This window comes from Pyrgilauda ruficollis, unplaced genomic scaffold (assembly GCF_017590135.1).
Source record: "Pyrgilauda ruficollis isolate IOZ18807 unplaced genomic scaffold, ASM1759013v1 scaffold204, whole genome shotgun sequence".
Lineage (NCBI taxonomy): Eukaryota > Metazoa > Chordata > Aves > Passeriformes > Passeridae > Pyrgilauda > Pyrgilauda ruficollis.
Window position 1 is genome coordinate 419,882 of NW_024519652.1, and position 144,179 is coordinate 564,060.

At 45.0% G+C, this 144,179-nt stretch overlaps 3 protein-coding genes across 3 annotated transcripts; 2 read left to right on the forward strand and 1 right to left on the reverse strand.

Moving 5' to 3' along the window:
- Positions 1 to 19,944: 19,944 nt before the first annotated feature.
- LOC121353429 (somatotropin-like) lies at positions 19,945 to 25,202 on the forward strand. The gene is made up of 5 exons (XM_041467283.1): positions 19,945 to 20,013; positions 20,889 to 21,052; positions 21,672 to 21,788; positions 22,162 to 22,323; positions 24,904 to 25,202. Exons 1-5 carry the CDS (start codon positions 20,004 to 20,006, stop codon positions 25,102 to 25,104), a joined length of 654 nt encoding a protein of 217 aa, XP_041323217.1. The 5' UTR covers positions 19,945 to 20,003; the 3' UTR covers positions 25,105 to 25,202.
- A 14,567-nt stretch (positions 25,203 to 39,769) lies between these two features.
- Positions 39,770 to 90,085, reverse strand: MAP6 (microtubule associated protein 6). The gene is made up of 4 exons (XM_041467285.1): positions 89,335 to 90,085; positions 54,394 to 54,607; positions 52,370 to 52,566; positions 39,770 to 39,929 (listed from the first exon to the last, which is right to left on the reverse strand). Exons 1-4 carry the CDS (start codon positions 90,057 to 90,059, stop codon positions 39,860 to 39,862), a joined length of 1,206 nt encoding a protein of 401 aa, XP_041323219.1. The 5' UTR covers positions 90,060 to 90,085; the 3' UTR covers positions 39,770 to 39,859.
- A 22,982-nt stretch (positions 90,086 to 113,067) lies between these two features.
- On the forward strand, positions 113,068 to 137,309 carry MOGAT2 (monoacylglycerol O-acyltransferase 2). Its single transcript, XM_041467286.1, has 6 exons — positions 113,068 to 113,161; positions 121,682 to 121,860; positions 132,984 to 133,188; positions 134,611 to 134,785; positions 134,935 to 135,134; positions 137,155 to 137,309. The coding sequence occupies exons 1-6, from the start codon at positions 113,068 to 113,070 to the stop codon at positions 137,307 to 137,309; spliced, it is 1,008 nt and encodes a 335-aa protein (XP_041323220.1).
- Positions 137,310 to 144,179: the final 6,870 nt, after the last annotated feature.

Consider the following 144,179-nt stretch of genomic DNA (forward strand, 5'->3'; position numbering starts at 1 on the left):
AACTTTATTTTTTGCCACTGTTCAAAGGAAAGGTAATCTGCGTTGGCCCTATATTAGGTCAAAGCAGTAACAATCTCCTATTGGTTCAGCATACAAGCTTCTTTAGTAGAAGTGTGAAAAAAAGGCCCCTCCCTACACATTCCTCTGCCAAGCCAGGAGTGATACAGATCTTGGCTTGGTTTAATCATTGAACAAGATGTACCAGGCTGCTTTCCAGTAAAGAAAGTCTGCCTTCCTCACCCTCTTCTTAGGATCCATTTTGAGGTTTATTGCACTTAGTTATGAGACAGAGATTCCAAGTGTTCTAAGCTTAGATGGAAAGTAAGAATGTATTACAGTGATGGTTTCAACGCAGATGTGTTAATACAAAGATACCTCTGTCAAGATTTATCTTACCTCACTTGAGATAGTCATCACATTAGATTCTAGCCATGTCCATTGCTTAAGTTCTTGCTGTGCTCAGTTAGATAGAGACAGCACTCAAGGACAACTTGATCCCCATGACTGAGATGCTGCTTCACCAGGGTCCTCACCACAGGCTGCAAGTATATCTCAGTTCTGGTGCCAGGAGCATCTCCTCCCCCTCCTTCTCCACTGACCTTGGTGTTTGCACAGTTGTTCTTCTCACATGTTCTCCCTCCACTCTTCTCTGTCTTAAATTACAACTGCACCACATCTTTTGTTTTCCCTTCTGCTTAAATATGTTATCACAGAGGCTTTATCAGCATTTCTAATTGCTCCAGCCTTGGCCGGTGGCACATCCATCTTTGGAGCCACCAGGGGTTGGCTCTGCTGGACATAGAAGAAGCTTCTAGCAGCTTCTTAAAGAAGCCACCCCTTTAAGTCCCCCCTCTGCTACCAAAATCAGGCCATGCAAAAACAATGCACTGGCTTTTAATAACTACACAAATTTTTAAAGTGAGCAGTCGTTTCTCACACCTCTAACTTCTGGGCCTTCTCTCACGTACCACACCATTTGCTTTCCCCTCACAACTCCAGCGTTGCCAACCGTTTTCTTGACTTGCCTACAATTGCCTACACTTGCTTTGCATTGCCTTACCTGCATGGAAGGCAAGGCAAAGCGTGATAGCAAGGCAAGGCAAAGCAAAAAAAGGAAACATTTTGTAGCACTAGGCAAGGCAGACATAAGCAAGGCAAACAAAGCAAGGGTAGGCTAGGAAAATTAGGCACAGTACTGAAGGCAAAGCATGGCCAAGTGACTGCCATCTTTTACTTGGGAAGTAAAAGATCACCGCAGTGGATGGAGCGGTGGTAAGGGTGCCATGATCTTCCTGAAGAAGCGTCCTGAGAAGGATGGCTCAGGGGTACAGGCACATCCTTCGCTCACAGCTGTTTGATATTTCCAGACAATGCAGAGGGAAGAGATCAGAGCATTGTATGGCATTCCACAGAGAATAAAGCCTTGTCCTGGATTAGGGCAAATCTGGGAGAAAACTTCCAAAGGGGGCTCCCCCAGAAAACAAACTCACACAGTCCCTTTTCCCTACCGGTTCGGGAAGGATTCTTCGGAGAGAAGTGGAAAGAACCTGTTTATTTAACAAGCACAATACCTCTAGCACACAAAATGAACAATACTAGATGACAACACTTTCACCGATCTGAAAAGGATGACAAATTTAGAAAGTCTTTCCTGGGAGTGGTCGCTCTGTTCTTGCTTCTTTTGGTGCTGGGGATAGCTGCTGCAGCCACAAGATGTAAACTCTTGGTGTTTCCCAGGTCCCAGTCTGGAGTAGGTTTGGATGGTTCTAAAAAGGGAAGGGAGAAAACAGTCCAGGGAAAAATCTGGACTGCTTAGCTAAACTAACAGAAGTAAAAAGCAAAAGCAGAGCGGGAGCAAAGCAGGAGCAAGAGCAAAGCAAAGCAGCAAAAAGCAAAGCCAAAAGCAAAAGCTGCACTATGTACTGCCCCGTCTCTCTGTCCTGCCAGCCGTGGGGGAGCAGGCTGATAACAAACCAAAACAAACCTTGCTCTTCAGAGCCAGTCATGAAGACACAGTATATAACATCCAGCACCAACAGAACACACGATTGGGGATACAAACATCATAACCTCACCCTAGGACATTCCACTCTTTATTTTTATATCGTTAACATACTACCCCACATTAAACACCAAATTTTGTCCTAGATTAGAGCAAATCTAGGAAAAAACTTCCAAAGAGAGCTCCCCCAAAAAACAAACTCACACAACCTCTTTTCCCTACCGATTCAAAAAAAATTCTTCAAAAAGAAGTAAAAAAAACCTGTTTATTTAACAAACACAATACCTCTAACACACAAAATAAACAATACTAAATGACAACACTTTCATCAATCTAAAAAAAATAACAAATTTAAAAAGTCTTTCCTAAAAATAGTCGCTCTGTTGTTGCTTCTTTTAGCGCTAAAAATAGCTGCTGCAGCCATAAAATGCAAACTCTCAGTGTTTCCCAAGTCCCAGTCTAAAATAAGTTTAGATAGTTCTAAAAAAAAAAAAAAAAAAAAAAAAAAAAAAAATCCAAGAAAAAATCTAGACTGCTTAGCTAAACTAACAGAAATAAAAAACAAAAGCAAAGCAAGAACAAAGCAAGAACAAAAGCAAAACAAAGCAACAAAAAACAAAGCCAAAAGCAAAAGCCACACTATATACTGTCCCGTCTCTCTGTTCCGCCAGCCGTAGAAAAACAAACTAATAACAAACCAAAACAAACCTTGCTCTTCAGAGCCAATCATAAAGACACAATACATAACATCCAACACCAACAAAACACACAATTAAAAATACAAACATCATAACCTCACCCTAAAACAAGCCTTTATTGAAATATCATGTTTTCTGCTGGGCTGTTGGGGTCCACTCCGGCCAGCTATGGACCCTTGCCCACACAATAATTCACAGATGAAGGTAAAAGATTGAGAAGTACTCTCCTGCACCTGGGAAACATTCTCCTTTATTCCAAGAGACACACCAGGAGGACAAACCCGTGGGAGAAAGAGGATGTTCCCTGGTGACAGGGAACTTTTGTACCCCAGGGATGGGGACAGAGGAAGAGGTCCACAGCCAATGGGATACCAGTGAGGAGTGGCGAGAGGAGGGGTAACCCAGGGAGAGACCACCAGGGGGTACTGAGGTGGGTGAGGGAAAGATCATGTGATGGGGGAAAGGAATAACAAACCATGTGATATAACATAAGCTATATAGTGCAATTTAAAACTATTCTGTGCAAATTCCCAATCACCCAGTGCAAAAGAACAACTAAAACTAGTGCACCACAACACCTTATTATGAGCAGGGCAATCCGCGAAGGAGGCCAAAGACATCAGCTCCAAGGAGGCAGGGAAAACAGGGGTTTATATGGGAAAGGCAGGGGGCAGAGGAAAACACGTGAGTGAATGGGATGAGATTGCAGGGGCAGAGCAAAGGGGAAGGGCCAGTGGGGTAAAAGAAATCAACATACAGTCGCAAAGGTCTCTGGGGCAATTTTCTTGCTCTTCCTGACTGAAAGGGTTGTAGCTCAGGGGTTGGCCCTGCAGGGGAGTGCAAGAGGCTTTCTCTTTGCCAGTTCTCCAGCCCCCACAAAAGATAAAGTGGCAATGTTGGTAGGGCAGATGTTAAGGTACTGTGGGGAAGCTAGAGTCCAGGAAGACATTTCTGTCCTGGCCCCTTCTGTGTAGGAGCCATTGTTGGACATAGTCAGTACTGGACGTGGTACGTAACTTTAACTTGGTAACTTACTGAACAAGAACGGCAATGCTTTCTCATGGGGAGGAATAATGTAGCCCCAGTGTTGGACATGCAGATAAGAAGCTGTGTCGTGCAGCTCGAGGGTGGCAGCAACTTTCTGTCCTGGTGCTGGTTTGGAAGCACTGACTCAATTTACATAATCATGGAGTCGGTATCCATCTTTGCAAGGCAGTCACCCTCCTGAAAGAATCAATTTGGTATGTGTTTTCCACTTCTCAGAGGTAGCGTTCTTGAAATTCTGCCAACACACTTATTTTGGACAAGGTAACCAAGACCCCCCTGCGCAGGGTCTTGGTGTGCCGTGGATCTAGAGCCCCACAAAGGTAATGCCCAGTACCAGTGTTCTGACACCTTTGTATAGGATCAGTCCATGGATGTTTTTGATTTTGGAAAAGGGTATGCCATTTCTTTTGAGATGGGCTTCTAGTTCCTCTCTTTGGCAAAGAAGGCAAGTTTGGAGGGCACTTTGGGGGGTCAACGTGAATTTAAAGGTTTTTCCGAATGGGCACTTCTCTAGGTTAGAGCTGCTGAGCTGTCAGTGGTAATGCAGAGGCCAAAATGGGGAGTTTTTGTCCCTGTAGGTTTAGTGTGTGAGCAGTCTCTGGTGCCATTCCATTTGGATCCAGGCTCTGTGAGACTGAAGGCTTATGGTGATACCTAGAGCTGAGAAGGAAAGTGACAATAGCAGGGTGTGTCTTCGTAGTTTGATGGGTGCAATTGAAACTGTAGGCAGCAAAGAGCTTTCTCCACCAACAGTTTTGTGAGCTCTGTTTTTTGCAGATGTTTTCAAGTCCGTTACTGGACACTAGGAGAGTGAAAAAAGTTTGTTAGGGCAGAGGAGTTGGTGTTGCCCTTTGAGTGTGGTGCAAAGAAAAGTATGCTCTTGGAAGGGGAAGATCAGTGAAATCTTGTTGTCCTGACATAGCTGATTTGAGAGCAGGGATGTTTCTGACTTGGCTATGTCCTGAGGGTGGTTTCAAGCTGGGCTCAGTGAGTGTCCTTGTTTTGTGAGCCGACAGCGCCATGGTGTGGTTATTTTGATGGGCCAGGACAGAAGGCATTTGCTGATCTACCCTCTTCCCTCTGCAACCTGACATTAGCAGCACAAATATTTTCATACACTTTCATTGTTACCATGTCCATACAGCTAGAGATTACACAGATGGAAGTGTCAAGAGGGAAAATGTTCTTAAAGTACTTCCTATTCTTAACAGCCTTTAAATTGAGCACAATGTTCTGTATCTTCTTTCCCAGATAGACCTGCCATCAGTTTTTTTCACTCTCATGTGAAAGCAAGCATCCAGCAGCTACTCTAATACAAAAAGGCTCTTGAAATAAAAACCAGTGCAGATCTGCACCTTCTGTGTGCCCCATGTAAACCACACCAAACTCACCTATCCTTGCCTTCTCCGCTGCATCTACCATTGTGTTCTCTGGATCTTGGAACCTAAAGATAGGCAAAGTTGTTTCCACAGAGGAGTTGGAAGAGGCATAGGTAGCAGCACAAGTAGCTCTTGCTGAATTTTAGTCCTTACGACTGCTACAATGAATTAGGTTGGTAGGCCTGATGCCTTGGGTTTTAGCTTTTATAATTTTCAGATTCTGTACTGCTTTAGTGTGTAGTTCTGAGCTTCATATTAGGGGATAGTAAGCTCTCATCATAGTGTAGGTAGACAAAACAATTCCTTCTCTAGCTGGGGACCAAGGACAAACAATCCAAACCTCAGGCCAAAGAGTATAAACAACAGCGGAATGAAGAGAGGAAAAACAAGAAGGATGGGACTTCATAACCTAAAGCTATAATTGGACAATTAACTCCAATATGCTAATGGACCAGAACTTACAGAAGTGAAGACCTTGTGACTGCTCATCCATTTTTATGACCATTTTGGGTTCATCTTGGGTGTAGCCCTGCCTGGGCTCTTGTACTGCCTAAGCTGTATCCACTGAGGCCTTTTAATAAATACCTACTTTATTTTTTAACTCCATCTAACCTCAGTTCTAGGTCAACCTTCACAAGGCATGAGGCCAGTGCTCCTTTTATGCCGGTATGCTGCACGCACCAGCCTGGTTATCTGCGGCTTCGCTCTTCACCTTTTGTAACCAGTAGCACTTTTATTCTCCTGGAGGCGAACAGGCATCTACTTCTTGCTATGAACACTGTGCCAGCAGTGAAGGGCTCCAGAGCACTGCTTTTGCCTAAGGACACTCGGGCCAGGCACTTACCTTCTCAGCACTCCTTAGCCCCATATTCTGTGTCTCTTGCTGTCTTACAGAAAAGCTTTTTTGACTACATCTCGCAAGGAGAAGCTGTGCCAGGACAACAGACTTGCCTAGAGCTTGCCCCTGCTTCTTTTAATTGCTCCACAATCAAGGGGCAGTCCTCTTTCCTATACAATTTGAAAACTGCTGTCAGATCTTGGTGCTCTCTTCCTGGTCCTTCTCAGCTCAAAGTACCAGCGTGCACATGACAGCCTCCCAAGGACAAAAGATCCCGAGAGATGTCACAGTGCATGCATGTAGCACAGATGCTGAAAAGCAGCAAAGCCGAATGCCTCAGCTGAGCGTCAATTTTGTGCAGACCACAGAGGCACCACATGTTTTGCACTGTTTCAAAGCTCCTTGGAGAAGGAGGACTTTAAGGATACCTTGTGTTCCGCAGAAGTCTGCAGCACTGAAGATGTAAGAAAATGCTTATCTTCACATTTTGTCATGAGGTCCCACAGCTGCAAGGTTATTCTCAGCTGACTCTGATTGTGAACAAGCTGTTGCTGGGCTTCTTCAATTCAGTACGCTGCTCACACAAGCCCTCTGCTCTGCCACTTTGCCTTTAGTGATCCAGACAGAAGTGAAGCCCAGTGGTGGCATTCAACTTTGCCGCTTTTCAGTGCATATAACTGCACACAACCACTGCATGCTGTGCACGGTTTTTCCTCAGCTCGAAGCTCAACTGTCCATATAGCTCTTACATTGCGACAGAAGCCAGAAGAGAAGCACTTTTGCTGGATTAGTCATTCTCTATCCAAGACTTTCAAGAGCACCATAATCTGGGTGAAGAGAAGGGGACATGAGAATGCCTTCTGTATTGACGCATGCTTCTTGGTGATCTATAGCTGCATAGCCTTTGCAGCAGTGAAGGTGTAAGAAAGTGCTTATCCCCATGTTTTGTGATGAAGTCCCATGGCTACAAGTGTATTCTCACCTGACTCTGCGAATGAACTGTTGCTGGATTTTTGCAATTATGTACACTGCGCACAAAATCCCACTGGTCTGCCCTTTCATTCTTCGTCTTCTGTGATCTGCACAGATCTGAAGCTCAGTGAAGGCATTCTGTTTTGCTGCTTTTCACTCTCTGTGCTGCATGCCTGTACTGTGACATCTCTTGGGATTTTTTTATCTTTGTGAGGCTGTAATGTGTGCACTGACACTTCCAACTGAGGACTGTGCAGAGAGCACCACAATCTTACAGCGCTTTGCAGGCTGTATAGGAAAGAGGACTGCCCCATGAATGTGGTGCAAATACAAGTTTCCACAAGTTCCAGGGCAAAGCTCCAGGCAAATGTGTTGTCATGGCACATTTCCTCTGTGTGAGACATAGTCGAAATGCTTTCAATCTAGATTTAGATGCCAAGAGGGTAGATTGTGGAGATACACAGTGCTGAGAACATTTGCATGGTCCAGGTGTCTTTTGCCAAAGCAGTGTGCTGCAGCTGACACAGTGTTCTGTGTGAGAAGTAGACAATGAGTTGCCTCTGGGAGAATGAAAGTGTGACAGCTTCCAAGAGGCGAAGAACGAAGCCACAAAGCACTGGGCTGTGTGCATAGCATTCAGATTGCTGGAGGACCATGCATGCTGCTTGCCTGCCTGCCAAATTCACACTAGCATTTATATGGAGGAAGTTCATGGCCAGCTTTCTGGTGCTTCTACCTGCTGTGGTGTGATTTTGTTCTTTATTTAGTTAATTCATTGTTATCCTGTGTCAGAAAATTGTTTGTTCCATGTACCCCTGCCCAGTTCTAAAAATGGTTTTTCCCTAAGTTGTGTACACCCCTTTCCCTGTCAATCTCCTTCGTACTTACCCCTGTTTCTAGACCCTTCATTGTCAATCCTCTAAACCCTGCCCCTGCAGCATGTCCATGATTGTTTGCTACACCCCTTTGTCCAGAAACTTCTTTGTCAGTTATGTTATCCCATCTTTCCTATTAGTTGATTATGTATGCACTCCTCCCTTCTCTTCCATCATTGGTTGTATTATAATTATGTCCTTCCTCATGCTCCTCCTTGCTAGCTGGCAACTGGTTGTTAGGCAGTCTCCTCCCCAGAGGCTGCACCCCTTTATAAATTGATGTAATCGCATGTTCTGTGCTCTTCTATGCCTGGTGCCTCCTACCTTGTTGCTTTGTACCTTGCTCATTGTTCTTTTCTCCGGGAAAGAATAAGCAGCTTGGAACTCACAGCCAGAGAGCCCCTCTCTTTCTCATTCATTGCTCCACCTTGATGAGAAGCCCCTCTGGGTGTCTCCTTGGCCAAGGCCAGCTAAAGGAAGGGTTTCCTGCCAGTGGCCGACGTACCACAGTGCACACTACAGCCTTAAAAGGACTAAAGATTCCGAAAGATGTCACAGTGCATGCATGCAACATCCATGCAGCACCCATGCAGAGAACCAGCAAACCTGAGTGCCATCGCCTGCCTTCCTTACTGTGTCGATCACAGAAGGTGAAAACTGAAGCAGCAGAGCACCAGGCTTGTGTGCACAGTGTATTGAATTGCAAACCTCTGGCAAAAGCATGTCAAGAATCAGTCAGCAGAGAATACGCTTGCTGCTTGGAAAAGTAACACTGCCGTTATACTTCATCCCAAAACATGGAGATAAGCACTTTCTTCCACCTTCACTTTGCAAAGTCCTTGCAGCTGGAGATCACCAAGAATGCATCAAAACAGAAGGTGCACTTGGAGCGCTCCTTCTCCAAGCAGCCTTGAAACTGCTCACAACACCCTGTGCACTGTACTCTCCTTCTCAAATAGAGAAGTGCCATCCTTTTTTCACTCTCTTGGCAACTTTCAGCAGCTGCTCCCACAGAAAAAAGCTGTAGAAGTAAAAGCCAGTGCTGGGCTGCACCTTCCCTCTTGTGCAAGTAATCCACATTTAACACACTGGTGCATCTGTCATAGGGTTCTCTGCATCTCGGAGCCTAAAAGGAAGTGCATTAGTTTACACTGTTCGCTGATCTTCCCCTTCCAAGTGCAGACTCATATTTGCACTCAAACAGCAACGTGAACTCCTTTGTCGCTAATAAATCTTTTCACTCTCACAGAGTCAGTTACAAATTTGAACATATCGGGCAAAAAACACAGCTCACCGATATGTCAGCTGAAAAAGCTTTTGCCATCTACAACTTCAATTGAACACATCCAACTGCATCTGTTGAAGAGAGGAACTTCTCAAAGCCCTTCTCAAAAGAAATGGCATATCCTCCTCCTAAACAGTCAGTCTTCAGGGACTGTTCCCGTACAAAGGTGCTAGAACACTTGTTACCGAGCATTCCCTGTCCCTGGACCTATATCAGCTGCATACCAAGACAGAGCTTGGAGAGTGCTTACCTTGTGCAAAGTAAGGGTACTGTCAGAATTTCAGAAGACCACCTCTGAGGAGTGGAAAGCACATGCCGAATTAAATCTTTCAAGAGACCTTCCCAACCCTTTCTTCCCTGGTCTTGCCTTGCCTGCCTGCACTTCCTCATGTCTGTCTAGATTTGTTTATCCCAACCCTGCATTCCCTTACTAAACTCTCAGTGTCTTTCCTGTGCTCTTCATTGCACTCCGTTGCTTTGCATTGACTTGCTCACCCATCCCCCACCATGGCTTGTCTACCACTTTTTTCCTCACCTCGCTGTGCATTGCCTCTTTCTCTTAGGACACTCACTCACTGCCTTGCTTATCTAGCACATCCCTTACCTTGCACACTTATACTTTTCCTTGCCTTGCACTGCTTAACATTCCTCCAGTTGGCTTCCTCACCTCACCCCCACCTTGACTTCCCTGTCTCTTTTTGCCTGGCCCTGCCTTGCCTTTCTTGCGCCTCCTTTGACCTGCTGGCCCCAACTTTGAATTGCCTTACCAACACTGAGGCATCCTTCCTTCACCTCTCCTGCCACTCCTTTGCCTTGCATTGCCTTGCTCACTTATCTCCCACCTGTACTTTCTTACTCTTTTTATACTCTCCTTGCTTTGCCCTGCAACATTGTCGTTTGTCTTGCTTTCCTCCCCTCCCGCAACCTTGCCTTGCCTTCCATTCCTTTCCCTTTGTCAAAGTGGACTTGAATGCTAGACTTCCCCTTTTGTCAAATAAACCTGGGGTTTTCTGGGGTAAAAATCTGCATTATTGGAAATCACCTGCCTGGCTGGGGTGGGAGCACACAAATAGCTTCCTGGGGATACAAGTGAAATCTGGCTGTGGAGCTCAAAGATTGGTCCCATCTCTGACTTGGAGGAGGTCAGGAATTTCTCTGTGAGAAAGAAAAAGTGGGGAAAAGAATTCTACTTCAGCTTGTCATAATACAACTCAGATAGGAAACTGAGGCACATAGCCTCAGAATGAAAACTTTGTCTTTAGTTCTCAAAAATATTAAAGAGCTCCAAGATCCACTTATCGAAGAATCTTTATATGCCACACAAATGCTGACAACCTCTACTTGGTCCATGATATGTTTGTACAGCAGACAGGGGGCTGTGGAATCCAGCTGGCCCCTAAGAACACCCTATGAAAGCCCTAGATAGACTCAAAAGTGTAACCTCATGGGTTTAACCTCTGCTTGGGTCCCTCTGTGCCTCAGTCCACTTTGTTCCCTGATCTGGAAAATCATTTTTGAATGCTGACATTCCCATGCATGTAAAAATCTCCCTGGGCTCATATATTACAGCTGCTCCTGATGGAAGTATTTATACAGTGACTAAGTGATTTGGGCTAAAAGGGACCTTAAACACCTTGTTCTACCTCCCTACCATGGGCACGGACACCTTCTACTAGACAAGGTTGCCCAAATGTTGTCCCTCGTGATGTTTTTTAATGGTTCATTGTTTTCCCCTACTTTTTTTTTTCTAAATCACGCACAATCGTTACTTGTTCTCTCCTTGCTTATAGCCTTTCTGGAGCAGGAATCCCTATTTCGTACTAGAGGGTGACCATCTATCCCCACTGGACAGTATGAGGATCATTGTCCCTGCCTAGGTCTTTTAAATGTTCCACTGATAATAAAATAATCACTACAAAACCACCATGAACATCTCTGAAGATGGAAGGGATAGGCAGTTCCAGACCAGCCACAGGCTGAAATTAAACTTGCATTCACCTAAAAAAAACCAAAAAAACAAAAAAAAAAAAAAAAAAAAAAACAAACAACAACAACAAAAAAATTTTGATGTTCCAGTTAAGTCTGGTATCTTTTTTAAGGACAGTTTGCATACTTCAGGTTATTCCTGGCCTGGTGGCCGGAACACCTTAGCTGCAGTCTTGCTCCACACCATTGGGTGTCATCTTAAAACCACCAGTCCTGGACTCTGTAGCTTTATTCAAGCTGTATTTCAGTCTATTCTTGCTGTGCTTTCCAATGGGAATTTCTTGAAAAGGTGCTGTCCTCTTTTTCCTACTGCTATGGGTATCCTTAAAATTTTAAATGCAGGCAGAGGTCCAACAGTCTGGGTTTGTACAGCGTGCAAATAAGGAGGCTTGTAAGAAATGGAGACAGAGATTTTATTTGACCTGCAGTAATAGAACAAGTGTGAATGGTTTTAAACTGCAAAAGGATACATTCAGTCTAGATATGAGGAAGAACTTTTTTCATTCTGAAGGTGGTGAGGCACTGGCACAGTTTGCCCAGGGAAGCTGTGGCTGTCCCATCCCTGGAAACTTTCCAGGTCAAGTTGGCTGGGGCTCTGAGCAATCTGAACTAGTTAAAGGTGTCCCTGCTCATTGAATGTGGGTTGGAATTGGGAGACCTTTAAAAGTCTCTTCCAACCCAAACCATTCTGTGATTCGATGAAACTCACAGTAATGTCAGCAAAAGTCTGGAAATGGCTGCTGGAGAAAAAAGAGTGTGTTTGGGGTTTCTTTTTGGTTTTGGTGTTGTTTTGTTTGCTTGTTCATTTTTGTTTTTGTTTTGGTTTTTTTTTTTGTTTTGTATTTTGTTTTTTGGGGTTTTGTTTGCTTTTTTTGTTGTTTGTTTGTTTGTTTGTTTTGTTGTTGTTTTTGGGGGGCTTTTTTGTAATCCCAGATGAGGTTTCTTTTAAACAAACTCAGGTCAGGGGTGGCTTTCCTGAAGTAGAACCAGTAGCAGGGCCAAGACAGTGAAGTCTGTTTTTATCCAGATTACTGGGTGGTGGAAAATGGTCTACAGTTGAATGTAAAAACTCTTCATGTGTGCCCTGTGCTGTCTGGACAGAATCTCAGTACAGAATTCTCTGTATAGCATTTTAGCACCTTGAGTAGAAAAGTCTGAAGCAGACTTATGATGTCCTTGCTTTGTAGCAGATGAATGCAATGAGATCATGGATGTACTGTGGGAAAAAAGAGGGGTCAAAGCTGGTGTTTGATTACAGCCCAAATATTGAACACGGGTCCAGATTCCTTCCCAAAGCCAAATCAAGTTCACCTCTGCCTAAAGATACATAGAGGTGAACACGAGGGGTACCTGGAAGGGAGGAAGGGTGGCTTTTGGGCCCCTAGGAGAAGCACTGAAGCTCATCACCTAGCTCCACTGCAAATCTCACCTTGGCAAAACTCTCAGCCTCAATGCAGATGGGTCCTCACCTGCAAAATAGAGACTGTCACAGCAGCATGTAAGCATCTCGCAGAGAAGAGGATCTATAGCTCAACAGAGCCTCTTTCCTTGAAAAAAGCCTCAAGTTTGTTTATGATAGAGGTTTCGTGATAATAAATCCCCTAACAGTTGAGGTGGAACAGGTCACAGGACAGAGAGAGGGGCAGGGAGGTTTCTCAGGACATGGCATCTGCATCTGTTTTCATCAGCATCCCACTGACTTGGGAAGGAAGAGCCTCTAATAACATCTCACTGTTTCTTGTCATGGAAACAGCTGAACCAGGACCCTGAGCAGGTAGGTGAAGCAGTGTATGCTGGATAGCTGGGTGTGTGTTGGACTACTGTACCTGGTAAGGAGCAGATGGTTGGAAATACTCAAATACATATACAATTTCTCTTTTTCTCCCTCACCCTGAGGGAAAGGAGAAAAAAAAAAAAAAAAACAAGCAAACAAAACCACCAAAACAAGCAAACAAACCACTTCTCTATTTCTTTGACCCTTTGGCTTTCAAGGAAAGCTCAGAAGTGCTCCATAGCAGAATGTGGATCTTCCTGTGCCATCCCTCAAACAGAGAGGATGCCCTGAGCACATCTTCCTAGAAACAGTTATCAGAAAAAGGAAAAATGAAACAGGAACATGATTCTTGGCTTTCCCTAAGCCTCTCCTGGGTCAGTGCTTCCCTTTTGCCTTCTCTTGTGGTGGTAGAAGCAACTCAGACTCTTCTTCAAAGGGAGAGGAAATCCTGACTATAAAAGCAATGACCATTTCAGTCATTAAAGCTGTGAGTGATCAACTTGCAAAAAGCATTGTAAAGGTGTCAGCTGTGCTTAATAGCATTTGGATGGCTTTATGACTCTGTTCTGACACATTATCAATGAAATTACCCTAGAAATAGGCAGATGTGAGCAGAAGTGTCTTGTGTGGTAAAGCACAGGCTCTGCTGCACTGATCCAGTAACCTGTGGTTAATAGACCACTAGTGAGCTACAATGTGCATTGTGTATTAATACATTGCTGAAGTCTGGAGATATCATCAGCGGCTGGTCCTGACTATCATCAGTATCTGAAAGCTAATGTAGAATTGTACCAATTATCCTTACTTAATTAATTTTTTATAGTTATCCCTGTATAATTGTGCTTTTCTAGAGCAATAAGCTTATTTCCACCAAGGGGGAGTATTCTGTTTATTTTCCCCAAATTCATCCAGACTATTTCACTGGTTGCCAAACAGCAGATACAAAGTGCAGTGTATCTCCAAAATGGTGGGATGCTCTTAAGATTGAGAAGCATCTGAGAAATCTCTAATGCCCTTACAGAACATTTTGAACAAAGCACCTTCTTCCACCTAGGCTGAGTGTCACAGTCGGGACTTAAAGAGGGATCAATAGGTGAGAGAAGTCAGTGGCACAAAGTCCCCAAGCAATTTAGTTGTCATGTCCAGAGGAAATGAGCCATGCATTTGGGATTCACAGTGGGAGTTGAACATGTCCATGGCACATGTCCCATCTCTGGAAGTATTCAAGCCCACGTTGGTCAGGGCCTGGAGCAACCTGGTCTAATGGAAGGTGCTCCTGTCCATGGCAGGGACTGGAATGAGATGAACTGTCATGTCCCTTCTCACCCAAACCATTCTGTGATTCCATGGTTCCTTCAAAGATGGCTCTTAGAAGAATTTAGCAACCAGGTTTCCCCACTGAGTGATGCAATAGCTGATGCAAGTCTTGTGGGTTTGCCCCAAGAATTTGCCAGTGTCATGCCAATTCAGATAGCTTTTCCCTGTGGAGACTAGCGGTTGTAGTTGCAAGATTTTAGTACTGAAATTAGAGCTGCACATTGAAATATTGATGTGCAAGGAAGAGAGAGGAAAGCAGCTGAGGAAACAGTGGTTGAAGTGTAAGGCAGTAAAAGAGGGTGTTTTCTTTGCCTCTTCCTGGGGAATGGGTTAAACATTGGGTTGAAACTCACAGCAAAAATAAAGACAATTAAAGATCCTGGAAATTTCAGCTAAGGATTTAAATGTAATAAATAAAATAATGCCTTAAGAGAGGAGTAACTGAGAGTTCTTGCTGCACAGGATCTGGCTGGGTGCATGAGAGCCCTGAGGAGTCAGGAAGGGCCAAATTTTGAGTATGTCAAGTTCTAAACAAACCAGGGTTTTCATTCAAGCTTCTCCCTTAGCAAAGAAGAAGAAAAATCTCATAGTTGCAGAGAGTCTTGCTAATGGAAATATTCAATAACCTTAATTTGATCTTGGCTTTCTCATAAATCCAAAGCAATTTCCCCATAATATCAGGAGAATATATGGCCTTTCTTGAGGCAGCAGAAACACCAAATAAATCAAATTTTAAATTCACTTGAAAACATTTGCCAGCATTTCAGATTCAATTTGTCTGATGAGATGGAGTCAGATTGAAAACAGTGATGCAGGGAAGCAAGAAGAAAATCAGGACACAAAACCAAGCAGATATTAGACCATGAATATGCATTAATGAATCATAACAACAAAAAGGAAAGGAGTCACAACCCTAATGCCCTAAGAAGCAGTCTACCTAGAACACAGTTTGAAGGACCAAATCTTTGACTTTGTGGGTTTTCCCCAAAAATGTATATTTTAATAAATGGGTAATATATCTCTGAGCTTGTTGTAAATGGGTTGAGAAATGGGTTGTAAAATACCTCTGAGCTTGTTGTTGCGAATGGGTTGAGAAATGCACAGAAGTCAGGTACATGGTCACACAACACCCTTTCCATCTCAGGGCTGGTCCAATTCACCTCTTCAGCATCCTAGGAAAAGGATTTTTCCTAACTCTGCCAGCTGGGAGCTGAAGCAGTGGGGAATGTTTCTGAAAGTGACTCCTCTTCAGAATCCCTTTTCATACATGGGGAAACTGAGGCAGGCAGTAAGATGACTTTCCCAAACTTAAATTACAAACTGAGTGAGCCCTTTCTCAGACTTACAAAATTGCACTTGAACCATGCTGGCAGTCTCTCTGTATTTGCTGACCACCCCCAGTAGCACCACTGGAGTAGGAAGTGCCTTTTTTTGGAATAGAAGCCACCAAGATCAAGTCAAAACTGAGCACCTGGCAATCAGCAGATCTGTGACATCTTGTGCTGAACACCCTAAGCCACAGAATCACAGAATGGTTTGGGTAGGAAGGGACCTTAAAAACATCATCTTCCACGACCCTGCCATGGGCAGGGCCACCTTTCACTATTGGAGATTACTTCAAGCCCCATCCAGTTTGGTCTGGAACACTTCCAGAGATGGGGCAGCCACAGCTTCTCTGGGAAATCTGTGCCAGGGCCTCACCACCATGACAGACAGGAATTTCTTTCCAATATCCCATCTAACTGTGCCTTCTGTCAGTGTCATTCCCCCTTGTCTTGTCACTCCATGCCCTTGTCCAAAGTGCGTCTCCAGGTCTATTGGAGCCCCTTTAGGCACTGGAAGGGCCTCTAAGTTGTCCCCAGAGCCTTCTCTTCTCCAGGCTGAACAATTCCACCTCTCTCAGCCTATCTCCAGAGTAGAGAGGCTCCAGTCCTCCTCACACTGTGCGCCTTGGGATGGCTTCTCTCCACACCCTACAGAAAACCCTTCAGCAGAAGCTGTTTTGGGAATCTCCATGGGACTGTGGCACTGCTAGAGCTGGGATTTGACCTCAGCACCTTTCCTCTCCACCCTACTGGCATCCCATCGGACAGTGCATTCATTTGGAGAGGCACCAACCAATTCAGCCCAGGAAGGTTAAGGCTGATGGTTCCTGAGTGGCAGCTCAGGCTCGGAGACACATGATGATGTCAGATCCACTGGTGGAGAGAGAGACTAAAAAATGGGAATGAATTACTCTTCCCAGAGTCTGTTTTTATTCCCTGCTGCTGCCTGTTCCTGGACAACTTGCTGCTGCTGCATTTCAGTTTAAAAGACTTAACAAAAAATCACTGGAAAGGGGCAAAATTGACTGACTTTGCTTTGTTTTCAGCAGAAGAGATAAGATTTCTTTTTAATTTACCTATGTCTCTGCCATCATTACCTGCTTTCCAGCTGTGTTGCTAATGAGTGTCAGGACCATCATTTTACTAATGGAGAAACTGAGGTATGGGCAGTGACTGTGACATTCCCCAGGACATGGGTAGGGATTTTTCCTGGGATATGAAATCCCTTTATCTGGTTCCTGTGCTGCAGCCCCAGGCCAGTCACATGGAAATTGCACTTCATAGATAGTAATCTTACTGACTGCTTTTGTACACTTCTCTTTACATTATTTTTCTTATGGGCAATTATTATGGAAAACAATTGCAGAAGCAGAGGAGAGTGGTAGTGGTCCATGTGGAAAATAAGCATGAGCAGTAGACCTCCAGGCTGACTGATAAAGCAGAAAACCAGCGTGTTTTAGATTGGTTTAGTAAGGAAGCAGGCTAAAAACTCCAACCAGCATTTATGGATGCAGAAAACAGGAGGGTTTTCAGAAAAAAAAAAATTTGTAAAATACATTTCCACCTGTTGGAAACTGGAATCAGGGATGCTTGAACATGGGTGGCTGGTTTTGCGTAGACTGATTTGCAGTCCTGGACCTCTTTAGCCTAAAAGAGACTACAAGAAAGATGGAGAGAGACTATTTACAAGGCAGTGTAGTGACAGAACAGGGGGGAATGGTTTCACATAGTGACAGAGGGCTGAATTAGATGACACATTGGGAAGAAATTCTTGGCTGTGAGGGTACTGAAGCCCTGGCAGAGGTTTCCCAGAGAAGCTGTTGCTTGGAAGTGTTCCAGGCCAAAATGGATGGGGCTTGGAGCCACCTGGTCTAGTGGAAAGAGCTGTGACAAGATAATTTTTAAGGTCCCCTTCAATCCTGATCATTCTATTAATTTATGTCTCTAAAAATCTTTCGAAATGGGTTCTGTGAAATTGTGCAGTCCTACCTCCAGTAAGCAAAATCCATAAATTCCAGAAGGAATTTACCTTCTGAGCAGTGAGCTAGAAGAGGTATCAACTGCCACTTCAATCCTCTGTCAGTCATGTCATTGCCCTCCAATGTACAGAGCCTAGGCTGTGGGCTGGCAGTGGCTCCTTGGTCAGGACTTGCCAGCTGTGCTTACCCGGGAAGGTCCAGGTAAGGAAGGTTGGAAGACTGAGGTAGGAAGGTAGGGCCAGACTGGGAAGGTCCTCTCCACCAGCCACCCCAAGATGGGGGGTTTCTAGGAATCAGGGAGCACATAAACCTGCAAGGAGAATTGTTTTACCTCTTTAGTGAAACTCGTTAAGTAGGTGATGCTCAGGGTAAGGTGGGTGGGAACATGCTGAAAAGAAGTGCGGCTTTTCTCTGTTTCAAAAAAGAAAAAGAACTTGGAAATGACACGTGATTTTAAGAGATACTGCTTTAGGTTGCAAATGCCTGTGTCTGAAATCTAGAAAAATGCTAGGTTGAGATTTAAGAGCTTATGCAACTATAGTTTTGCCAGTGCTGTGCCCAGCCCAACACTTCAATCACACTGCCTTCCCCACAATGCTTCTTCCTCATTTAATGCCCAGAAGTTATTGGGGACAACCCAAGGCTCAGGGGAATTGCACAGGCTGATCATCCCAGCATCTCCATGCTAGGCTATAACATAAAAAATGTTGACTTAGCACCAAGCTTTCACTAACAAACCTAGAGAGCCAGCCAGTGACAGTGAGAGGCAGCAGAACATGGGTGCAAGGTACTGCAGTGGTACATTATCATCATTCACAGGCAGCAGTGCGTGGGTTGTGCTGAGGTGCTGCTGCTTTGCTCATCTCTGACAAATATTGATATATTTAAACATAATCTGGAGTAGAAAAACACAACCAGATGTTGCTGGCTTTTGGGTGACGGGATACCTGATAGCCATTCCCACTTGTCCAAGGACTGACATTTATCTTGTGACACCACCACATCTCCACCCCAGGGGCTTTTCAGAACAGACCATGCTCTCCACAGCATGTTTATTAACCGCCTCTGCACCCTGTGCTCCAGCTGCACCAGGGATGATGCTGCCTCTTGGAAACTGGACCCACATTGGGAGGCATGGCAAACACAGGGTCTGGGGGAGGCATGGCAAATACAGGGTCTGGTGAAGACAAATCACCACTTGACCAGAAAGAAATAGACCCTGAACTCCCAACAAGTGATCAAATCAGTGTGGTTTGGGGTAATCAGTGCCTTATGAGGAGTAAAAGGCCTTTAAGTCTTCCCCCCTGTAGTTGTCCATCCAAGATTCTGTTTCATTGTGCTCAAAAGAAAGTGTAGGTGTGCTGTGGGGCCAGGCTGGACTGGGCTTGGAGCAACCTGGTCTAGTGGAAGATGTGCTATGGCAGGGGCTTGGAATGGGATGAGCTTTAAGGTCTCTTCCAACCCAAACTATCCCATGATTCTATGATTCTCTTCCCCACCTTTTCTTCCCTGTCTCTTCTACCTCCTTTCCACAGCAACTGTCTGCTTAGTCTCTTTAGAAGAAGGAAGATGTTCATAACCAGGTCTCCTCACAGACTGAGAATGAGAGAAACCTCCTGGAGCTCTGGCAGTTGGATTTGCAGTGGGTAGGCTGGAACCCAAACAAACACCTAGGCATGACAGCTCTTTGTCATACCCACAGCAAACCAGCTGAGCAATACTATTTGCTGAATATTTGATTTTTTGGTAGAAATTGAAAGAAATAGGATTAATCTGACAGCATCCATCCAGCTCTATCCCCACTAACAATAAAGGGGAAAACATAGGATCACAGAATTGTTTAGGTTGGAAAAGCCCTCCAGTATCACCGAGTCAAACTGCTCCCCCAGCACTGCCAAGCCCACCACTAACCTACGTCCCCAGTTGCCACATCAACAAAGCTTCTGAATCCTTCCAGGAGTGGAGACTCCACCACTGCCCATGACAGCTTGTGCCAGGGCTGTACAACCCTTTTGAGGAAGTCATTTTCCCTCATATCCAACCTGAACCTCCCCTGGCACAACTTGCCATTTGCTTTAAGTCAGAAATCTCCCAAAATGGTCAGTCAGGTCTGTGAACTATGAGCCAAGGCTGCAGAGCCAGGCAGGAAAAAGCAGGTGAACAAAGCAAATTCCACCATATAAAAGCATTGATGTGACTTGGGATGGGTGTTCCAATGACCAGAAAACTTCTATTTGTGATAAACAGCAGGATATGGCAAAATCATTGAGCACTGATTTTATCCCGAGGCAAACAACCTTCCCAACTTGTACATTTGTGTATAAATTACTACAATGAGGCAGCACCACTGTGAACACCTGTGCATTTATGCACAGAGAAGATGCACAGCTGTTGTGAACATAGACACACAGATCCATTTTAAACAGACTCCCTGCTATATAAAGGGTGGCTCAGCAATTCCCCTTGACAGATGAAAGGAGGAAATATTCACTGTCAAGCAACACCTGAGCAACTCACCAGGCAGAAATGGCTCCAGGTACTTTTTATTACAGTTTTAAAGGATTTGTCAGTGCTGCCATGTGTGTAGGGTGAGAGGAGATGATGATGGGGTGGTATGTGGTGGGATACACACACTCTGTGACAGCCCTAACTTAAAGTATGGTAATTTATAAACAAATGAAAAAGAATACCTTTCCCTGCAATATGACTTTAATTCATGAATTAATCTTTAGTCTAAACAGGCCAAGTCCTACAGGCTTCAGGGCATTTCTCCTCCAAGGGGTATTTGAGATTAAGTTTGTGATCTTCACAGCAGACAGACACTAGCATGAGTCAGATGTCAAAGGCTGAAAACATTTAAGGTTGACAAAGATTGCCAAATTCTGCAGTTGTATCCCAGAGAGCCAGTCACAGTACAGGTAATGACACCGTCTCTCACCCCAGCGAGGCAGACAGCCAGCATCACATCAGCAGTACAGCATAAACCATGGCTACAGCGAGGTGCTCCCAGGCCTTCACCTGGCACTCATCATCCCCTGCTTGCTCATGCAACCAGAGTGCATGCTCTTTTCACATGGGCAAGGACTCATGAGAAAAAGAAAACCATGAGTGTATCAGGGAAAAACATTGGGACACATAACAAGTTTTCATGGAGCAACCATGACTCCACCCAGGAATATGCTGCTGGTAACACTAGGAGAAGCACAAGCTCTTGGTAGGGGCAGGTCTTGGTGAAAGGGTTTCAAAGAATTTTGAAGAAGGCTAAGCTTACTCTTGGTGCCAAGAGGCACCAAGGAAGATGAGCTTTCAGACAGCATGGACAGAAGAGACTGGGAACTCATTCCCAGGTGCCACTCCCTCCTCATCCCAGTTTCCTGAGGACAGCTAACCTTCTGCTGTGCTTTGCTGCAGGGTCATGGTTCTCTCCTCTCACCATTGCCATGATCACTCTGGGACTGCAGTGGCCACAGCAAGCTGCCGCCTTCCCGACCATACCCCTTTCCACCCTGTTTGCCAACGCTGTGCTGAGGGCTCAGCACCTTCACCTCCTGGCTGCCGAGACATACAAGGAGTTTGTAAGTGCTGTGGTCTCCGGTCGTCTCCTCTGCTTTAGTTTGATGGCTTCAGGACTGTGTAACAGACACCTTTCAACTATTGGTGTCTCCTTTGTCCTCTTTTGATGAGGAGAGAGAGTGTAAACAGGATTGCACAGGTTATGTCCCATCAGACTGGACCCTGTTTCCTCCTCTTAGCCCTCTGCCCCCCTACTCTGATCCTGCTCATCCCCCCTTCTCAGGACTATGGCTGCACAGGATCAGCTGTGACATGGCACAGATACATGACAGGACTTTCCTGTGTTGGTCACCTCTGGCCCTGGGAGAGTCTGAGTGCTTAAAACTATCTGGTTTCTTCTGCTGACAGGAGCTGGCATGAGCTGTCCTTTGGGGTCATTTACTCCTTGGGAGAACCTAATTTAGATGTGGTTTCTGTTCACCTCAATACCTTGGCTTAGGAAGACCTTTAGGCCCAGTAGCTCTTGTGCCAACACAATATTTCCACCTGCCAACCCTGTCCAAAGGCACCTCATCATTTATTTCTTGCAAAGAGTAACCATTCAGAACAGCTTGGGAAGTGTCTGAGGTCTTCTTCAGAACATGGGCAATAGATCTGTGTGTATTTGGAATGTCTCCATAGGAACGCACCTATATTCCAGAGGACCAACGACACACAAACAAGAATTCCCAGGTATCATTTTGCTACTCGGAAACCATCCCTGCTCCCGTGAAGAAGGATGATGCTCAGCAGAAATCAGTAAGTTTTTTTCACCCTTAGAGCAAGCACAGACCTACCTGAAGAGCCCAGCTGTGCTTCACTGCAGGAACAGAGTGTTTTCATCTGTGAACACTTAAGTGCTTCATCCCTCTCCTCCCTTTTTGATTACTTGAACCCTGCATAAAGAAAGAAATATTTTCTGGGCTACACTGTAAATCACATTCCCACCCCAAGCATGAGAAAAACTATTGTCTGCACAGGACACAGGCATGCGTGGTGCTCTTCAGCCTAAAAAACTTCGTTTCTGCTGAAGCTGTCAGAGTGGTGGCACATCTCCAGGTGTTCCAGAGGGAGCAGAACATGCTATCAAATACCCCTGCACAGCTTTGACCCTTTCTTGTCCTAATTTCAGGACATTGAGCTTCTTCAGTTTTCCCTGGTTCTCATCCAGTCCTGGCTGACCCCGGTGCAGTACCTAAGCAAGATGTTCACAAACAATCTGGTTTTTGGCACCTCAGACAGAGTGTATGAAAAACTAAAGGACCTGGAAGAAGGGATCCAAGCTCTGATGAGGGTAAGTTGCAGCATGTAGCATGACTATAGAATTGCAGAGATCTCCCAGACAGGGGGCACTCAGCTCTCATGGATCCTTGAGAAATCTCACCACCTTCCACTCTGAAGACCAGTGGCATCCTTAGGACTTGGTTTACCTTTAGATAATGAGATCATGATACTGCACATTGGGTTTTATCACTAGGGAGGATAAGAAAACACAGAACAGATGTTAACACCCATCACAAAGCGCTACTGCTCAGGAATCAGGACAATTCACACACAAAGTCTTCCCAAACCCAGCAACAAAAAAATAGTTGTACTAACAGCAAAATAATGTTTACTACATCTCCATGCAAAATACTTTGAAATGTGGCAAATTTTGTGATGATTCACAACATTTTATAAAAACATTTGTATACAGATGTAAACCTGCATGGTGGTGTTTCCCTCATACATCAATACAGCATCCAGACAGCTGAAAGCTGTGGGGTGATCCTCTTCAAGGAGGAGCTAACCACAGATTCACAGAATGGTCTGGGTTGGAAGGGACCTTAAAGCCACAACCAAAGGGACCTTCCAACCCCACACCATGGGCAGGGACACCTTGCACTAGACCAGGTTGCTCCAAGCTCCATCCAACTTGGCTTTGAACACTTCCAGGAATGAGGCAGCCACAGCTTCTCTGGGCAGCCTATGCCCAGAGAAGGGCCTCACCATCCTGATAGGGAAGAATTTCTTCCTAATACGTAATCTAAATCTCTCCTCTTTTAGTAAAACCATCCCCCCTTGTCCTGTCTCAGTCTGTCTATCTAAAAAGTCACTCTCTGCATTTGCTCTAAGTCCCGTTTGTAATCTACTTCATTTTTGCTTTGTTGCTTTAAATGAAGCTGTGTATTATCTGCCAGGACCCTTTTCAGTTATGTTTATTCTGTAATTAAGTTTATCTGGCAGGCTTACCCTGTAGCTAGAGCTCTGAAACCTGCAGCTGTGAGAAATGAGTCTGGAATAGTGTTTACATCTTCCAGCATTAAAATTACTCTGAAATTCAGACTCAGAGAGTAAATAGAGACTTCTGTCCTGGCACTTCAGCAGGAGAAAGTAGGGATAGGTATGAGTACCACATCCAGATTTTTGTGTGGGTGAGAAATTCTTTACTGTGAGGGTGGTGAAGCCATGGCACAGGCTGCCTAGAGAAGTTGTGGCTGCCCATCCCTAAAAGTGGTCAAGAGCAGATTAAATGGGGCTTGGAGCAACCTGGTCTAGTGGAAGGTGTCCTGGCCCATGGCAGGAAGGCTTCAAATGAGATGGTCTTTAAGGTCCCTTCCAACCCAAACCAGTTTGTGACTTCACGATTTTATGATTTTGGTCCCTGTTTGGTATGTGCTTGGGCATTAGGAAATGGTACATGAAACCAGCCAAACAATCATATTTCCTCCTTTCCTCCTTTATGGCTCACATATTTATGGCTCCTTTTTCTTAACCAAAACTTTCTTGTTTGTGGCAGCTGTGTCCACAGCAGGGCAGGAGGAGTGCAGCTCTCAGCTCCAGATGTACATGGCTTGGGTCTGGGTTAGAGCTTTGTTTTCTGGCAAAGTGGGAGAAAAGAGAGAATTATTTGCCTGGTTCTGTCTTCTTGACTGGAGGAGGTACAGAGAGACCCTGCAACTTACTCTTTATTTTAATACCCCCAAAAACACACTCCTCCCTCCCTGCAGCCCTGTGCCCAGCTCCCTTCTCACTGTAATATCACCCCTGCATCACTAGTCTTCCTGCAAACACGTACACTCAAAAATATGTTTGAAATATTCTTTAAGACTGGAGGGAGAAACCCCTGACCTCATTTAAAGTTCAGTGGGAACTGTGGAACTGGGCCTGTGGAAGATCATAGAATCATTGAGGTTGGAAAAGACCTCTAAGATCACCAAGGCCAAGACTAACCACTGCTTTGTCAACCAGACCAGAGGACTGAGTGCTGTGTCCAGCCATTCCCTGAACACCTCCAGGGACAGTGGCTTCGCCACCTCCCTGTGCAGTCCCTTCCAATGTTTAACAATCCTTTCTGTGAAGAAATTCTTCCTGATGTCCAACCTGAAACACCTCTGGCACAGCTTGAAGTTGTGTCCTGTCACTTATTCCCTGGGAACAGAGACTGACCCTCACCTGACTCCACGCTCCTTATCAGGGAGTTATAGAGAGTGAGAAGGTCTGCCCAGAGCCTTCTTTTCTCTAGTCTGAGCCTCCCCATCTACTTCTGGTGCTCCAGACCCTTCCTCAGCTCCGTTCCCTTCACTGGACAAGCTCAAGCCCCTCAATGTCTTTCTTGTCAGGAGGGGCCCATAACTGCATCCGGGACTGGAGGAACTCCAGCAGTGCCCAGGGTAGGGGGATGTTACTGCCCTGGTCCTGCTGAACATACCATGGTTAATGCCATTGGTGCCAGGTGCCCACCTGGCACACATGGGCTCATGTTCAGCCACTGTCAACCAGTACTCTCAGGGCCATTCCCAGCCATTCTGCCCCAGCCTGCATGAGGTTATTGTGACCCATGTCATTCCCAAGCCCCCACCACCTCTCCCAGCACCTCACAATCCTTTTGCAGGAGCTGCAGGACCGAAGCCCCCGGGGTCCCCAGATCCTCAAAGCCACTTACGAGAAATTTGACATCCACCTGCGCAGTGAGGACGCACTACTGCAGAACTATGGCTTGCTCTCCTGCTTCAAGAAGGACCTGCACAAAGTGGAGACCTACCTGAAGGTGATGAAGTGCCGGCGCTATGGAGAGGGGAACTGCACCATTTGACACTAGTGACAGTTCCCTTCCTGCTCCAGCCTCTTGCTGACCATGGCTGCCCTATTCCTCTGAAAGAAAACTGGAGAATAAACCTGCTACTGCCAACATGTCTGCTTTTTGGGGTGGGACAGGCTACTGTGAGGGGCTGGGAGGCAGGAGTGGCCAACGGGACAGGGTGGGTTTGGGGCTTAGGATGTGTATTTGGGATTAAATAAGTGTGTTTGAAGCTTGGGGGGATGGGGAAGCAGATTTAGAGGTAGATTTGTACTGGGGAGTAGATTTGTGACTGTGGGTAGATTTGGAGCCTGTCTCCAGAGAAGAGGTGCTCCAGCCCTCAGAGCATCTCTGTGGCCTTCTCTAGACTCACTCTTGCAGCTCCTCGTCCTTCTGATGTTGGACCCCAGAGCTGTAGGCAGCTCTGCATGTGGGGTCTCACCACAGATGGACAGAATCCTCCCTTCCCAGTGCCCATGCTGTGTGATCAGCCCAGCACGAGGGGTTTCAGGGTGCCAGTGCACACAGCTGGGCTATGTCCAGTTATTGTACACTAGTACCCCCAGGTCCTTCTCCGTTTCCACTTCATTTTTTGCCAGCCGTCCCTCCTCTCTGTTTCTAATCCAGACCTTTGCAAAAAATAAATCTTTGTTACAAAATTGTCTTTCTCCACAGAGAAAGAAGAGGGACAAAGGCCCTCCAAGGGAACATTTCTTCTGATTTAGAGTGTTATAATAAACATTTCACACTTCCAAACAGATACATGGTTTGTGGCACGAGTAGGGCCATTGCTTGTTTAAAATATTGCCTGAGGCAAAGGTTCATTTCCAAATGCACTTTTTACAGAGCTCCTTGAACACACTGGAGGGAGCACCAGCTGGTACCCCCTCATTCTTTGTTTGCTCATCATGATTAAAATGTGTCAGGATAATTTCTCCAAAGAGATCAGCCTGCATTAAGTCATGTGGTGTTTTTGAAGCACCTGCATCCCCATGTGCTGCTCAGATCCCCCTACTGAAGGCAGCTCAGGAACCGATGAGCTCTTCCAAAAAGGAACTTTCTTCCACACAGATGCACTCTTAGCCTGCTTCACACAAGCAGTAAAGTTAAATCCAAACCACATCTAACCAGATGATTGAAGAACTCAGAGTTAAGGATTGCCTCTCATATATTTTTAAGCCCATAAATAACACAACATTCACCCTTCTGAATTAAAATAATTTGCTTTTTTTCCTTTCTGGCTTAGCAATGAGCTGTTCAATACATCTTTTTTCTGCACAGAGGAACAACAGAGATAAGACAAACCAAGAGGGAAAATTTGGACTAAGAAAATGTGGATGATCTCTATAAGCTTTTCAGAAAGAGCCAATGAAATTCAGAAATATTTTGGTTTGCAGCACAGAGAGGGATGTCTACTATGAAAACCTTCTCTGGTGTCCACAATTAGAAATACTAGAATGTAAGGGCAAAAAGGAAATCCTATATCTTGTATTATGTATAGTGGCAAAAGAGTAGAGAAAATGGAGGAAGAGAAGCTGGTTGCTGCAAAAAAAATCCCATGATGACTGGGGGAAGACAGCAGAGAAGTGCTGCAAGAGAAATGGAGGAATTCCAAGAACAGGTTGGAGCTGTCACTAAGAATTAGTCAAACTCTGAGAAAGTCATGTTGGATGCTGTATTTCACCTGCATGACAATGACAAGATATTTCTCTGCCATCAGCAAAAGGAATGTTGATCAATGATACAAGAGACTAACAGGTTTCCATTACCAGATACCAGCTGCGTGACTTGAACTCTCTAATTGCTTGTGGAACTTTGGAATAGAGATCTACAGAAGCTGCTACTGGGCTTGATGCTCTTCGTTTTCCTCAGTGATCTGAAAATAAGTATAAAATTATTGCTGATACAATGCACAGAAAACAAAGAGATCGCAAGAACTTTAATGAGTCACATGGGTCACCTGGGGGCTGTACAGCAAAAGTACATGTAAATAAAACCAAAAAGATCTTGGAATCTGGGAAAAAGCAGAAGGTTGTGGCCTGATTTCTTGGAAGACAGCTCTGAATACGCTTTGGGGGTCACCAAGAGAAGGCAGTAAGTCTCATCATCTGGGGAAAAGGGGCTAGTGAAATCCTTCAAAAGAGGAAACCATTGCCATCAAGAGAAATGCCTGAAGATTCAGTGGGGCTGTTTATTATCAGACAAAATAAAGCAATGCATATTTAAGTGTCAAGGGAGAAGAGGTTTGTGAGGTAAAGGGTGATTTGCCCATCTCCTGGGATATTAGATCAAGACGTGATGCCGCAGAGCCTGTCCGGAGAGCAATTATCTGACTATGACACGAGGAGGGGATTGCAGGATCTTCCTATTTCTGCCAACCCACTAGCCTGTTCTTATTTCTGCATGACTAGAAAGCTGAACCACAAGCACAGTTGCACACATATCACATTTCCTCCTTATACAACTGTTCTTAAAACTAACACATGTCACACAAACCAAAGACAGACACACCTCATACTACATATTGGCAGGATGGAGGACCTTTGCTGCTACTAGTCCAGGAAGGTGAGTTGAGGAATTAAACTGATATTAATTCAGCTTTGCTGGGGAAACCAAGACCTGGGTCTTGGGTCTGTGCTAAATGTTTGGTCTGAGACACTACTGTCACAGGCAGTCCCATCAGCTCAATGGTGATACCTGTTTGCATGGAATTATGGACTGCAACGATCCCCATTGGGCATAAGGCCTTGAAGGACTGGGGTCTTCTGGATGGCTGGATGTATAAGAAATGCTTCATGTCTGTTTGGAAGGGCAGTCCCCTCTTGGAAGAAATTTCTTTTGCAATTGTGGCCATTACACTTAAATTTAGGGGCTGTCACCGAGCAGTGGAGTGTTGCTGCCTCAAAATCCCATAAAGGATGGTGGGAATCACTGAATTGTGTACTGGATATAACCAGTAATCTCTCCAGTGTCCTAGAACTAATAAGGCCAGCTCTAGAGGTATCAGAGGAGAAGCAGCACAAACAATTGTGAAAAACGCCAATCACTTGTTTTTAAAATTTTAAAAATTTAATGGTAATAAAATAGTTATAAAAATAGTAATAAAATTAGAGTAATAAAAGTTTGCGCAATTAGGATTAGGACAATATGAGACAATAAAAACAAAGAGTTACAGACAGTCCAGGTACCTCTTTCTGGGCAAAATAAGCCCAAAAAAGGACACACATTAACAGAGGATTAGCTCTTAAAAGCAATAGCCTGTTGCATATTCATACACCTCATACATGATGCATAAATTCTGTTCAAACAAAGGATTCTGTTTGACCAGTGTCAGCTTCTTCCTCTTAATCTTGACGGCGTCATCAGGGTTGAGCGAGGTCGGGAGAAGTTTCTTTCTTCTGATAAGGGAGCAATAAATTATTTTTCTCTGAAAGATTTAGGTGTCTGTGGCTGTTATCTCACTGCAAGTACCTCATTCCTTTCTTTTAAAAAATATCCTACATATATCGTTTCTATTTTAACTACAAAAGCTATATTTTAACTACAAAACTACACTTACCATATTACTTAAATGTTACTACAGCACTACAAACCAATACAACATAATACATATAGTAAATATCTGCATAGAGCCATATAATATGCATTTTTCACACAGCAGTCAGTGCTTCTTAGAAACTCAATGGGGAAAAAATTCCACAAGTAACAAGGAAAAACAGAACAAACCCAACCCCCAACAGAATAACAGTGACAACTTAGACTCAAAGATCTGAAGTTTACTTCACTCCATTGAACCATTCTTCATTTTGTGGTCCCCTAAAATCAAGCTCAGTCTGCTCTTAAGAAGGAATATATGTCCATTTTCCTGCACTCCCAGCCAGGTTGTCCTACAGCAGAAATTTGTAGAGGGCACAATCTGCAGAAAGGCAGAACATCAGGGTTCAAATTCAGTAATGCAGACAGCAACTTAACCATGGGCCAAGCCACTAACAACTGTCTGCTTGCAGAAATAATTGAATCTACAAGGCTGGACATTAATTGACAGCACAGAGGTGCTTGTAAGGATTTTTTTCTCCAATGGCTTTGCTCATGTTGCATGCACATCTGAAATGGTCTCACTGCAGAAGAAAGCTGTTGAGACTCCTTCTGGCATGGATAACACAAAGTGACTTCAACATCTGAAGTGTGCAAATGGGATCTTCAAGCATAGAAAAGCCAGGCTGCACTGAAATTCAGAGGAATATGAACAAAGATCTTCTTCCTTCACTCTTTTAACCCAAACTTCATCTACTTATGCCAAGTATAAGGAAATTTGTATATAAACAAGCAGTGGGTTGGTTATTATCCCCCACTGGAAATCTGGCCTCAAATTTTTCTTTCACATAATGAGCACAAGAGATTTCAGACTTAGAAATCCAGCAATGAAGAACTGGGGGTTTCTTATGCTGGAGGTGAAAGCCCTTAATGCTTAATGTGTGATGTTTTGGGGGAAAAACAGTCTAGAAGGAGCACTGCAAAAATAGTTTATTGTGAGAAGAAATCACTACCCTAATTGAAGCAAGAGCACCTATTTACAGGTCCATAGAGGTATACACAGGAAAGACATTGACTTTGTTTGGAGTGAATCCAGAGGAGGCCACCAAGTTGATCAGAGAGATGGAGCACCTCTGCTATGAGGAAAGGCAGAGAGAGTTGGGATTGTTCAGTCTGGAGAAGGCTTAGGGATGACCTAATTGTGGCCTTCTGCTACCTGAAGGGAGTCCACAGGAAAGATAGAGGGAGACTGTTTACAAGGGCTTGGAGTGACAGGACAAGGGAGAATGGCTTCCCACCAGTCTCCCAGGTCACTGGTTGGTCACTACCTGGGCCTGCTGGGAAATCTGCCTCTTTTTCCACCTCCTTCTAGGCTTCTAGGCTAGTCATCCTTTCAGGATGTCCCCAATCACTCTAATTCCAAGTGAAGTTCAATAGAGGCATTTGTGGTAAACCTAGAACAATCTGAATAAAATATGACTCTTGTGATGCTTTCAGCTCCTGGTTGCCTTTACTCATGCGTAGAACTATGGAACCATTGAATCACATAACTGTTTGGATTGGCAGAGACCTTAAAGATCATCCTCTTCCAACCACTGCCATGAGCAGGGATGCCTTCCACTAGACCAAGGTGCTCAGAGCCTCATCCAACCTGGTCTTAAACACTTCCAGGGATGGGGCAACCACAGCTTCTCTGGGCAGCCTGGGCCTGGGCCTTGCTATCCTGAAAATTAAAAGTATTTTGCTTGTACCTTTGACTTCTTAATCAGCCCTTCCAAGGACACTGGAAGGGTCCGGACCAACATCCTTAATTCAGTTTGGTGCAGCTGTTCTGATCCTGAGAAAAATTTCCTCTCAAACCCTTGTTCCGCTTGTAGTGGGTTGACTTTGGCTGGATGCCAGGTGCTCAGCAAGCCGCTCTATCACTCCCCTTCCCAGTGGGACAGGAGAGGGAAAATAAGACAAAAAGACAACTAGTAGGTTGAGATAAGGCAGTTTACTAAAGCAAAAAGAAAGCAAATTTTTTTGCACCCATAAGCAAAGGGGAAAAAGTTTAATCTCTACTTCCAATGGTCAGTCTCTTCCCCAGAAGCAGGACTTCAGCAGGCATAGCAGCTGCTCTGGAAGGCAAACACTGTAGGATTACGAATGCCCACTGTTCTTCCTCCTTTAACTTTTATATCTGAGCTAAGAGCATACAGTGTGGAATATCCCTTTGGTTAATTTGGATCAGCTGGCCTGCTCTGCCCCCTTCCAGGATCTTGCCCACTCCCAGCCCCTTGATGGAGAAGGGGAATGTTAGAAAGATAGCACTGCTCAGAAGTAGCCAAAACACTTGTGTGTTACCAACACCTTTCTATCCACCAATGCAAAACACAGCACTGTGAAGGCAGCTATGGAAAAATGAATTCCATCTCAGTCAGATCAAATACCACTCTTCCAATAAAAGACAAAACAACTACCAACCTTGCCTCACGGGTATCCCTAGATCACCAGGACCACAGTAGATCCCCCATCACTATGAATGAGGGTCATAAGCCTCATTTACATCTTGTGATCCATTTTGGACCAGCTTGGGGAAATATGCAGCTCAGGAAAGGTAAGTAATGGAATCCTGAGTGGTTTTGGAATCCTGAGATGTGTGAATAAGATTTTATGGCAAGGATGTTTTGGGTCTTTCTCTTTAAGGTAGTTAATCTCTGTGCTGCTTAGCTCTGAGACAAAGGTCGTCAGTGAAAGTATTTCAGTGGTTCACATCTGTCCTGCTTTTGGCTGGGATAGGGACAATTTTGTTCTTAGGCTTTTGATGTTCTCCACTATAAGGCAAAGTACAGGTGGATCCTTTCCTTTCTCTTCTAATCCAGACCCCAAACATGAGCATCTTCTCAGCTGTTCCAGCCTTCTCCTTCCCCCGAGTCTTGTGGCTTATTTTGCACCAAAATATACTGTCTAGGAATAATACCTTCCAGCCCATCTCTGCTCCTTTACCTCAACATGGAAAAGCCATTTCAGGATGATGATTTCATTATACTTCTTTGATGTGGGATAAAATATTAAAGCAGCTCATACAAAATTAAAGACATTTTACACGGGAAAGAAGTCCTGACAGTAACCTAGATATTCCACAAAAATTGAATCCACCAGCAGGAAAACCTGCCCCTTGCCAGAGCAAAGTGGGATAAATTATGAAAGATGCATAAGGGTAGAAGGAATGTGAACTGAAAATGAAGTGACTGGAATGACAGAGCAGAAAATAAACATATCAAGGTAAAGGAAACAAAAGATAAAAGTCAGTGGAGGAAAGGGGGAGTGAATGGGGGTTAAATACTTTAGATTAGGATTTATAAGAGTCTTGAGGAAACAAGGGACCATAAGACATCTAGGAATCACTGGTGGAAGGGAGGGAACCAACCAAACTCAACATGATATTCATGGCATTAAAAAGAGCTATTGGATATTTTGTGCCTTGAAATTGAATCGCCCCAAACCAGGCGGAGAGACAAAGTCCAAGAAGTGGGCCTTTGCTTTATTCAGTGTGCCAGGTGTGCAGGGGATATCTCCCCCTAATACACAACACTGGTACCCAGCAGATTACAATATATAGTTATAATTAATGCATATTCATTGTTTTCCTTAGAAAAGGGGTGGCTAGGCAAACTATTTCTTAGAACCCATCATTTCATTAGCATACGTAAAGCACAGGCGTAAAACACCCTGGTGGTCGCACTGAGGAAGGCTCCACATCTTCCTTGGTGGTCCTTTGATGAAGGCTGGACGTCTTCCTTGAATTCCCTTTTCACCCTTCTCCTCTAGGCATGCGCCGTCTCTTGTTAGCTGTTTCAGTGATTTCCTCACTGTTTTTAGCAAGCTTTGCCCTCCATTTCTTTTGTTCCCTATTTCTTGCCAAGTTTCATCTAGCTTCTATATTGGTTACAGTGTATCATATTCTTGCCCAAGAATGCTTAGGCACAATGCCTTAACCCTTTCAAAATTAGGAATTTGTTTTACATAAGCAAGCAGAAGAAATTAGCATAAGTAAGTAAGTACTTAGCACACGCATACATAAGTGCTTAGCATAAATTAGCGTAAGAAAGACGGATAGACCTAGCTTGAGGTGACTGTGACTTGACAAAAAGTTTTAGACTTGGTATACCAGAGTAGCTAACAGGCAAGTAGGGAATCACCCGTGTGCAAGGAAGCAATCAGGAAGACTAGCTGCTTTAGGCTGTGTAGATTGTGCATGGACAGCACACGGACACTAACTTAAAGTGTAGGAATCTGATGCAATGTATTTTTAACAGCTTGCTTGTCGAATACTAACCTTACAGGTGTAAGGATGTATGGTATTTTTGATGAAATTTTTATGTAAAATTTTTAGGTGTTGGAGAAGTACTTTGGTGGAGTGTGGACCCCTGCTCTCCCAACAACTAAAGTAAAAGCACTTTTGCAGACAATCCATTTGTCTGTCAATTCCTCTGAAACACCATTTGGACAGACTTTGACTCGGGTAAATCAGCAAAGAGTCAATGTAGTTCTGCATATTTACACCTTATCAGGACTGTAAGGAAACAATTTAATTTTTATTTATGCCTGGACATTTTCTGGATTTCATGTTATAAACCCATTTTCTGACATCAGGTGGAAAATTACTACATGGGCTGAGCCCTAACACGTGGCATGTATAGAAGGTGTCTAACACGAGTGATCGGGGGAGGAGACTGCCAGCATTACAGTCCCTATGCAGGCAGCCCCTGTACAATACGGATGGAAGCTCTGTCTCTGGGGTGATTTCCCCTGACAGCCAGTCGGGGAGAGAAAACTTCCACCACTGGGCTGCAAACCACTCTCCTGCAGGCAAAACCTTGCTGTCCAGCAAAAATTTCCCTGACTAGACAATGGTCATGCTCAAAGGCCGGACTATAGGAGGAGTCTTAGCACATAAAAGCTTTTAATTGCGCCATAATTACTTCCCGCCATCTCGTTTCTTGGTGGAGAGGTTTGGCTCATTTGACTTCTGCTCGCCTTCTCCTTGCTGTCCTGCATCTTGCCAGCCTGTCTCCCCTGTTGGCGCCTGTTCCGTCTACCCTTGCTTCCCCGCAGCAAGCCTACACACTCCCGCCGGCAGTAGCCGCGCATGGAATGTGCCCGCCCCTCCGGGAACACCCCGCTGTAATTCCAGCCTGCCCGACCCACCGGGAACATCCCACTGCACCCCCAGCCTCCTCGCCCCCCTTGGAACATCCCGTTGTAATTCCAGCCTGCCCACCCCCCTGGGAACATCCCGCTGCAGCTCCAGCCCGCTCCCGCCGCAACCGCTCCCTCCGCAGCCCATCGCTGCCCGCTATCCCGCTGCGACGCTGTCCAGGGTACTGATCGCCTCCACGACCCCGTCGCAGCCTGTCGCGACGCTGTCGAGGGTTCTGACCGCTCCTGGGGTGCTGCAGCTTGTCCTGCCCGCCACTCAGCGCGAGCGGCGACCCCGCGGGTCTCCCGTCGCCCGTCCGTGCGGGAGATCCGCTGTCTGCCGACCATGGAAGCCGCGGCTCGGGAGTGCGGCAGGAACGCAGGTGCCGATGGAATGCCGACGGTGCGTCCCAGAATCCTGGTGGTTCTGTCCCTGTCCTCCTTTCTCTCTCTGTGTCATTCTTTTCTGTCTCTGCTTGATTTTCTGGCCTTCTCTGGTCGGGACGCATACCCGTCTTTATCAATAAACAGTTCTCACATGTAGTATTTGGCTCGTTTGTTCTTGATTTCACCTGAGAACTCTGTTAAAATTAACACCCCATGGTTTCCCTTACAGCAGAACGCAACAAGGACATAATCCATAAATAAGAAGGACAGATTGAACAATCCCAACCGTTTTGGTCACTTTACACCACAGACACTGTTGGCCTCAAAGCCTAATTGAATCCTCTCTCACTTCTGCCCTGGTCTCTGATGGATCTGTCTGGAGCTCTCCTTAGCCACTGAACAACTTCAGTCACTGCCTCATTAAAAAGAACTAGCCCATAAATAAGGAGCTTTGCAGCATTAATCCCTGCCCATACTGCCAGTGCTGCTGGTGACTAAAGCATCTCCAGTGTGAACTTTACACGTCTCCTTATCCCTGGGCAATGCTGTTCCCTGAAAAATCAGCAAATGCCCTCAAAGCTGTGAGGTCTAGAGCCTACAAGGGGTGAAATCCAGTCTGAAACACTCTCCCCAGCACTTTCTTCTCCTTTGTTTTTCAGTACTGCTGCTCCTCTTCTCTAGGGGATATGTACTCCCCTGGACCAGTATTACCCAGATCCTGGATGGAGGAATAGAAACCTTTGCCCCTTTGCTTCTATCTGCCTCCATTGCATTATTGTCTGAGTTTGAAACACTACTTTCATTGCTCTAATTTCTGGTTTCCTGTGTTGCTCTTATTTCAGCATTGGCTTTTTTTTGCTTGGGGGATTTCCTCCTTTCCCTCAGCCTTATACATTTACACCACTGCTGACACAAACCACAGCCAGGGCTGGAAGAACGTGGGACATACACCACAGACATATGCAGGCATGCAAAATTCAGCAGGCATTGAATTAAGCTTGCTGGTGGGAGGATAATTCCTGCTATTACGTGTATTAGAGTAATACCTCAGGATAAGATCAAGATGAGCAGGTCACAAAATTAGAGAAACTCCCAGCTGCAAAGACTTGCAATCTAAAAGGAAAACCAAGAAAGGAAATAATACGTGGGGTGGGCAGTGCAGTTATTAACTTGATTATTTTTTAAAGTAGGAGGGACCTGAAGAGAACATAATATGTAGGGAAAGAAAAGGTAGTGGAACAAAAAGTGGAAGGAAGCGGGTGTCTGAGGATAGCAGCTGACACCAGGAGGGAGGGGACAGAAACACTAGAAATAGAGAAATTAATAATTTTTCTTAATAAACTGTAAATATTCCAGCTTGTGGCAAAATTAATATTTTAATGTGATAAGGAAGTGATGCTGGCCTGCATCCCCCCAGTGTGGGCAGCTGAGGAGGGGGGAGACTCTGCCCTGTTCAAGAGCTCCCCACCTGCAGGGCTACCTGCAGCTTTGCTGTCCAAAATTAGAATAACATGGAGCTCCTGGAACAAGTCCAGAGGAGGCCATGGAAATGCTCCAAGGAATAGAGCACTTCTGTTATGGAGACAGGCTGAGAGAACTCAGTTCAGACTGGACAAGAGAAGGCTCTGGGGAGACCTTAGAGCCCCTGTCAGTGCCTAAAGGGACTGAGAGAGACACGGAGGGACTTTGGACAAAGGACTAGAGTGACAGGACAAAGGGGAATGGCTTCCCACTGCCAGAGGGCAGGGTTAGAAGGAACATTGGGAAGAAATTCTTGGCTGTGAGGGTGGTGAAGCTCTGGCACAGGTTACCCAGAGAAGTTGTGGATGCCCCATGCCTGGAAGAGTTCAAGGCCAGGTTGAACAGAGCTTAGAGCAACCAGGTCTAGTGGAATATGTCCCTGTTCATGGCAGGAGGGTGGAATGAGATGGTCTGTAAGGTCCCTTCCAACCCAAACCATTATATAATTATATGGGAAGTCAGAACACTGCAGTACTATATGAAATTAAATTAGAATTTTAATTTTTTTTGTTGTTTGTTTGTTTGTTTGTCTGAAATATTGTACCCAGTCTGGTGGAAAAATGTTACTATTTACACAAATGTTACACAAATGTTTTCTTCTGCCTTGATTTAGGTGAGCATTTAAATCAGCTCTATTGCTTCAAAACCTACCTCTGGGAAATTTCACATTCTTCAAACACATTTACCTACATTTCCCACTGGTGAAATGAAAGCTGGTGGCCACTTGTTCCTGCTCTCACCTTCAGGGAACTGAAGAGGCAGACAAAATATTTGTCTTCTGGTGTGTGTTTTGGTTTTTTTTGCCTTTCCAAGCCACTCCCAAAAATCAGATACTGGTGGAAGAATAAGCCTCTTTTTCTCAAGTTTTACACCATGGATATCTGGGTTACTACCCATAATTGTGTAAGATAAGATCTTTGGCTAACTGGACACCAACAGCTCCAGGGAACTACAGCAAAACCTCCTGCAGGCAACAAATATCTGGCACTCGACCTTTGGACTGGTCTCCTCTCTAATAATTGTGGAATCATGGTAATTTTATACAAGAACATTTAATTACTTAATCATATGAAACAAGCATCCTTGAGCTGCTGAGTGAGGCACACACTCAGTGCAATTATTCACAGGCATGTAATCTCCATCCCTTTGTAGTGAATATTTAATTAGTTACTATTAGTTACTCTTGTCAGAGTAACTCCTCACGGGATGGCTTACCTGTTCTGCCTATCAGCTGCTGGGATATCTCAGGGCATCTTCTCCCTCACATGAATTTGCTCTTTGGTGAGATAACTCAAGCTGGACATCTGTCTGGTAGTGAGTTATTTCTTGTGCCATTGAGGTGGCATTTCCAGCTGACAGTAAACATCTTGCCCTGAGAGTGAGATTGAAGGAAGATAAACTTGAATTTCTGACTGACAGACACTTCACTTTACAAGCTGTAAAAGCTACACAAAACTTTCACAAAGCAGAAGTCTTATGCACATTTCCTGGAAATCTGTGGGGCTTTTCCCTGAAGTCAGGACCGCACTTTGTGGTCACTCTTCCAGAGGTTGAGTGAAAGGACTCTATGTGGGATTGACTCATCATCAATTGGTGTAAAGAACACTGACTCCTAATCTATACTATTTCTTTGCTAGCTGTGATACAGGCACGCTTATGTTGTGCACTGTTTTATGAAAATCTATTAGTAGTTCTCTGTTTTAATCTTGTAAACTTTAAACAGAGTAAGTAACTCTGTTTAAGGCCTTTTGTCTGTTAATCTTCTGTCTATTCATTCAGTAATTCATTTTATAATAGACCTGATTGGCCATTCCTGAGAACTTGCAAGCCAGGGCTTTTTAGGAACAGGTTGTCTGAGTAAAGCTGCTGCCAAAAATCTGAACCTAAGGCAGAGCTGGTCTAAAGGCTCTCACTTGATCTACAACAGGTTGTAGAAACACAGTTGTGACAAATATTCCTCTCTATTTTATCCCTTTAACAAGGAGGATCTTTCCAACCTTCCTGCTACCAGAGAACTCCTCACAATGTGAACATTAGGAGGAGGAGGAGAAGGAGGAGGAGGAGAACGAGGATGTGGACAAGGAGGATGAGAAGGAGGAGGAGGTGGAGAAGGAATATCATGGACTTGCATTTTCACTTTGAAATATGTGAATGACTTCTCCAACCACAATGCAATTTTCTTATGAGCTAGACTCAGCAAACCAAACCCTCTGGATCTGGAGGGCTATGGAGCTGCCATGCTCCAGGGAGTTCTCCCCACCTCCAGTGAAGTACCTGCTTTGCATGACTAATTTGTGAAGGAAGAGCAGCCTTTTGCCTAAAGTTACCACTTTAGGAAAGTAAACCTAATCTCAGCTCTAAGTGTTATAACCCTTCAGCCTAAACCTAGAAATATTTATTGCAGTGTGCTGAGCCACTGCCTTGCTGGAATTGCAGTCTAGGGTCTCCATGCCATCTGTACAGGACAGGCTGTAGAACTGGATTGCATCTCCCATCATGGTGCCACATGCACCCTATAGGGATCATAAAGGTTGGAAAAGACCTCCAAGATCACCCAAGTCCAATCTTATGAACTTACAGAAACTCGCCCAGAAAATATGAACATACAGAACAACCATGAGTTGACCAAATTTTTCCTACATTTCCAATAGTGAACAACCTCACAATTTTTCAGTAAAACACTTTTTAAAAAATAAGAGAGAATACTAATTTGCCAGCTTGTTGTCTTGTCCAGCATTTGATAAGGACTCTAGAATACCTCCCTGAAGAAGACAGGCTGAGAGAGTCAGTGCTGTTCAGCCAGGAAAGCAGAAGGTTGCCTTGATGCCTTGAGAAGGCTGACCTAGAGCAGAATTAAAGAATAAACAAGGTGTTTATTAAAAAGCCTTAATGGATATACCTTGGACAGTACAAGAGCCTGGCCAGGGCTACACCCAAGATGACCACAAAATGGTCACAGAAATGGATGACTGGTCATGAGGTCTCTCACTTCTATAAGTTCTGGTCCATTTGTATATTGGGGTTCATTGTCCAATTACAGCTTCAGATTATGAAGTCACATCCTTCTTGTTTTCTTTCTTTAAACTACCATTGTTTATGCTCTTGGGCCTGAAACTTGTAATGGTTGTCCTTGGTCCCAAGCTAGAAAAGGAATTGTTTTGTCTCCCTACTCTGTGAAGAGATCTTACCAACACTTAATATGATGCACACCAAGGCAGCACAGAATTTGAAAGATATGAAAGCTAAGACTTAAGGCATCACTGGATACCTCAGAACATCTTTCAGTATCTGAAGGAGCCTACAAGGAAGACAGAAAGGAACTCTGCATCAGGAAATTTAGTGACAGGTTCAGACTGAAAGAAGGGAAATTTAGGTTAGATATCAGGAAGAAGTCCCTCCCTGTGAGAGTGGCAACACCCTGGCACAGGTTGCCCAGAGAAGCTGTGGCTACCTCATCTTGGAAGTCTCTAAGGCCAAGTTGGATGGGGTTTGGAGCAACCTGGTCTTGTGGAATATGTCCTTCCCCATGTCCTTCCCCAGTGGAACTGGATGATCTAATAAGGTCCCTTCCAACCCAAATAATTCTATTTGCTTTAAGTCATACCCAAATTGGCAATCAGTTGAATATTAACAGCCTCAGAAGAAGGTCTGAAATATTTGTGTCACTACAGCACAGTGACAAGGGGAGCTGCCAGATGTTGCACAAGGTGTATCTTACCTGGCAATATCCAACAACTTGGTTCCTGACAGTGTATAAAATCTTCCAAGGATCTTTGAAGACAGTTGTTTCTATCAACTAGGTTTCTGGCATAATCTCTGAAATCCAGTGTGATCCTTCCACAGCCTATGGATATGAATCTATCTCTCTGTTGCCCACATAAAATAGAGACCTTTAAAACCAGTGTTGCTTCCCATCTATGAATAAAGGGAGAATTGGATCAATTTTTTTCTGTAACTTTACTATACATAAATCAAGGCACAGACATGCTAAGTACATCACCCAATAATTTCAAAGTGCTTGAGAGACAACAGAAGTTGTCATTCAGCTCTCATAATCAGCTTTATTTTATGCCAGCCAGACAATACACATTTCATGCGAACTATACACTTGCTCCAGCTGATGCTCAGATGAAGGTTCCTGACTTCATGTGAATTCATCCTTCACTAAGGTACTTGGTTCTTGGTCTGTAGCACCAATGTTTTTTTCAGAGGTCCTGGAAGCAGAAGAAAGAGCATCATTGCAAAGTTATCAGAGCAATCAGCTGACCCATGAGAACAAAATGCCACCCCTGAGGTGAACTTTGCTCCATGGCTCTGCAGAGTGTTCCCCAAGCAACCACACATTTGGTATGTCCTCAGGCTGGCTGGTAGGAATTGGTGCAAAACTCATGGTCCACAAAACATGTGAGGGCTTGGACTTTTTGACCAGTCCTTGGTTTAAATGTGACCAGGATCATGTCCACAATCAGCTACAAAAAATACTTGCCAATTGATTATAACATGCATTGAACAAACACCTTGCTGTAAAATTGTCTCACAAAGAGGCAGTTTGGTTCCCTCATGATGGGTGGTAAAAGCCCTCTCACAGTGGAGCCAAGCTCTTGTGCCACTCAGGAAGCACCTGGAACTTGTTAAAACAACCAAAGGAAAGTAAGCCCAGCTAACATACACTAGCCCCAGTTTGAGAACGCCCCTTTTCTCTTTGATACCCCCAGGAGACACCAGTAGGTGATGGTGGCACCAAGGTACTGGATGACTGGCAGGGTCACCTTTGTACCTGGATAGTCTTGGGTGGCAGCACAAAAGGACAAAGGCACCCTGGAGTTAGGGTAGATGCTGCCAGTAGAAGCTCTGGACATGTGTTGGAAGGAAGGCTGGGTCTTGAGAAAGCACAGAGGGAGGGATGGGAAAGGAAAGACCTGTAGGAAACAAGGGATTCAGTCTTCATTAGGAAAGAGGAGGAGAATCTCTGGGGATGAGGATGGGTGGGAATGGGTCCATGAGGGTGCAAAAAGGCAGAAAGTTGTTGATGATGCAGTTGATGATGCACGAGAAAGCAGCTGATGATGCATGAGAAACCAGCTAAGATATAAAATGGGCAGCTTTACATGGTGGTTGCATCAAAGGACTGTGGAGATACCCATATGTCCCCCAATCTTGCACCATTTTTGTGCAGGGAATGGTTCCAGGTTAGAGGAGGGAAGGAGGGGCTGACACCATGGAGTGGCTGGTTACCATTTTCTTGGTCTATGAAATCAACCCAACCCAGACATGAGAAAAAACATTTCTGTGTGGGAGGCTCATGGGGCAGGACCATGTGAAGAGCCCTGGCAGGACACCTCTCTCTCAAATACTCACTCTCACCTTGCCCTTTTTGCTTACTACAAAGAGACATTTGCTGCCAGAAGCTGTTGGCAGAGGCTGGTAGGGAATCTGCTGAGTTCTTTCAGCGCAGTAGTTCCTATGGGAATGAGGTGAGCCCAGAACCATAAATCAAAGGAAAATGCAGAGCAGCTTCTCTTTGGATAGATGCCGCACTGTCAGGGTAGACCAGGTCCTTACTGCTGATGCAGAGGCATCTGCTAGGACAGGACCCATTGCTGGTCTTTGGAGGAGGCTGGGGATGCCTGCACATCCTTGCCAGTGGAAATGCTGCCCAGCGGCACCTGCACTTGCAGTTTGAAGGCCATCAGTAACTACTGCAGCTACCAAGCACATCTTCACACCTCATTTAGTGAGGGAGGATGTAGGAACCATGGGACATGATCTCAGGTTCTCCTGTGCCAGTGTGTACATGATGATCCACCTTCAACCCAATCCAGGTGGGTCAACACCAGAGCCATCCCACCTCTTCCTTGGTATCCAACCCTGCTCCTGCTGCCACCCTGCATTTCAGAGGAGAGCTTTGAAAGTAAAAAATCATCTCTCCCTGATGCAACATGAACTATTTTCAATCCACCAACATTTTCTTGAGCCCTTGCTAGAATCACCAGGGAAATTTCTCCATCTCAGCAGCACTAGGGTGGTCCCTCCCTGTTGAGACAGTCAGAAAGCTGCTGCCTGAAGTGTGTGTTCTTCCTTTTAATCTACTGGCTCTTTTCCTATGACTGTGTGCATCCTTCAGCCATGGATTTCAGGCCTGAGGAGGAGAAAGAGACTGCGTCCCATCTCACCCCCTGGCTTCCCCTTTGTTTGCATGAATATAGACAATTATGTGATTGTCCATCCAAACCTGTTTTAAACTGGAGGGAGTGTGAGTGGTAGGTAATTACATTATTTCCCCCCCGAGATGGTATTCAGAAACAACAGAACATGCACAGCAGAGAACAACCATGGCTGTTCCCTGCAGGGCTGCACAGCAAGGTCTAGCTCTAGGTACCAGCCTTGGGAAGAGTGAGCTGGCAGTGTGCAAATAGAAGAGTTGAAAGGAAAGCTGATGCTGAAACATAACAATCCCCAACACACATGCAGTAACATTTATAAATGATCTTTTTTTAAGCCAAGCAAGGAAAGAGTTTGAAGATCTTTGCCCTCCTGAGGGCTGATGATGGCAAATAGTAGTGTGAGAAGGTGAGAAATGTAGAAGAGATGAATTAGAGGTGACAGATTTCTCCTTGTTATGCCTGAGAGAGGTGCAGAAAGAGTATGAAATTCAGCAGGGGTTTATTTCCCAGAGTCAGTACAAGGTGTCTGGAAATAACTAAGGTTGTTCATGGGCCACCATGAGCTCACATAGCACCATTTCCTCTTTGTTGGTCCTGGTATAACCACATGGAACTGGGATTTTGTGACTTGGGGTCTAAACTTGCCTCTGACAGCTCCAGCAACATCATCCTGTTCCTCAGAGATGTGGAGGACCTGCTCACATCTCATCTCTGTTCCTCTATGAATTCACTTCTTGATGTTTTGGTGGCCTCATATCAAAATGAGCTGATGACTTGTATTGTCTTCTGCCAAATTACTTTAATTTAAAGCAGTTTAGCTATTTGGGAGCTGTTATGAGTCTGTATAGGCACACAGAAAATTAAAAGTTGCCTTTAAGAGAACTCCTCTACCTGAATCAGTGACTCAGAAACAGCAAACAGCATCAGCCACAGAACTTTGGTGCTGAAGGAACATTTTAAAGAAAAAACCATGAGAAGTCTGTCCTTTCTTTCCCACAGAATTCAGGTGAGGAAACAGCTCTTGCTGTGGCGGAACCACCTTTTGGTTAGTGCCCTTATCCAGGAGGGCATTGGCAGGTTCACATTCCTCAAAAGATAGAAACTCATTGATTTCTGGGCAAATGCAATTCCCAGTTAGATTATGAGTAGGTTATGACAAGTCACTTCTGTCTTCTGAATGCTGTGTTGCCCTTTGTGCACTGAAGCTTGTTGTCTTTACAAAACAGCAACAAAAATACAAACTTTTTTTTTGTACTAAAAAGTGTACTGAAAAATTACTTTATAATTGGTCTCAGTTGCATTCTTTGGAAAAGGCACATCAAGCAGTAGATATAACACTGTGAATTGTATCAGGGAAGTGCAGAATTTTAGCCTTGTTCTATACCTCAGCAAGCAGAGAGCTTGCTGTCCTTGCAACGGTGTGAGACCTGGAAACGTGCACCTGTATGGGGCCAGCAAGGTCTAAAGAAGAAAGTGCCTGGTTGTGAAATCAGGCCTGATGTAGGTGTGGGATGAGCAACAAGGAACTCAGCCCTTCAGAGTTCAAACCAAAGCAGCAGATAGGCAAGCTCTCACAGAGCTCTGCCAGCCGAAATGTAGGTGTTAGAATACTTCTGCATACCTTCAAATGAGATGAGAACCTGAGAAGCATGGATGAATCATGTCCTAAATACTGGTCAGACCCTAAAACTGCAGCTGAGATTTTTTTTTTCAGTGCTTTTTTACTGGTGGAATCTACAGCTTGGAGGAGGAGGCAGCAGCACTGTGGAAGCAAGGCAGGTGGAACTATGTTATGGTGGCACATAGGAAAGGATGCAGGATATCACCTACATCAAGGGATTGATCCTCTTTCCAATGCTTCTTTCCAGCTCCTACACCAAAATTCTTTCAGCCTGGAGATGTCAGGCACAACCCAGCTTCAAGTCTTGCTTGTTCTAGATGGCATTTCCAGGCTTCTCACTGAGGATTTGAGGTCCCCACACATTTAATCTCTTCTGTCTCCTCTTGCAGGCAGGACAGGACAGGACAGGAAGAGGCACTGAAAGAAGCCCAGGGGACTGAGCACTGCTTGATCCCTCTCTTATCCATGTCCACCAAACTGCTTCAGCTTTGCCTCTCTTTAGGTCCTCAGACCTAACTCCTGCAGATGGCCCATGAAACCAGACTGGTGACCATGCTCTGAGCTCACTCATCATGACCAGGAGGCTCCTTTGCTTTCTGGCAGGCTGGTGTCACACCACAGGCAGTGAGGGTCACTGTAAGGGTAGAGGAATCGAGCTGCTCCTGCAACTTTCCATGTTTGTAAGGAGCACCTGGGAAGAAGCACCATCTCCATGTACACCAACAGCTCAGTCAGCACCAACCAAACTAGCACTTTGAGGCAATAAATTAGGACAAGGAGGCAGCAAGGAGCCATCTGAGACTGAGTGACAGGTGGGTTCTTGATGTACTCACAGGTAGAAGGAACCACAGACAGGTGGTCCTTGCCTGGGATGAAGGAAGCAGATGTCCAGGGCACCTTCTCAGCCACAAGAATCCTCCTGGGCATCCATCTCTGAAATGTGCTAAGCCAGCTTTTGCTGATTCCCCTGAGAGATATATCTGCTTGGATTTCCACTGACACATCTCTGCCCACTGCTTCCTGTTGCAGGGGAATGTTCTTCCTTTACCATCAGCCACTTCTGCTCTGGGCTACAAGATTTCTCCTTCATTCTCCTCAGCTGCTGCCTTTGTAGAGCCACCTGGCAGCACAGGACATCTCTGCAGGAAGCTGGAGAAAGGCCAACCTCTTTATCAGATGCACCAGAATGGCAAGGGACAGAAGATCCTGCTCTGAATGTGCAAGGCTTCTACACTGACAACAAAGCTGGTCCCTGTGGCTGTAAAAGAAAAGAAACAAAAGTACCAGAGGACAAAAGCATAAGCAGTGTCATCCTAAAAGACAGACAGGTCTGCAGAAGCAAGACCGACTGCTTGACTGGCCACCAGGACAGACACACAAGGCACTTGCAGACACATCTAGTGAAGTCACGCCAAGAAAGGAGAGAGAGAGAAGGGGCAGTTGGTAGGTGAGGTATCATTTATTCAAGCAGTGAGTGATATCACACAGTACAGGCAAAGAAAAAGGCTTACAGTCCAAGAGAGACAGGACATGAGACAGTATCTGAGGGAGGATGGGAAGGAGAAGGTCCTTGGTAGAGCTGGGTATTTGGGGTGATGTGGAGGGGAAAGTTGTTGGAGGGGGAGAGGTGGGAGAAAGCAAAGGACTGGAGAATCAGCGGTGGGACAGACACAGAAAAGCTGGCAGACAGGATGGAGGGAAAATTCTTCAGAAGGCAAGAAGGAATGGTGGTGTAGCAGGCAAATGGGGCGCAGATGGGGAGGTGAGGGCACTGCAAAGTGAAAGGGAAGGAGCCAATGGGGAGAGATCTCTGATCAGCAATGAACCTAGGGGAGAGGCAAGAGAGCAGGGGGAAAAGACATTCAATGTCCTGCAGCTCCAAAGCACTATCTGTTTCATTAAATTCAGGGCACATTGGAGGGTTTATCCTGCTGATAAACCACAGGATCACAGAATTATTTGGGTGGGAAGGATCTTCAAGATCCTCTTGTTCCAACCCCCCTGCCACGGACAGGGACACTTTCCACTAGACCAAGTTTCTCCAGCTCCAGTACAACACTCGCCTTGAACACTTCCAGGAATGGGGCAGCCACAGCTTCTCTGGGCAAATCTCTTGGGTCCAAGCAAGGTGGCCACAGCTGAACTTGTCTTCAGTTGGGTACTAAATCCTGAACCAGGCCAAGGAGCAGGTCAGTCCAATGGCCAGGGGCTGTTCTCAGGATTTCCTTGCCTTGACCATCTAGTACTGGAACCATCAAGTGCTTATACGTGTTGTTAAATGACAAGAACAGACCCATCTGCCACCCATCATGTGGTGCAATTCCCTCCACCATGTGCCATGCAGGGTGCTCCTCACTCTTTGCTGTGACCCAGTTCTCCAGACCTCTTTCAGGGTTAGAGAGGACACACTGGTTTCTCCAGCTCTGTTTGGGGACTTGGGGTTGTTGCATGCCACAGGCTAGGTTGGGGTGGGCAGAGGACAACAAGGAAGATGCAGAAATGCTTTCCCCTACCCATCTCTTACACTGAAACACATTGAAAGCAATCAGGGCTCTCACATATCACTAAGATCTGCCACTTCCATCCATCATTTTTCTGGTGGCTGGTCCTTGTCGTTGGCTTCCATGGAGTAGACTTCCTTTCCCTGAAGGGCAAGTTGGCATTTTAGAAAGCATAAAGATGCCTTCAATCCATGAGGAGGATTTTGTTTTATTCTTGTCTCACATGTCCTCCACCATGACAGTCAGGATTAGGGAGTTGTTCCCAAGGCACCCTGCAACAGAAATTAAGAGTCTTTACAAGCAATTCAGAATTCGTGACAGATCACCAGTCCTGAAGTATTCAGAGCCGTGTTACCCCTTATCACACACCCCTGAGCTTGGAAGTAGACCCAGTGGCATTAGTGAAATTGCTCCCAACCCAGAAAGTTCATGTGAATAAGGGCAAATGGAAGTGAGGTGCCAATTCCCCAACTGAATCAAACTTACCATGACACTGTTGGAACAAGGCAGAGCAGAAGCCCATGTCTGAACACCACAATATTTTCCAAATGTAGGAAAGATACTGTTCTTAGAGCTGAGCACATCCATATCATCATGTTTATACATGAATTTCTCCTTCCTGTATGGCTCCTCTTCTTGATCTGATGTCACTGTTGGTTGTTATTCCTTGGATGTTGGGAGTACATGCTACGTCAGAAGCATCTTCTCAAAAAGTCTCTTTCTCTCCTGCACTGGCACATCTCTAAATAAACCCTAAATCAAAAGAATATCATGGCACAAGAGGCTGCATTTGTATAATGGCTGATATGTCAGCTGATGAAACATCCTTTTACCAGTCAGGGATGTAAAAATGATGACGGAGGTTTTCCAAGGGAGCTCAGTTCTGTGACCAAGCTGGAGTGGAAGGATGGAGAGTGTCAAGGAAAATCTTCTTCATCCACCCATGCACAAGGATCCCAGACGAGTGTACACAATGTAGTTAAAAGCAGCTCAGTAAAATTGAAAGCAGGGAGGCAACTCCTCATGAGACTGCTCATGGCAGTCAAAGCGACACCTTTGCACAGCCTCTGATCACTCTCAGATCACAGAATTATTTAGGTTGGAAAAGACCTCTAAAACACTCTGTTATTAATTATTTGAGAGGGAGACTTGGCTTTCAAAATTCAATTTATTTTTCACTTCACCCAGACACTAACACTAACAAATAAGACTATTTCTCCTCCAGCCAATGCCTCAACATCTCCAAACTAAATGCTTTTGTCAGACAAAAACACTTCATTTTCAGTGAAGCCCTCCAGCACAGCCCTTGGAAAGAGGTGGGCAGTGTCAGTCACTAGTGATTTGGTGAAGATTAAGGAGTCAGTCAGTACCAGTGGGTTCAGACAGTGATGGTTAAAGACCAGGGATGGGTCCTACTGTTCCCTTGAAATGCATCTTGCGCCCCTTTCTGCATTTGGGCTTTGCAAGGCTGAGTGAGTTCAGAGATCAACAGGGCAGCAAAAGTGTTTTCCAGCATTCACTTTGGGCAGCTGCAGGGAGGAGATGGATTACCTATGAAGACTGCAGCATGGAAAAGACCCTGTACCTTTGTGTCATGGGAGAAGCACTTTGTTGCCCATCATGGATTGTCACAGATAAGCCCCAATAATAATCAATCCTTTAGAAAGGAGCATTTTCTCCACTACCAGCTGTACAGAGTGAAATGGTAAATCCTGCAACCTGCAGCCCAGCTGAAACACTCTAAAAATCCCGTAGATAGGTGTGATTCATGAATGGATGAAACTGGTGGAGAAGGGAGAAGGGAAGGCAGGGTGATACAGAGGACATCAGAAAGCAGCACTGTTACTAGCATGTGGTCACAAATGGAATAAATTCAGAAAGTGATTTGTAAACAAGGCAGGGATGCGAAATAGCACCCTTAGCAACAGGAAGGCCCATGGATGTCAACAGAGAGGAGGACGAAGTGGAAGAGAGGTTTCAAAATCATAGAATCATGGAATAGTTTGGATTGCAAGGGACCTTAAAGACCATCTAGTTCCAAACCCCCTACCATGGGAAGAGACACCTTCCAGTAGACCAAGTTTTCCAGGCTTGGTTTAGGGAGAAAATAAAAGCTGTAGGCAGTTGAAAAAAAGTGTAATTAACATTGGTAAATACACATCATCTACACTCCCTCCAGCTCTCAACGGGATTTGATCTCTGCTCCCTGAGCCAGGACAAGGTGGATATGAGCAAGGCATTGCACTGACTCTCTACTCAAAGATATTTTATATAGAAAATAAGAGAAAACTTGCACCATCCACATGACTTTACTGTCCATCTTTGCACAGCTCATGCCAGACTGGTCTGAGATTAGCAGCCACCTAAAGGGAGTAAGACTGTGCCAGCCCAGCTGTCCCTACAGCAGGCATGAAAGTGGCAGCTCCAAGCAACACAAGCCTCATTTTAGTTGGACAGACATTTCTTTCACTTAACTGTGCTTCTGATTGAGAAAAAAAGATCAAGGAGGAGGTATTTGTCTTCAGCATTTATTTATCATTGGAAAAAGAACCCTTTGAGCAAGCAAAGATCACAAGCACATCACAATCAATTGGCGGTACATTAATGTGTGTGTGTGTGTGTGTGTGTGTGTGTGTGTGTGTGTGACTTTCATCAGAATATCAACAATGAAAAAGCACCACAAGGAGGTGTGCTTAACATGTATACAAGAGACAATTTGTGATATGCAACCAAACCCAGGCCACAAAATATTAATTAGACACTTCCTATCTGCCTCCAAGAGGCAAGAGTTTGTGGAATGCATGAGCACCAGGTTTTGGCACCAGCTGTGCTGCAAATGAAGAAGCAAGTGATTAGTGCGCAAAGCAGTCAGAAAACAGGAGATCAGTCAGCAATTAGCACCATTTTGCAGAAAGGAGTAACAGTACAATACAGTGAAAATGTGAAAGCAAGCAATAGCACAGGAACTCTCACAGAGTAAAAAGCAAAACATTTCTCTTTTTTTCTTTTTACAAGAAAAGGAAAACATATTACAAATCAGCAGTGGAACAGAATCAGCATTGTGGTCACTGGAAACACAGAACAGCAGAGCACTGTTTCCCAGTGGAATTGACAAGTTCAGAGCCCAAAGTCAATTTGAAATGGCAGAGATTTGGTCTCCTTTCTGATAAGCCTGAGTGGGTTGGATGGGCATAGTGGAAGGTACAGCAATGCAGGATTTCACCCTGAGGCTTGCCTCTGCTGTAGTTCCCGGTATTCAGTGCAGGGCCAGCCCACGTGCTTGGATGTGTGTGTGCTTGGATGCATGCTGCAGATGTGGTGCACATGGAACACAAGCCAGGATTTCTATTCCTATTTTGTTGATGTGAGAGGAAGGTATCCAGGCCTTACCAGTCTCCCAGGCTCCTTCTGCAAAGAAATCCTTTCAAGGACCATTCATCCCACCCAAAGACAGGTGTCAAAAATAGGCAGCTCAATGGTCCTTGGAAAGTTCCTTCGCTATAGAGGGAATTAAAACCACTGGCTAACACTTCATACCTAGCTTTGTAGTGAGCTGATGGAATGGCTTGGGTTAGAAGGGACCTTCTACTTCCAAGCCCTCTGCCACCAAAAGACTTCATGTATTATGGAAACAAATATTTTGACTACTCACTGTGTATGTTTCAAACACTGTGATAGATGCTCTTCATTAAGAAGAAACCATCCCAAGCTGGATAATCAGCAGTTCCTCCAGAGCCATGGAGATGCTTGGATTAGGTGGTCTGAGCATCTTAGTGATGTTCCTTGGTCAAAATTTAGTTCACCTTAAAGTCAAGGGCTGAATTCTCATTGAATTCCAGGTGAAATGGTAGCAAGTGTGGTGTATCTTTAAATGTGAAACTTAGGGCTGAAAAATAATAGGAAAAATTGTTTTGCATGGTCTGTCCTTATTGGAGTAATAAGAAAAGATTGGTGTGTTAAGCTATTTGAACTGTCTAATGCCTTCCTGATGTGTTCTGCCTGCTGTGACATATCATCTTCACAGCTTATGCTACATCCTGTAAGGAAGGACATTACTGATGAGTGTGAAGATACATGAAACATCTCAAAAGCCAAGGAATCACACCAAGTCTTGGGAGCTGCTCTTCTCTGGCCAGTTGTCCCTTATGTGACAGGTTGGAAGAGCTGTGAGCAGCATGCCTCCCCGCGAGCTCAACACAAGCCTTTTGCCGAGCTGCTCTGGACACAGAGCTGAGCAGTGCTGCAGGGCTTCTGAGCACTCAGAAAAGCAATGATCAATATGGACAGGTCAGCATCTCCATGAGGCATGCATATCAAAAAAAAAAAAAAAAAAAACAAAAAAAACCACTACATTCACAAAGTTTTACTTCCTGGAGGATTTTCCCTGGTCTCCTCCTAAACAGCAGAGGTTTAAATATATATATATATTTCTATATATGAATATATATTTTCCACATACACAACCTGACTAGCTCATAGCACACAGTCTAACACAGCTAAGCTTGGAATTACACCACTGAATTCAGAACACTACATTTACTGATACTCAAAGGTTTAGGCTGTTAGCGCAAGGCAAACAGGACACATCACATGATACACTGAACTTAGCATTTATTCATTACTAAGGCCAGCAAATGTCACTATCTGTTAATCACAGAGCTTTCCTCCTCACTGGAAACTTTCACTCAACCTTGTAGCCCACCACTCATTTACGTTTCCAAATGACTAATTCTAATGGGAAGAAACCCCAAAAAAGGGACTCCTCACCCTCCCAACTCATCCATTTTTCTGCTAGATAGCTTCACATCTCTAAAATACCCCAAGCAATAAGACTTTCCTTATTCCACCACCTCTACAGCAACACACCACCTCCCCAATCTACTTCCCATCTCTGTCTTCATGCTTCCCAATTGTCCACTGCAAGTTTCAAGCTGGACTTCATATTAGGAGAGAAAATTTGGAGCTGCAAATATAAGGAACTGCATCTTAACTTGCAGCCACTCTGCTATGGGAGAGTCTAACAGCTCCATTCGGTGGGATAAAAATTAATCCTTATGTATTTAGGACCCAATCCAGAAGTTAAGCACATAAATTTGGATTGGGACCGCAATTCTCCCACTGATCCAGTGACCCAGATTCTGTGGCATGCAATGCCAGTCTGTTGGGCCAGTTCATAATCGCTGACAAATGGTCCTGCTGTGCTAAGGGCTTCCAAACTGGTCCTGGGGATTTCCTAGTGTAAGAGCACAGTAAATATGACTAAAACCCTGAGATCTTGTCTGGAGGGAGTCTAGGGATCCCAGAAACTTTTTTTTATGGCCCTCGTGAGTTGCTCATGAGCCAACATGAACATAAACAGCTGGAAGAATAGACACAACGGGGGCTGACAGCTCTAGCCAGCCTTGGTGACACATTTCTTTCTACCCCTCAGAAGGTCATGCCTGCAAACTAAACCACTTTTTGAAACCTAGCTCTGCCTATTGGCATCCCAGAAGTGAAGAAAGCAGATCAAGATTTAAAACAAAACAGGAATAATCATAAGATCCATAACTTAGAGGAAACAATAGGGAAGAACAACCTGCTGACAACCTAGTCTAACCTGCCATGTGATTGGAAAGTCTTCACTGCTCACTGCACCTTCCCTCACCAATTTTTTTTTTAAATCAAGGCCTTCAAGTGGTATTGATGAGTGAAGTTGCCTTGATGCAGCTAGATGTACTCCCAGCTATCCCTGGGGAGGATTTGGCCCTTTAGTTCCATGGGATCTCCTTTCCTGTTGCTTCCTGGAGCAGAATTCCCATCAGTGTCAAAAGAGGAAATCGTTCTTGGCCACACCATTGATTTTGGTGTATTTACAGCATATCCATGGCACCATGAATGAACCTGATCCTCTCTGCCTCCAAACCCCTTTACCTGTTGACACCAGTTGGAGATGACACAACAATGGCCAACCCAAAAGGGCCTCATGGGATGAGAGCACAGCCCCTCCATGGCTCAATGGGCACTTCCATGCTGTCAAAGCACTGAAGAACCAAGCCCAAGGAAAGGGACAAGCTGTTGGATGTAATCACTGTTGATCCATCACCTTCATCTCTTAGGACCCTGCTTATGAACTCTCACATCCCTCACTCTGTGCAGAGCCGTGTTGTGCAGGCAAAGCAGAACAACCTGACCTCAGAAACAAGGATTTCCTAATCCTCCTTGGAAATAAAACAGAAAAGCTTCTAATACAATCAGAACAAAAAGCAGATTAGAAGCCTCTAATTAATTTTGTGGCCTTTATTTAATCAAAGGGGAAAAAAAAGAAAAAAGGAAGGAAGAAGGAAAGAAAAGGAAAAAAATGAGAACGAAAGTGCAGTGACATTTACTCTTTTGCCTCAGCCAGTTTATTGTTCATCTCTTTACTTTTCTCCGTATCTTCTGGCTTTGCAGTGTTGGAGGTCTCAGCGCTCTTTTTCTTGGCAGCCCGGCCAGATGCAATCTGCTTGTCTTTGGCCTTTTTCAGGGATTTATGGCTTGTTGTGGTCTTTTTTGGTTTGGAAGGCTTTGTGCTAGGCTTTTCCACCTGCATGGAGGGCGACAGGCAAAACAACAACATAGAGATGGAGAAAGAGAGAGAAAGAGAGAGAAAGAGAGAAGGAGAGACACAAGGACAAGCGGAAAACAGGATTCAGATCTGAAACAGCACAAATGTTACTTATCTGCTCATCTCTGCCCTGCCACAAAGGCAGGGGACCAGCTGAGCTTATGCTGAGTTGCAAATGGCCAGCTGCTTTGAGGATGCCCTGAAGTCAGTGCCCCTGAAGCTAGCAGAGCCCATTGTATCCAGATCAGGATAGAGCAGGGTGAATAGGAGAAGGAATATTATTGGTCATTTTATCAATTTCTGCATCTTTCTCTGACTTCAGGAGGGGTTTTGCAAACCCACAGAGGATTCTCTCTCTCTGGACTAGAAGCAGAGAAATGGTGCTCAGGACAAAGAGGCTGCTATAAATCTCCATCCTTCTTGCAGGAGAGGACTCCTCTGTTTGTTTGTCCTTAACAGATTCCCAAAATGGAGGAAAATTACCTTGGGATACCTGAGGTGCAGAACACTAATTGGCACATGAGAAAATTCCACAATGTCTTGTTTCTACACCCCCAAAGTAGGAAGGACAGGTAAAAAAATTAAGGGAGAACAGAAGTCTTCATCTCCTACATGCTCACCCTACAATCTCTCTTAGTCCTCACAGATCTAAGCACTCATCAACTTAGGGAACAACTTATGGTCCTCCATTTAAAACTTTACAGACTGACTCCTTTAATATGCAGATCCTCTGTTGGTCCTAGAAAATAAGGCTGGAAAACATTTCAGCTCAGGCCCTTCTCTACACATGTTCTTGATCTGATCAAAGCCAGAAGTGCATACTGTCAAAGTCTGTGTAATGCTCTGAATTAACAGCAAAAAATGTAATGTGGGGCTCCTAAAGTTTTGGAGGGAGGAAGAAAAAGCTGCCTGGATAATCACATAGGAAATGACAACAGAAAAACCTTTCATCTTGGCCCTACCATCACTTGACATAGGGCACTACTGTCCCCAAAGTGCCTCAAGCTCTCCTAGAGCCCATAGAATTATAGAGCAGTTTGGGTTGGAAGAGTCCCTAAAGAATGTCTTGTTCCCTACTCCCTGCATAGGCTAGGACATCTTCTACACCTGATTGCTCCAAGCTCCTTCAAACCTGGCACTGGACACTTCCAGGCATGGGGCAGCCACAGGGCCTTACCACCCTCACAGCCAAGAATTTCTTTCCAATATCCCTTCTAACCCTGCCCTCTGGCAGTGTGAAGCCATTCTCCATTGTCCTGTCCCTCCAGGCCCTCATCCAAAGTCCCTCTCCAGCTCTCCTGGAGTCCTGTTAGGCACTGACAGGGACTCCAAAGTCTCATCAGAGCATTCTCTTCTGCAGGCTAAACATACTCAGCTCTCCCAGCCTGTCTCTATAACAGAGGTTCTCCATCTTTTGGAGCATCTCCATGGCCTATTCTGGACTCAGTCCAACAGATTCATGTCCTTCCCATGCTGAGGACCCCAGAACTGGAGGCAGCAGTGAGGGTGGGGGTCTCACAGAGCAGAGGGGCAGAATGGAACAGTGGGGCAGAATCCCCTCCCTGACCTCCCTGTTCATGCTGTGGGATCAACCCAGGACCCTGCTGGCTTTCTTGGCTGGCAGCACACATGGCTGGGACATGTTTAGCTTTTTATTCACCACCATCTCCAGGGTGGATCTCAAGATGCACCTGCTGGTTGGAATGAGGATACCACATAAGGGGAGTGACAGCCCAGCCTTACTGTGTTGGACATGTCTCACCAGGAGCAGCAATGGCCCTGGGTCCCTTCTGCCATGTTTCTCACCTTTGGAGGTTCTTTGTAGGGTTCACAGTAGAGAGTGCGTATCCTTCTGCGTTCCAGGTATTTGTTATCAGCTGGAGAAGGCTTACTGGTTTCCCCCTTGAACTGAGCACTGTAACTGGTTTCATGAGTCATTTTCTCCTCTGGTGGCTTGTACTGGGGCTTTGCTTTTATCGCTTTCACGGGCTTGACATCTATCCAGGGTCTGAACTCATTTCTACAGATCAAAAAGGAAAAGGGTTCAGGAATTAAACCAACAGGAGAAAATGATAACATGGGAATGGAGTCCTGCATTGATCAACCAAGTCTATGTGGAAAGGATTTTGCCTCCATCCAATCAGATTTACATAGAAACTGTCTCCCAACAATTCATTTTTTACCTCATCCAGAACCTATTGACACATTGTGAGAAATTCAAATGAAATGTAGTCCATTAAAGTCAGCCAGTCCTGGATACCTCCTAGCCATGCCTGTAAGTAGAAATCAGTATGATCCCACCTACATTGCACCTATGACACAGAAAAGCTTTGTTAATTCCATGCTAACAGATAAATAATTGGGACTAACAGATAATTAATTAACAAAATACCAAGTAAGATGTAAACTCAAGCAGAGCAGGGAATGCAGTTTATCAGCCATATTTTGAGTTATGGCTTCCCTTTATTAACTGATAGTGAATTCCTGAATTACAAGGAAAAAATAACACTATCTTTATTTATTTTGGAGAGAGCTGAAACTTGTGGTAGAAAAAAACCCAAACACAGTTAAAAATGTGGATCAATGTCTTCTGGACACATCCTGCTTCCCACCCACAGCCTCCTTCACTTCTGTTTTTTAGTTCTTCCCAATACAACACCAACAACCTTCCAGGTTTGAAGCAAAACATTTCAATTTCTCTCTAAAGCTCACCATTCACCTGAGAATGGGGAAGGAGAAACCCTAAAGGTGTTGCTAACTTGGAGGGTTGTGCTCAGACATAGACCAAGACAATATTTAGATCCTTAAAACTCCAATGCAAGCCAGCATCTATCCTACCAGTCCTGATACAAGCCCTCTGCAAAGGGGTAAACTTTCCTTGAAAAATCACAGAACTGCAGAATGGTTTGAGTTCGCCAGGACCTTAAACCTCATCTCATTCCAACCCCTTTCCATGGGCAGAGACACCTTCCACTAGACCAAATGTCCACTAGATACCTTCCACCTTCCAAGTTGCTCCAAGCTCTTGTCTGAATTTCAGGACTTCAAGGCATTAACGCTTTTAAATTAAAGAGCCTGCCCCTCCTGCCTGTTCCACTTAACTACTTCTGGGTTGCATTACTCATTTTCAGCCTGTATTACTAGGTGTACTGGTTTAAAAGACAAGTGTCTACCAAGGAAGGCGGGAACCTTCCTAGAATGGGAAAATATGATCCCCTCCTTACTATTATAACTTCAAAATTATAGGGCTCTCAGGCAAAAATAAGGGAAAAGGAGTAACAGTCTTTACTAAAATACAAATATATATTTATATATATACACACATATACTACATTTATATATATAAAAATATAAAACAAGGCAGACAAACATCAGTGACAACAGCAACAACAACAAACCAGAAAAAAAATTTCCCCAAACCTGCCTTTTCCCGCCCATCAAGCAATTTCCCCTTTGTTGCAGTTAGGATCAAAAGCGGCAGTAGGCCCGGACAGCTGCTGCTGAGGCTGCAGTGCCTCCCCCACGGCTGCAGGGGGCGCTGCTGGCTCAGTGTGAGGCGGGGGCTTCCAAGCAAACGCTGAGGCACCGCAGGGGCAATGGCAGCCTGCTGCCACATTCTCTTCATAGAGAAAAGCAAGACACAATTCTTCCCAAGAATATTTCTGAGATTCACATTCCCTGAACCTCAGAGAGAGGGAAAACACAATTCTTATCACTTGCTCTGCCTGTGTTGTGCCAAAGTAGAATGCAATATGGAGATTGTTTACCCAGCGTGAGGATGTTTTGTTCCCTTGGCCTATCAGGGCCTGTCGGACTGTCACGAGTGCAGTTCTGTGCAGTTGTGAGCAAGGGTGTGTGCATGGCAGATTCAGTTTTGATGCAATGTATATAGTATAGTATAATAAAGTAATTAATTAGCCTTCTGATAAGTTGGAGTCAGATGCATAATTTTCTCTCCCCTTGTCGGAGTCGCCCTTGCTTCAATAGTGGCGCAGGGAGGAGTGAGAAGGTGGAGGGCGAGGGGTGTTTCTGTTTTCCCCCGGCTCTCACACATCCCAGAAGCCGAGGCTCCAGTAAGCAGCCGCGGTGCTCTCTCCTGAGAGAGAGGAGATGGGGGCTTGTTTTTCCCCTGAGACATCCAGGCAGATGGGGAGAGTCTTTCTCCCAGCAACGGCAGGTGCTGAAAAGTCCCAGTGCAATAGTCGCTCCTGAGAGCAGGGGCCCACCAAGGCAAGGAGAAATGGCAAGGAAGGCTCAGCAGTAGCAGAGAGTCCCCCGGGGCTGGACAAGTCCAGCACCAAAACCTACAACCAGCAAAGACCGAACCACCTCCAGCTAAGAAACTGCCGACCACCACTCTGCTTCTCCCCCTCCCCCAGAACCATTCCAGTGCTATGTCAAGGCCCTAGCTACATCTTTTGTCTTTTAAACCGAGGTCCATTCACCATCTCTATGACAACAAATGGAGGAAAATTCCCTGAAGGAAAAATAATGAAAACCTAACCCCCAACACTAGGGAAATTAACTCTCTGTAAGGAAGCTGCCAGTCAATCCCTTCCCGTAATACTTTTGAACATCTTAATCAGCTTCAACCAAATTTGTCAAATGGTAATGAAGATATTTCGTTTTACTTCTATGAAGATAAGCAGCTTTATTGAGTTCAGAGGATCAGGAAAGCTTATGTGCATGTCATCAGAGGATGCTCATGCAGGGATGTTAGGGCTGCAAAAGATCATCTGTTTCCTGGCTGAGGACAGAAAACCCAGCCCAGCCACCTTGCCCTGCCTGCCCTGTTGTCTCTGTTAAAAACGAGAGCAGGCTCACAGTACTAAAGTGATTTCAGCATTTATTATAAGAAAAAATAAAGGCTTAATGTTGCTGACTCTCCGTGTGTGGCGACACGAGGCTTGACTCCATTTCAGAAGGTTGATTTATTATGTTAAATATTATATTAAAATACTACATTAAAACTATACTAAAGAACAGAGAGATCAGAAGGCTCAACAAGAACAGAACAGAATAGAATAACAAAAATCCTGTGACTGCTCACAGCCTTGGCACAGGTGGCTGTGATTGGTCCTCACTGGAAAACAATCCACATGGACCAATCACAGATGCACCTGTTGCATTCCACAGCAGCAGATAGTTATTGTTTACATTTCTCTCCTGAGGCTCCTCAGCTTCTCAGGAGAGGAAAAATCCCAGCAAAGGATTTTTCATAATATCATGGCTACAGCTTAAAGCAAGGGGACCCGTGGGCCAAGCAGGAGCGTTCCCATCGAGGACGCTGCAGAACCGGTGCTGGGTCTTCTTGAGCAGTGATGTAGCGATGTCCCAGATGGAGTGGCACACAATTTAGTGGGTTAGAAGCCCCTTTGTATCCTGTTTTTGTCCCTTTGGATTGGTGTCTTTTTGGATCCTTCATTTGCATGAAGGTTTAAGGCGCTCGATTGGCCCATTACAGCTCTATCCAGGCTGGCTCGTTTCACTGGGGGGTGGTGCACTTTACTGAGGTGTGTTATGGTACGCTGAGAACCGTATTTCTTATAACAACCCTTTTAACCCCTTTTACAGTATAATAACCAAACCAACAGTACATGCTTAACGATCTATCAACTATTTTACAACCGTTTTTAGCCTATTTTTAACAGTCTCTTGCTGCAAGGAAGGCAAAGTCCTTCCATGAGTTCTAGTGCCTTGACCCAGAGAACACCAGTCAGAGCTCTAGTTGTCAGGGAGGCAGAGAAGGGGGGTGGGAGGAACACTGTCATCACCTTTCCCTTTGTTCTTCGAACCACACACTGGACTGCAGAGCACCATCTTGGTGAATGTATGTGTGTGTGTGTGTGTGTGTGTTTGTGTGTGCATGTGTGTGGCCGGCATTTTGGGGTGTCTTTTCATTCTGGGGGCAGTCCATGAGATTTAGAAATTTTGAATCTCTTTGTTATTTTTGCCTGTTGCTGCTTGTTAGTAAACTGTTATTTTTTCAGTTATCTGCTCATCTCTGTTTCTTATTGGATTGTTAGAACCTATAAAGGGAGACAACTAATTCCAGAGTATTCTCCTTTAAATTGCCTCAAATCAAGACAGAATGACAAACTCAAAGTTCATCCGGTTAGGGGTATAGTTAGTAATTCGTGCAGATAAAATACAGGCTTCTATAAAGTACATGAATTAATCTATTCCCGGACGAAGGCTTTGTGCAGTGCAGCTTTGTGAAAAAAAGAACCAACTTGAATATAAAGAACTCTGAAAAGAGACAAAGGGACTCTGCTGCAAGTGAAATAAAGAGAATAAGAACTGTTCCCTCAGAACAGCCAGTGTGGACGAGGGGGATTTGGTGCGATAGAGGCCAAATCCACGTTCACCCAGCCTATCTCCCGGGGGTGTTACGCTGTCAGTTTGATTGTTGGCTGTCAGGACTGTATCACAGTCATGAATAAATTCTTTTTTGTTTTTATTAGAATTAGGCATATTTCATTTTTACCTGTAACAATCCTAAACTCCTCAGAAGAGGTTTCTTCCTGGGATCCACTTTTGTTGCAAAGTGGACTATATAGGTTCAATACGTGGCAATAAATAAAATGGTGGACTAATTCTCTCTGCCCATTTCTATCTCTCTCTGATTTCTTTCCTAGTGTTATAGATGAGTAATGCAATGGTTGGCTCTCACAATTAAGGGATGAATATTATGAGTATGCTAAGAGAAATTTTATTGATGTATAGTCATGTTATTGTGATATGTTCTCCCCATAGTCCTCTTTCTCCTCCCATTTTATTGTTGTCACAGCATGGCCTTGGTAGTTGGGAGAAGGCAGGCTTGTTGCTGGGGGGGCACGGCATGGCAACACCTGACCTTCAATCAAATTGCAAGAAAGGAGTCTCCACCAATGGACAATGAAGAAGAGTTGACTGACAGACTTTGGGAGGGGTTAGGGTTACCTGATGCTACACCAGGAGTATAAAAGGTGGAGCAGCCATTTTGTGGGTGAGCACATGGCGGTTTAGTTCCATGCTCCCAGCGCTGTAATTTTTCTTTGTTCAGTGTTTTGCTGTATTTTGTTAAGGTTTAATAAACCTTTGAAATTTTAAAAGTGAGTGTCATTTCTCACACTAGTGACTTCAAAACCCATTAGCTATTTTCTGCTGTATTTGTGGCAGAAGTAGAAATCTCAAAGGTGAAAATCACAATAGCTTTCCTCAAGATCAGTGAATGGGCACATAGGGAATATCCAAATGGTGTTCTGCAGCTGAGGGAAAGAGGTAAAGTTCATGTTTCTCACTCATTCTCAGGACAGCTGAACAACCAGCCTTCTGGATCACCACGTCAACCAGCAAGACAAAGCACAGGTTGTGTCTACAGAAGCAGAGACAAAGGATGAAGGCTGTTGTACTGTGGATGTAGGGACTGGATTTTAGAGGTGGAACACAAACCATGATTTATTCATTTTTCTGCTGGTAGAATGCTGGTTTATATAGAAGTGAGCTCTGAAGCAGTGTGACTGTATTTGTTACCATAGGGCCTAGCAACTTCATTAATAGATACATTATGCAAACATAAACATGCAGGAAGTGACAGGCTTTTCCCCCAAACCCCTGTGATCTCTGCTGAAAAGGCACAGAAAAGCCTTGTACTCGCTGTGGGCTGTCAGGGAATGCATTTCTGCAACAGAGCTGGGCTCTTAATACAACAATCAGTTTCATCTGACTGTGAAAAATGAGACTGCTTGTCTCCATCCTTGCTTTGCTGGTCCGAATGCAGATGTAACAATTCTGTGAATACTCAGCTCCACTGTTCTTGGTGATTGGACTTCACCCTTGACTACTTTATGTCTCCCAAGATGAGCCTTTGCAGGCAGGTAATAAAACAGCCATTCTTAGGGGTGTGTGCATTGATGCACTGTGTCTACCAGCCCTGGAATAGCTCAGCCACAACCTCTGGACATCAAGGATAGAAGGCTACTGATCTAGAAATACCACACTTCGTTGACAAAGAAATTCTAAATACCAGTGTGTCACATGTATTCAGTGCACATCTAGAAATAACAGGTTGCTTAGAGATGCTGTGACTGCCTCATCCCTGGAAGAATTCAAGACCCGGTTGGATGAGGTTTGGAGCAACCTGGTGTATTGGAAGTTGTCCCTGCCCATGGCAGGGGGGTTGGAATAAAACGACCTTTAAAGGTCCTTTGCAACCCCAGCCATTCTGTGATTCTGTGTTTATATTCTAAATCTAAATCCACATCTAAATCCTTTTCAGGCAGAATTTTTAACATCACCAGCTATTACACTACAACTGGTCCCTTCAAGTATGTGAGAGAGCATGGGCCACGTTCATATGGAGCTGTATCACATGTGGGATGGACCAGCCATTCCCTGTCGTTACCGCATATACAGAATCAGACTGGTTTGATTTGAAAGGGACTTTTAAGTTCATGTCATTCCAACTGCCCTGCCATGAGTAGGGACAGTTCTGACCAGACCACTGAAACACTCAGTGTGTCCAGTTCTCCATATCTGACATCTAGAGCATGCAGACAGCAGAAGGAAGAGAGAATCTCTGACCATTTACTACAGCTAGATCTGGTGCAACAGGCTGGTCTCAAAGCCTATTATGATATTCAGACAACACATAAACTTTAAATAAGTGTTACTAGATGTCCTGGATTGCAAGATAAGTGTGTATTATATTTGCCATCTCTTAGAGGTGGGGCAGTTCTCGTCTGTTAATTGAACAGTTTTCTTTTTCTCTTTCACAAACCAGTCCTCCCTCCGGGAAATGTCTTCTGTTAATGGGCCATTGAGTGACTGATAAAATTACAGCATCCCATTGTGAGACACTCCACTCAGGGGGAGGAGCCAAGCATTCCTAACTGGATATAATCTGAGATTTTGGGACACCACAGCAGACTTTTCCACTGGATTCCCAGAGGAGCAGCTGTCTTCTCCACTGGATTCCCAGAGGAAGACCAGGCCCATCTGCACCACCACTGGACCTTCAGAGGAAAACTACACCCTTCTACAGGATCACTGCTCCAACAGAACCACATCTGCCACTCCAGTAGGACTGCAGCATTCAATCGGACTGCTCCCAACACCCTGACCCACAGGGTATCATTTTGTATTCTGTCAGTAGGCTTTTTTTGCTTGTATTATTACATTTGTATTTTTAGTTTTCCTAGTAAAGAACTGTTATTTGTATTCCCATATCTTTGCCTGAGAGCCTTTTAATTTCAAAATTATAATAACTCAGAGGGAGGGGGTATACATTTTCCATTTCAGGGGAAGCTCCTACCTTCCTTAAGCAGACACCTGTCTTTTCAAACCAAGACACTAGAATAGACACATCAGTGCCCAGAAACTCAGTATGGTTAATGAAAACTAATTCCTAAGTCTCTCCATCTCTACCACAGATGAGTGAGGGAAAACAGTCTGTTGGGAAGTGCCCTTGGAATATGCCAGCTCCTGAATCCAACCCAACAATTGTTTGGAAAAGCATTAGTTACAATGGGCCAGAATTGCAGCCAAGAGTGTGCTAGCAACTTTGCAGTCTGGATAACCATGTTTGAGTGTCAGGCACAGGGAATTTCCTCATGCAAAGTATGAAAGAGGAGGCAGGTGCCCTGCTTCGGGTCTGCATCCCTATTGCTTGTAGGCGTGAAGGGGATGTCTCAGGAAGGTAACCTAAATCCCCCTTCCAAGTCTGATGACTCTTCATCAGAGGTCTGTCTGATGTTCAATGTCACCTTGACTTCGTGTTGTCCAAACAGTGCATGGCACAGATACCTTCTCCTAAGGCAGTTGTACTGTACTTCTGTGCAATGCCCTATTGCTGGAAGTCAAGGTCTCAAGCTGGACAGGACTTGGAGCAACCTGGTCTAGTGGAAGGTGTCCCTGCCCATGGCAGGGAGTTGGAACTGGATGGTCTTTAAGGTCCTTTCAAACCCAGACCATTCTGTGATTCTGTCCTCTGGAACTGGCCTGATTCTCCAGGATCTTTATGTCACTCAGAGATGTTATGTTATACATTTAAATACTTCTTATATTAGTGAAGAAGTTGGAGGAAAATTAGTAGCTTTAAGAGCTAATTAAAACAAAATATTCTGGGTATAGTAAAAAATATCTGTATTCTAAGGTACCATATAGGTTGCTTCTGTAGCACTAAAACTTATGCTGGTTTGGAGAGAGATCCTGTCATTCTGAGACTTCCCTCATTATTATTCAACATTCCAAGGTAAATTTGTGGGGAAGGTACCCAAAAAGTTACAAATTACTTCTGCAACCTGAAATAAGCCCTGAAAATGTTACTTTCCCCTTATTTTCAGAACAGCTGGTCATAGTGGTGTCTGGACCTTTGAAGAATTCTGCACACCAAATTAGCTCTCAAAGTATTCAAAGAACCTAAAAGAGGTTGGTCTCACAGCTCACGTAAACCTCTGCCCAAGTAGCAAGTATGAACCGTGGATCAGCTCCAGTCTGGATATAACCAACAGGCACAGCTTAGTCCAGCTCTCAAATTCTTATTCAATGCTCTTAATTTTGCTGAGGAAGATTTTAAGAACTGCTCTTTTTACGTGAAATGGAGGGTTGAACTGAAATAGTAGCCAATTACATGTCTCCTAATTTCTGCCTCGTTCTGGTCCCAGCCTTACAAAGAATAATTAGAGTTGACAGGGAACCCAGTGCTGACCTGAAATAAAAATCAGTGAAAAAGAGTATATCAGGTGTCAGGTGACCTTTTGCGAGCCATGTTCAACAGGAAAATTTCCCAGTGAGGTTAAAGAGAGTTTATGTATCTACAGACCTGATGAGAACATAAGGCTGTACAGGACAGGGCAGATGCCTCACAAATGCATAGGCAGTAGATCTTATCAGATGACAGTAGCGTGGGGAGGTGGTGGCCTCATTCATATTCATTAAAGCCTAGCCTGGTCTCCACATGGATCAGTGAACACCACACTGCTCTTGCGTGAGGCTTTGTCCACCCTGGTTGTTTTAATTGCATCTTCCCTTTGACTGAGGATTGCTGAAGTAGGTGGCAAGATGAAGGTGACCTGAACACCCTCTTTCAGCCCAGTCAGGGCACACTGGGGTTAAAATGATCTCCCACTTGTCTCTGGAGATGCTTGTCAAGTCCTTTGTAGGCACAGATTGCTTTTATCTACTGAGGTCAAAGGAAAGACAAAAAGGGGAAGGAAGGACAGAACAGGGCAAGGTTTAACCACTTCAATCTTTCACCTTCTTTGAAGGACTTCAGAGAGAGGCTACATGTGCTCAGCAACATCACAGGGTGTTCAATGTATTCTGCTGACAGCAGCTCTGCTGACACTGAGCCAGGCCAACTCCCTCTTCTTGATGTACACATACAAAATAATGAACAATGCAGAAAGAGGAGATGGGGGACTTCATGCTGGAGTCCTGCACAGGAGGGATATTTCTAGCTTAATCTGGAAAAGTACATCTTGGTGAAAAAAGAAACATATTCTCATTTTTCACTTTAAAAAAAAAAGAAAACTTTAGAAAATGTTAGGCCTGAAACATTTAATTAATTCTAAAATGAAACTTTAATTTTCTTTTTCAGTTTCTTTAATTCTTTCCCATCCCATTTTTTCCCCTTATTCTTCTCAGGACAACGCCAAAAACTGTGAATCCTCATATGAAGCAAAGTGCTTCACAAGGAGTATTTCAGAACATCAGATTTCTTGTTAATGTTTGTGTAAACAAAACAACAACAACAACAACAACAAAAAAGGCACATTTGAGCCAAACTAAGCAGAAAATATGTCCGGGATCTTCAAATTATTTTGCCTTTCTGGAATACAGTGTCACTTACTCTTAAGTATTCTCCTGTTCTTAAAACTGGAAAAGAGGTATTTGGTGAAATGAAATAGTGGGAAACTCAAAATCCATAATAATGGCTGGTTGAACTCAATACCAAAGGAGGACAATGAACTTCAGTATATAATGAGATTTAATTAAGTCATATCTGTTTAGATGGATATTAAGAGTACTCAGGCTTTTCTTCAGCATTTAACTGCTCCTGAAAAACCATGAGCCAATGCAGGAGTTCTTCCATGATACAGGAATCTCCTCCAATCCCCCTCTGGATGCCTGGTTCTGGCTGTGATTGGCCAAAGATCCTGGCCTAAATGGGTTCTAGGCAAATTCTGCTCAGAAAGGATTGCTCAGATGAGGAGTAGGATTGTGTTTTGATCCTAAAGCTGTTCTCTTTTCTAATGTGAACAAAAAGAAATACATTTGGACTCAGCATAAACAGGTGCATTCTCCTGCAAACACAACTGATTTTAAAGACAAGCCTGATCAATGGCTACTGCTCTGCAAGAGCCAAAACCTGCCTCCTAACCCATTTCCAGTCCAAAAGGAATTCTGCCCCATGCTGAGGTCTCTCTAAACAGTGCAATGTGTTCTTGCTTCACAGAGAAATTAACCTAAAATTCTGGGCCAGAGTGATTTCTTGCTCCACCTGGCATTTTACTGGAACACAACATGTCCCCTGCACCCCAAAATACTGGAGCTGTTGGAATGAATTTGGAGGAGGCAACAGAAATACTGCGAGGGCTAGAATCCCTCTGCTCTGGAGACAGGCTGGAGAGCTGAGGGTTTTCACCTGGAGAAGGCTCTGAGAGACTTTAGAGATCCTGCCAGTACCTAAAGAGGCTCCGAGTGAGCTGGAGAGGGACTTTAGACAGGGGACTGGAGTGACAGGACAAGGGGAATGGCTTCTCATGGACAGAGGACAGGGTTACATGCCCTCTGGGATATTAGGCAGAAATGGGATATTGTGCAGAAATTCCTCCCTGTGAGTGGTGAGGCCCTGGCACAGGTTGCCCACAGAAGCTGTGACTGCCCCATCCCTGGAAGCATTCAAGGTCAGGTTGGATGGGGCTCAGAGCAACCTGGTCTAGTTGAAAGTGTCCCTGCCCATGGCAGGGGGCTGTAACAAGATGCTCTTTAATATCACTTCCAACCCAAACCAGTCTGTGATTCTGTGATTCAGCCATTTAATTCAATTTGCCATCCCAGCCTTCTTTAGTTAAAAGGTCAATTTCAAGCAACTTCTGTTTTCAATGGTCTTGTCAACATACAAATTTGCCACTCCAAGTGCAAGAACACCCTTGTCACTGCCTGCTGCATCCAGTGGCCCATCTCCAGCTCTTACATGGAGGCTTCATGACCGACTTATCCTCTAATCCCTGTGCTATAATCTTGAACACAATAATTTACTGTAAAGCTTCAGTGAGATTGTGAAGGGTACAAAGAGTCTCCTGGTGGCCAAGAGTATTTTTTTCCTAAACATTAATATAATCAACCTCTAAGACATGCACATACATACCCCCACACACATAAACACATGTACAATGAGCTAGTCTGTTTGGATAAGCCAATTGTGTACAAAGACTAAAACAATGTGAAATAATTAATTAATCTGAAACTTGGGCAATGGACAATAAAGTGAATGTGAGCAGGATGGGGAGGGATCAGTATCTCTAAACATCCCTGGTTAGGGCCCATCAAGCACAGCACTGGCACAACAGCAGAGAAAAGTACTGAGCCTCCAAGAAGGTGACTTTAGCACTGGCTGAAGGAGGTTATGATCAAGAATATGTACTGGAAAGGATGAAACCAAGTCATTTGGCAGAGCAGAACCATGTTGCCATCCATTTATAAAAACTGTTTGATTCAGCAGCTCCCAAGTAATGGATATTGCATTGCCTGAGGACCATGCAATGTGGGCTTTCAAGGAGGAACAATTATTGTGCAGGCTGTCATGATTAAAATGTCACAAAACCAGGACTGAAGGTGACAGTGAACACTGCAGAGGGCCAAAGAGCTGAGTGAGATACATAGTTGTAGGTGAGTAACTCTAAGAGTAACATCCCAGCCAGTGTGGAGAGGTACATGTATGATGCAAAAGGGTGAGATAAATCCTCACACTCAGATTGAGTGGCACCTCTAGGCAGCTTTGTCACACAAAATCGACTCTGCGGACCTCAGGGTAAACACCAGCACCCCCAGGATTGTTTCCTTCTTTCCAATGCTGCCTTCAACTTAGATCTGCTCTCCAGCCTCCAGCCTGCACCCAGTGCCCTGTGCTCCCCAGCCACAGGGAGAGCACAGTCTGAGCCTGATAAAGGATATCCATCAGCAACAGCCCAGGAACCCAAAGCTATCCCTATCTCCTGGCACCTAAACACCTGCCAAAGGGAACAGCATGGACCCTGGGGAGCCTAATCCTTGGAGATCCCACAGCAGAAATCACAGAAACCAGGAAAAAGTGTATCTGGGGATCTGGAGAGAGGTTAAACCAAACAATACTGACACCTCCTGGTGTGAATCACAACCCTGTGGAAATTTGCCAGTTTATACCACTCTGAATTTCCCTGTGTATTATAAACTTACAGGTTCTGATAAGGAAGGGACACATGTTGGCTATTCCATATAGCAGTTTTCATGTTGTCTCCATATAGGCTCAAGCCTGTACAGATGATGAACTTGATGTTGGTGTCACTAAGGAAGCCAGACCATGCAGCCTCCTAGAAAAGCTCCCAGGGTGATCACAGCCTGAGCTTGCTTGCAGAAATAATCCATCTGTAAATGTCACCCCTGGAAAATGGGTCAGGATCAGGTCAAAGTTCTGACAACACACCATTTAATTGCCTGCATGTCTATTCTCCAGTAGGTTGGTCTAGGAGGAGCAATTCAGCCCCCTTGTCCTCCATAAGGACAGATGACTGTAAAATTTGCCACATAGTAAACAAACAAAGCAGTTCACAGCATGGATGCTTTGACACAACAGCATCTTTATCGACAGAGCGTGGTAAGATTGGGAAAAGTGTTGCTACAGGCAGACCTGGATAGGCTGCAGGAACCAGGACATCATGAAAAGAGCCTGTAGCAGGACTTCTGCCCCTGCCACCATAAAGCTTATCTGTTTTTTGTTAGCTGGTGCAATAACTCAGGGAATCTTGCTCTGAGTTAAGCACCACATAAGCCTTGGTGAAAGACAGTTTTGCCTTTTATTGAGTTATTTTGGTGCCACAGGATTGATGCTTTCAGCTGACAGGAAACATCTTGCTGTGGAAGCAGATGTGGGAAGATAAGCTGGAATTTCTGACTGACAGTTCGCTTTACAAACTATAACAGCTACACCATATTTTCACAAAGCAGAAATCTTCTGCACATTCCTCAGAATGTGTGGAGTCTTCTCCCTGAAGTCAGGATGCCAACTTTCATGGTTACTCCCCTGGGGGTTGAGTGATAGGACTTTGTGTACCCATCATCAATTGGTGGTAAGTTACATTGACTCCTAATCTATACTGTTTCTTTGCTAGCTATAACATAGATACATTTATATCATGCACTGTTTTATGTAATCTAGTAGTAGTCTTTTGTTTTATCCTGTGTAGTAAGTAACTCTGTTTAAGGCCTTTCATCCGTTAAGCTTCTGGTTTTCAGTAAATAACATATTTTATAATAGACCTGACTGGCCATTCTTAAGAACTTGCAAGCCACAGCAATTTAGCTGTGGGTCCCCTGAGTAAAGCTGCTGCCAAACATCTGAACCTAAGGCAGGGCTTGTCTAATGCTCTCACTTGATCCATAATAGAGCCAAAGTGCTCTTTTGAGAGTTTGCTGGGCCAAAGAGCATCCCATATCTGACTATCTGTTCAAGACAACACACAGAAATGCACAGAAATACAGACGTGAATTAAGTAGGCTCATCTATAAGGGTCCCAGGAATAAAAACCCTTAAGAAGAAATCTTCATGTTAGGAAAAGTGGAAGAAATTGCAAAGACAATACAGCATTGGAAATTCTTCTCTAAGTGCAAAGATTTTTCAGTGCAGTTCAGTTTCAATGAAGTAATACAAATATCTGATGGGAGGCAGAGAAACTGGCAGCTGCCTGCCTCTGCTCATCCCCAAGCAGAAAGGGCACAATGAATCACTGAGTCTTTAAGAATGGAAAAATCCTCTAAGATTATTAAGTCCAACCAGTCCCCCAGCACTGCCAAGCCCACCACTAACCCATGTTTCCAAGTGCTATAACCATCTGTCCCTGTTAAATCTGTGTTAAATCCCTCCAGGATGGGGACTTTACCACTGCCCTGGGCAGCCTGTGCCAAGGCTGAACAACCCTGATCTGATGGCCTTGTGAACCTCTGGTTCTAGTGGGGTTCTTGGCAGAGAGATGTTTTCAGCACCTCATTTAAAGTGTCTGAAGGCACAAATTCCAGATGAACTAAAAATGCATTATTTCAGTTCATCAGAAAACTTCAGAATATGCATAGTGGCCCTTAGCTGCTCCATAGAGGTAAATATGGACAATAAAAAACTTCCTGAATCAGAGCTTCATACTGCAAAAGCTATGAATTAATACATGTGAATCCATTATGTGACTTGTAAGAGGAGAATCTGGTGCAGCAAAATGTGCTAGGAAATTAAGCTTTTTAAGGTCAAATGAAGCCATTGCATTTCACAAACTCAGTGTCATCAGCCCTTGAGGGAGATCCAGCAGCAGGATAAGGAGAGATGCCAAAGGCATCAACTTTCAGCAAAGACGGGACAGATGGTTGGTTAAAGAATTGAAGAGCTACTGCCCAAGGAGATAAAGGGCAAGTGCATCTCACTAATTAGCACCACTGACAACACCTCTGGTCCAAATTCATAGAATACCAGAATGGTTGAAGGGATCTTAAAACTCATGTCACTCCAATTGCACTGCCATAGGCAGGGACACCTGCCAATATACAAGGTTGCCCCAAGTCCCACACAGCCTGGCCTTGAACACTTTCAGGAATGGGATAGCCACCTTCCCTAGGAAATCTGCACCAGTGTCCATTCACACTTCTAGGGGGAGTTCCAATTACTCTCATAGTGCTGGGCAGGGATTGCTGGGGAAACCCCTCTTCCCAGACTTTATAGAAAGCTCTCCTAAGTAGAGAAGCAATAAATGAAGTCCTATGGCAAAGTTAATACCCAGAATATCACAGTGTTGCATCCCAAGATGGGGATGCTTAGGCAGGATGCCTTGGGAAGAGACACCCCTTTAAGTCAGGGTGACACAAAGAGATCTTCTCCCACAGTTTCTTGTGCCTTTATATTAATGTTCCAAGTTATGTAATCCCTTTTCCCTCCCCAGTTCTAGAATGTTCCCCACTCCCATTTCCCCTACTGGTCCCCATTCCTTGCAGCTCCCCCTCTGAATCCCAGTTAGCTGTTACCCTCTACCCTGCCTCTGTACCACCCGTTCCCTCAGCACGTTGGCCCTCAGATCCAACACTCTCACCTCCATTGTCTTGTATATAACCCTGGACCCTCATTTGTTCTTTGTCCCTGGTTCTCTTCAGTGTACTCTTAATAAAGGTCACTGGAATACCATACAAAGAACCCCTCCTGTCTGCTGTTCTCTCTGTCGACCTTCAAATAACATGGTGTGGTGAGTGTGCTCGGTGCACTGAGCTATCCCCTTCTCGAGGAGACACTCTCAGGAAGGTGGTGGCTTCGGCAGCTCCTGCCACACCGCCGCATCACAGAATTGCAGAATGATTTGGGTTGGAAGGGACATTAAAACTATCTTATTCCAGCCCCCTGGCATGGGCAGAGACACCTTCAACTAGACCAGGTTGCTCCAAGCACCATTTAATCTGGCCTTGAACACCTCCAGGCATGGGGCTGCCACAGCTTCTGGGAGCAACCCATGCCAGGGCCTCACCACCCTCACAGGGAAGAATTTCTTCGCAATATCCCACCTAACCCTGCCTTCTGCCAGTGTAAAGCATTTCCCCCTCATCCTGTCACTCTTTGTCCAGTGTCCCTCTCTGTCTCTTGGAGCCATTTTAAGTACTAGAAGAGGTTCTAAGGTCTCCCCAGAGCCTTGACCCTGTGGTAATTAAATTTTTCCTTGCACTGGGCTGGAGCAGTGACACACGGCTGAAAGTCCAATGCAAAGAGAGTTTTGAATAGCACCTACTTCTTCTGTCCATACTGCTCGTGGAAGGTACATTTATCATCTAACTCTGCAGTTGCCTGGCATTATCCCTGCATCCACCTTCAGTGACCCTGCAGAGCTGAGGGAGATACTGCAATGAGGTCACAGCTCTAACTGCTCTCACCACCATGGATGCCTACAGAGTAGACAAGCCTGCAGCTCAGCTCAGAGACCAAGCAGACAGGATAACCTCGTGTTTTCTGTTTGATCACTGATCTTGGGGTTGTAACAAGAAGGTACGTGTAAGTGATCATATGTTTTAACATCTTAGAGCCTCCAAGCCAAAAGTACCTCCTGTGAAAGCAAATCACATGCTGAAAGTCCAAAGACACCCAGTTTTATCATATTTTAGTGTATAAAGTCAAATACAGACATATAATCCAAACTTATTGTATTTATAAATGCTTTTTGTGCATAATATCTTATTCTTAGAAATGGAAGGAGAATTCAAATCCATTATGTTTTATCCATTCTCAAGGCATGTCTTCTAGTGGTAGTTCCATTGTACAGAGGTTTAAAATCATAGAATTATGGAATAGTTTGTGTTGGAAGGGAAAGATCATATCATCTGTCACCTTCCCTGAAATGAGCAGGGATATTTTCAAGTAGATCAGCTTTCCCAGACCAGGTAATTGTTTATATTTATTATACAAATAAATAATAATTAAAAACCATAATACTAATAAAATACATAATTTTATATACTACATAAATATTTACAAATACTATATAAAATGCATAGTAATAAAAATATTGTGGCAGCTATTTTTTGCAAGACCTACCCTCCAGAAAACCCTTCAATCTGTCCACTAGGTGCCAGGCCCAACATTATGACTATTCCACAGCAAACAATTCTGCAGCTTGATGAGCAGCATTTCCCCATTTCCAACCATGTCCCAAGTGTGTAACACGTCAGGGACAGTGAGACGTGCTACACACAATGTAGGTAGTATGACAACAATACAGCCTTGAATAATGCAATACAGATGTGGAGGAATGCAGATTAGCCTACATTTGGTCCAATCATCTGCCTCTGCCATGCTTTCATGTGTGTATTTGAGGTTGTCCTATTTCTTTACAAAATGTTACATATATAATGAATCTAAAATAATTTTTAACATTCAAAAGTGACAAGCCAGTCACTGGCTTTGACTGAATTCTGCTTGTCAATTGATGCCTTCCTGTGTAATGCTGCCACTGAATGTTTCTGTAGTTGAAATTAAGAGGCTGTAATTCTTTTTAACTGGAAAAACCATAACAGATCTGGGTGTCAACTAAGTAGATGAAAGAAGAGAGCTGAGACTTAAGCAAAGAATTTAAGATAAAGGATTACTGAGCTAAGAGAAAGGCTGAGTTGGATTTCCCCTCCCATCTTTACCCTTACATGCTGTGTTATTGCAAAGGCTTCAAAATCCAGTTATAAAATTGGTTTGTGCTGTAGACATTAAGGTGCAGAGTTTGCATAACATATGTGGAATTACTGGAGAGGAAATGTGGATTATTCCATTGAAATTGCCCTGGATGCTGTGAGGAAAGTTATTCTAAAAAGCACCATGAAAATCTAGGACAAGGCAGAAGATGCTTAAACTGAAAGCAGGGCGATTTAGATTAGATATTAGGAAGAAATTCCTCCCTGTGAGGGTGGTAAGGCCCTGGCACAGGCTGCCCAGAGCAGCTGTTGCTGCCCCATCTCTGAAGCATCCAAGACCAAGCTGGATAGGTTTGGAGTAACCTGGTCTAGTGGAAAGTACCCCTGTCCATGGCAAGGGGTGGAACTGGGTGGTCTTTTAAGGTCCCTTCCAACCCAAACCCTTCTGTGACTCTGTGACTAAAGTGGGATGAGCAGACAGTTTTAGGGGACAGTGTGGGAGAACTAGGAGTTGGGAAAGCTTCTTTGGAAAGAGACAAAGCTTAGGATGACCATGCATTTTTTTTTAGGAAACCATACAATCACTTAGAGAAAGAAGTCCCTCTTGTTAATGTTATGGAGATTCTCCACAACAGGAAAGAAAACAGTCCTCTTGTGGCTCTCAATTTCCTCACCAACAGCAGCTACCCAGGGAACCCTGCCATCGTGAAGTCCTTCCCATTTCCACAAGCCTTCCCACAGCTTGTCAACTGGCCATGTCAACTTATGGGGTATTGTTTTAAAGATGAGCTGTTCAAAGGCAAAAGTTCTCATAATCTAAAATCATCTTAATCCCTGGGAATAGAGATCTTCTTCTCCTGGAAGCACAGAGCTACTCTTCTCTCTTTCTTTGCTCAGATTTCTTATGGGATCATAGCCGTTTCAACATCTGCTACTTTAACATGGAGGCCTTCACTCGAAATCAATTTGAATACTTTTATTTCCCCATAGTTTCATGTGTTATAAGGAAAAAGAGTCCTTTCTCCACAGCTTACAAGAGGATTTCAGCTCCCAAAATAAGATACATGGAAAGGATGTAACATTTTTCCACATTAGTCAAGACTTGGGTAGATTTTTTTTTTTTTGTTCAAGTTTTGGTTTTGTACTTCAGCAGTCATTGACCAGAGAAGGTTCTGAGGACACCCATTAAAGAGGCCAGGAGTGCAGTAGACATGGTCATTGCAGGAAGCTGGAAAGAATGGAATGGTTTTGGAAGAGAGAAATGGATTATTATCTTTGCATCTATGAAATGCAACAGTGGGTTAGGATCTTTGCATCTATGAAATGTAACAGTGGGTTAGGATGCTCAAACCTGCTGTTGTCACAGTCAAGAGGAGCAAAACTTGGATGTCAAAAGTTAAAAATGTATTAAGTGCATTGCTGGACAAAGTCCAAGGGATACTGTGCTTTTCTGGAGATGCCAGGAAGATATATCCACAGTCCCTCTCTGTGAATCTAGAAGAAAGAAAAATCATTATCACTCATTCTCTGCATTGATTTTTTGTCTGCAGTGACCTTGATGCTGCTAGCTTTTCTTTATGCTCCCCAGGGCATAGGTTGGATCAAGCAATTAGAATTTTAATAAAAGCTGCCTGGGTGTATGTGTGGTGACATTTGATTTCTATTATTTTGGTGGCTTCTGCTTATCATCAGTCATTGTCCCACTATCCTCTCTCCTTCCTGTCATCCTCTCAGTCTTCCATCCCATGCTGGGCTGCAACTCTTGGAGTCTTACCCCATGTTGGACCTTGTGTATTTTGGCAACCAAGACAAATAACCTGTTAGTAGGCTCACAGCCCCCTCACATTCATGTTGACTTGAAATTAAAAGCATGATTGCTTGACAGCAGAACTTAATGTGGGACCACTGAACCCACCCTGCCTGGCTGGAAAACACTTCACGGTGTTCAGAAAGTATGTGGATGTGGCACTTGTGGTCAGGGGTTAATAGCGCTGGACCGTCACGACCCCATTACCAAGAACTTGATGATCATAGAAATATTTTCAAATATAAATGATTTTATGATTCTATGACTCAAGAGCAGGCTTCATGCAGCTGTTGCAGACATTAATGGAAAACCGTTCAGGGCAGGATCAGGATTTGGCCAAACAGGGCAGAGTACAGCCAAGCATCGCCCCACTGAATTGCTTTAGCAATGACAGCTTCCAAGCAATCATTTTCCCATCCTCCTTTGGGTTGATATTTTTCTTGGCTAGCATGTTTGGGGTTTCTTTTTGCAATGCAAAATTGAATGATTACCAAATATAAACATTTTATGAACTGCTTTGGGAGGTGAATTATTTATGGGAAGGGAAGGAGTGCTTTTTCTGAACCTTTCTGCTCTGTCAGTAAGTATCAATCCAATAGTGTGTTTAAAGCTTGGATGCTCTGCCTGGGAGACAAGAACTCTGCCTTTTTCCATCATCTCTTCTCTCAATTAAATACCTGCTTAATACATTTGTCCCTAGTATGTTTTAGTTTTTGATTAATTTTGGAAGAACTCCAAAGGAAGAAGTATTTGTAGATCGCCTCATTTTCAAATGAGACAAATAGTTTACCCAGCAGGATACAAATGGCTTGGAGAGGCTGTAAACATCTGCTGTGTGCACTGTGCACTGTAAGAAGTGCATTGTAACAACAAATCCTCCTCCTAGTTCTTCACAGAAGACTTATAAAAGTGGTGCTTCGATTTTTTAGTTCCTAAATTTACTGCCTGGGAGCTTCTTTTTCTTTAAGAAAGGGATTGCTGTGCACACTTTTGTGTGCTGGCAGCTGGGCTTGGCAGGTACGTCTGGCATGGGTGATGCATGCGGAGACTGTGCAGTGGAGGAATATTTTTATTCAGTTCTATGTTAATGGTACCTTTCTTGGGAAGTGGGTTTCTATTTTCCAGATATGTTTTTAAGGTTATTTACATCCACATTAGAATGGCACCGTCATCTAGTCCAGGTGTCACATCAGCATCCCTGCAGCACTGTCTCTAAGCATGCGGCTCATTTGCAACCTCCTCCAGATGTTTCAGGCTGGGCCTGGAGATGCCAAAAGACCCCAGGACATCAGATCCCTGAGTGGTAACATCCCATCAGCTTCACAAATCATGGCAATGCAAGATGCTCCCCAAAATGGGAATAGGATCTGAGTCTCTTGAGTGTTTCTGTGGTTTTCTCCCAGCCTGTGCAGCTCTCCAGGCTTTGATTGCTGCACACAATATTTCTAAAGCACCTTTGCTGGCACAGACAGCTGTGCATATAGCTGTGCACATAGGATTTTTCTTCTCACGCGTGTGTGAATGGTGTGTCTCCCTGATATTTTTGGTGTGCTCAGCATGATGCTTTTGATGGAGCACAGTGGAGCCCTCTAGACATGAGCACCTTTGATATAAAGACACAACCCATTTGGTCTGACCTTTGCTTTCAGAGCTTTACATTCTATGCAAACACTGGAGGAGCCCTTGAAAATAACCAATTAAATATCAAACAACTTTTCTTCCACAACATACTTTCTCACTGTTTTCTATATAAATCTTTCCTACTGTCATCCCAATCCTTTTTTTATTACACTGTGACAGCTTTGGTGTGGACAGCGTGGTACCTGCAGAGACCACTAGTTGCCTTGTTCACTCATATCAGTCCTTGTTTTTAAGTAGTTAGGAGGAGATTCCACAATAGAGCCATCTTTTCCAGTGCCTTCTGCTGTCTCTTCCCCATACTTCTCCAAGGCAGCTTTGGTGGTCCCATACAACACACCAGCACAAGTCACTGGGACTGTGTTGCTGTAATGGAGAGCAGAATAAGGGCCATTAAAGTTTATCACTTTTAACAGTGTAATACTCAGTTCAATCCACTTCAATTAACATATCTTTCTTTAGAAGCTATCCCTACCAGAGGGAGACCTAAATTTAGATGAATTTCAGGAAATGAAAAAATGCTCTGCATTTTTCTACCCCAAGCTTGGGAAACTGCCAGGATCACTTAAACATCAGTAATGTAATGGGGAGGACTCACTGACTCCAGCTCTGTAACAACTTGATTTAGTTTTGAGCCTGCTTTGCCTTTCTCCTAATCCTATCTCACAACAGGAAGTGAATGCACTGGTGATTGGCCAGCACTAAAGCCCACCACACTCATCAGCCATTAATTGGGGAAATCTCAAAACTGGGGAAATCTGAAATTGGCGAACCAAAACCACTACACAAAGTACCAGTTAGAATTACAGGAGGAACATCATGCTGCAAATGTAAATTGCCTGTTGGATATTTAAGGCATCCTACACCTAAAGAGACTCCAAGAGAACTGGAGAGCGACTTTGGACAAGCGTGTGGAGGAACAGGACAAGGGAGAGTGGCTTCCCACTGCTAGAGGGCAGGGTTAGATGGAATATTGGGAAGAAATTCTTCCTTGTATGGTCCCGGCTACAGGTTGTCCAGAGCAGCTGTGGCTGCCCCATCCTTGGATGTGTTCAGTGTCAGAGTCCTACTAATGGGCTATTCAAAGATGAATCTCAGATAAATAACCCCTAAGTGATATGAAAGACCCTCGCAAAACTGGATTTGTAGTCACCAGCTGAAAAAAACCCAAGGAATGATGTAAGAACTCAAAATCTGGTGTCCCTCAGGCTGTCCACCAGTGATCCTTGTCAGATCACCTGAACATGGACATCTCTCTACCTGCAGGGTGAGTGTAAATGAATAAAATCAAAGGAAAAAGTGGGAAAATCTAGTTTTTTATATATTTTATAAGCAAGTGTTTTTTCCTTCCACAAGATCTTAAGCTGAACTTTATACAGTAATTTCCTATAATAAGTAATAAGTAGAATATCCTTGATCACTTTTGTTCCTGTGGAAGCTTGAACACATTTCCAGCACCTGTGCAGCTTCTCATGGGATGTCTCCACACAGCAAAGGATGCAGTGTGCACAGCAATTGAGGTCATGGTGATTCCACTCATTTCCCCTTCTGCACAGCACATGAATGCAGTTTCTATGTCAAGGGCATAGCCCTGAACCTGGACACTGCCAGACTCTAGCACCCAGGAATGCTTCTGTGGGCTGGAATGTGGTATTTGCTGAAATCCAGACTGGGGACCAGGTTAAATTGGAACTGTTTGCAAGTGTTTGGAGACCTTAAAACAAAATACAGCCTCTATTTCAGTGCTTACAGCACCCCTCATTAGAGCAACATGGGTATGAAAGTGGGGTACCACCTTCACATCTTCACTCTTCCCAGGCCATAATTACAAGACAAGCCTCTGTTTCCTCCTATTTTGCATCATGTCCTAAGTCTGACATGAAAAGACCAATTTTACACAATCATCCAGTTTGACTTCCCACCCAATTTCCATATCAAACATCAGTGTGACATAGTCCAAAGCCTGGTTACTAGATCCCAGCACTAACTCCTTGGAGAACCCCTACTGCCCAAGAGGGTGTGAGAAAGATGATGATATATGTGTCACCACTGATGGACTACTAGATATCAAGACCCACTGGAAGACCAAAGATTGAGATAGGAAGGGCTGGACACATCTGGCTGCAACCACAGTGTCTTAAATTTAAAGAAACATCTATCAGTTATTCACTGCCAGCTTTGGACATCGCACCACCCTGCAAGATCTTTGTTCTAGAAGAAGCTGGCCTTTGCAAACACTTACCAAAAATACTGCCAAGACTAGAGGTACTAGCAGAAACCCAATTAGAAAACCATCCTCTAAGGCAACAGATGTGCTTCCAATTTTCAGAGCTGCCAGGGAGACAAATTGCAACTGGTCATAAAAGAGAAATCTATCTTGGGAGGATGAAAATCCTCCATGTACAGGGATCAGCATGCCATGTTAGTATGCAGTCCTGGAACAAGCATGAAAGAGAATCTTGGGAAATAGGGCTGGGGAGAATCTCAAGAACACATTCAATTCATCCCATGCTCGGGGATCAGGGTCAACCAATGGACCTTTGTATCTCCTATGAAAGCTGTCTGGCTTTCTGGAGATGCTACAGACAGTCAATGGCTGAAACAACCTGTCCTATGTCATCCCAGAATTCACACCAGCCAAATGCTGCAGACCCTCTCACCCTTGTGGGTTACATAGAGCCATGGGAGAATTTCTATGAGAAACCAGGAAATCACCTCTCCCCTTAAAGCAAGTTGTGGCTGCCCCATCCCTGGAAGTGTTAAGGGCCAGGTTTGATGGGGCTTGGACCAACCTGGTCTAGTGGAAGATGTCCCTGCCCGTGGCATGAGGTACAACTGGATGAGCCTAAAGAACCCTTTCTACCCAAACCATTCTGTGATTCTGTGATCCTGCTCTGAGCTTTGTTCCAGTGCTGCTGTGCTGTGAGAAGCTTTTACCCATCAAGGGAGGCTCAATCACTGCAACTTTCAATGCCACCTTCCCTGCACTCTGCATGATGTTCCTTCAAAAACCCATCCCAGTTTCCCAAAGGGAACACATGGTTTTTCTTGTGTCCTCCCTCCACTGGGCTGCTTGCCAACACATCCCTCTCTGGGAATCTTCTGTGTGAGTTGCCATAGCTGCTGACTGACACTGTGACAAAGCTCTGCTGTTCGGCCAAGACCCATGCCTTTGTCAGCTGGATGCACAGGATACCTGGCTAGGGGCTGTCACACAGACATGGCAAACCCAATCCAGGGCTTTCATACCTTCATAGGATCTTGCTTGGGCAACCTTCAATCCCACCTTTCCTTCCTCATCTCACATTTTTTTCACATCCATTTATATCCAAATAACAAGAGCATGAAATGTGTTCAGAGTCCTGATCTGCAACTCAGCATGCTGGTGTTCACAAATCCAGCACAATGGAATAATCAGACCTTGTCGGCTAATTCCCTCCCTAGTTTTAGGAACTTAACTGTTTAGTCTGCTCTGATGCACTGGTGGAAAAAGTGTGGCTCAGGCTGCAAAAGAGTTTGCAAGATACCCAGGGTCCTTTCAACTTCCTGCTGAGGCTCACAGTGATGGAACTACAGTCAAAATGGATGTGAGAAAGGAGAGGAGACACCTGTGTGGTGAAATGGCATCCTGAAGGCATCTGCAGATTTTCCTTTGAAGTCTCATCCAATAACCTAACCACAACCCCACTGCTGCCTCAGCCTGGGAATGGGACCAGTCAGGGTTCACATCCCTGCCTGTGATTCCAGCCCATCAGCATGTGATGCTGATTCCTTTCAGGCAAAGCTCCCTGCACAAGAGCCTCCTTCAAGGTGAAAGGCAAAATGAAATTTGGGAAGAAGCCTGAAGCTCAGCAATCAGGTCTGAAGAAATTCCTTCTCCTGCATCTGGATAACCTCTTTTTTTCCCATTCATCTAGCACAAAGACACTATTAGCTCTCACAGGGTGTTCATCTGCCCAACCTTGCAGATGCTGAATTAGAAAACAGACAGAGATTTCTCACTGGAATACTTTGCAAGGTTGCTGGTGCCTGACTAATGGTGCTTGGCTGTTGCTCTTTTTTTCTTGTGTTTTAAAAGGGTTAAAGATATGTGATGCTGTGCAGGTACTTTGCTGCTCAGAAAGGGGAAAAAACAGAAGGTGGTGGTCTTAAAAACCCCAATGGCCTTCTGTAGTGAAGCTATATACTAACTAATCTAATTAATTAATCCCAGAATGTCTTGGAATGAGAGGGACCTTAAAAATCATCTCATTATGACCCCTGCCACAGGCAGACACCTTCCACTAGACCAGGTTGCTCCAAGCCCTGTCCAACCTGACCTTGAACACTTCCAGAAATGGTACAGTCACAGCTTCTGTGGGCAGCCTGTGCCAGGGCCTCACCACCACACAAGGAGGAATTTCTTCCCAATATCTTACCTAAATTTCTTCTACTTCCATTTGAACTCATTCCACCCTATCTTGTCACTACTGTTCCTGATGAATAGTGCCCCTCTAACTTCTTGTAGGCCCCTTCAGACACTGCAAGGTGCTGTGTGGTCTCCACAAAACATTCTCTTCTCCAGGTTGAATCACAGCTCCACCAAAAAAAAATAAACCAAACAAACAACCCCACCCCACCCCCCAGAAAAAAACCCAAACAAAAAATTTCAAATAACTAAAAACCAGTTTAAAATTTAAAAAAAAATTAAATCTTATTTTTAAAGTAATTCTTAAAAATGTAAAGTTTTAACAATTAAAAACATTCATAATTTTTCTTAAAGAATAACAGTCTTCCCACCTTCTCAGCACCAAAATCTCCTACTTTGTAATGTTAACAGCACGGCTTGCAGCCAACTCACCAAAGCACCAACAGCCTATCCATATACACACTGTGTGTGCAAAGAGCTGCAGGGTCCCCTCAGCTGGAGGCACTTTTTGACCAAAAAGAAATTACTGATTGAAAAAATAGTTTGCCATACGTCTTGGTTTGAAAAGACAGGTGTCTGCTAAGGAAGGCAGAAACCTCCCCTGAAATGGAAAATATAAACCCCCTCCTTCTGAATTCTAATCATTTTGAAATTATGGGGTTTCTCAGGCAAAGGTATGGAAGCAGGAATAACAGTTCTTTATTAGGGAACAAAATTAAAAAAAAAAAAGGCAGTAATACAAACCAACACTGACAGAGTCTGTCATATGACCTGACACCCTGTGGGTCAGGGTGTTGGTAGCAGTCCAATTGGAATGGTGGCTGCAGTCCTACTGGAGTGGCAGATGTGGTTCTGTTGAAGCAGTGATCCTGTAGAAGGGTGTAGTCTTCCTCTGAAGGTCCAGTGGTGGTGTAGATGGGCCTGGTCTTCCTCTGGGAATCCATTGGAGAAGACAGCTGCTCCTCTGGGAATCCAGTGGAAAAGTCTGCTGTGGTGTCCCAAAATCTCAGATTATATCCAGTTAGGAATGCTTGGCTCCTCCCTCTGGGCAGAGCATCTCACAATGGGATGCTGTAATTTTATCAGTCATGCAGTGACACTCAATGGCCCATTAACAGCAGATATTTCCCAGAGGGAGGATTGGTTTGTGGAAGAGATTAAGAAAACTGCCCAATTAACAGAAGAAACTGCCTCACCTCTAAGAGACGGCAAACAGAAAAGACAGTTATCTTACAATACAGGACACAATATATGAACTATTAATCAAAATAAATCAGTTATTAATAGAAAGTAAAATGTGTTTGCAATAGAACACCTGCAATGCTGGATTTGGGGAGAAGAAATGAGTTGGAGGCTAAAGGAGTAACTTGGTGAACAGCCCAGTTTGTATGTATAGTATTTCAATAATATATAAAAATAGATATACATAGATATAAACATAATATATAAAATGTTAGTATATAAAATATATTAATCTATAGAAATACATTATATATAATTACAAATAATTTTTATACATACATATATATATATGTATACATACACACACATACATACATACATATATATAAAGAACATTGGGAGGATATCCAGAATATTCAGTTATACAACAAGAGAAATAAAAATTCCGTTCTATAAAACTGTCCTAAAATGGCCCTTTCCCTCCTGGCTGGTACTGACCATGATAGCAGAAGAGCATCCCTGCTCTTGCCCCAGTGGAGCAAAGGCTTAACCAATGACCCCATACAAATATTATATATAAACATACACAGACACACACACACACATATATATATACACATTTAGCTCAGAGCAAAGAACAGTGAGATTGATGCAAGATTGAGTGCAGAAGTACTTAGAAAGCTTGTTTAGCTAGTCAGAGACAGGAAAAGGAAAGGTCATGCTCTAAATGCAAGAGGAGACATATTTATAACAATATGTGTCTTAGTGATTTATTTGAAAAAAGAAAGGATGGGTAATATAAATTAGTTGATCTCTCTCCTCTTTATTTACTTTGTGTTACAGTGGTGGCTTGAAGCCACCAAGGACAAGTGGGATCTGCCCTACAGCATCAGCTCCTGCATCCCAAAGAAGCTGATGGTCTCACCAGACACAGAAGTGTGTGGAAGGGGAGGAGGAGAGATGTGTGTGACACGTCCTTTGACACGACAACTGACTTAACAGACAAAATGTGAAAATCTATTTGGTTTCAGCAAAGCATTTTATCCAGGGCCATGTGAGAAATCATTAATTAAGCCAGTGAACATGAACATCAGCAGAACGGGAAACCAGGCAAGGGAAATGACAGTGATGAATATTGGAAGGCTGAGCTGCACCTGGAAGAAGGTTAGCAGTGTTTAACATTTTTAAGGTTGACTTTGGCATTAAAAAGTAGGGCAACATTGATGACACCTCCTAGTGACAATGTAATGGGAGCACCAATGTGTAGGAGGATTGGGAAATCACAGAGGAAGGAGGTGATTGACCTTGACTGACATGTTCAAAATGGAATGAAAATTAGTATTTAATTCTAGGCTTGGTACTAATCACCAGAATTTTTTGCTACAGGATGTAACTGCCTAAGAAGGAGAAGTAGGAGAACAGTATGGACATCCTTGTTGTCAAAGAGTAAATAAGGGATTCATAATGAATCTGTGATGCCCACAAACATGACTTGTGAGTCTTCAGTAGGAATAGGGACCTCATCTCCAAAGGGCAATAGTATCCATCTCTGTTTAAGAAAAAGAGATTTCATCTAGGAAGAGCTAGAGAGACAAGGCTGATACCAGGAAGTAAAAATTTTTGCTTCCTAGCTACAGAGCCAAACGATGTGGATACTGTATTTGGAGACACGGAGCAGTGACATTTGGACAGGGGAAAGTCACTAAGTATGCCAATAAAACAGAAAAAATACAAGAGAGAAATAAACCAAATACAGCAAACTACAATCTGTCCATTGGCCCAGACTGTAAACGAGTTGCAAATCATCAGAGACTGAGGTCTTGGCACAGCCTTCCTGCTGGCATAATGCAACTAAAAATTCTGCATTTCCTTAGACAGAGCCTTGGGTGTTACTCATAAAGACTAAATAACAAGCCAGATAATTGGACTTCAAGGTTCACAGGGTCCCATCCAGCTCCAAGTGCCTGAAGGTCTCTCTGAGGTGACCCAGCTGAGCAGGAGCAGAGGAACAGTTGCTCAAGCATGTTGACTCCATCACCTGAATGCCACCTCCATCTCTTCCTCCTGCTCTACCACGTCCTAAGGCATGCACAGACCAGCTCCACTTTGCACATAGTCAAAACAGCAAAATTCAGTTTTACCTACAATGCTGAGCAGCTCCCCGTTGGCTTTTGGGGCTGGATGTTGTCCACCTTGAACTGACTGCAGGGAATACATTGCCACATACTCCAACTTGGAGCTACCTACTTGCAAGTGTCCTCAATTTGAAGACACCACTGGTCTTTCTCAAATGCTGGACTACATCCAGAGGAGATCAAGAGTGTGGCAGAATAGCTCTCTGCCTGTGTGTTGTGGTTTGACACTGGCCAAATGGCAGGCAACCACAACAGATGCTCGCTCATTCACCCTCCCCTGCTACAACTAGGCAGAGGAGAGGAAAAAAAATTAAATTAAGGGTTCAAGAGTTAAGATAAGGACTCAGAGAAAACACTCCAAGGGCAAAACAAGCTCAACTTAGAAGTAAAAAATTAATTTATTACTAACAAAGTCAGAGTAGGATAATGATGAGTAAAATAAGCCCTTAAAACACCTTTTACCCCAACCCCTTCCTCCTTCCCACGAACAGCTCAGGGAGACAGGGGGTGGGGGTTTTGGTCAGTTCATCACCCGAGATTTTCTTCCACTACTCAGGGAGAGAAGTCCTTCTCTTGCGACGTCATGGCATCCCTTCCCACAGGAGACAGTTTTCTGTGAACTTCTCCAGCATGGTTCCAATCTCACAAGCACCAGTCCTCCCAAAACTGCTGCAATGTGAGCATCTTCCATGGGAAAATATTCCTCCCAAAACTGCTGCAGCATGGGCCACTCTTCCATGGTGTGCAGTCTTCCAAGGACAGGCTGCTCCAGCCTGGAAGCAGGGGCCCTCTCTCCACCAGGTCTCTCACTGGATCACAGCCTCCTCCAGGCATCCACTCGCTCTGGCATGGGCACCTCCACCATGGGCTGCGGGTGGATCTCTGCATCCCCCACAGATACCCATGGGCTGCAGGGGCACAGCTGCTTCACCATGGACATCACCACAGCCTGCAGAGGAATCTTGGCTCTGACACCTGGAGCACCTCCTCCCCCACTGACCTTGGTGTCTCCATGTCATTTCCCTTACACGTTCTCACCTCCTCCTTTTCTCTGGCTACAAAAGAACTGTGTCCACTTTGTTTTGATTTTCTTCTTAAATATGTTATCACAAAGGCGTTACCAACATCTCTAACTGGCCCAGGCTTGGCCAGCAGCATGTCCATCTTCAGAGCCATCAGGGATTGGCTCTGCCAGATATGGTGGAAGCTTCCACCAGATTCTCACAGAAGCCACCTGCACTACCAAAAACCAGGCCATGCAGGACCAACAAAGCCTGTATCATCCATCTCCATGCTCTGTGTCTTAATAAACACCAGGGCCATTAGTCATTAGTTACTCATACAACCAGTCCCTGTGGTTTCAGCAGACATTGTGTCTCCTCCTGCTACTAAAGGTATGTATCAAGTGACCCCTGAGACAGAGCTCAGCCTTTGCCAGAGCTGCCAAACACCTCTCTGAACAGCCTATTCTGGATGGAAGAAAACATTCTGCCCCTTCCCTTCCACGTGAGAAAATTGGATCCATCTGCCTACACAGTTACTTTAATAAACACTCTCATAGCTGAAACAACAAGGATTTGGAGAATGGTATCTGCCCAGGAATGTTCTCCAGCAGTGGAGTCTGGGATAGCCCTCACTCATGCTGTTAAACCTCTTTAACCTCTAAAACCAAGGTGGTTGCATCCAAACTGATTGTAGGGATAAGTTCTTGGCTTGGGAGTGTGTGCTACCAAACTCAGTGTGAGAAGAGGGCTAGGGACAGTTCTAGGAACTGGAGTGTACATGATGTTTCCACACCCAGGAACATGTCCTGGGACTCTTTAAATTTACTAGTACAGACATCACTATGGATCTGATCAGAAATTTCAGAAGGCAATGGAAAATTTCCCATCTTACAGCATAAGCAGTGTTATTAGCATTTTCACCAAGACAGGAGATGCCCTCCACTGGAGATTTTCAAGAATACGTTAGATAAAATCACAGGAACACAGAATGGCTTGGGCTGGAAGGGACATTAAACCTTATCTTGTTCCACTCCTCTGCCATGGGCACAGACACCTTCCAGTAGACCAGGCTGCTACAAGCCCCGTCCAACCTGGCCTTGGACCCTTCCAGGGATGGGACAGCCACAGCTTCTCTGGGTAACCTGTGCCAGGGCCACAGCACCCTTACAGCCAAGAATTTCTCTCTGATATCCCTTCTAACCCTGCCCTCTGACAGTGGGATGCCATTCCCCCTTGCGCAAAGCCCCTCTCTGGCTCTTGGAGCGCCTTTAGGTGCTGGCAGGGGCTCTAAGGTCTCCCCAGAACCTTCTCTTGTCCAATCTGAACACCCCCAGCTCTCCTAGCCTGTCTTCAGAACAAGGAGGAGTATGAATTTCCTGCCCTTTTGTATCTTGGTCCAGCCTTCCTGTGTGGATATCCCTCCCTAAATTATCTCTGCTGTATCTCTGAAAACCAGGCAGCAAGTCTCCAGTGCTGACTCATTAATCTCTATAGCTACTACAAATTCTCATTTGCTCCACATCTTGAGTACCTCCAGGGTTTAAGATGAATGACAGAACATTAGCAACAGGCGATTCATTAATACTAGAGGCAGTCCAAAATTTTCCATTGAAGCCTTTATTGTCTTGTTTCCTCTGCTAGGAAAGGAAGTTGGTGGGAGGGAAAAAATAATTGGTTTGGTAAAAAAAAATTAAATCTGGTTTCACAATATTACTTCTCAGGGGGAAATTAATTCTCTTAGTACTCATTTTGATACCTTACAAAGGGGGTAAAATGGTTCCTTTCAGTTTTGTATCTTTTTTTTTTCAGGGAATAAAGGTAACAAAAGAAGCAGAATGCAAGACAAAGAAGAAGGGGGGAAAAAACACCCAAGAAACACCAAATTCTGTAATTTTCCCCATAATTTCCAGATAATAATGGAAAGCATTGATTCATTCCTTCGTTTATTTTTGCCAAATGTGCTTTTAATTGTTTCACATCCACCAGCAAATGACACTGTGAGCACATTTTGTTGCTTGTTCTCTCTGATCCCAAACAGCCAGAGTCAAGTCCAGCCCACTCCATCCTTTGGTGCACCAGGGAGAAATGCTCTGCCCATCCCATCCAGAAGTTCAAGAGGAGAAATCCCCTCACCCATACAGATAAAGCCCTCACAGAATTGAACAAGAAACAGCTTCACCCACCACCAGCGGCTTTACATGGGGCTTGTCACTGACCTGACTGAAGGATTTCCTGGTCCTTGGTCCTTCAGGGTCCACAGGCCACCCTGAGAAGCAGGACCAAAGAGAAGGGGTCCTAAGTTTATAGGTAACCTGCCTTGGTTACCTATAAACTTAGGCAGCTCATGTGCTAGGGAGGGAAACTGAGGCAAGAAGCCCCTCAGTGCTGGAACCTTGCTTGACCATTGCACACCCAGTGAGAGCAGTGGGAATAAGTACATAAAAAAATCCCATATATAACTGAATAGTTAACAAATTAGAGTTAATAAATATATAAATATAAAAATATAAGTAATGTAAATACTATGAATAAGATAAATAAATACTAGAAATACTGGAAATAAATTCTATTTATTCTGTAGGATCCCTGGGCACAGGCAGTCTCTGGCAGACATCCACAGTCCTGCCACTCTGGCCTCACTGAAGGCTTCTTGCTCAAATGCTGATACAAACAAATCCCTCATCCCTCTGGCTGGGAGGAACCTCCATCACCACCAGGCACCACCTCTGCTCTGTATCTCTGTGTGGACCTGGGAGGAGGTCACAGGCACATGGTCTCTGTGATATTCTAGGTACACAGAGGTTAAAAAAGAGAATTCTTCCCTTTAGCATGGACTTCCCCCATGACCTTGGGCTGGTTGCTGACTCCATCCCATGCTCTCAGGTATTCCTCACATGGAAATAATACCCAGTGGGACAGAGTGAGCTTAAAAACTACTGCTGGCCTGCTCTTTGGTTTCACCAAGGAATTGTTTCCCAGTCTTGGAAACACTGATTTGCAGCAGTGACAGAGGACTGTAAGGAAATCTCCCTCCCACTCTCTGCTAATGGGGAGCCTTCATCCATGCACAAGGAAGAAAAGCCCCATGTGAGCTACTCTTGCTTCTCTCTAGCAAGAGGCCATTAGGGGGTAATTTTTGGCTGCTGGGTGGCCCATAAGGCTGCCCCAATAGGCTTTAAGTGTCCATCCTTGAAGATATACAATATCCACCCAGCATGTCAGCAGCCAGGTTCTTGGCAGTAATTAGGATTTGGAGAATTTGGTTTTTTATAAAAATCTAAACAATAAACAACACTTAGAAGATGCCCAATTTGAACAGAAAATTCGAACAATTAGCCAAAACATCACTTATGCATTAATGAAGAGGTGCTTCTATGGCTGAGTGTCAGAGCAAATACTTCTACAATATGCAGCAAGGAAGAAAAACATGGAAGTGAGAGAACACTTTCCCAAGTGGAAAGAGAAGCCCTAAGAGTATTGTGAAAGCCAACAACTACACAAAGAAAGCTGAATCCTTCTAGTTCTTCTTAGATTTAACATCCCTGCTGATCCAACCCCTTTCCTTGGGGAGGAATACTAGCCCAGTGCCTTAGGAATTTGCTGGAGCAGACTGGAGGGATAGGAAGGTGAGCAATCTGCATTTAAATATGCAAGTAAGTCCAATTATCCTTTGTAGCAGTGAAAGAGAAGCAACACATCAGCCCTCCAGATCCAGGAGAGCTTTCTGCTTTAGCCCTGCTATCTCCAGCACAAGCCCAGACATTACAAGGGGAGAAGACAAAAAGCTGAGTCTCAGTTCACAGCAGATGTAAGGGCTGTGTCACTCCCAGAGACTCCTTTCCCAACACTCTCCAACTCTGTAAAAGAGCCCCACAAAATCCCTGGCCACTTTCTTGTGTCTCAGCCAAGCACCACGTCACACCTGGATGGACCTGAGCCTCCAGCATTACTCAGGGAGAGTTAAGAACTGATGCCAAATGACAGCAAAAATCTCACTGCTTGAACTGTTTCCCACTTAGGCAGGGGGGAAAGCAGATGATTGTCAGCTTTGGTCAGTGGGACAGAGGAGTAAAGTCCCACCTTCATCATAAATCTGCATGAATGTAGTACCTGCTTGATGGCCAGGTGTCACCTCTAATCTCCCCAAGAAAGGAAATAAATAATTCAGATGCATAAATAGCTCAGCATTCACACAGCTATAGAGAAAAGCAAAACGGCTGCAATCATCACAGCTTTGCTCTATTGCCACTTCCACCCAGCTCTCAGCAGTGGTGGGCTCTGCCAAAGAAAGTGCTGGAAAACACAACTGCAGCAAACCCTCCTTGCAAACGTACATGCAGGGCAACCACCCCATCACTTGTTTTTGCATTCCCAACACATTGAAAGCCCTGACCCGGAGAGAAAAAACAACAGCAGCTCACTGCAAGGAGTTTCACACTCTGAATCCCAAACAAGGTCTACTGCTGAAGTGAAATAAGGGCATCAATTTCTAGTTGGCTGGGGGGGACAGAAGGATGTGTCATCCCCTGCTGCGCTGCATTAAAACATGGCAGCATCTGAAGGCTGCCCCACCCAAGCGGCCTAGGATGCATGTCCCTCATCCTGGCGCATCCCCGGGATGCTTTGTCTTGAGCGTGGGCCAGCCTAAGATGCTTCCTGGGACTCTTCTGCACCTGGGGCATCCCATTCGTGCATGGGCCCCCGATGATATGGTCGGGTTGCCAGTCCTTTGGGTTGGCTGCAGCCTGACAGCCAGGGATGTGCTTGGAAAGGACCAGAGGTGACTTGCACATTCCACGGAGGTGACCCCAAACATCACCCCTATGGAAATCCAGGGTGATGGGTGTCTTTGAATTTTGGAATGCATTGGAGGGAACAAAAGACACTCAAACCTGCTGCCAAACCCAACAAACCGCCAACAAAAAGTGGCCATGTATTCACTACCTGCACAATACCTACTGCCCCATCATCGATTCCCAGAGAGATGGGGAATTTAAGGACACCCCCCGGGCAGGAAATCCGCAAGCCCCCCGGAATGTTTCACAGCCTCACTCACAGGGTGGGATGCTCCTCCACAGAAGTGCACAGGGGGACTGGATAAGAGCTGACGAGGGGCCGGCAGGTTGGGGATCTAGACGGATGGATTTGGGGGAGGGGCGGGGGGAGGAAGGAGCCGGGGATATGTCTCCTCACCTGTAGGACGAGCTGACCCCTGCCGCCACCTCCTCTTTGATCTGCCTGTTGACAGCATCGGCAGCCGCCCGGCCTCTGCTCGGCTCCGCCGGCTGCCCGCCCGCCTCCTCCGCCTTCTTTCGACCCTTCTCTCTCCCATCCCCGGGCCGCACTGTTTTGGGATGCTCATCCTCCACCTCGGGGTGTTCCTCCTTCTTCTCGGGAGGGAGGTGCACCTTCCGCCGCTTCTCCTGAGCCGGTTTCTCCGGGGGAGCGCGGTCCAGGGCCAGGACAGGGGAAGGTCCCGGTTTGGGGATCCAGGGATGGTCGCCCCGCTTGGGGATAGGCCAGGCACGGAAATCCTTCTGGTACTGCGTCTCCTTCTCGAAGGGAGTGTCCGAGGGCTGGTACTCGCTCTTGGGCTTGCAGCTCGGCTCCGGCCGCTGCACCTTCCAAGGCTTGTAGTCGTGCCGCATGACCGAGTCGGCCGGGGGAGAGGCGTGCGGGGCCGGGCCGGGCCGGGCGGGGCCGGGAGTCGGCTCACCTCCTCCGGCCCCCGCAGCTACTTCGCCGCCGGGCTGGGTCTCGATGGGGGCCGCGGGGCGCGGCGGGGGCGCGGGGGCGGCAGGATGCTCGGTGGCCTCCGTGTATTTGGTGAAAACGAGCGGGACGGCGATGTCCGCCTTGTCCAGCTGGTTCCAGAAACGGGCGATGCAGCAGGCACGGGTGATGCAGGGCCACGCCATGGCGGCCCTGCGCCGGGAGCGACCGCTCCACGCTCCGAACCCCGCACCGCTCTCCGCCCCGAGCTCCGCGCTCCGCCCGCACCGGGGGCGGGGAGGCGGGCGGGGCTTGCACGCACACGGGCAAGGCACGCACACGGGCGACACACCTCCGCATCCACGCATTACACACGCGTGTGATACACGGCTATGGGTGTGCCCATGCCTGCACATCCACGCATTACACACACGTGTGATACACAGCTATGGAGGTGCCCAAAGCTGCACAGCCACACAGCTGCACACACATGTGGGAATGGCCATGTGTGTGCCCACACCTGCACAGCTACACACTTGCACAGCCACAGAGCTCACACACACGTGAGACTTGGCTACATGTGTGCATAGACCTGCACAGTCACACACACTTGCAAACACATGTGAAACACACCTATACATGTGTGCACACACATGCTTGGTCACAGGCCTGCACAGACATGTACAAGGCACTTGTGTGCACTCGCTTGCATGCAGGGTCACAGAAACCTGCACATACAGATTTTAAAAAGCCCACGTGTGTGTTCACACAGCTGCACTGCCACACACCTCCATAGCTGCATATCTGCATACACATGAGGGGACACACCCATGTGGCCCATGTGCGCACACACCTGCATACTTCACACACACCTGGACAGACACACCTGCACAATCACACACCTGCACACACACATGCCAAACAGGCAAACCCAACAAACACTCCTCTGTGTGTACACACGTGCATCATCACACAGCTGTACACATATGGGCAAGTCATATACATGCATGTGTGGACACACCTGCACAATTGATCACACACATCCACACATATGTGCAAGACACCCATGTGTGCATACGTGGTCACACAAACACCTGCACACATACATAAGAGATGCATGTGTTTGTGTGCACACATCTGCACAGTCACACACAGCTGCACACATGTGGAGACATTCCCATGTATGTGTGCATGTAACTGCAAGTACACACACCAGAGCACAAACATGCAAGAAATGCACATGCGTGTGTGCAGACACACAAATGCTTGGTCACATACCTGCAGACATATGTGCAAGGTGCCCATGTGTTCATGCACATGCATGCATGGTCACTCACCTGCACACACTCATGCACAGGAACACAAACACACATGCAAGACACTCTTGTGTGCACACACCTGCACAGGCATATGGGCACATGCACACACATGTCAACTGCACACAGGCACAAGGACATGCAAAACCACACAAATCACATTCACACATGCAGGTTCTCATGTAAGTGTAGATGCAGTGCACACTGACATTTGTACACACAGATGTGCACACGTGTGTTCACACACATGACTGTACACACATGCAAGCACGTCCAAACACATGCACGTATACTCAAACCTGTACACATACACAGAATTCACAAAATTCACAGAATTCACAGAATCACTAGGTTGGAAGGGACCTTCAGGATCATCAAGTCCAACCCATGCCCCAACACCTCAACTAAGCCATGGCACCGAGCACCATATCCAGTCTTTTTTAAACACATCCAGGGATGGTGACTCCACCACCTCCCTGGGCAGGCAATTCCAGTACTTTATCACTCTTTCCATGAAAAACTTTTTCCTAATATCCAACCTATATTTTCCTTCCCTACACTCAGCCCTGTACACACATGCACAAACATGCACATGAACAACTGAAAATGCACCCCCGTGCTCATACATGCACAACGGTATGTACACCTGCATTCACACGTGCAAGCACATACATGCACACGGACATAAATATGAACATGCACACACATATGAACACACACACAGCTAGACATGTCTGTCCACTCACATGTGCCCATGCTGCACATGCACATTTGTATGCACAAGCACATTCCTATGTGCATGTGCATGCACACATATGCACATGTGTACATACACACAGATGTGCACACACATGTCCAGTCTCACAAATGTGCACATGCTGTACACATGCATGTGAACACGTGAACAGATGCACCCATGAGCAGACAGACAGAGAGACAACATGTGTGTGCTCCCATATGCATGCACTCATGCACAGATACTTGCTCACATGTGTACACATATGGGAGCTGCTCATCTGTGTGCACACGTATGTACACACACACACACACACACACACACACACACACACTTTATTATTTCCTTTTGCCTCTTTTGCAGTTGCAAACCCAACCAAAATACCCCCCCACCACCACCTCCTGCTGACAGCTTCTTCTGAAATCTGATTCCCAGGGTGGATTCCAGCCCCAAATCCCATCCTCCTTTCTAGCTTTGCCTCCACCTTCACCCCATCCATCATGCCAGACCTCCAACCCTTCTGCCATCCCTCTGTTTCTCCATCCTGCCATCAGTCCCTCTACCCCTCCCTCTCTCCATTCCTCCCTCTGTTTCTCCATCACTTCATTCCTCCATCACTCTATTTCTCCATACCTCCATCTTTCCATTCATCCCTCCATTCCTCTCTATCTCCATCCCTTCATCCCTCCATCCCATTCTCCCACTGTCCCTCCATTACTCCCTCAACCCCTCCATTCTTCTCTGCATCTTTTTCATTATTCCCTGGTGCCAATAAAGTCCATTTGCACCCAAATCACATCCACACTTGAAGCCCTCCAGTCTTTGTCAGCCTTGCAGCACTGCCAGCATTTCCACCAGGAGCAGAACTCAAATAAAACCAGTGAAATCCACACATCCAAATGCTGAATTACAAAGAGAAAAAGCAATTCCCACTCATCAGTGGCTGCAGCTACTGGGAGTGCAGTGAAAAACAGGATTATCCCTGTGGGAATTGTTTCTCTACTATAATGCTTTGTATTCCCTTATTGATTCTTAGACCCTGAGGATTTTGGGCTTGGGTTTGGTGTTTTTTCTTTGCTTGTCTTTGCCTGGAATGGCTTAATTTCATTCTTACCTGTAGGCAAATTGTGGACACTCATTTTGTGGATGGTATTGGAGCACTCAGTGCTGGAGATGGATGGCTCAAAAAGCTGCCTTTGGAAAGAGAATAAATAAATATCAACTAGAGGTGTCTTTACACAGACATTACTTTGTCTTCCAGAACTGTATCATTCCTACTATTACATCCAGTGCCATTAAAAGTGAGGATTGCAATTAAAGATTTAGGAAGCTCCTCAGTATTTCCCAAGTTGGGACCCATAGTGCTCTGGGGCATCAATGCACTGTGCATCACCTTTGTAATTGTGCGGTGTACTCCTGTACATCCACGATAGATGTGCTCATCTCTGCTTAGGCTGGGCTTTGAAACAGAATCACAGAATAATTAAGATTGGAAAAGTCCGCTAAGATCACTGAGTCCAACCATTCCGTCAGCACCGCCAAGGCCACCACTAAACATGTCTGTGAAAAACACGCTCACTCTCCTGTGAAAATTTTAAAAGTTTAATAAAGGACAACAGGAGACAAGGACCACAGAGCAAAGGTTATTCCAGCCAGGTGCATCTTGGCACTCAGCAAAAACCACACTGTTATCTTTGGAGATACTCCTTAAATACCTTTTCCCTTACATCAGCCTGTTACATATTCATAGACCCTTATGCATAATAAACTTTTCCCCAAACTAGTTTACATATTTTTACATGGCCCCTCCTTGGGTCCACCTTTTTAGAGCATGCATATTCCTTGGTTATGATTTTGGTCCATTTTTATCATCCTCTTCAGTTTTGGGCCTTGGTCCACACTGTCTTCAGACAGTGAGTGCTGATAGCTGGCATATCTGTAGCAGGTGTCCTCATCCTATGTTCACTGGATGTTATCCCATCCAAGCAGGCATTTTTAACATAAGCATAGCTATTTCACTACTATGTCTAAGCTTAATTAACAACAGAAATAAAAACTATATCTTTATGACAAAGTTACTTCAACATTACACATATAAAATCCATTTTAATATTTGTGAAAAGCCAATATTATAATATGTATCTATAACATGTCCCAAATGCCACATCTACATGGCTTTTAAATCCCTCCAGGGATAGGGACTTCACCACTGCCTTGTGCAGTCTTTACCATGGCTTGACAATCCTGTCCATGAAGAATATCCAGCCTAAACCTCTCCTTGTGCAACTTGAGTCCATTTCCTCTTGTCCTGTTGCTTGTTACCTGGGAGCAGAGCCCAACCTCCACCTGGCTCCAGCCTCCCTCCAAGGAGTTATTACGAATGGAGATGAGCTTGGACAAGTCCTGCCTTTGACTCAGATTTCTGGCACTGGTCTGTTTGGGGTGGCCTGCACCCAGATTGCTCTTGTTCAAAAGTTCTTAATAATAGCTTAGGTCTATTACAAAATGAATTCTTTATTGAATAGACACAAAATTAACAGACATAAGACTTTGAACAGACTACTTACTACACAGGATAAAAAAAAAACCCAACTCCTAGTAGATAAAATACAGTGCACGATAAAAAGGTACCTATATTACAGCTAGCTAAGAAATAGTATAGATTAGGATTCAATGTAACTTACCATCAAATTGATGATTGAGTACATATAGAATTCTTTCACTCAGTTTTCAGGAAAGTATCCACAGAATTTGCATCTAAACTTTGGGGAGAAGTCCTACACATTTCCAAGGTGTGTGTAGGAGGTTTCTGCCTCTGTGAAAGTTTGTGTAGCTTTTATAAAGTGAAGTGTCTCTCAGTCAGGAATTCCATCTTATCTCCCTATATCTTGTTCTCAAGGCCAGGTGTTTATTGGGAATTCCACCTGACAGAGAGAAATAACTCACTAGCTAGCCAAGCTGGCCTGGGTTATCTCATCAATTCGTGTCGGGGGGAGAATGTCTGGAGCTATCGTCTGATGGATAGAGCAGATAAGCTCTGCTGTGGTAGGAGGGAAGTCCTGCCCCAGGAGTTGAAGACAGTGAGAAGGTTCCCCATTTTCGCCAGGTTGAAAGGCGAAAAGGAGCCTTTATTCCTCCAGGCTGATTCTGTGCCCCCCCCCCCCCCCCCCGCCCCATATCCCTCAGCCACTCCTCATGTTCCAGACCCTTCCCCAGCTCCATTTCCTTCTCTACATGGTCCAGCCCCTTGCATGGGGCAGTTGGGAATGGGGAAAGCTTGTTGCTGGGGGGCATGTTGACTGGCAGACTTTCGGGGGGGGGCAGGGTTGCCAAATGCAACCCCCAGGGGCATAAAAGGTGGAGGAACCATTTTGTGGATGAGCACATGGCGGCTGGTCATGCGCTCCCAGCACACTGCTATTTTTCCTTATTCAGTCCTTTGTTGTATTTTGCTAAGATTCAATAAACCTTTGAAATTTTTGAAAGTGAACAGTTGTTTCTCACACAAATGGAGACTCGGTCTGGGAGAAAAACCTCATCTCTGTGGCCCTAGCAGATTTCTAAAGGGAGGCACATCCTGCCATGAGTTTGGCGGCTCAGTCGACTTCTTTTTGGGTCACGGTGATTTGCAGGTTGACACCCCAGGGGCAGCAGAAGACTGAATAAGGAAAAAGAAGAGGGGGAAGAAGGAAAAAAGACCCCTGGGGAAAAACTGCAGAAGATCTGGAGGATTGTGAATATTTTAGCATGTGGGAGATGGGAGTGTGCCTGGGTGTGAGGGAAACGGAGTCCATGAGTTTGCTTGGGGTGTGTGTGAGACTTAGGAAAAAAGGCACCATCCTCATAATTGGTCTGACCAGGGTTGCCCATAATTCCAAGTGCACAAACCCCAGCTTCAGGCAGTAGTGCACGGGATCCGTAATGATGTCTGTTGAAGCTTAAAGGACATAGGACAGTTGGGTGGGACCTGCGAATGGGGGAGTGTTGTGGTGTGTTGTCACCGTGTGCCTCAGTTTCCCAGTCCCTCCCCTGAAGTTTCCTTCCCCAGGTGGTGTGTCAATCACCACCTCTCCTTTCCCCACCCTTGACCCCTGCTGGGCACTGTCTATCAACCCAGAAATTCCAGAAGGCATCGAGTAATTGGCAGGTTTAAAGGATGCTCTCCATCCCCTGGGGGGCCATTGGCTCACCCAGGTGTCCCTCTCACCTGAGACTCCCTCCCCCCATACCTGGTGGTGCTCCCTGTGTTCCCTCCCCTTGCCCTCTCCCCAGGTAAAAAGGCAAGCACACCACATAGTTGAGAGTTCTGTTGGAGTTGTTGCAGGATTCAGAGGCCATGCAGCCCAAAATAAAAACTCTGGATTAAAAACTCTCCATCATCACTCCTTCCTTCACCTTGCCTTAAAGGTTTCTCCAGCTCAGGAAAGCCAGAGGAGTGACCCCCTCAACAGCAAGCTCCAGCTGTAAGTACTGGAGCTCAGGATGTGCCTGGACTTGTCCCCATGTGCTCATAGCTAGTCAGAGCGTCTCTGGGGTGCAAAACACCACAGGTGCTGTGATTGGCTCAGCAGCTGGGACCAGACAGACCAAGGCAGTCCCGTTCAGTAATATTGGTAAATTCCCATAGGGGAGAGGAACTCAAGAGCACCTGGGAACGCCACGTTGGGAGTTACCGCATTTAGAGAGTGTTAGATTGGTGAGAACCATGCCCGTAGACCAGAAGGAATTCAAGAGCACCTGGGAATGCCAGGTTGAGAATTACTGGATTTAGGGAATGTTAGATCAGTGAGGACTGAGCCCGTAGACCAGAAGGTTCCAGGTGTGTGGGACTGCCGGAGGTGGGAACCGACCATCAGTGGTGGCTTTGCTTGTTTCCAGGGCACAGAGCCAGCACCAGTGGTGGGAACCACCAGTCGGTGGTGCTGTGAATGTAGACCGGAAGATTCCAGGTGCATGGGGACCCCAGTGGCAGGAACAGCCAAGTGGAGCAGACCTGCTCAACTAGGGTGCAGAGCCACCGGTTCAGCCGAATGGCGTGGACCGTGCTTGACCCGGGGTATGGGGCCAAGTTGGGAACAGCCAGGTGGCATGGACTGCACACGACCGGCGCACAGGACTGCAGCAGCTTCCCTGCAATACCTGCCGACATAAAGCCATGGGACCACAGGAGCCCACCTAAGCAGCTTTTCGGCAGTCACCCACACTAGTAAGCCAGAAGGCACAAGGGTATGGGACCATGGCAGCTTCCCTGTGATACCTGCCGGCATAAAGCCATGGGACCACGGGGTCACCTCGTGGGCAGTGGTGACTGAAATAAATAGGGCAGGAGATCTTTCTCCTTTTTAATGCCTTTATTAAAAAAAAAAATCAGCTCAGGTGGGGAGAAACAATGAGTCGCACCCACACCGAGTCGCACCCACACCGCCACTGCTCCCAGGTGTAGCATGGAGGAGAAGGATGATGCAGTTGCGTCCCCTGGTATGAAGGCTGAGCCGGGGCTTCCGTCCTCAGAAAAGCAATAGAAGATTCCCATCTTTTCAGTTCGACCCTCGAGGTCCTCTTTCTAGCTGATTTTTTCTGAGGTTATGGCGAGAGGTAAAAAGGATCTTAGCAGACACAGGATTAAGTTCTTGACCTTTAGACGTCACTTAGATCTCTTAATTCCATCTTGGCTTGTTGTTTTTAGGGGTTTTTTGCAAGATTTGGTGAGGGGGCTTCCTCATCTGCATACCAGCTCTGACGTCACCTCCCCCCTGCTACCTGCTGTCTTCAGGTGTTATCTCTCAGGAGACAGCAGGGGGACAATTGAGCTGATTTCTAACCATCAACAGGTAATAGAAGAAAAACTATTAACAGGTGATTACAACATGAAGTTATTAACAACAGCAATTGGTTTAACTTGTTAACTCTGCAACTTTAAAAAATGGACAACTTTTCTACTCATAACAGTGACCAGAAGCGCTGGGCAGCGGGGAGCGTGGATGGAGAGCTGTGTGGGGTTTCTAGACCTGGGACCGCAGGGATGCCACTTGGGCGGCAGAGTCCAGAAACACTGGGCAGCAGCAAGCGGGGGCACAGTAACTCCCGGCGCTTGCCAAACCAACTAAGATGGTGGCGACGCTGAGCTGCATGAGGTACTGCCAACAGTCAGGGAGGCAGTCCAGCCATAAAGGAGTCCCGGGAGCCGCAGTAGTGGCAGATTCACGTGGGCAGCGGCAAGCGGGGGCCCGGCACAGTAAGTTCCGGCACTTGTCGACGTAGCTAGGGCGGTGGAGGCGCTGAGCGTGGTCGGGCACAGCGCAGCCAGTGGTCGGGGGCTGGCCTGGTGGTGCAGGGGTCCTGGGAGCTGCAGGCAGGGATGGATTCATATGGCTGACGACAGGCGGGGTTGCGAGGCACAGTAAAACCCCAGTGCCGCAGGCTCACCTGTGCAAGGCTGCCAGCAATGACTGGGGGCACTGAGCGTGGCAGTGCCTGGCAGGGCTGAAGTGGTTGTGCGGGGTTAACAGGCGGGGGGCCGCGGGGGCTGCAAGTTGGCGGTAGTCGGGGTGCTAGGTGCAATAAGACCCCGGCGCCACAGGGCTCTCCTGTACAGGGCTGACAGCAGGGAGGTGCCGAGCCTGGTAGCGTCCGGCAGGGCTGACCTGGTTGTGCGGGGTTTATGGGCCAGGGGCCGCGGGAATCCACGTGGGCGACAGCGACTCGGGGGCGCTAGCGCGCCAGCGGCGTGCAGGGCCGGCTCCGGCCCGCCGCAGTGCCCCGGTGCCAAGCGGTGGCCACGACTCCCGGCAGGTGGACCAGGGGAGGAGAAGTGTTGGCATTGGTCGTGTGCAGTAAAACCGGGGCAGAAATAACTTCGACTCATTGTAGCAAACACAGAGAGTCTCCTACACCCAGTCTCTCACTGGTTGTCTATTTGCTATTGCTTTCATAAAGGAAGGCATCTAATTTTTTCTTTTCTTTCTTTTCTTTTTCTTCTCGTACCTGTTAAGAAAGCAAGTCTTTCTTGCAAAGATCTGTTCAGAAGGGGGGCTTTTGTTGCAAAGGGCTGCTAGAAAGAAATAGGACTAAGAACAATAAAGAATCCCCAAGGGGAGGGGAAAAATGAAAGGATACCCCTAAACAGCCCCCTGGGAAGAAGATGTTATAAATACATATTATAATATTGTCTTTTCGCAAATATTAACATGGATGCTATATATATAATGTTAAAGTAACTTTGCTATAATGATATAGTTTTTATTTCTGCTATTAACTAAAATTTAGACATAGTAGTGAAATAGCTGATATAGTTATGCTTGTGGTAATTGAACTGCCTGCTTTGTTGGGATAACATCCAATGTACGTATGATGAAGACCCCTGCTAATGACACGACCAGCTATCAGCACCTGCCATCTGTAGAAAGCATGGACCAAAGCCCAAACTGGAGGTGATAACAAGAATGGACTAAAACCACAGCCAAGAAATTACCATGCTCTAAAAACGCGGACTTGAGGAGAAGCCATGCTAAACCGTTCTTGGAACATGTAAACTAGTTTGGGGAAAAGTTTAAATATGCATAATTGTTTATGAATACTCAATAGGATAATTCAATAGAAATGGTATTTAAAGGGTGTCTCCAAAATAGCAGGTGTGCCCTTGGCTGAATGCCAAGCACCTGGCCATTAAAATTTGCTTTATTGTCTTTGTCTCCTGTTGTCCTTTATTAAACTTTTAAATTTTACCAGAAGAGTGAACCACGTTTTTCACAAAGACTAACCTGGTGGAGATGTGATCCCAAGGCAAAAAGTGAAGATAAGGTTATACAGTATTGTGTGATAATGTGGACTGAGGGAGAGTGAGTCCAACCAGGTGTACTGGCCATGGTATAAGTTGAAAGAAGAGTGGATGTGTCAGGTTTTAAACATCCATATAAAAATTAAAGAACAACCCTGGTACAAATCAGAGAGAAGGGACCTCTCACTGAACAACCCTTCTAGCTCTAGCTTCTGAGCCCTGAATCTCAAAAGAAAGCTACTGTGCACCCTACTCTGTCCAAGCAACAAATCCTGGATTCAACAAAAACATTGGCTTAGAGTATGCTTTGTTTTTCTCCTTCCTTTTGCCACCTCCTACCTTTTTCTCTGTGAACACTAATTTTAATCAAGTGTAACACAGAACAGTTGTTCTCTACTCGAATTTAGCACTAACAAGTACGACTTACAAGTTAACAGAAGAGCTTGGGTGTCAAAGGCTTAGATATTTTTCCATGTACATGCAGTGATTTAACTTTCCCTCTTTCAGTCCAAGATAATATCTTGATAAACTCTGTTTCAAAGTCACTGTCACCCCTGCAGAGAGGTCTGGAGCTTTCCTTACTGTATGCCTGATCCACAAGAGACTGTGAGCTGCCTTCCATAGTAATGAGGACCACAGGTACCTCCCTTCAGGTAAAGGGTAAGAGGTGCCCCTTGACAAAAGAACAACAGTTTCTACTGTCACCTGCACTTCCCCTTCCCTTCCTCTCATAAACCACTGATGCACTAACAGTGATTCTCAATAAATCCCACTAATCTTCTCCTTTGTGCAGGTCAAGCTCTTGGGGAAGACAGGACAGCAAAAAGGTGCTCAGTTTTGTGCCCTCCTGCCCTTGTAGGGTAAGAGGCAGGAGGCAAGAATCCAGCATGGTCTCTCTTTGACTATTTTCTTTCCAGGAGGGCTCTGGAGGATGCTGTTTATATGTGTGCCAGTGTGTGTGAGTGTGCATATGCTGTGTCTGTAAGTGCCAATGTGCACGGCTCTGTGTGCACATGAGGTGCACGCATGTGTCAGTGTGCATGGTTGTGTGCAAGTACACTTTCTGGTATGCCCAGATGTGAGCATACATGTCCTGCTATACACAGTGTGTAGGTGTGCTAGTGTGCACAGCACTGTGTGTAAGAGCCTGAATGAGAGATGCGGGACTCCAGGTGGCTCTTCCAAATGCAGTTTATTACATCCAAGGTGTTACAGCAGTCCAGGGTCGTGGGCGACAGAGCCTGTGCCTACAGCTGTCAGCTGCATCTGCAGGCAGGCCTGGAGACCCTGAGTTTAGGTTACAAATGCATTATATACTTTTCTTTACTGAGCATCTTAATACAATAGAACCAATCTGTACCTTAACTTTTATCTATAGCCTATCATAACTACTATAATTACCATATTCATGTTACTATTCTCCAATCACTAAAAGTTAGTACATTACAGTTTAAGCTACAAGTTGTTTTTCAGTTTTCTTGCAGTGGAGAATTCTGAGACCTTTTTTCTACTTGCAACATTTGCTGACTTGTTTGCCTGTGCTATCTTTCTGCTTGGTAAAAACATCTTCTTGTTTGAGGTGGGTTTATCCTTTGCTCTAAGTCATAAAAACCCCCTTCTAACTAACATACCCTTTGCCTCCTTGGTTATCCAGTGAGACTGGCTCAGCAATTCTTTTCTTCTATATCAAAATTTACTTCCATCTCTATTCCTTCCTCAGCTTCTACATTCAAAAATCTTTCTGTCAAGCATACATATTTGTGAGACTTTCTTGTCAAACTTTCATCCTTCCCAACAACTGTGCACATAGATATGCTGATGTGCACACATGTTGTGTGCGCTGCTGTGGACACGTGTGTTGAATTGCACACTTTCAAGTGTGAATGGGTTTGTACACAGCTCTGTGCTTGTGAGTGTGCACAGGCTCTGCAGATGTGAGCACAGCCCTGTGTGGGACATGCGTGTGTTGATGTGTGTAACACTGCACACATTTGTGTGCACAGCTCTGTATGCATGTGTTAATGTGCACAGGCTCTACATGCAAGCAAGTCTCATGCTTGTGAACGTGTGTGCATTAGTACAGACATAACAGAAGTGTCTGTGTGGCACATGTGTGCTAGTGTGCACAAGTAGGGTGTGCACAGCTCCATGTCTGTGTGCAGGAGTGTGCTGCTAACAGGTACTGCTGTACACCATGGCTCTGTGCAAGTGAGCAAATACGTGCGTGTGTGTGTGTGCACTGGCTCTGCACAGATTCCTGAGTGCACACACAGGGCATGCCCAGAGACACAGCTCTAGATACACAGCTCAGTGTATCTGGCTGCTGTCCCACCTGGGAAAACAGATGGGTGTGTGTGTTTGTGTATGTCTACATGTGCGTGTCACTACTGAGCTCTACTGGCTAGAGTAGCCCCTAGCTCTCTGTGTACACTCTGTTCTCATAGAGAGAGGAATTTGCCTGTGTTTAAAATTGCCTAAAAAGTTTGTGAAGACTTGTGTGCAGTAATTTGCATCGAGTTTAGTAGAATTTGGATTTCTGTCCCTATATAAGCGGAGGTGTCTGCAATCACTACAACTGTTTTTCACGCTTGTAGATTAAACACCAGAAAGTTGTATAAAAGAATAATCCCTCAAAACTGCTATCCTAGATTTCAAATGGAAAGACACAAGTTAGTTAGAGATGATACAACAGTAGTGGTTGTAAGATCACCTGAATGTGAACTAACCCAAGCCATTTATTGATGATGATGCTATTTCAAGAATCAAATTTTCTGGGTTTAGTTTGCTTTTCCTGTTGCTTAATCCTTGCTGTAGTTTGTTTCATTTCTTGTAGCAATGTAAATTGCCTGGGGAGACAGTTCTTTATAAGCTTGCTGTAATGCTAAGTTAAGTGTGCTCAATTTGTTGTGATTTGTATCTAATAAATTAAGCAAAGAGAGACTGCCCATCCTGGAAAGAAGTGGAAGCATCCTGGGCATGGCCAGTCCCTTTGTCCCTTTTCTCTCTGCGAGAACTCTCCTTTTTCATGATCCCAAGGGCTGGACAGCCTAGCATAGTTGAAAACCCAGCTGGGTACAGGAGGAGCAGGCAGCCGTAGCCAAGAAGCTTTTGCTAAACCCAGAAGGTTTTGGGGGATGCTGATGGCAAGTCGTGGTGTAGTGTTGCCTTCTTCTAGTCACTGTCCCTGTATTGTTGGTGTTATTGGGTGGGTAACTGCTGAGAATATTCTTCCTCCCGAACCTGCTCTACCTTGACCAAAAGGAGACCCCTTTGGCCTTTTACAGTAGTTGCCAGTCCTGTTTGTCACCTTTCTCACATGGTCACCCTCTTCCATCCTATGTGCAGCCCATGGTGTGAATGTGGTAGTGTCCCCCATCAGTGATGGCAATAACCACATCAGTGACAGTTGCTGCTTGTACCTTTCACTTGCCAGTACAAAAACACTGCATTTTCTCTTGTCCTAGAGGAAGCCTATGCCACTGGCACATCTCCACAGCCTTGAGTGGCAGACACCCAGGTCTTGCCAGCACAAACAAGCATGGAGCATCCTGGAGACTCTGGAAATCAAAGATTAGAGGGGGGAGTGCGAGTAAGCTAGTGAGCATCGCTGCTGCAAGAAATCAGAGCCTAGATAAATCCACCTTTTTATTTGAGAAAAACTACTTGTGCTTTTAGGTTTTTTTATGCTAATAGTTTTCTTTTTCCATGTAAGCTCAACTAGGATAACTGCATTGTCTCTGCCAGATGTGATGGCCAGGGGAACACCTGCCTGGAATAGTTCATAAGACAACATTGCAATTCTGGCCAGGCTGGCAAGAAGAATGCCTGACCTCTGCTGCTTCTCCTCTTCAGAATACTCGCCAAGACAAAATTAAGAGGCCTGGTGAAAGAACCCAAAGAATGGACCATAACATCCATATTGGGTAAGACAAGATTGACTCCTAAGCAGAGACTGAGAGGTAACCAGAGAAGCCCTGAAGATATCTGAAAAGTAGAGCCAAGCTTCCACCAGCCAGCTCAAGAACTGCTTAAGTAACACTTTGAGCAGGGAATTTGAATTGTATTACTCATTGATGTAATTGTCCTGTTTTAATGGACAGAGGTTATGAGTGCCTGTTGAGGGGAAGTACACGAGGAACAGTGAAAAGTGCTAGAGTGATTTTCTTGAAAATTGACAAGTAAAGTATGGGAACGAGAGGGCAAGACCGGGTTAGCCCCTATGCTCACTACCAAGAAGATTACACAGTCCTGCTGTGAGCAGCAACCCCCAAGGCATGGTGAGGTGGAAGTAAAAGCTATGCCAGACCTCTGTTACTCCTTTTTGTCTGATCAAACCAATTCATGTCATAAACTCCACTAATCATTTTGCTTAGAGAAAACCCAAGGCTTTTTCTTGTTCCCACTGTCCTCACCCACATCAAATAGATGATTCATCTAAAATCAAATTTGACTTAAGAGAAGCATGAGTAGTTCATCAAAATAGAAAATGGGAGGTAATTGCTTGAGCCAAATGACTTACAGAAAAAGAAAAGGGGGGTTTGTTACGGATGAGTAATGGGATGATTGGCTCTCAGAATTAAGGGATGAATATTGTGTGTATGTTAAGAGAAGCTTTATTGATGTATAGTTATGTTATTACAGTTTGTTGTTCAGATGTCCTCTATTCTCCCCACAGGCCCCTCTCCCCCCCTCTGTGTTGTTGCCACAGACAGTCTGGGCTGTCAGGGTTGTCCAAGACATGTGGAGGGAAGGCCTGTACCCAGCCCCTTGCATGGGGCAGCTGGGAATGGGGAAGGCTTGTTGCTGGGGGGCACGGCATGACAACACCTGACCTCCAATCAGGCTGCAAGAAAGTCTCCACCAGTGGACAGTGAAGAAGAAGTTGACTGGCAGACTTTAGGGGGGGCCAGGGTTGCCAAATGCAACCCCCAGGGGCATAAAAGGCAGAGCAGTCATTTTGTAGAGGAGTGCATGGTGGCTGGTCATGCACTCCCAGCACACTGCTGTTTTTCCTTATTCAGTCCTTTGTTGTATTTTGTTAAGGTTTAATAAACCTTTGAAATTTTTAAAAGTGAGTGGTTGCTTCTCACACATTGAATGGACTATGGTACTACAAAAATTAATATATGTATGGAAACAGGAACAAGGAAAATTGGAAAAGAATGACTTTATGATGGTGACCCAAGGTCTGCAAGGAAGATGTGCAGAGTATTGCAATGGGATCAAGCTTTCTGACTGGTGAAGTTCAAGATTATGTTTATTTTTAATAGTCTCAGTAATTTTACTTATCTTAAAGCTGCCATGGTGATTTTTGAGAGTGTGAACCCAGTCTTGCTCTGCAAACTGCTGCCAACAGAGGCCCTGCACATGTTTGTGGACTTTCCTGCAGAAAACCTTTTGAATTGTGTTGAGAAAGATGAAGGTTTGACAAGAAAGTTTCACAGATATGTATGCTTGACAGAAAGATTTTTGAATGTAGACTCTGAAGAAGGAATAGAAATAAAGCAATTTTTGACATAGAGTAAAAGAATTGCTGAGCCAATTTTACTGGATAACTAAGAAGGCAAAGTGTATGTTAGTTAGAAGGGGTTTTTATGACTTAGAGCAAAGGATAAACCCACCTCAAACAAAAAGATGTTTTAACCAAGCAGAAAGATTCTGCAGGCAAACAAGGCTGCCAATGTTGCAAGTAAAAAAAAGTCTCAGAATTTTCCACTGCAAGAAAACTGAAACACAACTTCTAGCTTAAACTCTAACATACTAACTTTTAGTGATTGGAGAATAGTAACATGAATATGGTAATTATGATAGTTAGTTATGATAGGCTATAGATAAAAGTTAAGGTATAGATTGGCTCTTTTGTATTAAGATGCTCAGTAAAGAAAAGTATATAATGCATTGTAACCAAAATTAAAGGGCCTTCAGGCCTGTCTGCCGCTGGAGCTGACAGCTGTAGGCACAGACTCTGTCACCCATGACCCTGGACTGCTGTAATGTCTTGGATGTAATAAACTGCATTTTGAAGAGCTGCCTGGAGTACTGCATCTCTCATTCAGGCTCTTATTAATGGTGCCCACCTTTTAGTTGGCAAAGTCAGATTTATTGGCAGTAAGAGACCTCCCGGTGAACTCAGAAGGAAGTGGCCGCAAGGATAAGGCACGTGGGAGGAAGGTGAGGAATTGCTGCTGGACAATACCCGGATTGGAGCCTCAACGTGCAACACCTGCTGCATAGCTGGACAGCAGGTGAGCACAGGGAATAATGGGGCAGAATAGGTCTGTCACTTGGAGAGATGTGTATCAGCATTTAAAATCTTTGTGTGAGAAATGCGTATTTTATTATTGGCTTTTTCGCAAATATTAAAATAAATATTATATGTGTTATGTTAGAAAGTTATGCTGTATTAATTTTCTTAGGTAGTGTGTTAAATATAGTCTTAGGTTATAACATTATGTGAAAATAGAAACTATGCTATGTAGGATACTTTTTTTAAAGAGAGGACTCGCACCGAGACAGCAGCCACAGGGCACCTAAATCTTTCAGAGAAAGATAATTTATTGCTCCATTATCAGAAGAAACTAACTTCTTCCCACCTTGCTCAGCCCTGAAGACGCCGATAGGATTAGGAGGAAGAAGTTGACACTGACCAGACAGAATCCTTTGTTTGAATGGAATTTATGCATCATGTATGAGGTGTATGAATATGCAACAGGCTATTGTTTTTAAGGGTTATTCCTCTGTAAACATGTGTCCTTTTTTGGACTTATTTTGCCCATTAAAGGGTACCCGGCCCATCCATAACTCTGTTTTTATTGTCTCAAAAAACCCACCCAAAAAAAATAAAAAAAAAAAAAAAAAAAAAAAAAAAAAAAAAAAAAAAAAAAATTAAAAATCTTCTAGCATGCACTGAGATCAACTTCCCAAATGCCGATCCCACGGCTGTCTATACCAGAGACTACTGGGACTCCGTAGGGTCAAATTACACAATGCTATTTCTCGCCGTCACAAAGCAGCAGCAGCAGATTGAGTCCCCGCTTGCCGCACGCTTGTAGAAATCTTTGCGGCGCAATCCCCGCCGCCAAACCCTTTCCCCGCTCCGGTTCCGCCGCGCCGGTTCCAGCCGAGCCGCCGCGCCAGCCGCTCCAGCCGCGGGGAGCGGGGAAGGGAGAGCAGAAAGCAGCAGCTGCGGCTGCGGTAGCAGAGGTAAACGAACCTGAAAACTGTTCTGCCTCAGAAGATGAGGCTGATCCTTTAAATCCAAGACTAAGAAACCCCGAAAACCCATCAGATTTGTTTCAAAATGACCCCAGGGACTCTCCAGTGCCTAGAGGAGAGCTTTCAACCCAAAAAGAAATGCCGAGCCCCGGTAATTCCCCGGCGCTGCTTCCCGATTCGGAAGAATCCCCGCAGGGATCGGATTTCCAGCAGCCCGGCAGCCTCAGAGAGGGGAATCCCCCCCCCCCCCCCCCCCCCCCCCAGGAAATTAAAGAACGGGTTTTACAAAAGGGCAGCCTCCACGGCCCGGCACCTGTCCCTGTGCGGCGGGGCCGGCGTGGGCTCCATGGCCCAGGCGCCCGGGGTCGGCCCGGCCACTTCAGCTGCGGCTCGGGCTCCGTGGCCCGCCGGGTGCTGCCCGCGATCGAGGCACCCAAGGCGGTCGAGGACCAAGACGAAGGCCAGAAGTTGATTCCACAGGGGTGGCAGGACCTGCATCTCATGGCCAAGCAAGTCGCCACCACCACCAAGAGCCACTGAGGGAGCCGAAAAATCATCCCCCAGATCTCCTACTCTTGAAGCTAGGAAGGCTTTAGAGAAAATTACCGGTGCTCTGCAAAATAGACAAACACTTCGCTTGATAATCCAGATTAATAGTTCCAGTTAAACCTTTTTTCCTTGCAGTTCTAGGAGAAACACTGAGACTGTATGGCCTCATTTTTCATGGGACTCCTCTCAAAATAATCCTTTGTTGATAATTGAATGGGTTTTTCTTGCTTACAGGTCATCAAAGACAATCTTAACACCTTTAGAGATTATTTCTCAAATTATCGTCAAATGCAGGGCAAGGCTTCTTTCTATAGCAGGTCACAAATTTGCAATAATCTATTTACCTATGATTAAATCCTATTTTGATTGGGCAATGCAAAAATCAGAAGACTTGCTGTATGCCTTGTTAGGTTTTTCAGGCGTTTGCTCCATTCATTATCCAGCACACAAACTGATCAAGGCTAAATTATGCTACAAAGAGAAACCCCTTATCAGTGAAGAACCTTTAGATGCAGTTACTCTCTTCAATGATGGGTCAGGACTAATACACAATTCAGTAGTTGCATGGCAAAATAAGAATACTATATCCTGGGAATGAGATGTTCAAAAAGTCGAAGGTTCTCGGATTGTTGAATTGGCAGCAGTTGTAAAAGCATTTCAGCTCTTTCCAAAACCTTTTAACTTAGTCACTGATTCAGCATATGTTGCTAACATTGTTAAGAAAATTGAAGGGTCTGTTTTAAAAGATGTTAGCAACAACAAATTGTGTCTTTGGCTTACCTGTTTTTATCAAATTTTGTTATACAGAACTAATCCTTACTTTGTTGCTCACTCTGGTCTCCCAGGATTTATGGCAGAAGGGAATGCATGAGCTGATGCATTGGTATCAGCAGCATGTGATGAGGGAACTGCAGGAGACATTGAAGATTCTACTTTGGTGCTTTCTGCAGCTACCTTACCTAACATTGCTGAACAAGCTAAATTGAGTCATGCCTTTTTTCACCAAAATGCACAGACACTCAGATGAGATATTCATATTTCCCTAGAGCAAGCACAAGCCATTGTATGGGCTTGCCCCGACTGCCAGCTTGTCCAACCTACCCCTTCTACAGGAGCAACCAACCCAAGAGGGTTGGAAAGTTTGCAGAAATGGCAAACAGATGTCATAAAGTACCCTTCTTTAGGGAAGCTTAAAAGTTTCCATGTCTCTATTGACACATTTTCAAATGCAGTTTTTGCTTCTGTACATACAAGAGAAACAGCTAAGCAGGAGCATTGGTTTGTGGAAGAGATAAAGAAAACTGTTCCACCTGGTTTTAACAGGTGGCCCAATTAACAGAAGAAACTGCCCCACATCTAACAGATGGCAATAGAATACACATCCCCAGCAACATCTTGCATTTGCAACTGAAGACAATTCTCATTCAGGAATCAACTATGAAAAAGCATCATCAAGTAAAATCCATTAGCTCTAATCAGTGGAATTGATGTGCTGGCTGCAAACATCTCTGAGAGAGGATGAGAGTAAAATTAAAAAAAAAAAAATCTGTTTTTAAATTACAGCCACCATGCCAGGAAGGAGGAATTCCTTCTCCAGTCTCCTCTGAGAAAAGGATGTGGCCAAGTGTGATGCCACGTTGTGGGACATGGGGTGGCCAAGGACATAGGTGTCATATAGCATCAGACTGCATCAGTCTGGGGCACAATCCTACCAAAAAGGTTATTAACAGGAAGAAATTTCTCCCTCTGAGGATGGTAAGGAACTGGCACAGATTCCCCAGAGAAGCTGTGGCTAATCCATCTCTGGAAGTTCCATATCGGAGTGCTGCATAAAGAAAATAATTGAAATGCATAAAAAGAAGTTTGACCAATAAATCAAGTGCTCTAAAGGACATCAAATTATTTAATGTAAATCACTGGCATAACACAGCCAGAATAAGAAGTGATTTTGTAACAGGTTGAAGGGGGAGTAAATTTTGAAAGAATTTGTATTAAAAAAACCCCAAAACCAAAAAAACCCAAAACCAATAAACACACCAGGCAGAAGTGAGCTTTTCTCACACCCATGCCCTCACTCAGAGCTGAAGAGGGACAAAGACCAAGCTTGGTGAAATGGTATCACATACGTTTGGGGTGGCAGAAAGGAGGAGAACTTCCGAAGGGAGGAGCACTTATTACTGAAGGAGTGATGGGTCAGAAAGGAATGGGACTTAGATAATCCAGTGTGCAACTACCAAGATGGTACATTCAGTTTCCTTCTGATAATTTTTGCCACTGGAGGTTAAATTAGCTCTAGGAGTAGATATGAATGACTGTGAGGCTTTAGGGTAAATAAAAGGAGATTATCTATGATTGGAAGAGTGGAGCAGTGATCTGAAGAGTGCTTATAGCTCTTCTGCTGGAGCACTGAGTTCCATAGGGTCTATATGTGATGGGGCTTCAACAAGGAACTCCACAGGTCCACTTCATGGCCAGCTCCACCTGCCAACTATGCAGTATCCTGGCATCCTGTATGAGCCACTGCATTGTTCCTTGCATTTCTTCCTGCAGATCCTCTGTGTTAGGCTTTCCCAACCCTCATCCTGGGTCCTGGTCAGTGTCCATGTGCAACCTGTGAAGTCACATGGGCATGTCTTACCATGCTGACTTGCAAAGCCTGGTGACTTGAAAAATCCACAGTTCCATGACTCTGGGCTTACAGGTTCCTGCTCATACTCTGAGAGGGACATTCCTCTACTGAGTAACAATGGCCACTTATAGAGGTATTACAGAAGATGACTTATTGAGAGATTAAAGGAATTTAATTTTCCCAAACTGAATGCAAGCTGTAGGAGATTGAACAAATGACTGTATATAACTGAAAAGGGAAAAGCCAAGGGGTATGTAGTTGGATCTTTGTCATGGCCCATACGTGTGCAAATGCCTAAGTGGGTTAGGAAACAAGACAGATTAAGGTATCAGGATGTAAGATACAGAGATCAGAGCTCAGTGTTTGGGCACGTCTGAATGGTTAGCGAGTTCAGAGACACAGCTCTGCCCTTCCCTAAAGCAGGAAGGAGGAGGCTGAGGGGGACGGACACCTTCTTACTCTATGTAACTTCCTTCCAGGAGGGTGGAGCCAGGAGAGGGCCAGTATTCTCAAGGGAACAAGAGACAGGATCAGAGGAAAAGACCTCAAGTTGTGCCACGGCATGTTTAAATTGGAAATTAGGAAAAAATTCTTTCCCAAAAGGGTTGTCAAGCTCTGGAACAGGCTGCCCAGGGCTGTGGTGGAGTCCTCATTACTGGAGGGATTTAACAGACATGTGGATGTGGCGTGTGGGGACATGGGTTAGTGATGGCCTTAGCAGTGCTGGTGGAATAGTAGGACTCCCTGACCTTAGAGATCTTTTCCAACCTAAATTATTCTGTGATTCAGAGACTTTAAGTCACAAGTTCTATTTTATCTATACTCAGCAAGGAGATGCATCTCTTTCAGTTCCTCCTGAGTGGAAATCTGTGATTCTTCTCCTATTTAAGCAGAAGTTTTCAAAGTCCTTCCTAAGTATTTATTTTTCTCTCCTTAATTAAAAAAGTAGAAAGACAAAAAGAAAATTACATAACCACAGCAAAGCAGGACATAAATATTTATTACCCAGCTGAGCATTGTTTAACTCCTTGGTCAGGTCTTCCAAGGACCTGACTTGCTCATAAATCCAGAGGATGAGGCTTCCTGGTCATAATAAGCCACAAGCAAAGATCTGTGACTCTCTGCAATAGTATTGCTTTGGAATTAAGCCCTGCTCTAGGGCTTAGCCTGAAATTTCTGGGGGCAGAAAGTGCTTCCCACATGTCTGGGTGTCCCCAGGGCACAGGTGTGGCTCTTTGAACTAGTGATAATCAAGAGTTCCTTGGCATGGCTAGTCTCCAGCAAGAACAAGAGTGCTGGATAGAAAACACACTGAAACATCATCACTGGACCAGAGATGTCCCTGCAATGACTTTTCACAGAGTCATAGAATTGTTACAGTTGGAAAAGTCCTCCGAGACCATTAAGTCTGACCATTCCCCCAGCATGCCAAGCCTAACAAGTGCCACGTGTGTTAAATCCCTTCAGGAATGGGGACTCAACCACTGCCCTGGGCAGCATGTTCCAGGGCTTGAAAACTGTTTTAGCGAAGGAATTTTCCCTAATAACCAATCTAACCCCTTCTTGGCCCCACCATCCACCTCTCTGACAATGCTGGTGTTACACAGTCCAGGAAGACCAGGAGCCCTGGGCCCACAGATCTCCCCACAGAATTTTGGAAATCACTGATGGTTTCTCATCAGGAAACATCCTGTCTCCAGGTAACAGTTCTGAAAGAATTAAAAACCTCTTTTTCTTTCTTGAAGCAGTCAGGCTCCTGACATTTGCAGTAGAAGACAAAGGATGGGGAGAGATTTGAGTGAAATCTAAACCAGTTTTAGCTCAATTAAAGCAACCAATACCTTTAGGAAGAGATCCCTTGGGGTTTCACCAGAGCCCTGTTATACTAGATTTGGGAAACTGAGTCTAACAGGTCCCTTGTAGCCCAGCATCTTCCTAGGCCTGACAAAGGGGAGGGATTATTTTTCAGCTAACATCTCTGTTTTGCTTCTGCCAAAGGTTGTTTTTAGTTTTATTCTGTAATTCTTGGCTGCAGTGACCTTGAGATTTGAAATGCCCCTTAGACATGTGAGTGAAGCCTTTGTAAATGGCCAGTCCTTTCACAGCGCTCATTGTTCAGTGCAATCTGTTCACAGTATTATTCTGTATCCTGGTTACAATGAGACCTTTGGTTCTCCCAGCCCTCTGATGAGATGATTTTGTTGCTTACCTGAGGGGCTTGTCAGTTCCTTGAGGATTTTTTCCCCCCAAATTTCTAATTTTTTTCCCCACATAGTCAATTGCATCTCTTTGCATGTGACAAGGCAGAGGCTCAGACTACACACATGCTTGGAGATATAAATGCAAATCAGGAGTAGTATTTCCTTTCTCTATACCTGTATAAATGTGTGCAAGGATGCACATATGCCCCATCCATCCACCATCCATCCAGATTGGCAGAGGCACAAGGCTCATGCACCCTCTGCTCAGCAGTGAAACACCCTTGTGTTATCTCCCCACCTCCTTAGCTGAGGCTGAAACCCATCCACATCACATCACTTGTGAACAAAGGTGACCTGCCTGTGCTCATCCCTTCTGCTTGTCCCTTCCTACTGTGCACAGAGTGATTTGTAGGGGAAGAGGGAAAATAAAACTGGTTTACAGACATGAATGCCTCATTGTCTCTGCCAATATCCAAATATTGTGAAAATTTTAAAGAGACAGGATCTCTTGAAAGCAAGATTGGGTCCTGAATAGAGTTTACTTTCCAGATTTGGGTGGAAGAAGCATGAAATTATCACCATCTAACAATGTTGTGAGTCATGATGGTATAAAGTCCATGACACCTCCCTCTCCTCCCTGTATGGAATGGTGCTGTGTGCAGCCACCACTGTGACTGCATGTTGCATAATCCCTTCTACTGTAACACTGGGTAGATATTGACGGACGACTTTGCACTTTGCATTCACCACTTGCTTCCTTCTCCTTGCAAGACGTGCATGCAGAGCCCAGGATGAAAGTTGAGTTTGCTCCGCTGTCTGTGCCACTTCAGAGAAGGCTTCAGACAGCATCAGTGGTTCAATGGGTCTTCAGCTTCCTAGGTCTAGGTAAGAGACATCTCTTTTCCTTTTTCTGAGAAGTCAGAGAAGCTTTCCATAGAATTGCAGTATGGTTTGGGTTGGAAGGGACATTAAAGATCATCCAGTTACAATCCCCTACAGAGGTGGGCAAGGACACCTTCCACTAGACTGGGTTGCTCCAAGCCCCATCCACCATGGCCTGGAACAGGGTCCCAGGGATGGGGCAGTCACAGCTTCTTTAAGCAATCTGTGCCAGCGTTTTTGGCTGTTTCTCACCACCTGATCACAGCAAGGTGGCACTAAGGAAGTGTATGGCTGATTGCCTATGCATGGAAATATTTTCAGGTCTTATGTGGCATCTAAACTGGGGTGGGGTTTTTCACTTCTATTGCTCTTTAGGTTTAGAGTTTTCGTGTTTTAAGCTGTTGCTCTGCTTGGTGTTAGGAATGAGAAGTAGAATTACCATGCTTGAGGAATGGTACCGGAGGAGGAGTATTGGTGACTGCTTTTGTAGCCCTGGGAACAGACACTTCACTTTTTACAGATGCCCCTGCACATTCTAGAAGGTCATTCTTCCAAGAAAACCCAAACAGTTTGAGGAAAAGACACATTAGCAAACTGAGATGCAGACAAAGTCACTGCTTGGTGGAGGGCATCAGGTGCTGATGGAAATGACACACATGCTGTTTTGGATAGCTTGCATAGGGAAATGATGATGGGAGACACACAGGCAGATTATCAGGGAGTGCAAACTGCTTGGGGACATTTACAGCCCATCACGCTGGAAGGTGACATTGCAATGTTTCTTAGTTTTATGGAAATAAAAATATCAGAGGTAGGTTATCAGTGTAAAATGTCTGTAGCCATTTACAGCCCATCAGGAGCCAAGCTGAAAGAGCTTCCCATTGTTAGGCCAGTTGTGAATCTCAGATGGGATGTGTGTAAAGCTCCTCCTTTGATGTGGCAAGACAGTTGCTGACTAGCCCGAAACACAGCAGATCTTTGTGCGTATCTGTGTACTGGTACACAAACATCTCCAGAACTATACCTGCACAGAAAGCACAGGCTGTGCTTCAGACTCCCACTCAATTTCTGGGATGGGCCCTTCCAAAATCTGCTGCAGATCTGAGCCTGAATGGCCACCTTTGCACCAGTATCTGATGGACTGGAGGACTGTGCAATACTGGTCCAGACAGGGTGGTGCTTTACATGTTTTTTGGTATAGGATTGGCTCATGCTAAGTATCAGGAAAATTACTCCACAAACACCAGAGGTTTATGTCCAAAAAGGACACAGAGGAGTCATGTAACTTTATTCAAATAAAGGGAGAGGCCATGGGGCATTTCCCCTGGGGTCTCTCAAAATTTTAGAGGACACAGCCTTCTTTTTATCCTAATTTCCTGGGCACATTTCCCTCTCTCTTTCCCCATTGGCTGAGGTACTTGAGAGATACAGACTTACTGAAAACCTAATACCTAAGACACCCTTCTAATGTATTCTCCCCCAGCCCTTTTTTTTCCTTGTATCAATTAGTGGAATTCCTATGGAATTTATGGTTGTTCCCATTGTTTCTTTCATCTCTCGGTATCCAGTTTTCTTTATCATCAGACCAACAGTTTATTTGTAAAGAAAAATCTCATTCCATTTATCAATCAGTGGAATCTTTCCCATTGTTTCTTTTAGCTCTCTCAGTGCTAGTTTGATCTACTAGTAGACTCACCATTTCTTTGTAAAGACAAATCCCTCATTCCTTTCATAAGTATCACTCTTCTGAACTACACCTTACCCCAATTTGTGCATTACAAGAGGCCAGGCCACTGCTGGTCACCATGATGGATTAAGCTACCTTTTTTTTGGAAGAGAAGCACCAAACAGCCATTCTTGGCGCTATTGTGTACTTGTGTTATAAACCCTGAGGGGTCTCCCTGGGCAGAAGAGATCCCACCTGTGATCAACATTCTAGTGAAAAAGAGATTCCACATGTGATCAGCCTTCTGCCACCAGAGAACACCTGGCAGGAGGAGACACCAATGTATCCTGGCAAGAGAGATGAAAATCTGGCAAGAGCCATGCAGTCTTGGACACAGCTGGCCAGAATGGGACATTTTGGAGTGCTCTATGATTCCCTCTCTGTCCCTGCATCTGCATTTCCTTCCATAGTCCATGATTCAGTTGGTAGAGATGTGGTCACAGAGTTAACAGGCGATACAACAGCACAACCCCATTTTCAGCATGGATGCAGTTGGGGCTTATGGAGCTTCAACAATGTTTTCCAAAAAAACAATTTGTACTGGAGATTTTTCCCTTCTTGGTATTGGGAGCAAGCTGGCACTTGACTTTCCAGAGATGGAAATAACTTATAGAGCCAGCAGAATGACAGCAAATGGCCAGGAGGGAGGAATCCTCTGCAGTTGTAGAGTTACTTGCAAACACAGGCTCTGCCTCCTGCAGGGAAATGCAGTTTGCTCTGAATGAGGATGAGACAGACCCAAACCCACTCCTCCTCCCATGGCTGACCTTCAAGAGCTTATTGTCTTTCCCGGGAAGAACTTGATTTGTTGTTTGGGGTTTTTTGTGTGTTTTTTTTGGGTTTTTTGTTTGTTTGTTGGTTTGAGTTTTTGCATGTTTGGTTTGGTTTGGGTTTCTTTTGGTGATACAATCTGAAACCAAAAACAGTTAAGAAATGCTCTTAAGAGGGTCATTAAAAAGGTGATAACAAAACCTTATGAAACAATTCCAGCAGGTTTGGTTCATTTTACAAAGCTTCTTTAAGCCTGGAGCTTTCCACCCAAAATATCCCAGTTTAACAACTGCATAAACTAGATGCTAAGAGATACCCTTATTTTCATCCCATCAGCTGCCAAACACCCTTTTTTGCACTGTTATAATCCTCAGGCACAGAGCTCAGACTTTCTGTGGGCAGGATTTAGCTGTTGGCTGCTCCTTTGTTTGGGAAACAGGCTTGTGCTTCTGCTGCCAGAAGAGGGCTTCTGAAACATCCATCTGGCTGCTGCACAGCCCTTGGGCCAGAGATCTCAGCAGCACTGACTGCAGGCAGCTGTTGCTATGGTTGTGCAAATGCATCCCCTAAGAAGCCAAGCACTGTGGGAGGGACTAATTTATTCCTGCAGGATGCTGGGTGAGGGCAGCAGCTTGGCCCCAGTGCTGGCAAGGAGCTCCGCTCCAGCATCCCTTGCAACAGGCAGGCATTGTCCATACTGCCAGTTTTCTTGAGCATGCTCCTGACAAGAGCATGGAGACAAAAGGTTCTATTTATTTCAGAGGCTAATGGGTTGCAGGGCATGGAGTGGGGACCCTATTGCCTATGATCTGAGTACTGACCAGTGCCTCCTTGTAATGCAGTGGAACCAGGCTACTGCAGAAAACTGAAATCAGCAGGCTGGTGCCCAAGCCTGCTGCACTGCTTCCTTCTGCCTCTCTCATTCCCACTCTCCACTGGGCATGGACACCCATCCAGATACACCACGCAGAACTATGAGTGCAGAGCTGAACCATGGCAATCAAACCCAGTGCAGGGCCAGTAGATCTGGGCATGCTGCCTCTGCAGACCCAGCATACCACACCCAGACTTTGAACCTTTGAGTCATCAGGGTTGGCTCAAAGGGCATGGGGTACCAGCATGATCAGGCTTCCTTGGCAGCTGAGTGTAGTCCACAGCCTGCCCACATCAGCTGTGCCCAAGGGTGCACTATCTGTGTAGGTGGCCACAATCAGGGACTCCAGGCTGGCACTGAGGACCTCAGCAACATGCGTCTTGGAGGCATTCAAGGCCAGTTTGGATGGGACTTTGAACAACCTGGTTTAGTAGGAGGTATCCCTGCCCATGGTAGGGCAGTTGGAACTGGATGGTCTTTAAGACCCCTTTAGCCCAATGCTTTCTGTGATTCTGCAATGATCTTGCAAACCCTCCTGGCAAGTGCAGTATGAATCTGACTCATTTTGGGGCTGTTGTGGTAACAAATATCTCTTTCTGTGGGCTGCAGTTTTCCCTATTTCAGGCTGAATGAACAAATTTTGGGTTAAGAGCACTTTGATGGGACATGGTCCCTGCTTAGACCTGGCCAGAGAAGTTCTCCATGTGCTTTGAAACCTGTGGCTCCTTTGGAACCCATGGCTTACTTGGAGCCCATGGCATATTTGTGCTCTCTATGATATGGCCATTTTCTTGTCCAGAGAGGAATTTACAGCTCACAGCAAAACTCAGCATAAGAAACCCACCACTTCGTTTTTGTTTCTTTGAAGCAAAGAAGCTGTGAGCTTCTTTGAAGGAATCCAGCCCAGGAAACCAATTAACCTGTGGGAAAAAAACCCAAAACCAAACAAACCATCAAATACACACTGATGTGTCTTTTCTTTGCTGAGTCTCATACAGCCATGGAGATGTGAGATGCTGGGTCCTTGACCATGAAAAGTTGCTGAACCCCTGCTTAACAGGTGCACTGCAGAGTCCAGAACCATCCTATCAATGCTTCATCCAGAGCCAAACCTCACGATGGACAACTATAGAGAAACCTTCCTGAATCTAGACTCATGAGAAAGTCCAAGATTTAGGGTCTGCATATTGTATTTCTTCTTGCCAGGGACCCTTTGGTTTTAGTTTTGGTTTGAAGCAGTCTCCACGTTCCATGACAGTGTAGACAGTGCAGCAGCTGATCTCAGCCCAGCCCAGAATTATCTGTTTTCAGATAAGATAACTGATGCATCTTCACTGACTTGCATGATGCTCTTAACCCTGCTCTTACAGCCCTTGTCTGCCTTGAAAGAGCTCTGTGTAAGGGCTTAAGCCATTTTATAGCAATTTAGCATATGCCATTGGGTTATAGCACAGGAGTCCAGATGTCGGCAATGGAGAGAGATGGGGAATACTGATTCAGTGATCAGAATCCAAATTTACTGTGGGATACAAATGCTTATATACTATTTTAGGGAGCCTAGTAATGTGTACTACAATGATTAGGTTAAAATCACATACACAAACTTATGCATATCACAACATCTCTTGCTTGCAGAGTTTAATGAAATTTTCCGGTAAACTTTTCTGATTGAATCTTCTTGCAATCTAGGTCTAATTTTCAAAGTTCCGTTTGCTTTTGACAAGGCATCCTGCTATCAAATCTCTTATGTTAACCAGGTCCAAAGTCCATCATCTGTTTTGTGTCTCCCAACATCCCAACATCTCCCCCTTTCCTTTCAACCAAAACCACTCCTTTAATGGCCTTAATAATTAATCTATGCACAGATTGAAAGGTATCATGATTAATAGAATTATTATCAAAATTATCACATACATACCTATCTTAAAAAGAATGTTTTAGTTAAAAAACTCCAACCCTAAAAGGCTCAGGCTTGATCTTTATAAACTAAAACATTCCTGATGGCAGCCGCAGGGGCGGCGGCAATACTGGATTTAGAAAGGCTGCCAGAAGTAAAATTGCAGCAAAAGGTTTGATTCTTTTACACACAGGGTGATAGGGAGAAACATTTTTAGACTGATTCCTATCTGTGCATTTAAAATCAACACAAAAATCCAATTTCACAGAACCCAGGAATTCTAATTCTTGAGGTTCCAAGGGCAAGGGTTCTTGGGGTTTCAGGAGGGTAAGGGATCAAATTTGCTGTGATTTGATTTGCTTTCAAAATTTTTAGTGTAAATATTAGTGTAAAGTTCGGGAGGAGCTATATCCAGACCTGCAGAAGGAAGAGATGAGGATCATGTCTGTTTGCAACCTCAAACCTGTTTGCAATTCAGATCTGCCCATTTCTTCTGAGCAGTGGGACCGGTGGTGATAGATGTGGTCTGGGGACCTGACAGGACTTTTGGAACACACTAACAGAGCTCTGTGGAAAATTTCCGGCCACTGGTGGTACACAAAGTGTTAGTGTCCAGACAGTGGTATGGAGTTGTTCCTCCTCACCAAATTACAGGTCATAAATAATCAGGTGTCTGCCTAAGGCTGGAATTCGTTTGGATGCAGATTTAACATTTTCTGGAACCTTCCTGTCTCTTTGGTCCCATCCACAGTAAATTTCAGACTGACAGTCCATTCTTGGACAGGAATGGGCCCCTTTCCCACAGAGCACCAAAAGGTTTCAAAAGGACAAACCCGCCCCAAATCCTGAAATTGAGTGAAGGTCACTGAATGCAAATTTTGCTCTGGGGAAAAAATAAATTGAATTGCAAATGAATTGAGGAAGAAATTAATAATTATATAATTGTGAGATAAAGCATGGATTTGGTCCAGAACTACTTCACTTTGTAGAATGTACTTTGAGCTTTGCACAGTATGATAAAAAGAGAATTAGGCACTGTACTTTTGCAACAGATCTTATGACCAGGCTCCTAGGCAAAGTAAAATTGTGTTTATTTATCATGTGGACCCTGGAACTGCAGCTCATGTTCTATGCAGTTCTTGAGAGTTACAAAGTCTGTGTCTGTGGCATTTGAAAATGAAGCGTGAGCAGCAGGTTGAGGGAGGGGATTATCTCACTCTGTTCCACTTTTCTGAGACTCCAGTTGGAGTAGTTCCAGAGGAGGCCTTGGAGATGCTTCAAGGGTTGGAGCCCCTCTCTTCTGCAGACAGGCTGGGAGAGCTGGGAGTGTTCAGCCTGGAGAAGGGACAGCTCCAGGCAGACCTTAGAGTCTCTTCCAGTGCTATAGGGGCTCCAAGGGAGCTGGAGAGGGATTTTGGACAGGCGCCTGGAGGGACAGGACAAGGGGGAATGGCTTCCCACTGCCAGAGGGCAGGGTTAGATGGGATATTGGGCAGAAATTCTTGGCTGTGACGGCAGTGAGGCCCTGGCACAGGTTGCTCAGAGAAACTGTGACTGCCACATCCTTGGGAGTGTCCAAGGCCAGATTTGAGGGGACTTTTATGATTCCATTAAAAGTGCGGCACCAGGTGTGAGCAGTGGTTCTTTCTGACCTGCGAGATGCATTACCTGTTGCTTTGCCAAGAGCCACAGTTTTTTTCCCACTGCAAAATTCTTAGTGCCTACCCTGGTGCTTGCTGAAGTGTCTCTACTTATAGGAAGACATGCAATCCCATTTCAGCTTTAAGGGGATTTAGGATCCTGTTAGATTATTGCACTTTTTTCCCCCACAGGAATTATTGGTACCATCATGATGGTGTTCTAAAAAAGGGCAAGGATTTGCTTTTTCATGCAAAGCTTTGTAATCAGGGTGACTTATCACAAAAAAAAAAAAAAATGCTACAAACATGATCTACTTATTTATCCTTTAGTGAAAGCAAACAGGAGGTACATGAAGGTCTTAGATGAGAGCATTCTATTCCATGTCTCTGACAGGCCTTAGCTGAGAGGAGGTGGAGAGAGCAGGTATCAGGTGACTCCCAAAGGTGGAAAAGATGTCTCAGAGCATGAGGATGTGGATGCATCTATATCACAGATGAAGCTGAAACTGAGCAGGGCATCTCCATCCTCATATCTTCCAGCCCTGAGAAGATCTGAAAGGAAGACCCAAAGTAGAACAAAATATACAAAACGTTGTGTAATCCATCAGCTGGGGAAGGCAAAGGACTTGGATGAATCTTTGGGTTTTCTTCAGCTCAGTCTTTCCCTTCAAAAGCAATACCAAGGGTTCCACAGGGACAGACGGAGAGGACACAGCTCTTCCCAGGCACACAGCTGCTTTGCCAGGTGGCAGCTTGGTGGCCATCATCACTTTCCAGTATCTGCAGACACACAGTGTTTGGCTTGGGTAGGATTTTATGTACCAAGTGATGTTTGTTTGCACAAATACTTTTGTTCTCTTGTTTCTATGCCAAAACACAGGGTATAAGGAAGATGGGAGGTAGAGGTCAAAGCTGGCACTAACTGGATAAAGTCCCAAGTCATGGAAGTCATAGAGAATAAAACAGAGCATTCTTATAAAATCCATTATGACACCAAGTTGAAAGAACTGAAAATCCTCTGGAGTCCAATATTAGAAGTGGAGGAAAGAGTCCAAAATCAATAATAAAAAACTCACTAAAGAGTTAAATCTTATCAATGGGTATAAATCATGGACACAATTAAAATGGAGAATCATTAGCTCAAGGTAAAGCTATTGGGGACTGTACAGACTGGACACAGGACCCTTTTTGCTGCCATTGCAAAATATCAGGTGTCATCAGGGGGTATTAACAGGAGTTTTGGGGTAAAACAAGGCCATTATTGTTGCAGAGATCAGTCTGACTCCAGAGAAAAGCAAGACAGCAAAGGGACAGAGAGCTGATCCATGAGAACACTGAGAATGGAGTGAGATTCATCAGTCTTTTGGGAAGAGGGGGACATGGTGGCCTTTGGAGAAATTGGTGGTTTCTACAAGGGAGGTGCTTGGTGTCTTTTCAGGCTCCTGGGGTAGATAGAAAAGAAACCACCTCTGCATCAGAAGTGCCTTCACACTGATAAATGCAGCAGCAAGCCCAGTGGAGGCTCCGTCCCAGGACCAAAATTCCTCCCAAATGAACCATTCCTCCCAAAGTCCACCTAATCCAACTATCAAGTCACTGCTGGCTTTTCTTTCAGCACAGTGCTGTACTGCTGCCTTCATCGCCCTCTTCTTCACTCGTTTTTGGCTGGTCAGTGCCCTCTATGCTGCATGGTGGTTAATAGACAGGGAGAAACCCAAAAAGGGTGGGCGACGGATCCCCGTCTTCCGGAACTGTGTCGTTTGGAGGTACATGAGGGACTATTTCCCTGTCACGGTAAGTGCCACCAGTCCATTGGCTCTTCAGTGTTTCAGGGACCAGCTTTTTCTTTGGAAAGTCTGGATACGGTCTGGGGCCAGCAGTCATGGCATGGGGTGCTGGGAGCTTGGTGTTGAAGGATAATCTTCCCAGCTCCCAGATTACTCAAAGACACAGTAACAAATGGGGATTACCATTTTTACAAACTGCATGCTTCAATCACCTGGCTTTTAATATTGCAGCTGTTTAATATTGCTGCATTCCAGCTGTTAGGGAAATCTCACCTTTGTTTTCCATGTCTATATTGCAACATTGCTGCCCTTCAGGTTGCTCCGAATTTACCCAGTGGGCATAGGGCCAAGTTTTAACCAAAATCCAAGAGATCCTGGGTGGTCTGCAATGTCAGTATCCTGTTCTGCTGAGGAGGGGGATGGATGGGTAAAGCTGGGGGTGCACTGGGCAGTCTCGGAGAGCTGCTGTTCTCTTGAGAGGGACTTACGTGACATTCCCTGTTTTACTTAATGCTTGTGGCTGGTCTTTGCCTTTACTCTTTTATCTGGTGTCCCCTTGGCATGGTATGGATTCATGGAGCAGCAGCAAGTCCTGCCTCAGAGCCATCACAAGTTGGTACAAATCTGAGCAATGCAGGAGAAGAGCTCATGGGTTATGCAAGGAAAAGAGCTTCAAGGATAGACCAGGCAATGGGAATGCCTAAAGTAATTCCTTCAGGAATACATTGCCTGTTGAGAGAACTCAGATGGGATGCACCCAGCTGGTCAGAGATCACCTGGAATCAGAAGCTGAGTGCTGCAAGTCCAGGATAAAGAAGTTGGGAGCCGAAAATGCCAAAGAACTCACCAGCCTAAAGATAAAAAATAGGAACCCAGCCTGAGAGTCCATCCTGCATGGAGTAGGGCCTGGGATAAGGATTAGGGGGAGCCAGAGCAAAATGAGGACCAGAGATGACCTGCCCATCAGCTCTGCTGCTCAAACAGAAATAACCCTCTTTTCTGTTCTCATAAGATCACACCCAGAACACTGTGCACAGTTATGGAGCCCCCATCACAAGGAGATTAAATGGCACTTCTGGGGCAAGTCCAGAGGAGGCCACAAAGTCAGTAAGGAGACTGGAGCACCTGCCATATGGAAACAGCTGAGGAAGTTGGGGCTGTTTACCCTGGAGAATGTTGTGTGGATACCACACAGCACCTTCCAGTAGGTCTGAGGGACCCTACAGGGAAGATGGAGAGACACTGTTCATCAGGAACTATAGTGATGGAACAAGGGGAAATAGGTTCAAACTGTAAGAAAGTAGATTTAGATGAGATATTGGGAAAAAATTCTTGGCTGTGAGGGTGGTGAGGCCCAGAGAAGCTTTGGCTGCCCCATCCCTGAAAGTGTCCAGGGCCAGGTTGGACAGGGCTTGGAGCAACCCGGTCTAGTGGAAGGTGTCCATTCCCATGGCAGGGAATGGAATTTTAAGGTCCCTTTGATACTGAAATCAGTGAGAAAATAAACTTTCTAACACAATTTGAAGTGTTAGAAAGCAGGCATTCTTTATCTGTGCAGGACACATTGCAAGGATATCTTATTTAATCCAGCGTCTGTGGTGAGGCTTTACAACATTATAATAATATATATTCATTAAAGTGTGTCTCTTACCTAATACATAAACATCACTTTTTCTAGAACTAATTTGCACGCAACTGCCTCCTACTGGAAATCATTTTATGATCCTGGAGGGTCCTCTAAAGAGATCTCTGGTGGTCCTATTCAGTGAATATTTCAATTTTTAAACGTGACCTTTCCTTGAACTTTTTATTTGGGCATGTGCTGTTGCTTCTTATTACCTAACTTGCAAAAAAACCCGCTGTAGCCCTCTTTATCTGTTCTTGCACTGGTAAGCGACATTTATCATCCAGTACACATACCTTTACATCCTTTTATCTTTGTTTGTTAGTTAGTCTTTAAGCTCTATTCAGCAACTTCAGAGGAACTGAAAATTTCTATTCTCTATGTTATTTATCACATTGCAACCCAAACCATAAAATAACTAAATTATATATGTGACTGCAGTAATTATATGCAGTATATATTCTGTAAATTATTTGTGGCTGTAAGCCACCACTTGTGAAGTGTTGGACCGACCTTTCTGCTGAAATTTAGCTGCCAGCTCAGCCCAGCAATGACCCTTCTCCTGTCCCTTTCCAAAGAACATGGAACCCCACTCCTGAATGCCTCACTGTGTTCCGTGTCTGTCCTTTCTTGCAGGAGGACCACTAACACCAGTAGAGGGAGCATGGTATGGGGTTCGGCTGTAGCTCCCTGGGTGAGGGCCCAGAGGACTCCATGGAGCCTTTCTCCCCACTTCTCTGGGAGAAAACAGAGGAAGTAACACAGAAGGACAGCAGAAAAATTTAAAAGAGATATAATATAGAGAGCATTATAACCAAACAATCACATAACACTATTTCTTATATTTTTATATATTTTAATATTTAATTTTAAATATTTTCTCAATTATAGAATTACGGAATTGTTAAATATTTTGGGTTGGAAGAGACCTCAATGATCATGCAATTCTAACCCCCCTACCATGGGCAGGGACACCTTCCACTAGACCAGGTTGCTCCAACCCTAATCAACTTGGTCTTGAAAACATCCAGGCATGGGACAGCCACAGCTTCTCTGGGCAACCAGGGCTTCAGCATCCACACAGCCAAGAATTTCTGCCCAATATCCCATCTAACCCTGTTCTCTGTCAGTGGGAAGCCATTCCCATTGTTCTGTTCCTCCAGCCCCTTGTCCAAAATCCCTCTCCAGCTCTCTTTAAGCCCCTTTAGCATGGGCCTAAAGCCACTAGCAGGGGCTCTGAGGTCTCACCTTTTCTTCTTCAGGCTGAACAACCCCACTTGCCCAAAGTCCCAGTACAAGAGACACAAGGAAGTGACATCTGGGGACACAGACTGGGTTGGTATTCAGGACTCTGGACTGTATTTGTGTGTAGCCGGAGTTTGTTAAGCCCTGGAGAATTAGGCATTCTGGGAAGATTAAGTATGACTCCTAATCCTACCAGATCCCAGCAGCAAACTTAGCATGGTCAAGTGTTTGGAGGCAGCAAGTGCTGTCTGCTGTCTTATTTTAGGAAACAGCTTTAAACATTGCTTTTAAGGGATCCCTATGCATGTTTGCCGTCTTGGAAGCAAAGAGAGGTTTGGATGAGCATCTGGGCTTGTGAAGTGTGAATTTGCAGTGTGCTGCAGTACATGGAGCATGCCAGTGCTGAGCTGAGCCAGGCCACTGCAGTGTGTGCAAGGTGCACCTTCTGCCGATACCACTCTTGCACAAGTACCACTTTGCTGTTGGATTTATCCCCCTTGGAACTGACTGCATTTTAATTAATGATTTGAGAATCAGAGTTAGGGCAGGACCTGAATGAGCTTGAGTGTTTTGAAAAGTGGGATGAGTAAGAAATCAAGTCAGGGTCCAATGCATTGCCCAGGGATGTTATTTCTGCTCAATTTCACTGCATTTTAAACATATTCTAATCTGTTTATTTTATTTATTTATTTATTTATTTATTTTTAAATATACACTAATTATAGCCCTTCAATTGGCCTGGAATTGTTTCAAAATTGTATAGATGTGGCACTTGGGAACATGGTTTATTGGTGGCCTTGGCAGTGCTGAGGTAATGGTTGGACTTGATGGTCTCAAAGGACTTTTATGACCTCAATGAATTTATGATTCTTCAATTCCAATATATGACCAAGCTCAGCTGCATTATAATGTTGTGGAAAATATACCAAAAGGTTTAAAATTAATCTGTTTGAGCTAGAGTATGTCTGAGCAGATAACCTGCGATGCCTGCTGTGTTGATGTTGCCTACAGAGTAATTTTGGATGCTGTAGATTGCTTTATCTATGCTACGTTCAAAAAGTAGTCAGTAATCTGTCTGCTGCTGCCCAAACCTTATCTCCATTTTCATAGTCCCTTCCTCATCATTTATCAGTGCATCTTTACAAAGAAGGATACACCCAGCTTAACAGAAAAAACAAATTCTCTCCCCATGCCAAGTGAGTGGATATCGCTGCTTTTTCTCCCCAGCCCCATCCCGTCCTCCCTCATACAGCCATGGTGCTTTGGTAACCTCAGATGTGGAAGGTGAAATGGGTAAAGTGTAAGCATGGGCTTGACAATATCTATTTTTACCACAGTCCTCAAACAGAAGTCATCATCTTGCTGACTGAAAATTGGTGCTGGATGCTTGGCTTAGGCAAGACATCTCGCCTTTGGAGCACACAATGTGGGTTATGAGTCTGTTCTAGCAAATTAAGGTCTCAGATAATTTTGAAGACTGTAGTGGGTTTTTAGGTTTCTCAGTGAATTTCTTCCCTTTGTTATCAGGGAGATGCTGAAAGGGGTAGGGGGTGGCTTTTTGGGTAAATAGTTAGCGATCAAGACACAAAAGGAAGTCTCCTGGCATTCCAGCGGAATTTTTGTGGGGATAGGGAGTTTTTGGCTGGGGGCGTGGGCTTTTCCGTTCAGCATTTTCCGGGAGTTGTGGCGTGATGCCACCCACCACAAGTTGTGATCTCGGACCCGAGACTTGGTGGGGGTGGGTCTGACCTTCCTGCCCTCCTTCCGTGAGGGGATTGAGGACAGCGGTCGCGCGCTGCCGAGGGAGTTTGTGTACTCGGCTCCAGGACTTTGCTACGCTGCAGTTCGGCACTACGGTCGAATCTGCCTGCTTCCCCTGCTTCTGCCAGCTGCTCCTTGGTAGTGCTGAGATCGAACGCTGCCCCTGAGTTTGCAAAAGGAGCGATTCCTTCCCTTCCCTCCCGGCGCCGGCTGAGGGGGTCGTGGCACGCGCGGTCCCCGCCTCTCCAAAGCGGCCAGCGCTCTCTGCCGGCCGTGGTCATAACTACACCACAAGGAAAAATTTGAGCTGGCGGGTTGGAGGCTTCTGTTATTGCACCGTGGTATGTTCTGGTCTGATGTATATATTCTAGTAAAGAACTGCTGCTCATTTTTCGACTTTTTTTCCCCTTTTGCCTGAAAGCAGTGTAATTTTGAAGTTACAATAATTTGGAGAGAGGGGTGTTTTCTTCCTGTTCCAGGAAGATTCCCACCTTCCTTGGCAGACATTTGTCTTTTAAATCAAGACAGGGACATATTTTGTTTTCAACTACTGCCATCACTCAGAGCACCCCAGTAGGGATAATCATGCCAGCTTTATTCAGGGCAGCCTGGAAAGAACATGCTGTACAGGCAAGGTCCGTGTGGTCTTTGCCACACTGTTTTCTCCTTGACATTTCTTACAAGCCTTTGGGTTATATCTAAGTGCCAGGTGGACCTTGTTGTCTGCAGAAGCCTGTGTCATTGTGCTTACGGTCTTGCCGGTGTTACTGGTTTTTGTTAGCATAGCTAAAATGAGTTGTTGGGAGAATTCGTTGAACCCTTGAAGCTGTAATTTGGGAAGACTTCATGCCATGGCTCATTCATTCTCATTATGGCACAAATGCTGACAGAGGTTATTTGAGTGTGTTGCAGTTCTCTGGTATTGCAAGGCACTGTAGAAGGGACAGTTCCAGTTCATGTAAACCCAGCCAGGAATGTTGCCTTTCTTTTTACAGAAGAGTGGTACTATTTGTAACTGAGGACTTGTGCCACGGCCCATGACATCAAATACAATTTCTGATTTCCAGAGGTCTTAACTGTTCCCTTTTTCCTTCTCTTGGCTGGAAGAGGGGGATTGTCAGGGAAAAAGAAAAGCATGGCCAAATGGCCCAAAGTCCCCATGCTATTCTTCTTTGAGGAACTTCTCTGTCCCGTGTGTTGGCCCTCTCTTTTCTGTTCTGGAGTGTCCCTAAGTAAGAGGGGTGTCATAGTTTGACATGGGAGGAATTTGGGGAAGTGCAGCAAAAGCTTTTTGTATAACTGATAGTCCATTGAACCACTGAGAAGCTGGACACGCCTCTGTGAAAAACATGTTAAAGATGAAAGAAACCCAGGAACTTTCTCTCCCGGCCGGCAGGAAGATAACACGCCCCGGGCCCGCCGCGTCCCGTCCTGGCCAGGCCCGGGAAGCCCGTCCGGGCCCTGTCCCGGGACGGCCCGCCCTGCCCTGCCGCGGGGCTGGACCCCCTTCCCCCGGGCCGCCTGCTGGCTCCTCCTCTTCCCACATCTGCTCCCGGGCAGGGAGAGGGGGATGCCGTGGGGCCGGATGGAACTGGTCTTGCTGAAATCTGGCTGCTGGCTACACGCCCCCTTCCCCAGCCCGGGGCCCAGCCGAGCCCGCCGGGCCCCGGGAGCAGCCCCGGGTCGGTGCCGGGATTTTACCCCCATGGGAGTTGTCCGCAACCATCGGGCAGGGGGAAGGAGAAGGCCACCCTCCCTCCCCCTTCTCGGCGTGCTGCTGCTGTGTTTTGGCCTGGCTGATTAGATCCGAGCCGCTTCCCCAGCCACAGCTCCCATCGTCAGTAGCAACGGGTGCATGTAACCATTTGCAGGGCCCAGGCTGCATGTTAACCCTTTCAGTGCTTCAGTCCTCCCCGAGTGAGAGAAAGGAACAAGATGCAAGCATGTAAAGGAATAACATGAAGACATCGAAGTCAGTGAAGAAGAAGAAAGAGTCAAGTCCCAGATGGGAGGGATGGGGAGATGCCTTGGTCTTGGGGCTGAAATCCTCTTGTAAGCTGTGGAGAAAAATACTTTTTTCCCCTATAATGCATGAAACTATGGGGAGATGAAGGGTTCAAATTGATATTGAGCAAAGGCCTCCATGCTAAAGCAGATGTGCAAGTAGCTGTGATCCCATGAGTAGTTTGAACAGAGAAAGAGAGTAGTCTGGTGCCCCCAGGAAAAGAAGATCTCTGTTCTCAGGGATGAAGATGATTTTAAAGATAGATGATGAGAACTTTTCCCTTTAAACAGCTTATCTTTAAAACAATACCCCATAAGTCGACATGGTCCATCAACAAGCTGTGGGAAGGCTTGGTGGGGAAAAAAAAAGGTTGGGGGGGGGGGGGGGAGAAGTGTTATGAAGGGCTTGTTTTGATTCTTACTACCTTTTTCCTTTTAGTTACTTTTAATAAATTTTTCTTTATATCCTTTTAAAGTTTTGAGCCTGCTTTGCCTTTCTCCTAATCCTATCTCACAACAGGAAGTGAGTGTACTGGTGACTGGCCAGCACCAATCCCACCACACTCTTTGGTGCATTGGCTGGGAAAATCTCAAAATTGGGGAAATCTGAAATTGGTGAACCAAAACCACTACAAGAGGAGCCCATGGCTGAGATCCATTGGAGGACTGTGTCGCACCGTTTGCACTGCTAATCCACTGGGTAAAGGAAGTCCTACAAGAGGAAGGGAGGACTTGAGCATTTTGGAGCTTCCATCCTTACCCAGCTTTGGGAGTGAGGGTGAAATCCCATCCAAAATCAATTTAAATCCACCTGGCTAGTCAGATTCTCCAATATTTGCTGCAAATGCAGCTCTGACCTGACACTGGGCACCATTGACACTGGGCACCAGGAGAAAACCCCAGGGCTCAAAGATCTCACTGTTTCCAACTGGCGCCTCTCAAACTCTCACCATTGCTGGGACCTGAAACCCATCCTCCTCAGCAGCTGCTGGTGATACTCAGATACTTGCCCTTCCTTTGGTCTCCTATCCAGACACCCTTGGGTGGGTAACCTGCTTCTTCTCAGTTTGGCACAGTTTGTCCTTCTTCAGATGTGGTTGGATTTCTTGGATATCTTTGTTGGGCTTCTTCCCACAGAGAAACTGACTGTATGTTCCATCCTGCAAGAGATGATTTTGGGAGGTGTCCATGGAGAGCTAGAGACAAGAGGATTTGTTTAGTACAAAGTTGAAAGGTTTATCCTACTTAAGAGCAGATTACTGACCATGACATCCATGGAAACAGACTTTGGGACCAGAGGAGGGTAGAAAAGCAGTAGCAACTCAGTTTGGGAGACTTTAAATGAAGAAGCCAGGAGCTTGCTGGTCAGGTCTCCTAACCTCCATCACATCTTCCTCTGCTCTCTGCGTGACTGGGGAGGTAATGCCGTACTGCTCCTTCTCTCCCACCTCATGTTCATCAGTCTTTAAGGATGCAATGATATGGCACATCAGTGTCCTCCCTGACTATATGCCCCCCAACATGAGAGTTTTCTTTTGTGGAAAAGACAACTCATTTGAGGCAGGATGGATAGTCCCACTCCTTGGCACCTCAAATCCGTTCCATTAGGCAGTTCGGCTGGACAGCAGGAAGGGGAGGCTGTGCAGAGTCATATTATTAACCTTCTTGGAAGTTTGGGAATGGACACTGACCTCCCCAGGTGGAGGGGGAAGGAGTGAGACAGTGGGAACAGTCCAGAAGGGAAGATGGAGTTTCTGTATTGGAGAGTTTCTAGAAGGAAAAGGGTAGTGTAGAGTTTAGACCTACAGTATCTAGAGACTTTGCCTAAGTCTCTCCTCTTCTACAGATTTTCTTCTCAGTCTTGTACAAGCTCTCTGGTTTCTCTGTGAGTTTTGGCCAAATCATCCAGATGTGAGCAGACTCTGTGACAAAAAGAGGACCTTCTTTCCTCAGGGCTACTGCAGGAGACAGCAATTACAAAAACATTACCCAGATCCACCAAAACTTGAGGGACTCAACTACTACCTTCCAGCTGCCCATGGCTTAGAGCAGGGTGTCAAAAATCACAGATTCAAAGGCTGGGTGACATTGGAAGAGAACTGTAGAGGTCAACATGCCCAACCCACTGCTCAAGCAGTGATATATATACTCTCATTATTAACCGCCCAGAGCCAGTTGCCGAGGACCATATCTTATCACAGAATCACAAAATGGTTTGGGTTGGAAGGGGCCTTAAAACTGATCCTTGTTGGATCAGTTTTACATGGACACCTTCCACTAGACCAGGTTGCTCTAAGCCCCGTCCAACCTGGCCTGAACACCTCCAAGAATGGGGAAGCCACAGCTTCTCTGGGCAACCTGTGCCAGAGCCTCACTATTCTTATCATAAAAAAATTTCTTCCTCATAGCTAGTTTTAATAATCCCTCTCTTAGTTTAAAACCATTCTCCCTTTTCTGACCACTCCAAGCACAATCCTTTGTTCTTTCCTTTCTGTCCTCCCTCCTCTTTTATTGGGATGAGCACCAAGACAGCAGCTGGATGTTTCTTAGGGAGTGTTTTTACAGATGTATGGTGTCTTAGCACAAGGCAAACTCTCCCATCAAGGCAATTTGACCACTCAGTGGCTGCCCTCTTGCGTCACCCTTTCCCCTTCTTCTCTCCCTGCTTATAAATCACTTGGAGATGAAACGTTGTTTGGAAGCTGAAGATGAATGCAGGAAACATTGATGCAAGCTGAGATTACTCAAAAAAGAGCAAACGGTGGCAGAGGCCTTGGGCACTTAGTGATTTAGCCATCTGCCTCTCTTCCTGCCTAGAGACCTCTGCACCTGGGCAGTAGTGGGACTTGGTTTGTCCATTCCCCTCAGTAAGAGCAGCTTGAATGGGCACATGTACAGTCAACAGCGCTTTCAGACAGGTGGAAAATGAGTCATGATGGAAGAAAGTAAAATATACTCTCATTATTAACCTGCAGTTCTAGCAGCTTCTAGGAAAACGCATGCACCATTAACTGCATCCTGAGTGCAGATGGAATCAGGGTACTTGGAGGGGTGACACTTAAATGCATAGGGCTTTGGTTGTTCTTGAGCACAAATGCCTTTGAGTTGTCTAGAAAGGCATGCGGGCTCTGTTGAAACATAATCACAGAATTGTTCAGGTTGGAAAAGCCCTCTAAGACCATTGAGTCCAACTGTTCTCCAGCACAGTTGCAAATGCCACTTAATCATGTCACAAGTGCCACATCTACATATTTTTTAACAATTTCAGGGATTGTGGTCCCACCACTTCCCTAGTCACCTCATTTCAATGTCTGACTACCCTTTCAGTAACAAAATGATGTCATGACTAATCTTGGAAAGATTCATCCTTCCCTGCTGATGTCAGTGTCCTCAGCATCCACAGAAATGGTGCCAAGATTTCAGCATTCAGTTTTGCTTGCTTCTGCCTGGGCTCTGCACATGCTGGCTGATGTTGGCATGGCAAGGTTTTCTTGGTGCTAGAGTTGGAGGGTGGGTTTGTCACACCAGCTCCTCTCCCCTGTGCAGTCCATAACAAGTGCAATGGAGATCAAATCCCATTGTCCCTTATTTCCCTTTAACCATCCACTCTTGTTCTGTGGTACCCATTCTCCCATGTAGTATATACCAGGCTTGAATATCACTTTCAGATTGGCTAAGGATTTTAACAAGCTGCTTAGTCAGCCCTCAAGGACTGGCCATGAGCTGCACTGTATCTGCAATCCATGCTGCCCATCCCTAAAATGCTGGGCATGGGCATTCTCCGTTCCCTCCTGCCAAAGTTGCAGCAGCTTTGGGAAGACATCCACTGCTCTTTGATGGACCTGGGCACCCAACACAGGCACAAACATCTGGCATCCTTCAGGCTTTCCCCAGAGGCAAGGAAACCATCATCTTCTCTGTTAGATGTCTGGGAATTAGATATCAATTTACCATGTGTGAAAACATCCTGGAATCACCTGGCACATGGTTCAGGACAGGATAAACCTTTGATCCACACCAAGTTGTTGGGTGGGGCACATGCTTGTGCTGTGTAGTAGGTCTACCAGAGTGATTATGTACTCACTCTGTTGTTCTGGTTGTTCCTCTGTTGATCTGGTGGATCAAGAGGTACTGTGTGGAAGAAATCACCCTTTTCTCACTTTCCCCCCCATATTAGAAAATTTATTGGACGACATTTCAAACAAAATTGGTTCCCAGTAGCACCTAGACCAGTTCAAGGCAACATAATGAACTGTGACATTAGAAAAGTCATTTTAGGCCAGTGGGTAGGAGGAGATGGAAATATGGGCAATGAAATAGATCTCAGTGAAAAATGGGGGAGTTGTTCCAGTAAACCTTTTCCAATAGAAAGGCATGGTGGGTGCAAGACACTCCCCTCCAGGAATACCTTATCTGCTCTTCATAAGCCAGTGTTCCACCCTGCTGAGGTTATAGCATTAACTCAGACTGCTTTTTGGCTTCATCTCTGTGTCTAGTTGGTGAAGACAGCAGAGCTGGACCCTCGGCAGAACTACGTGGTGGGATTTCATCCCCACGGAGTCCTGGCAACTGGAGCCTTTATCAATTTCTGCACAGAGGCATCTGGTTTTTCCATACTCTTCCCAGGCATCACTCCTCACCTGATGATGCTTTCCCTGTGGTTTCGCTTCCCATTCTTCAGGGACTATGTGATGAGTGGAGGTAAGGAGCATGGGCCTCTGGAAAGCAGTAGTATGTGTGGGTGCTTTTTTGAGGAACATAGAGTGAAAATCCATGGGGAAGAGGAGTCAAGGGTCTGTTTTCCCTCATCTGGGGCCAACTGGATCCCATCCATGGACACAGCTATTTGAGATGGCAACCCAAAACCTCTGAAGTTAAAAATTGCCCTCCTTGCTGTTTTCTCTGTTGTTCAACTCTATAAGTAGTCTCTGTGCTCAGGGCATCACTGTGCAGGTGCTGTGTAACAGCAAAATGCAGAGCAAATAGTGAACAGAAATGCTGAGAGCTGCAGGCCAGGATGTTCCTGTATTTCTTTCCATAAAAATTATATTCAGGCTTGAAATTGTGAGGAAAAAGATGCTTTTTCTGAAGCATCTGCTGCTTCCCTGGAAGCAGCATCCAGGGACAGGGGATGAAAATAGTAGCTCATCCTGCTGCAATGGAATGGGGCAGTGGGGAAGATGTAGTGAAAAGGAATAGGAAAAGGGACAGGTAAAAATTAAACTGAGAGAGGTGAAAGGGAGTTTTGAGAGATTTTTGGACACTGGCAGGATGACCTCCATCTCTCAGCAGTGGGCTTGGCAATGGTCTCTTCTCCAGCTGAATGTGGGCAGAATTCAATAGGCTAAACATAGCCATACAGTTTCATCTGATGTACCCCAGGGCATCCATTACCCTGTTTTCCACATAAACTCTGGCTCCTGCTGCCAGAGTATTTACATGGAGAGTGACAAATCCAAACAGTGAGATATATGAGACACTTATGACCCAGGTGAAGGAAGGTTTAGTCACTGTAATGTCAGAGTTGGGTGCATAACTAATTTTCAGGTCCATTGAATCCATTTTGCAATGAGGTTTTAATGTGCAAATTATTTCTGCCCCTGAAACAAGGGTTTATTTCTTTAATTAAAAAAACATTGTCAAAACAATGTTGCTTTGTCATTTCTGAATTAAAGATGTCTATCTTATTCGAGTAAACAACACCAGAGGACCAAATCCTTAATCAAATTCCACTTTCAATTAGCACCATCCACTGAAACATATGTGTGTTTTGACCTAAAGCAAATGTTTCTCTGATGTCAGAATTATTCAGAGTTGGACATGGTCTCACTTGACAACAAATTGAAACAGATTTTTTTCTAGGACTCAGGTGCAGGTAGTTCCGTGTTTATTTTTTTTTCCTAAATTTTTCCCTCAGTTCTGAGCCAGACAGCAGATAGATAATTGTGTACTCACCCAGAAGAGCTGTGTGCAAATCTAGCACCTTTTAAGGGAGTTGACCTGAGTTTTTCAGCTCTGAAAATAAAGTTTTAGCACCTCTTCAGAGACGGATTATGGGGGGAAAAGGTGCCGAGCAAACCACAGACAGGTGGGTTTTACTTTTAATTTTTCTCTGCTCTCCAGGCCTCATCCCCTCTGACAAGGAGAGTGCATCTTACGTGCTGCAGAAGCCAGAGGGTGGGAACTTGCTGGTCATCATTGTTGGTGGGGCACAGGAGGCCCTGGATGCCCGTCCAGGATCCTACACCTTGCTGCTGAAGAACAGGAAGGGATTTGTGCGCCTGGCCATCCAGCATGGGTGATGAAGGGGGTGGGCTCCAGGGTGCTGAGGGAGGGGTGCTCGGCTCTGTGGCTGGTTAATGGGGTGGTTCTGTTTTGGAGAGGAATTAAGGGGTTTTGGAATGGGCTTTGCTAATCATGACACCTATTGGTTTTGATTCCCTGCAGCACCCCCCTGGTCCCTGCCTTTTCCTTTGGGGAGAATGATGTCTTTGATCAGGTGAAGAATCCCAAGGGCTCCTGGCTGCGGAGGATTCAGCATTGCCTTCAGCAGATCATGGGCATCTCCCTTCCCCTCTTCCACGCACGAGGCATCTTCCAGTACAGCTTTGGGGTGATACCCTACCGACGGCCCATCTGTACTGTGGGTGAGTGAATCCACAGAACTCTGACATGATGCCAGACACACTCAGGCTGGCCAAACTGAGAAGCGGGGACAGTCCCTGGGTTGTGTCATCCTCCTGCCAGGCTGAAGCCTCATGCCAAAGAGCACAAGCAATGGTAGGCTAGAAATGTCCTGCAAAGCAGCATTCCAAACTGTTCATGTGTCTCACTGTTTTGGCAATCTGGTTTGATGTCATGACAGATCCCAGCCCATCTGGGCTGTGCTGCGAAAAGCCCCAGAGCAAATGATGGCCAACCTCATCACTCCTGTGAGATGCAGACAACCCCAACACCACAATGTGGTGACAAAAACCACAGCAATAGGGTTGCATTAAACATCTTCCAAGGCAGTTTTACAAACAAGTAGGACGAGCAGGTCAAAGGAGAGGATTCTGCTCCTCTTCCCCAGTCAGGTGAGACCCCCTCATGCAGTGCTGCCTCCAGCTCTAGGGCATGAACATCAGAAGGATGGGCAGCTGCTGGAAAGCTCCAAGCCTTTGGAGCATCTAGGAGACAGGCTGGGAGAGCTGGGGACATTCAGCCTGGAGAAGAGAAGGCTCTGGGGAGACCTTAGAGCCCCTGCCAGTGCCTAGAGGGCCTCCAAGAAAGGGGGAATTTGAAGGGCAAATTTGAAGGGAATTTGAAGGGGGATTTTGGAAAGGGGCATGGAGTAACAGGATAGCAGGGTTAGATGGATATTGGGAAGAAATTCTTGGCTGTGAGGCCTTGGCACAGGTTGCCCAGAGAAGCTGTGGCTGCCCCTCTTCTCTGGAAATGTTCAAGGGCAGCTGGAACAGGGTTAGAGCAACCTGGTTTAGTGGAGAGTGTCTCTATTCAAGCTAGGGGGATGGAATGAGATGATCTTTATGTCACTCCCAAGCCAAACCATTCTGTGATTCTCTGAACACTCAAGTAGTTTGCAGCTTTGCTCACTGTCCTGTGCAGACACATCTGCAAATCCAAACCTATTTGCCTGTGAAGAAGATGAACCATTTTGACCAGAGACCATGTCCAGGGGAGACCAAATTTCAAGAAAATCTTTGGTTTTGAATAAGTTTTCCAAAATCTCCATGCTTGGTCCACCAGTGTGGCTTGATGCTCTGTGAATTAATTTAATTTAAAACGTTGTTTGGAATGGTTAGAGCTTACACCACTGATTAAGTTTGACAACCAGCAATTACTTCTAATTGTATTACAACTTGTTTGGATTGTCTCATTGGTTTTATAAGCTGTATAGTATCACATGGGCTCTTCACTAATTGGATGAAGAATAGCCTTTTAACATGTTGAAACCCTCTGTCACTTGACAAAAACAATTTGAGTAAGAGACCAGAGCAAAAGAAGTGCCTCATGGATCTTCTCTGTCCCCTGCTCCTGGTAGCTCTGGGAGATGGAAAGGCTCTTCTAATGACAGGAATCAAAATAACTAGATTTTCTGTTGAATAAAATGTGATTTTTAAAAGATAAGTAAGTACTTGGTTCCTAATAAAAATCAGATATTTCACAGAATCTTTAATCTGAGCTAAGTGGAAGCACCTTCAATGCAAGTGTATTTAAATAGTGTGGGGCTCCCCTGTTCCTCACTTTCCCCATTTGCAATGCAGATTCCCAGGGACATGTGGAAACAACTTGGAAAACCCAACCCAAATATTATCCTGTCTTTATATTATGTTTATCTGCAGCACATCTGAGAGCTGAGAAGCAGCTCTTGGGACTGCATTGGGATACAGCAGTTCTTACTTCAAAAGGCTACACAGAGGGTCTTTGACATTAGCCAACTTTGCAGATGAGTAAACTGAGGCAAGGACCAGTGTGATCCTGGAGACCAAGAGCTTGGTCAGGATCTGAGCCACCATCCCTCCTTGGTTGTGCTATCTCCCAGGCTCCAGGAAATAACTGGTCATACTGACCTGGATAGGCTGACCTCAGCTCTGTGCTAGGGTGAGCAAAGTGTTCAGTGATACCTGATACTGGCTTCTCCTAACACCTGTACTTCTTTTCCAGTTGGGAAGCCAATTCCAGTGCAGAAGAAGCACAGACCCTCTGAGGAAGAAGTTGATGAAGTCCATCAAAAATACCTAAATGAGTTGTCCGAGCTCTTTGAGAAGCACAAAGCTAAATATAATGTCCCAGAAGACAGCCACCTGGAATTTATATAGAGTGCCTTAAGCAAGGTGAAACCATGGAGACCAAGCCTCAAGTTTTCTCCTTTTCTGGAACCACTTCACAACCTCAATATAGTCACAGTTAACACGTAGGCTATATAGTGTAAGGAAAAGAGCTTGATTTTCTCAGTGTTTGTATGGGTGTAGAGCCAGGTGTTTTCATTTTTTCTCCATGTAGAACACATAAAAGATAAAAAAGAGAAGAAAAACATCCCATATGTGGTCAGCACAATTGAAACTCCTCAGCACAAAAATAACACTTCCAGTCTGGCATGGTGCCAGTTTATACAGATATTTCCAGTCAGTTCTGAATTATTGAAATAATTTCCTTTGCATTATTTTCATTTTGAAATGGGACAATGAGCTATAATGTTTGATGAAGGCATATGTTTTTTAAAATATAATTCATCTAGATCAATAAATGAACATTGTTTCGTGCTCTTCATGTTTTTAATTGCTTTGGGCTCTTTTCTCACCAGCTGAAGCAGAGTTTATCAGAACGGTCCAGCATGATGCCAAGCACCCTCAGCAGCATGATGCCATAGCCCACTCACAGAAAAGAAATTAAATTCCATCAGAAACATGTATTGAAACTATATAATATTTCTAATTATTATAAAGAAAACAGGAGCCACTCTGGCAGTCACACTCACCCCACCAGAGCTGGGATTAAGCCTTAGCAGCTCCACACTCCACACTCAGTCAGACTGGGCTTCCTTACTGGCTCAACCCCTAGTTTCCCATAGCACAGTCTCAGACATCTGGATCCTTCAAATAATTTAATCATACAAAACCAAAATAACAGCTTGGGGTGAGAGCCTCCAGAAGGGATAAGGAATCTCCAAGAAAAACCCTTGGCTAACATGCCCTTATTATCTGAGTGTGTGGGAAAGTCTGGGCTCTTCTTGCTGAGTCCTCAGCTCCTGCTGTGTCTCAGCAAGTCCATTCACCTGGCTGTCCACAGGTCCCTGTGCCCTTTTGTTTTGCAAAGGGTCTGCAGTTGCCTCTTGCCTCCAGCTCTTGCCACCAGAGCTCCAGCTACACCTGGCACTGCAGCTGCTCCTCAGCTGCTTGCTGCCTGCTCTGAATACATTCTTTAATAATTAGTTTAGAAATAGAAATTAGAAATAAATTTGTAATGTCTAGAGACTCGTCCAAAGGGTTCACCATACCTGGGCTCTAGGAGTCCTGCTTCCAATTTGGTTAGTTAAATCCCAGACGTCCCTGCATAGCAACATGACCAGTCGGCAGCTATGGTAGCAGGGTCACTGTGCACTTTGTTTCACAAACGAGACCATTTTCTTAGGAAAGAGGAGCATGACATGGGGAAGGAAAATGTGATTTGGGCCAGAAATATCCATTGGGGTTTGGGGGGAGCCACATTTGGCAGGTGATCAAGGCTCTAAATAGCTGCTTCTTTTTGATATCCAGAACTTCATTAAACTTTGCACTTAATGGGATTTTGCAGAGTGGAAGTTTCAGGTGGCAGGAAACCATCTGCTCAGTTCACCCTTACAGAGCCCTGATACTTTAATTTTCTTCTTTCTCCCTCCCTTCATTTCTTTCTCTTCTTCACATCCTACTCTCCACTTGTGAGGAGCCACCAAAAATCCTGCAGATCACATGCACTTCATTTTTGTTCTTGAAACTGCAAGAAGTGCATTTAACAAGAAAAACTTGTTAAAAAATTGAAAGCTCTGTCTCAACTGACAATACCAGGTCATCATTTGGGTTTATTTCCTTTTCCTGTCTCGTGTCCTGACCAAGGCTGCAAGGATTCCACTGGATTCTTAATCTGAATAACCCCCTGCAAATCCCATTCCCAGAAAACAAGCAGCAGCAAGGAAGAATTTAATGGAGCCCTGCTCAACATTCTAAACACTCCTGTAATCCCACACTTAATCCACACTTAATAAAACAGGTCACATGCTATGATTTCTATTTTTCTTTTTCTTTTGTTCTTAGTTAAGGACAGAGGTGCCCAAGCAAGAGGAAGACTTTCTGCATGAGAAACAAAAAGAAATATATCTCCCACCCTTTTCTCTTGGAGTTCATCACCATCCAAGCTTTACCCTAGCTCCAGGTTTTTTTCTCTGTCCTTTCTTCTGCCTTTCCTTTTATGTGGCCATCCACCCAGAGATCTCAGGAATGTTGCCATGACCTTATGGAAACATCCCAGGGGAGATCAGTGCCAGAGGGGAGCAATGGGGATGTCTCCAGAATCACAGCAGGGTGTGCTGTGGGGATGGGGGAGGTCTCCAGAGGTGAGGATGAGGAGCTGAGATCACAGTGCAAGGGGAAAAAGAGCAAAGGTGTTGCTGTTGGGGTTGAAATCAGCAGTGAGGGGAGGGAGAGGATTTGTGGAGATGTGGTGATATTTTGGGGTTGTAGGAAATGGAGAGGGAAGGATGCAAGGTCACAGACAAGCATGGCAGATATTGGTACTGACAAGAGGGGTTTGGTCAGTAGGAGAGACTTCTACCCCACTGAGAAGCCATGTTAGAAGGTGTGTTTCCAATTGTCCACAGAGGCCTCAGTCTTACCCCTTTGGGGCTGTTGAAGTGATGCCCCTTGTGCCAGAGACACACCTACTTGAGAGGTGGGCTGGCCCATCACCTTCCTGGCTTGTGATACCATTCTGAAAGAGAAAAAAGGCAGAAAATGGGTGGTCAGGAAAAAATCTCAGGGAGGCATGGGAAGGAGGATGCTGGAGCTGTCTGAAAGTTGTTGGGGTGGTCAGAGAGATCCAGAGGTGAAGAAAGACCACAGTGGAGAGGAGAGTCAGAGGAGAGTGTTGGCTGTTCATAATTGGCTTCCTTCAAGGCCAGTTTTATCTCACAGACTGGAAAATACCCTTGATGCCTCAGGGACCTATATAACCCAGGAGGGAGAGGTCAGTGCCTGGGCTTGTGTTAAATATAACAATAAAAACAATAATTCATAGGCATCTTTGCAGCCAGGACTATTCAGGGAGCTCAGCACAATGAGAGGTCCCATCTCAAGAAGCCAGAGCTGTCTCTGAGCAAAACAGTGTAAGCTAAGAAGCTTTTCTGCTATTTCAGTACAAAAAGGGGTAAATATTTCATACAGAGCTGTCTGGAGGATTAAAATTCCTCTGATGCTACATAAGGCAGGAGAAGCCTAAAGGAAAGAAAAGTGCTCAGATCAACCAAACCAAAAAATGTTTACATTTGACTCTCCACCTGAAACTGGCTTAATTGGAGTTACCTCCCAGGCAGCCTCAACTGAGGGACCTTCAAGCTGTCACTCAAAATAAGGACCACTTAAAGCTAAAACAATACTGTATGTTTCCTTCCAGCATGTCCACTCCCTACTTTCTCAGCTGGTTTTGATCTGAGAAACAAGCCCAAGGAGGAGATCTAGCCAATTGCCTTTCTTGCAGAAATGTCAAATTTTACCCTTTTTGGGACTTCTGTGGAAATTCTGAATTGGAAAACACAGTAAGAAATAAAAGTGTGGTGATTTGGTATTCCCTTCCTGCCTGTCTCTTCCTCCCACCTCTTCCCTCCTGATTTCTCCTATATTTCTATTGCAAGAGGCTCTAATCTGGATTTGCTTTACTTAGCATGTTCAGATCATGAGGCTCAGAAGAAAACCTCTGATGACTGATGAATACAAAATATGGACTAATTCTCCAAGAGGAGGAAAGCCAAGCAAAAAAATGCTTTTTTGCCCTTCTGCAGTTCTAGTGCTGCAAAGTTGTTTTACTGCCCTGAGAATGGGATTAAAAGATTGCCTGCTGTTGCAAACAAAAGTAAAAGGTTTTCTGCTGTTGCAGAAAAACGTGTGGTTTTCTGCTCAGGGAAAGATTTGCTGCCTTTAGTTCAATAAAGTCCCAAAATGTGGTATGCTAAACATCCCTCCCTTATGGCATACATTTCAATAAAGGAAATAAAATTGCAAGTGCATCTGAAACCCATCACTTTGCATTAGAAAAACAAAGAAAGAAACACAAAGCCAAATCAAGAAATTACTCTTTTTTTTTTTGTTTCCTTTTCAGTTTAAACATTTGGAATGATAACATTTAAAACATTTAGAAAGGACAGGTCTCCTCATGAATGTTGACACTTATTTTTTGGGATAATCTGTTAGTTCTGTCTGACTTGTAACCAATGAACTCTCTTCTGCATCTCCCATCATGACACAATCTTTCTTGGAGGAAACATCTGATGCAGGATTTTGGCAAACCACCCTGTTCAGATTATAAAAAACCATCAGTGAAGAAATAATCTACAATGACCAACAGGTCATATATATATATCCAATATATACCCTCCAACAGGAGGGTATATATTGGATTTCAGAAATTATTTGGTATGATTTATCAATTTTTCAAGATTGTTCTTGGTTTTACTCCTACCCATGTCTTGACCCCAGCCCCCTTGGAGATGCTAAGCCATTAAATTTGGGCTGGCAAGCTACTGAGCCACCTCGTCTCTGGGGCACAGGGGGTTTGTCTTTCAGGCAACATGTGACCTTCAAAACAGAGAATGCACTTATAAGTGGGAAAGCACCTATAAAATCAGGTAGTTGTGAGCCAGCATCTTGTGTGTCAGGATACAAAATAATTCCTGTGAGCTAAAGGGATTAATATCTTATTAGATTATAAGAAGCCAACAAAATACAGCCCAAGCATGATTTTAATGAGCAATTCAAGACCCACAGAAAATTACATACAGAAAGCACTACAGGAAGCATTTGAAATCACTTGGGTTTATGAAATGCTTGCAGAAAACTATGAATGCACAGAATATCATGCACTCACAGAAAATTGTGCATTGCCAGAAGAAAAATAATGCAAACAGAAAAAATTCATGCTTAATTCTTGGTAAAGAAAGTTTTCTGATCCCCTAGAATTGAAAGGGAGAAAGTGCTAGCAAGCAGTGCTTTTATTTTCACCACTGCCAGCAAGGACAGAACTTGGTTGCTCATTGCAAACAAAAGCATCATGGACAAGGGTGCATGTGGATGCTGAGGAACTTATCTCCACATCACAGAGTACTTTGAACTGGGAGAGCATTGTTGTACTGTCAAGAGCATGAACACAGGCTGTGAGGTCAGAATTTTCAGAATTGTTTACGAAGTGCTGAGCTTGTACCTTCTGAGGGGGAGATCCTCTAAGATGCCATTTGGCAGGATCTCCTAGGAAGGCGAAGCACCTCATTTTCCTCATCAGCAACCCCAAAATCTAGAGATGCTCACTCATTAGAATCAGTGTGTCCCTCAGAGAAGGGAATGAGCTGGGTGCCAGATTGTTCCATGCTGTGTTTTTGACATTACCTACAAATCCCACAGTGTGCCTTGCTTCCAGGAACTGCCAAGCACTTTACAAGTAAATAGGATACATAATCCCTGGAGAGGTAGAACAGGAGCTACTTTAACCCCTCTATTGATGCTGGGCTACTGTCAACCCAAGATCATGAATGTCACAAGGCCAGAGAGCAAGAATAAGCATGACCTGTGACCCAGATTCCAGATCATCTAGTTCCATGTGATTTGTGGCTGGTCAGAGGAAGACTATAGCAAAGTTGAGACCCAAATCCTCCTGAATCATAAAATAGCTCACCACCCTCATTGTAAAAACCTTTATACCTAATCTGAATCAATCCTCTTTTCTATGAATACTTATAGTTAAACATAGAGTGGAAGAAAGAAGAATATCAATCTAGGAAGAAAGAGGCCAAACAAATTGAAATTCCAATTATTTTAAAGCAAGCAAAGCAGAATGGCTAAATTATTATTTAAAAATTCGAAATAAAGAAGCGATGACCAGATTTGACAGGTATTTAGGTACAAAAATTTTGTTCCCTTCCTTGGAAAGTCCAAATGACACAGAAAAAGTCCTCTCCACATTAGCCCCATGGCTCAGGAGTCCCTACAGCCCCACCTCCTCTTCCAGTGGCCATCTCTGTTAGTCTCTATTTCTCTTCTCCTTCCTTCTTAGCCTGCTACTCTATTTGGCCTCAGTTCCCTTGTAGAAACTCTTGCAATCATATTGTATCAGACCTCCTTGTGTCTGGGATGTCCACATCCTTTGGCCAAAGACTGAGATGGAATGGATTTCACACCTTGCTGAGAGCATGTGTGCAGCAGCACAGAGGTCAGCGCAGCCCTGGCACACCACGCTGATGATAACAGGATGTGCTGCTGGTTCTGCCTTGCCAAACTTTAGGGCTGGCCATGGCTGGAGCAGCAGGAAAGTTTAATCTTTGTTGAAAGCTTTATTTGGGTAAGGAGGCCATCTACCGCTTCACTTTCATTTGTATTGACCAGTGTAGAGCATTAGGAGTGTTAGAAGCATTAGAAGTAATGAAACCCAGTAACAAGCAAAGCCATTGGGCACTGGTGTCTGTTAAGAAGGAAGAAATATTCATCACTTTGGCAGGTCATGCTAAAAGTGGCCTCACGAAAGATCTGAAGCCTATTAGCTAAGGCACATCCTGCAGGAAATCCTCTTAGAGCAGTGGAGGTGGCAATGTAGCTGATATTACTGTTCCCAGGACAGCAGTCACAGAGAAACAGGGCTGGGAAGGGGTATTAAGAGGTCAGTGGGGGCATGCCCTTTATCTCAAGGCAGAATCAAGTCCATCCATGTCATATGTCACCAGGCAGCCGTGGTGTTAACGTGCTCTTGAAGACTTTCTGTGATACAGATGCCACAAACTTCCCAGAGAATTTATACCTAATGCAAATTGTAACTCAAATTCTCAAGGATGTACTTTGACTCATGGCTTTTTACCCCATCCAGTATGTGAATGAAGGTAAGGTTATTCCCTTCTCTGTCTGTCTTCATGTCATCACGTCATGTCTTCTTAATCCACAATTTTTAAGGACAAACCATGG

Bases quoted from the DNA above. Each gene is read 5' to 3' on its own strand.
- MAP6 (XM_041467285.1), bottom strand. From the start codon at position 90,059: ATGGCGTGGCCCTGCATCACCCGTGCCTGCTGCATCGCCCGTTTCTGG. The intron at 54,608-89,334 runs GTGAGGAGACAT...TTTGATCTGTAG, and splicing joins GGGGTCAGCTCGTCCTACAG to AAATGAGTTCAGACCCTGGA. The intron at 39,930-52,369 runs GTAAATGTCACT...TTCTGCTTCCAG, and splicing joins AAACTGGCTGAGGCAAAAGA to GACCTCTGAAAAAAACATTG.
- MOGAT2 (XM_041467286.1), top strand. From the start codon at position 113,068: ATGAAAGTTGAGTTTGCTCCGCTGTCTGTGCCACTTCAGAGAAGGCTT. The intron at 121,861-132,983 runs GTAAGTGCCACC...CTCTGTGTCTAG, and splicing joins GGGACTATTTCCCTGTCACG to TTGGTGAAGACAGCAGAGCT. The intron at 133,189-134,610 runs GTAAGGAGCATG...TCTGCTCTCCAG, and splicing joins GGACTATGTGATGAGTGGAG to GCCTCATCCCCTCTGACAAG.
- LOC121353429 (XM_041467283.1), top strand. The intron at 21,053-21,671 runs GTAAGTGCTGTG...ATGTCTCCATAG, and splicing joins CCGAGACATACAAGGAGTTT to GAACGCACCTATATTCCAGA. The intron at 21,789-22,161 runs GTAAGTTTTTTT...TCCTAATTTCAG, and splicing joins ATGATGCTCAGCAGAAATCA to GACATTGAGCTTCTTCAGTT.